Source organism: Strigops habroptila, chromosome 12 (genome assembly GCF_004027225.2).
Source record: "Strigops habroptila isolate Jane chromosome 12, bStrHab1.2.pri, whole genome shotgun sequence".
NCBI lineage: Eukaryota > Metazoa > Chordata > Aves > Psittaciformes > Psittacidae > Strigops > Strigops habroptila.
Genome location: NC_044288.2, coordinates 16,120,623 through 16,237,615, shown reverse-complemented (window position 1 = coordinate 16,237,615; position 116,993 = coordinate 16,120,623). Strand labels below are relative to the sequence as shown.

General features: G+C 54.5%; 10 protein-coding genes and 1 long non-coding RNA gene across 18 annotated transcripts in view; 5 read left to right on the top strand and 6 right to left on the bottom strand.

Moving 5' to 3' along the window:
* Positions 1 to 1,467: 1,467 nt before the first annotated feature.
* CLTB (clathrin light chain B) lies at positions 1,468 to 12,687 on the top strand. 2 transcript variants are annotated; one of them, XM_030503882.1, is made up of 6 exons: positions 1,468 to 6,598; positions 8,116 to 8,162; positions 9,276 to 9,393; positions 9,674 to 9,785; positions 10,181 to 10,234; positions 10,723 to 12,687. In XM_030503882.1, the coding sequence occupies exons 1-6, from the start codon at positions 6,415 to 6,417 to the stop codon at positions 10,892 to 10,894; spliced, it is 687 nt and encodes a 228-aa protein (XP_030359742.1). In that variant the 5' UTR covers positions 1,468 to 6,414; the 3' UTR covers positions 10,895 to 12,687. The 2 variants fall into 2 exon arrangements, with proteins under 2 accessions (XP_030359742.1, XP_030359743.1); XM_030503883.1 differs by lacking the exon at positions 10,181 to 10,234.
* A 1,334-nt stretch (positions 12,688 to 14,021) lies between these two features.
* On the bottom strand, positions 14,022 to 14,703 carry HIGD2A (HIG1 hypoxia inducible domain family member 2A). Its single transcript, XM_030503878.1, has 2 exons — positions 14,529 to 14,703; positions 14,022 to 14,350 (listed from the first exon to the last, which is right to left on the bottom strand). The coding sequence occupies exons 1-2, from the start codon at positions 14,644 to 14,646 to the stop codon at positions 14,184 to 14,186; spliced, it is 285 nt and encodes a 94-aa protein (XP_030359738.1). The 5' UTR covers positions 14,647 to 14,703; the 3' UTR covers positions 14,022 to 14,183.
* A 98-nt stretch (positions 14,704 to 14,801) lies between these two features.
* On the top strand, positions 14,802 to 17,479 carry NOP16 (NOP16 nucleolar protein). Of its 2 annotated transcripts, none has more exons than XM_030503874.1 (5): positions 14,802 to 14,963; positions 15,136 to 15,248; positions 15,958 to 16,023; positions 16,694 to 16,800; positions 17,042 to 17,479. In XM_030503874.1, the coding sequence occupies exons 1-5, from the start codon at positions 14,857 to 14,859 to the stop codon at positions 17,183 to 17,185; spliced, it is 537 nt and encodes a 178-aa protein (XP_030359734.1). In that variant the 5' UTR covers positions 14,802 to 14,856; the 3' UTR covers positions 17,186 to 17,479. The 2 variants fall into 2 exon arrangements, with proteins under 2 accessions (XP_030359734.1, XP_030359733.1); XM_030503873.1 differs by having other exon boundaries at positions 15,136 to 15,250; positions 15,954 to 16,023.
* Positions 17,480 to 17,731: 252 nt separating this feature from the next.
* ARL10 (ADP ribosylation factor like GTPase 10) lies at positions 17,732 to 20,886 on the bottom strand. Its single transcript, XM_030503872.1, has 4 exons — positions 20,066 to 20,886; positions 19,325 to 19,487; positions 19,012 to 19,187; positions 17,732 to 18,592 (listed from the first exon to the last, which is right to left on the bottom strand). The coding sequence occupies exons 1-4, from the start codon at positions 20,240 to 20,242 to the stop codon at positions 18,365 to 18,367; spliced, it is 744 nt and encodes a 247-aa protein (XP_030359732.1). The 5' UTR covers positions 20,243 to 20,886; the 3' UTR covers positions 17,732 to 18,364.
* KIAA1191 (KIAA1191 ortholog) lies at positions 20,597 to 28,618 on the top strand. Of its 2 annotated transcripts, XM_030503869.1 has the most exons (7): positions 20,597 to 21,168; positions 21,250 to 21,440; positions 22,702 to 22,828; positions 24,368 to 24,492; positions 25,760 to 25,866; positions 26,176 to 26,312; positions 26,768 to 28,618. In XM_030503869.1, the coding sequence occupies exons 1-7, from the start codon at positions 21,141 to 21,143 to the stop codon at positions 26,974 to 26,976; spliced, it is 924 nt and encodes a 307-aa protein (XP_030359729.1). In that variant the 5' UTR covers positions 20,597 to 21,140; the 3' UTR covers positions 26,977 to 28,618. The 2 variants fall into 2 exon arrangements, with proteins under 2 accessions (XP_030359729.1, XP_030359730.1); XM_030503870.1 differs by lacking the exons at positions 20,597 to 21,168; positions 21,250 to 21,440 and adding an exon at positions 21,452 to 21,601 and having other exon boundaries at positions 26,768 to 28,611.
* Positions 28,619 to 29,164: 546 nt separating this feature from the next.
* Positions 29,165 to 35,287, bottom strand: SIMC1 (SUMO interacting motifs containing 1). 2 transcript variants are annotated; one of them, XM_030503867.1, is made up of 10 exons: positions 35,153 to 35,287; positions 33,905 to 34,648; positions 33,445 to 33,662; positions 32,819 to 32,888; positions 32,279 to 32,424; positions 31,660 to 31,839; positions 31,053 to 31,181; positions 29,986 to 30,142; positions 29,824 to 29,908; positions 29,165 to 29,619 (listed from the first exon to the last, which is right to left on the bottom strand). In XM_030503867.1, exons 1-10 carry the CDS (start codon positions 35,261 to 35,263, stop codon positions 29,399 to 29,401), a joined length of 2,061 nt encoding a protein of 686 aa, XP_030359727.1. In that variant the 5' UTR covers positions 35,264 to 35,287; the 3' UTR covers positions 29,165 to 29,398. The 2 variants fall into 2 exon arrangements, with proteins under 2 accessions (XP_030359727.1, XP_030359726.1); XM_030503866.1 differs by having other exon boundaries at positions 33,445 to 33,665; positions 35,153 to 35,280.
* THOC3 (THO complex 3) lies at positions 35,125 to 40,165 on the top strand. Its single transcript, XM_030503868.1, has 6 exons — positions 35,125 to 35,580; positions 36,034 to 36,190; positions 37,022 to 37,226; positions 37,549 to 37,710; positions 37,810 to 37,910; positions 38,227 to 40,165. Exons 1-6 carry the CDS (start codon positions 35,398 to 35,400, stop codon positions 38,388 to 38,390), a joined length of 972 nt encoding a protein of 323 aa, XP_030359728.1. The 5' UTR covers positions 35,125 to 35,397; the 3' UTR covers positions 38,391 to 40,165.
* CPLX2 (complexin 2) lies at positions 39,099 to 55,731 on the bottom strand. 3 transcript variants are annotated; one of them, XM_030503875.1, is made up of 5 exons: positions 55,584 to 55,731; positions 50,900 to 50,996; positions 42,391 to 42,498; positions 41,722 to 41,897; positions 39,099 to 41,588 (listed from the first exon to the last, which is right to left on the bottom strand). In XM_030503875.1, exons 3-5 carry the CDS (start codon positions 42,419 to 42,421, stop codon positions 41,391 to 41,393), a joined length of 405 nt encoding a protein of 134 aa, XP_030359735.1. In that variant the 5' UTR covers positions 42,422 to 42,498; positions 50,900 to 50,996; positions 55,584 to 55,731; the 3' UTR covers positions 39,099 to 41,390. The 3 variants fall into 3 exon arrangements, with proteins under 3 accessions (XP_030359735.1, XP_030359737.1, XP_030359736.1); XM_030503877.1 differs by lacking the exon at positions 50,900 to 50,996 and having other exon boundaries at positions 55,584 to 55,710; XM_030503876.1 differs by lacking the exons at positions 50,900 to 50,996; positions 55,584 to 55,731 and adding an exon at positions 44,482 to 44,534.
* A 9,485-nt stretch (positions 55,732 to 65,216) lies between these two features.
* On the top strand, positions 65,217 to 71,296 carry LOC115615566. Its single transcript, XR_003994091.1, has 3 exons — positions 65,217 to 65,285; positions 67,474 to 69,258; positions 70,702 to 71,296. It is a non-coding gene; the product is annotated as an uncharacterized LOC115615566 (long non-coding RNA).
* Positions 71,297 to 72,435: 1,139 nt separating this feature from the next.
* HRH2 (histamine receptor H2) lies at positions 72,436 to 85,684 on the bottom strand. Of its 2 annotated transcripts, none has more exons than XM_030503864.1 (4): positions 85,553 to 85,684; positions 78,612 to 80,141; positions 75,024 to 75,185; positions 72,436 to 73,189 (listed from the first exon to the last, which is right to left on the bottom strand). In XM_030503864.1, exons 2-3 carry the CDS (start codon positions 79,712 to 79,714, stop codon positions 75,167 to 75,169), a joined length of 1,122 nt encoding a protein of 373 aa, XP_030359724.1. In that variant the 5' UTR covers positions 79,715 to 80,141; positions 85,553 to 85,684; the 3' UTR covers positions 72,436 to 73,189; positions 75,024 to 75,166. The 2 variants fall into 2 exon arrangements, with proteins under 2 accessions (XP_030359724.1, XP_030359725.1); XM_030503865.1 differs by having other exon boundaries at positions 75,038 to 75,185.
* Positions 85,685 to 116,422: 30,738 nt separating this feature from the next.
* The window catches only part of LOC115615564 (pancreatic secretory trypsin inhibitor-like), a 4,855-nt gene continuing 4,284 nt past the window's right edge, over positions 116,423 to 116,993 (bottom strand). Inside the window, exon 4 of the mRNA XM_030503863.1 lies at positions 116,423 to 116,597. Within this exon, the coding sequence (XP_030359723.1) occupies positions 116,516 to 116,597 (82 nt within the window). The 3' untranslated portion in view covers positions 116,423 to 116,515. The remainder of the gene's footprint in view (positions 116,598 to 116,993) is intronic.

Here is a 116,993-nt window from a genome sequence, read left to right as displayed (position 1 = left end):
AAAGCAGTGAAGTCTTTTACAAGCATAAAACAGGGGGCTACAGAGCCTTATATGCAATTTGTCGATTGATTACAAGACGCCATACAAAACCAGATAGAAAATACGGAAGCTCAAGAAACTCTCTTATTAAAATTGGCCATTGAAAATGCTAATGAGGATTATAAACGACTGTTGAGAACATTGTGTAACCCCACTACTATTGACATGATAGACACTTAGAGTGGGAACTGTTGCTTACAATAATGAATCCTTTGTGGCTGCGATGGCGGCGTCTTTACAAACGAATAATCGCGCGTGTTTTTGGTGCGGCTCTTTAGGGCATTTCAAAAGGGTTTGCCCGAAAGGCCCAGAATTGAAACCACAGCAACCAGCTATATGCCCCCAATGCAGAAAAGGCAGGCACTTTGCTAACCAGTGCCGGTCTCAATTTGATATCAATGGTCAACCGCTATCGGGAAAGGGGAAAAGGAGCATGAGACAGGGGTGCGCCCAGACACAAAAACTCCCGACTCAACCACCCCAGAGCCAGCCATGCCCAGGGGCTTGGCCAGCCTCCGAGCGCAAACCCGCGAAAGTGCCGGAGTGGATGTTACCACAGCCACCGATATCACCATAAAAGACAATGCTGTCCGCAAAATTCCTCTCTCAATATATGGCCCTCTCGGAGAGGACTTAAGTGCCTTATTGTTAGGACGATTGAGTACTACGTCTCTAGGGCTTTTCATACTCCCAGGCGTAATCGATGCAGACTTCACAGGCCAAATACAAGCTATGGTCTGGACTCCGTCACCTCCTGTATATATACCAGCTGGCAGCCGAATTGCACAACTCATTCCTTTTAAAGGGACAGTGCTGAATGTAAGGCACTGGGGAAAACATGGTTTCGGATCTACCGGAATGCCACAAATATATTGGACACAACACATTCAACGTAACCGTCCCACATTAACTTGTTGCATGAAAAATGAGGGAGCGAAGCCACAACAGCTAATGCTCCAAGGAATGATAGACTCTGGTGCTGATATAACCATAATTTCTTCTAATCACTGGCCAAAAACTTGGCAGACCACTAGCGTGATTGTGGGTATTGCCAGCATTGGGGGAGTGTCATCTTCCAAGCGAAGTACTGCCATTATTCAAATCATAGGGCCGGAGGGATAGACAGCTAATATCCGCCCATTTGTAGTGGATGTACCACTTAATCTTTGGGGCGTGATGTACTTGGAGCTTGGGGGGTTACAATTTCCACAAATAAAAATGAGAAGCATTTTTAATTGGGGTCACTGTAAACCGGCGTACCATTTCGTTAACCTGGCTCACAGATGAGCCGGTATGGGTGGATCAGTGGCCCCTCCCTTTTGAGAAGGCCGAAGCTTTATGGCAACTGGTAGAAGCTCAGTTACAACAAGGACATATTGTTGCAAAGGCACTTTCAGAGGTTCGCAAACAACATCCTCACATTCTTTGTTATCATTATATGGATGATATTTTACTTGCAGGAAAATCACCCCAACTTTTACAATCAGCGGTAAAGGCAACAGTGAGTAGCCTGGCCACTTATGGCCTTCAAATAGCTCCAGAAAAAATTCAACAAAAAGCACCCTGGAAATATCTCGGGTGGAAAATTGCAGAACATACAATCGAACCTCAGAATGTGCAGTTGCAAATTGATGTTAAAACACTGAATGATGTACAAAAATTATTGGGACCCATTAACTGGGTATGCACAATACTTGGAATTGATAATGTGGTGTTGAAACCTTTATTTGACTTATTGAAAGGCGATTCAAATTTAAATTCACCTCGCTATCTGACAGAGGAGGCAAAGCACTCGTTGCAAAAGGTATCAATCTTATTACAAGAACGACAAGCATATCGAATTATAGAGGAAATACCTGTTAATTTGTTTGTGATCAATCAAGAGAAGCAACCAATGGGCCTGCTTGCTCAGTGGCTCACATCTCAGAACCCACACCCATTAATTATGATTGAATGGGTGTTTCTGCCTCATCAGTTCCAAAAAACTATAGTAACTCGGGTGGAAATGTGTTCTTTATTAATACGCAAAGGTCACGAATGTCTTTTAGAACTAACTGGAAAAGACCCACAAATTATTTATTTACCCTTGACACAAGATTATCTACACTGGTGTCTCGCGCAAAGCCCTTCACTACAGGTCGCTTTGGAAGGGTATACAGGACAACTCTCTGTCCACTTTCCTTCGCATAAGCTCTTTACTTTTTATTCTGAAATTTCTTTGATTTCTCGACCTCGACTTAGTGATGTACCGGTAACAGGAAAAACATTTTTTACGGACGGTTTGGGCCGAACTGGGAAAGCTGTTATAGTGTGGTATGCAAATAACCAATGGAATCATCAAATACATAAAACAGTCGGATCTCCAGAAATTGTGGAGTTATATGCTGTAATACAGGTTTTCCAACAATGGAGCGAACCTTTAAATTTAATTACAGATTCACAATATGTAGCCAATGTGGTCTCCCGCCTGGAGCGATTGTGGTTGAAAGAGATCCAAACTGAACCTCTTTTTGCATTATTTAAACAACTATGGTACTTGTTAAGACACCGAAAGACTCCCTATTACGTTTTACACGTTCAGAGTCATACCACCCTACCTGGTTTTATTACTGAAGGAAATGCCTGAGCGGACCAGCTTGCTGCGCCGGCATGGTCTGTTCCTATCCTGAATATTCTAGACCAGGCCCAGCTGTCTCATGCATTTTTTCATCAAGAAGCAAAGATGTTACACAAACAATTTCAATTGTCATGGTCAGATGCACGGAGTATATTACAAACGTGCCCTGATTGTCAGAATGTTACCCCAATACCATTACAGGAACAAATTCCAGAGATCTCCGAGCATTACAAATTTGGCAAACCGATGTGACTGATATTTCTGAATTTGGACAACAGAAATATGTGCATGTCTCCATTGATACTTTCTCCAATGCTATCTGGGCCACTGCAGAATCTGGGGAAAAAAGCTGAGACGTCATACGCCATTGGCGAGGAGCTTTCGCAGTGCTTGGAGTTCCACATCGCATTAAGACAGACAATGGCCTGGGATACATTAGTACGAAAATGCAGGCCTTCCTAGCATCATGGGGTGTTCAACATATTGCTGGTATACCCCATTCCCCACAAGGGCAAGCTATCGCTGAAAGGGCGCATCGTACCTTGAAGAGAGTGCTAGAAAAACAAAAAGGGGGAATGCTGGGTGAAACCCCACATACAGAAAGCCCTTTACCTTCTCAATCACTTAACTCTAGCTGAAGATAAAGTGGTGTCTGATGGGCATTCTAACCCAGTTATACTCAAACGTTTTTTATCCTTAACACCTTTACAAACCCTAAGTTCTAACCAGAATGCCCAAGTTTTGGTAAAATCTTTAGAAACTACGAAATGGGAAGGACCATTTGATCTGATAACATGGCTTGAGGGTATGCTTGTGTCTCTACAGGCCAAGGCCCACGTTGGATACCAGCACGATATATCCGACCTTATCTATGACCTAACGATACATGCATTGATGATTCGCAGGTGAATCGTGGAATGTAATTAAGATACAGAGGTCCCTCTTCGGGGAACCAGTCAGCGGTCTGCAGTCTCCTGCCGGACTATATCTCGACTTGACTGGTAATCCACTTGCATTGGACTGGGAACACGTTAAGGTTGAAGACGCACCTCTAGAAATGCAGACAGCAAGGACGATTCCTTGTATTACTTGTAATACAAGGAATCATACTGTATGGACTAAATGTGAATGTGTGGAATGCAGGCGGAAGTGGTTTTGTGATTCTCAGTTGAGAGGCATTGTGTAAGTGGTGCAGGAAAGATACGGTAACAACACACAGACCTCAAATTGTGGGGTTAGTGTGTGGAAAGACTCACCTAGTCCCGCACCTTTGGCAGGTTTGGAAAAGTGATTGGGAAAAGACAAAGTATAAGTGTGCACGAGGGTTTAAGTGGAAACTTGGAAAGGTAGTGGAAGGAGATGTTGATTACGAGACACAAATCTTCTGAAATTTGTTAAGGCATGATGAGTTTTGACAAGTGAGGCCTATTTTGTCTTGTCGTCTTTTTCACCCTTCTTACATTAAGTAGCTTGATTTGGGTCCCATCCCAGCCAAAAACAAATATATGGGTCACCTTGGCAAATTACACAGGATAAGATACACTATGTTTATCAATGTCGTCTCCATCCAATCCATTTACCACTTGCCCTGTGGGGCAGCCTGCCGATAATTGGCCTGTTCCTTCAGCCCAACAGGGAGTGCCACAAAAGAATGGAGTAGTAGACACTTGGGATGGGTGGACTCCATACCTGTCCCACGCTGAGTTGGAACCACAAGAAATAGACCTGCTAGACTCAGTAAAAATGGACTATTGTCTCTAACTACTCTGGAGGCAATAGCAGCAGAATTATACAATGGTTGAATGCTACTTTACCTATATTCCAGAATACCAGTGCCTGGTGTAACTATACATCCCATAATATATCACGATCCACTAATCAACCTTTATGGTTACCACCCGTTTTTTTCCTAATATGTGGTAACAGAGCATGGCCTGGCATTGCCTCCCACGCTCGCGGTGGACCATGTAGTATAGGCAGACTAACAATATTAACCCCAAATATCTCTATGATACTAAATTATACTGGATTTCACCATCTCCACAGGTTAAAGAGATCTGTTCATGCTTTTACTCCTAATTGTAAGGATACTGCTACATTGTGGAATCCAGGGAAAATTGTTGCAGCATCCTTTTTTACACCAGGAGTAGCTGCAGCACAAGCTCTCACAACTTTAACCAGATTAGGATGCTGGCTTGCCAAACAAACTAATGCTACGTCAATTGCTTTAAGTGGGCTTTTGTTACATGTTGATTCTATTAAACACGCTACTTTGCAAAATCGAGTGGCTATTGATTTTTTGTTGCTAGCACACGGACATGGCTGTCAAGACTTGGAAGGGGTGTGCTGCATGAACCTGTTGGACCATTCTCAGTCTATACATGCTAGCATCAGGACTCTAATGGAGCAAACAAAAAAATTGCAACAAGATGATGGTTTCTTTGGACTCGACAACCTCTTGAAAGGTTGGGGTATCACGGGATTGTTATTATCCTTAGTGAAAGGAGGCTTACTATTTTTCGTGATCATTATTTGTATCGTGTTAATAGTCCCGTGTCTCTTGACATGCCTACAGAACGTGATGCAAAAAATGCTCCATCAAGTCCTAATGGTAGTGACGTGTGGAGAAAGGACTTTACAACCACTCAGCCAATAAGGTTGTGAAGTAGGTATGTTTATTCAGCGCTGGGCGGCACGGAGGTCATCCCACCAAAGTCATGTCCCCCGGCAGCCGTTTGTCTTCTAAATATATAGCACTGCGGTTACATATTCATGAGATCGGCTCTACATACTCATAACCCATCCCTGCTTCGTGTGCTAATTAAAACTCCTCCCACCGCGCCTGCGCAGTGCTCCTGGTGCTGGCCGTAGGGGGCCGTGAGGATGAAGGCTAACGGCTCCTCTTCCTCACCGCAGGTAACCTTTTGGCGCAGGCTCAGTTGCTCCGTGGATCGTGGCCAAACCACAGAACTGTCTTCCGGCTGTTCTCTTGCGCGGGCTCAGTCTCTCCTCTGGATTGGACGATCCCATCCCAAAAGTCACAAATGTAACTAACTTTGCATAAGTGTTAAGTCCCGCGCTTTGTTAACCCTTAGGCTGCACTAACAATACGATTAAGGTATCTCATACTAATTACTAATGCGAATTAAGACTAATTACCCAGCCAGCAACAGTTTTTGGGGTTTTTTTTAAATCTTAGGATTCCCCTATCTCAGTAGATGTAACCTGACAGCGCGTGAACATGTACTTAAAGTATAAAAGCAGCTTTCTTAGAGTAATAAAGCTCTTCGGTTGAAAAGGCTACCGGAGTCCGTGCAGTCATTCTCCACAGCCGACCACCGCGGCGGTCCGCCAGCCCCCGCTGGGCCTGCCCGGGCACCTCCCGGGCCGCCGGTTCTAACGGCGGCGGCTCCACCCAAGATGGCGGCCGCCAGTCAAGATGGTGGTTGTGAGGGGCCGCCCGCTCCCGCCCCGCAGAGCTAGGGATGCGCGCCGGGGTGGGGACGGCGCCCCGGGATCGCGGTGCTGCGAGCGCGGGGAGAGTAGGCCGAGCCGCTCCGCCCGCCCATGCCCGCAGTGGGGCCGTCCCGGCTCCGGCCAGCGGCGGTGCAGAGGCCGGTTCCCCGGGAGGCGGGCCCGCCCCGCCATGATGTCACAGGGCCGGCCCGCCCGCCGCCGCAGTGACAGCTCCGCCCGGTGCCCGTCCGGCCCTGCCCAGCCGAGCCGCGCAGCCGGAGCGGGAGCGGGGCGGACCGGCCATGGCCGACGACTTCGGCTTCTTTTCTTCGTCTGAGGCGGCCGGCGCCGAGGAGGACCCGGCCGCCGCTTTTCTGGCCCAACAGGAGAGCGAGATCGCGGGCATCGAGAACGACGAGGGCTTCGGGCCGACCGACGGCGAGTCGGCCACCGCCCCGGCCGGGCAGGCGGCCCAGCCGGAACCGGGTGAGCGCCGCGGGGCAGGAGCCCGCCTGGCTGCGGGCATGGGGGGAGTAAAGGAGGGCTGTGGAAGGCGGGGGAATCCCTCTACCTGCCCCCCCATGGGAGCGGGGTTCCCCGCGGGATGCACAGCGTCCCTGGTGGGTGAATGGGTTCCCAGTGGCCAGGCCTGCATCCCAGCAAGGGCTGTCTGGGGCCTGTGCTTGATCTTGGGGTTCCCTCTCAAAATTGGGGATGTGGGGTGAGTCCTGAGCTGGGACTTGAAGGCTGTGGGGTGATTTCTCCCCCATATGCTGAGGCTGGGTTGCCTGTGTTAGATGGACCCCCATCTCTGTGTCTCAGTGGCCCCCGCTAGGGCAATGTGAGAGGCATCTAGGCGAAGCTGAAGAGCAATGACAGCCTTGGCACTGTCCCCACAGACAGGAGAGCCCTTTGGGGCACAGAATGGAAGGCATTTTCACTGGGAACATTGTGGTCCCAGGCCCTGCAGGTAGAGGTGCTAATCCTGATCTCTTGCCTCCGGTCTGCAGGGACACTGCTGCCACAGTACTCTGGCTCCTTCCCCTTACCAAGGCCCACAGGGCCTCCTTGTGCTGTGTTTCACCTCTCTGCAGGCAGGGCTGCGGGGGCAGAGCCGGGCCTGGAGAGCTGTTGACAGCCGCGGTGATAAATGCAGTCAGACAGGCTGGAGCTGGGTGTAGCCAGAGCTGCACCATGGGGGCGAACACTGTTGGGACGCTGCTTGTCTGAGCAGCGTGTGGCTGCCTGTGCCTGCTGGAAGAAGCTCTGGGGTCGTCACCAGGGAGAGCTCAGGGCCTGGAGCCTTCTTAAAGCCTCTTCTCACCAAGCAGTGAGACCCCTGCATGGCACTGGCCTTGTGACCCTGGTGTACAGCTGGCTCTCAGTGTTCTTTGGGGGCCTATGGGGATGTACCCCAGCTGTGGGTGTCAGAGGTGCCTCATTCCCAGCTCTAACCTTGCAGCTCATCCCAAGGGCATAACCCAAAGTGGGCTCTCAAGGGCCTCGGCATGCATACGTGCCCTCCTCTGCTGGGGGACCATGCTGCAGTGTCTCTGTGGGCTCTGTGCCTGGCAGGGCTGCCATCCCTTCACAGCCCTGCCCTGCTGGGCACTTGGCTGGCAGCTTCTGGAGCCATCCGTTGGCAGCCTCTGGCTGGCTGCTTGCAGCTTGGGGTTGGTGAGGTTGTCTTTCTACAGTCAAAGCACCTGCCTGTGTCCAGCCTTGTGCCTGGAACAGCTTCTCTAATCTTCAGATAAGATAAAACACCAGTGAAAACACTGTAAAGACATAAATATCCGGAGAGGCTTGTCTGGAAGATAGAGAGGTGCTTGCTGGCTGAATCCCACCAAGGACAGGAGACCATGGCACTGTTGTGGATGGGTGTGCTGGGCTGGGAATAGCACAGACAAGCTCCCAGGAACTGATTTGCTTCAGTTGGGTCACCTGGGATCACCTACAGCTGCCGTAGTTGTAATTGTCTTTCTCTCTTCCCTTTTCCCCAGCTGGTTTCCAGAATGGAGGAACCACTGTCAATGGAGATGTCTTCCAGGTGAGAGCTCAGCCTCTTGCCCAGTGGTGCTAAGGGGGATTGGGTGGGTATGGGGTGAACACTCTGCTGCTCTGCTCCCAGGTTTGATTGGAGTTTGCTATCCAGATGCAGAACCGCTCTGGAAAGGTCTGTGTCTCACAGGGGAGTCCTGGCTGCTCTGTTCTCACCCCTCTTTGAAGAGAAGTTAGGTCCCATCTGCCATGACCTGCCCCAAATCTGTTTGCAGATGGCCTGTGCCATTAAGGAGTGCCCCATCTCTCCAGCCTGGTAGCTCCTTGAGGCCACCGGGGCAGCCAGAAGCGTCTCTTGGAGAGGCCAGAGCCAGGCCAGGGCTGCCATGGGGCACTTGCTTTGTTCACTCAGCAGCATCTCCCATTAAACCCACCTGCCCCATGGCCAAGGATGCTTAGTGGGGGTCACCCACTGGGGTCTCAGCTCCCTGTGGCAGCTACAAGCCCAGCTCTGGAGGCTGCAGGAGAAGCTGTGCCAGCACCTGACAAGCCCTTCACCCCAGTCGGTGCCCAGCAGCTTGGCATGTGCATTGCCCGTGCCTAGATAAGGGGATGATAATCACATCAGACACGGGGCAGACTTAATTAGCTTGGGGATCTTGGATGAAAGCTGTAATCCCATAGCTGAGCTCGGTGTCAGGCAGGGAATCCCGGCCAGCACAAGGTGTTGGGAGAGGTGCTGAGCCAGCACGGTGCTGGGCCTGGTGGGAGCCGGGCTCAGAGGAGTGAGGAAGGCTCTTCCCTGCGGGATGGTGTCCAGGCTCTCCCTGTCTGCTGTGGCCATGCCTGTAACAATGCTCAGTCCTGGGGCTGCCTCAGCACAAGTCAGGGTCAGGGCAGCCTGGTGCTGGTAGGAGCCTGTCACAAGGCCGGTGGCTGCCCAGAGGATGCGAGGGGAGCAAGTCAGGGAGGGAAAGGCTGGGAAGTGTCTCTCTGTGACAGGGCCTGGGAGCAGGGACAACAGCTTGAGCGCCTCAGGGATGCTGTCCCAGATGTCCGAGGCGGTCGCTCTCCCCACCTCCTGTCTTGGCTTGTCTGAGCGCCCCTTTGAGGTGGCTGTGGAAAGAGCCAGTGCTGATGGTGGGGTGCTCGTGTCCTGCAGGAGTCCAACGGCCCCACCGATGCCTACGCAGCCATAGCCAAGGCTGACCGGCTGACCCAGGAGCCAGAGAGCATCCGCAAGTGGAGGGAGGAGCAGAAGAAGCGCCTGGAGGAGCTGGGTGAGGCCTGAGGCCATGTGTGGCCATGCTCAGGGCAGTTGGGGCCCGTGGCATCCCTCACCTGGAGGGGACCCAACTGCATCCCAGAGAGGTGTCTTGTGGCCCGCACTGTGTGGGTGCCCCTACCAGAGATGTGCTGCCCTTGGGGCAGTGATGCCTTTCAGACAGTAACAGCGGGGACTGGGGACGAGGCTGGGGAGCTGCAGCCTGCTGGGGGGCTGCCCAGCAGAGCCAGTGGGTGACAATCTGGCTGATGGGGTCTGTCTCACTCTGGCCTTAGATGCAGCATCGAAGGTGACTGAGCAGGAATGGCGTGAGAAGGCCAAGAAGGACCTGGAGGAGTGGAACCTGCGTCAGAATGAGCAGATGGAGAAGAACCGAGCAAACAACAGGTATGGTGGGCTCAGCATGGCCACGAGGGCTGCAGTGGGAGCTGCTGGGCAGCCATATCCAAGATGTCTGGGGGCCTCCTTCCCCACAGTGGAGCCAGCCCTGCAGGGATGGAGCTTTGCCAGGCAGGGGGCTGTGAGCGGCTCCGGTGGCTGTGCAGAGCTGCTCTGGCTGGGACCACGCTGGGATCTGGGTGCCTCCTGCCCCCCGGGTGGGCCTCACCCTGTGGCAGGTTTGGGGCAGTGTGTGTGCAGGTTGTCCTGGAGCTGTGTGAGCTGTGGTGAGCGGGTCACGCTCTGTGGGAGGACATTAACCCCCTGTGTGTTTCTCTCTCTCTAACCCTCTGCCTGCCTGTCTGCTCTGCGCTCTTTCTCTGTCTCTGCCTCGGGGGCTGTAGGATCGCTGACAAAGCCTTTTACCAGCAGCCGGACGCCGATGTGATCGGTTATGTGTATGTGCCTCTTACGGACCATATCCTGCCCCGCGGGGTCTGGGGGTCCTGGGGCTGCCCAGCCAAGGGAAGGGGGGATGCTGGGAGGTACTGGGCCATGGTGAGGTCCCAGAGGGAGGACAGCGCAGCTGAGTGACTCCATGTCTCCAAATGGTGGAGTCTTAGGAGGCAAGTGGAGCTGCTGGAAATGCCTCTGTGGGGGCTGTTGAAGAGGCAAAGCCTGGGGTCTTGTGCCTTTTGGGGGATGGCTCTGGGAGTGGAGAAGTCTTGGGAGCAGGCAGCCACTCCAGTGCCCCTGGATGAATGATGTCTTGGGTGAGTGCAGGCAACAGCAGCCTTGAGTATCATCTGTCTCTGGATCCCAGAGGATGCTGAGCTCATCAGCTGGAGCAAGGGGACAGGAAGCAGGGACATAAGGGGTTCCCAGGCAGAGGGGAGGGTCTCCTTTGAAAGGGTTCTGCCAGTAACAACCCTCCACGTCTCTGCAGGGCCTCGGAGGAAGCGTTCCTGAAGGAGTCCAAGGAGGAAACCCCTGGCTCCGAGTGGGAGAAGGTGGCCCAGCTCTGTGATTTCAATCCCAAGAGCAGCAAGCAGAGCAAGGATGTCTCGCGGATGCGCTCGGTGCTCATCTCCCTCAAACAGACACCCCTGTCCCGTTAGCTGCTGCCTTGCACAGCTGGAGCACAGCCGGGCAGGGCTGGGCTCACCGAGCCCAAAGAGGGGCCTCATCCTGCCTGCTCCCTGCTGTGCGCCTCTGCTGTGCTCGAGTCACTGGTTGTAACTCTCCCCATGGTTTTCCTTTGCTTAAAAGGTGCATCGGTCTCTTTTTACACCTATTTATTACACTGTGGCATTTCCCCGGGAAGCGACACTGGGTGGCAGAGCTGAGTTACAGCGGGGGAGCCCCCAGCCTGGGCTGAGCTTGTGCCCAGGGGCCCGGCTGAGTGAGAGGGGGAACACCCCCCCCGTGTTCCCCTCCTCACCCCTGCGCTGGGAATAAACCCACCTGCGGCTCTTCTGGAGCAGCTCCAGGCTCCTGGAGCAGCCCCATGTCCGACCCTGGCACCCAGGCAGTGATCCCAGGGGGACCCCGGGGTTGTCACCTCCCTTTCCCGGGGGGGTTAGAGCAGAGCTGGTGTGGGAGGCTGGAAGAACAGCCTTTACCCAGCTCTGCACTGCTGAGTCCTGCAGGAGCATGGCTGCAGCGCGATGCTGCTGGGCTGAGGGATGTGAGTGCAGGCAGCCAGGCTGGGCCGGGACTGCCCCTAGCCGAGCAGAATGCTCCCAGCCTGGCCGTGCATCCCAAAAAGCTGGTGGGGCTCCAAGCAGCGGTTGCAGTGTCTGTGTCCCATCCATCCTGTGGGGTTGCTGATGCCAGGCTGAGGTGATGCAGGGCACTGGGACAAGGCCAGTCCTCACAAGGGTGAGTGTGTGGAATGTTTTCTGTCCCTCCAGGAAAGCCACCAGCAGTTGGCAATGTGGGTGCCAGGCTTTGGGACCCTTGGCTCTGCTCCTTCCCCTGCTGCTAGGATGGGAACTGGAGGCTGTGTGGTTGTAGGGAAGGAAGTAGGAAGGTTGCGCCCCCACCTCCCTAACCCAGGGGCGCAGAGCAGGATTGGGCAGAGTTCTGGTGCTGGGGCTTGTACTGTCCCTGGAGAACAACCTGCACATCTGTCTGCAGCAGCCCTGTGGCTTCTCTTTGGCCCCTGCTGGATTTACACACCTCAGGCAGCGTGGGGAGATGCCTCAGTCCCACTCCCCATCCCACAAGATACACTTTCCAGCCCGAACACCCAGTTTCTCTCCTCTGCTTGGCAGGGCCAGCACCAGCCCCTCCAGCTTGGAGGCCCAGCTCTGGAAACCTGCAAAACTCCCGGCTAGCAGGAGAGGGACAGGCCTGTGGCGTGGAGCAGAGCCCACGAAACATTTGCTTGAGCATCACTGCAGAGCCCTGTCAGCCAAACAGCAAGTACACAAAGCTCTCCCACCCCGCAGCTATGCAGTCAGGAAGGTCACCTCTTCAGGGGTGACCAGGCACCCCTGGCTCAGGGCCACAGGCTCAGCAGGGAGCTGGGAAGGGGAATGGGTGTGTGGGGAGTCACTGTGTGCTGGGATTGTGCCCCTTGTCCATAGGGCTCATTGCTCCTACTCTGTCCCACTGCACTGCAGCACACAAAGGCAGCTCTGCTGGGGTGCAGGATGGACACTGGTGCAGGGGATCTCTGGGCTTGGCTGCCTGCCTCTGCCTCTCACTGCAGAGCAGCGGGAAGTGAAGCAGTGTCCCCCCCGCCCTGTGCTCTGTCCCACCAGCCCCCCTGGCAGCCGTGCCCCCATGTCAGGCAGGGCAGCCAGCTCCCGGGGAGCCGTGCCCACAGCTCTTCTCCACCCCCCTGGCTTTGGTATCTGTGACTGTTCAAATGACCTGTTACAATAAACCCACATCTCCAGTCCTACAGGGCACTGTGGTCTTTCTGCTTTAGCAACACGTGTATGCTTAGAACACACAGCCCCACAGAATCCTCCTATGGAAAAGACAGGGCAGGAGGAAAACCACATCCTACAGGAAGAAACAGGACTGGGGAGAAGGGCCAGATGCTTTGTGCTGGGCTGGGGCAGCAGCAGTGGCAGCCAACCCTGTCCAGGTTGCCAAGGGATTGTGCTCATGGATCTGCCCACCCGCTGCTTCCCACAGCCCTGCCCCAAGCTGGAAGTGCCGGTGAGCCAGCCAAAAGCAGCTTGTTCTTGGGAGAACATGCTGAGCAGGCAAAGCCCAGGGCTCCCTCGTGGGGCTCACCAGGTAATAGATCGCTCACTCAACCTCACACCTCAAAAGTCAGCTCTGGTGGGCAAGAGCCTTCCCTCTGTCCTTGCTTGTTTGTGGGCAGAAGCGGGTTCCCCCTCACCCAGAGGTGGGGTTCTCCTCCAGAGAAGCTCCTGAAGGCACAGTGGGCTCCACAAGGACAGGGAGGGCCGGGGCACAGGCACCAACACACAGACACCCAGTGCCTGGAAACACCCCAGGCAGCTCAATGTGAGGAGGCACTGCAGCACCTTAGTGGTGTCTGTGCCCCTTTCCCTGCTGCTACAGCCACACAGCAAACAGAGCCAACAGCTCCATGTCCTCCCAGCCCTGCGGCCCTGACACAGGAGAGCAAAGTCTTGTTGCTCACCAAACTCCCCGGTATGATCCAAATGACGTCTGTCACGATGCAGGGAGTGCGGCTCCCTGCAGGAACAGGGCTCCTGCTCAGCTGCCAGCTCCAGCTCATGGGAAGCACTGAGCTGTGCAGGAACCAACTCCCCAGCAAAAGCAACAGCAGGTCCCAGGGAATGCAGCAAGTTTTGGAAATGTGAGTTCCCAACTTGTTTTCATTGGGAGTTCCATCTCGTGTCCTGCTCCCTTTCCTTCCTACACTGTTTTCTAGCCTCCCAATGCTCTGCCACCCAGTATCAGTCAGAATCTTGCTGCAACTCACTTTATTACTTGCTGGTTGCAACCAAACACATTACATGTACTCCCCAGACAACTTACCTGCTGCTTATGAACTCTGTCCTGCAGGACCAGGCCATAATCAGAGCTGTTCCTTCCTACTGAGGCAGCTCATTTCTCAACTGCTGGTGCACGGCCTGAATAAAGCCACAATTCGACCCCCAGGACACAATTTTAACAGGCTGTGACAGCACCAAGCCGAGTTCTGACAGGGGTGGAGAGCCCCAGTAAGACACAGCCTCCAGTGCTGCAGCAGGATAAGCCCTCAGGGAATCAAAAAACGCCACGGCCCAAATGTCAGGTTATTCACAGAGCTGTATTAGCCGCTTTCCAGTGCTCGGGAACACAGAGCCTCTCCGGCGCCGGCTCCGCCGGGACACCACAACTGTCTCTCACAAACTCCATCCAGCTGGGCACGGGCTGGCGGGGGCTCACCCGCAGCTCCCCTCTCGCCTGACTTCACTTTCTGGACTTCATGGCTGTGGCTGCCATGCCCCCCAGCAGGGCCGCGAAGGTTAAGCCCTGCGCCAGGATACGCGCCCGCATCATCAGCTGCGACTTGCGGGTGTCGCCCCTCTTGAAGTTGATCAGCCCGTAGGTCAGGATGCCGACGGTGCAGAGGCAGCCTGCGGAGGGGAAGGATGGCGCGATGCTCGGCGGGCAGGGCAGGGCGCTCAGGAGCAGCTCCCGCCTCGCCCCGCACCTGAGCGCTGCCGGCTTGTGAGACACCCCCCAGTAGCCCCACCGCCAGCCGGCCCTTCCCTTCCCTCAGCCCCGCACCGCCACCCCCTGCCCTCCCCTCACCGAGGGGCACCAGGGGGTTCTCGCGGGTCTTGCGCAGGAACTTGTCGCCGAAGCCCTCCTCCCGGAACACCGGCAGCGCCATGGGCTGCAGCGGCGGCGGCGGCGGCTCGGCCGCCATGGCTGCGGCCGCAGGAAGGTGACCAGCCCGACCCTCCCCGGCCGCCGTAGCCAGGAAGCGGTAGCGAGCGAGCTCCCGCCGCGGGGCATGCTGGGGGTTGTAGTCCGTAAGCTGAGGCCCCAACAGGCGGCGCTGTAGGCGCGGGACTACACTTCCCGTGGTGCCCCGCGGCCGAGCCCGGCGCGGCGGTGGCAGCAGCGTGGAGCAGCCATGCCGAAGGCGAAGGGGAAGAGCCGGCGGCACAAGTACTCGTACAACCTGAACCGCAAGCGGCTGTACCGCAGCGCCCGCCGCCGCGCCGCCCCGCGCATCGCATGGTGAGCGCCGCGGCACGCACGGGGGGCGCGGGGCCGTGTGCGGGCTGTGGGCAGGCCGGGCGGGTGCGGGTAGCCTGGGGGGATCTGCTGCAGGTCTCGGTGGGTGCCTGCGGGAAGCCTGTGCGCGGGGAGCGCAGCGCAGCCTGTGATGCCGGTGCCTGTCCCCGCGCAGCTCGCACATCCGCCAAGCATGGGACCCCACCAAGTCGGTGGTGCAGAACCTGGCCGAGATGGGCCTGGCCGGAGATCCCAACAAGGCCGTCCCCATCTCCAAAAAGAAGTTGCGGGTGAGTGTGGCCGTGCCCCGCCGGGGAGGGGCGGGGGGGCTCGGCTGGGGTTGCTCCTTTGTCGGGGGTGGAAGGTGAGGCCTCCCCCAGGATACGCAGCCAGGGTGGGGAAGAGCAGCGTGGAGAGCAGGCTGCCCCCGGGCGCAGGTCAGGTGGCTCTGGGTCAGTCTCTGTAGGTGGATGGGTTTCTTATCCGTGGATACTGTTTTCTTGCCAAGATCCTGGCGCGGGAACAGGCTCCAGTGTCACAGAGAAATAACAGACTTAAGAATAAATAATGGACTGAAGTATAAATGTTGTCAGTCAATCTCCTGGGACTTGGCAGAGAGAGATGGGGCTGGGAACACAGCAGCCGAGTTGCTCCTGATAGCAAGGAAAGCCTCTTTGTATACAGCAGTGCCAGCCCAGCCTGCCTGCATCGGTGGGCAACGCTTCCAGGCAAAAGGCGGCCCCACAGAACATCACACTCATGAAAAATCAACAGGAGTGACCTTGTTTGCCACTTGTCTGTGTCCACACAGTGACAAGCTTGCCCTCGAGCTAGCTTAATGGTGCAAATAAAAGCTTTTCTTAAGCCAGATGAGATTTCTTTGTCCTTGCAGCCATTGTGTAAGCAGTTTGGAGTTTTGGGAGCAATGTACTGGGTCACAGCTCTCTCCCAAATGGGCTTTTCTTGAGTTGCTTTTTCTCTCATTTGACACAGGGGATGGAAACGGAAAGCAATGAACAAGACCAAGGACAGAAACTAGTGCGGAAGCCCTACGTGCTGAACGGTCAGTGCTGCTTCTGCCTGCCCCAGGGAGCACCTCACCTCCAGCCCTGGCGGGTTTCCTGCTGAGCCCTGAATGCAACCGCTGCTGTTGCCTTTGGGGTTCTCCCAAGGCCCCCTGGGTTATTTTATCTCTCATCTCTGTGCTGTGCCGTAAGGGGGTTACTTCTCATCCAGGCTTGTAGAGGAGCAACCCCCTGGCAGCAGTTGGCTGGAGATTCCCAGCCAGGCTGGAGCTGAGTGGGAGCCAGGACAGCAGCTCTGCCGTTCCCATGTGTCCTCTGGCTCAGGAATTTCTTTTTCTCTCCTGTGCTGCCTTTTTTGCAGTATTTCTACCTGCAGCCCCACGAGGGCTCTTGTCACTCTGAAATGTGCTGGTTTTTGACACCACGGTGACAAGAAACTGTGGCTGCAGTGCCCTGCATGTTTCAGTGGTGGACTGGGCAGCTCTGAACAGTGATGCTGTGCAGGATGCCTGCACACTATGCTGAGGGCTGTTTGTTTTCCTGCGTGCTGGTGCTGGGAAGGGTCTCTGTGTATATGGAGCAGCTGAGCTGTGCTGCAGGAGCCACCTCCTTTCTGCAGCAGGGCTCAATCTTGGGAAGAGGCTGGGGACCTCTGAGGTGTTGCTTGCTTCCCTCCCCTGCTTCATGGTGTCTCTGTTCTTTGCCTAGAGATGGAATATGAGGCCAGTCTGCCCGAGAAGAAGTCAAACACACTCTCACGAGACCTCATTGACTATGTGAAGTACATGATACAGAACCACGGGGAGAACTACAAGGTCAGTACTGGCTGTCCCAGAACGAGCAGCACCCAGAGCTTCTGCAGAATGGGAATCACTAATCCTCTCTGTCCTGGCTCCTGTTTGGCAGTGAAATGTGCTAAGGGAAACCTTGGGCAGATCCCTGTCTGAGTCAGGCAGTGATCACAGCCAGCCTGGGTGGGTCTTTGGAGCGTGGCTGGGCTGGTTTGGTGCTTGCTCCTGGGGACGTTCGTCTGATTTATGCTCTCCTTTGTCTCAGGAAATGGCTCGAGATGAGAAGAACTACTACCAGGATACTCCCAAGCAGATCAAGAGAAAGATCAACGTGTACAAGAATTTCTATCCCGAGGAGTACAAGGATTTTGTTGCATCACTCAAGCAGGAGAAGATGGAGGTGCAGTGACTGCCCTTTTCCCTCAGGTTTGCCTGCAAGTGCAGGCTTGACACGACCGTTTTCTGAGCTGAGCAGGGACTGACAGACAGGTGACAGCCACAGGCCCAGTGCCTACAAGCTGAGCTATGCAAAGCCTCTGGTGATGGAGGAAGGACCTTCATTAGACAGAGATAGTTATAACCAGGCGTGGAAGTTTCTTGGCTGCGGTTTATGGCATTGGGACTGAGTGTGCTGAGCCACTCCCTTTGCGTGGCAGCCAGCGCCCCTGTTGCCTTGTTAAAATAAATTACTTCTCCAAGGTGGTGTGAGTGTCTTATTCATGGGCTCTTGCTTGGCACAGTCCTGCTTTGAGAGCTCCCAGCGCCATGGTGGGACATGGGCATTGGGCACATGGCACCCTCTGCAGCAGCGGGTGCAGGCAGCACCAGAACTGCTGATTTCCCTGTAGGCAGCAGACGTTGAAGCAGAGTCATGTGCTGCTTCCTTCCCCTGTGAGTGACCTTCCTGCCTGCAGGCTGGGAGATCCCTTCCCTGCCAAGGAGCTGGAGGACAGTGCAGAGTGGTCAACCTCTTTTACTGACAAAAGGAAGAAGTGACAGTACAAAAGGTTTAACAGCAGAGACTGGCTGATGCATACTCCCTTTCCCCAATGTGCTCCCTAGCTTCCATGATCAGTTTTCCAGGACCCAGCACCCTATGGGCTGACCCAGCAGCCTCCTGCCTGCAGGCAGAGCTTCCTTCATCCCCTGTTACCTGGTGAGAGGGAGGGAGATCAGGCAGGGAGGCAAATGCCCGCTGGGCACAGCTCCTACCAAACAGCCCATCTTTGCCCCTGTTGAGGATGAAGGGGCAGTGCAGGGCTGCCCAATACCTGCCTTCATCTCTCCTCAACAGGGCTTTAAATACAGAGTTGGGGGAATCGAGAGCTGTGCTCAGCCGTGGCAAGGGACAGCCTGAGCTGGTTATTCCTGCTGGTGTGCACTGCACTGGCAGGGCTGTGCCAGCAGCAACTCCTCATGTTTTTCGGGAAGGAGAGCCCACCTCCTGGGATGACCCGTGGGTGAGAGGGCTCCCTCTCCAGCCCCATTCATTTAGTATCCCGCAGGGCTGCTGTGAAGGTGTGGGGCGCTGCCCGGTGCTGCATGTTCCTGCTCACCAGGAGCTTGTGCTTCCATCCTGAGGGAGATTTCATCCTTGAACCGGGGGGGGTTGGCTGCCCTCCTGCTGCGGCAGAGCGCTCAGGGGCTGGGAGAGCAGCGTCACCAGCAGGTTCTTCACGTGGAGGATGCTGTTGGCCGTGCTCAGGCTGTCCCAGGTCGCGCTGGTGGGCAGGAGGAAGAGCTCCCGCTGCTCGCTAAGTGTGTGCAGGCCCAGCTCCTCCCACAGCTCTGCCGTGCTCAGGGCATCGCTCTTGTCCTGCGAGGGTAAGAAGTGGCTGCTCAGGAGGGGAGCAGCGCCTGGAGCTGGCAGCAGCCTGGTCCTGGCAGGGATCGTGTGCGGGCAGGGCTGCCTCTTGCCTTGGAGTTGCTTTGGCACAAGCTAATAGGGAGCAGCACCAGGCATGGTGCTTGGTCAACTGCCTGGAAATGTATTTCCCCTCAGGGATTTGGCATGTGCTGCCTGGGTGTTCTCCTGAAACTCATTAGCCAGGCGCTGGCAACCGCAGCCGCGCCTCCCAATGAAAACTGGAGGAGCCTGGCCCGAGAAATCGGATTTTGCAAGAGTTGGTGGATTTGGGGTATCAGGATTTCCCCTCAGGGCCCTGGGGAGGGATTGTTTCACTGGAAACATGCCCAGAGGCATCTGTGGGGATAGACGGGCAGACGGACACCCACCTGCTTGTTGGCCAGCACCACCAGCGGCAGCTGGGGCTCCATGGGCAGCAGCGCGTGCAGCTCCTGGCGCGCCGTCCCCAGGCGTGACCTGTCCACCGAGTCTACCACGAACACCAGCACGTGGGCATGGCTCACGTAGTGGGGCCAGTACGCTCGCAGGTTCTGGCTGCCGCCCACTGCAGGAGATGGAGAAGATCAGGCACCAGCATGGGGATGAACCAGACCTCCCGTCATCGGGGTGCTCTGCACCCCCAGCCTGGTGCCGGCAGGCGGGGGGGATGCTCTGGGCCATGCAGGGCCATGCCAGCCTTACCCTCCAGCAGCTCCATCTCCAGCCCCTCAATAGAAAGCTGGGCACAGTTGAAGCCATGGGTGGGTGTGAACCGATTCCTGGCCGTCTGGTTGCAGATATAGTGCAGGACACTGCTCTTCCCTGCTCCGTCCAGACCCAGCACCAGCACTTGCCGCTGGTCCAGCTGTGGGGGTGTAGGAGGGTGTGTGGTGGGTGGGAGTGGGTCCCAGTACCCGCAGCCCCATGGTTATGGGGCTCGTTGAGGGACTAGCCCGGAGCAAGGGGTTCTGCCGGTCCCTTACCCTCCCCTCCATCCTGGTGGGCTCCACTGGCTGTTCAAGCTGGGGACCCCTCCCCTGGCAGGATGGGCTGCAGGAGTGTCCCCCAAGGGCTGTCATCATGTGGAATATCCTGGGGAATCCAGTCTGCCCTGCTCCAGGGGATCCCGGTGCAACATCCCAGGGGGATCCTACCCTGTGCCCCCTTTCCCAGCCCCGTGTGGATCCTGCTGGCGATCCAGAACCTTCCCCAGCCCAGGGAGCACAGGCGTGACCCCGACCCTGCCCTGTCCCCAGCTTCACGGTCCTGGGGGAGAAGTGAGGAACCAGGAGGGATCCCGGTGCCCTGCCCCATCGGGGAGATCCCGGTAAGGGGTTCCCAGTGTAGGAGATCCCGGTGTAGGGGATCCCCGGGAGATCCCGACCCTGAACCCTTTGCCCGCGATGGGCCGGGGGTCCCGGCGGGGGTCCGTCCCCCCCTTACCGGGTCCTCGGGGGGGGCTTGCTCCCACAGGTCCTGCTCCCACCATCTGTCCCAGTCGGTGCCGCTGTTGCTGTCGCAGAAGTAGATATTCCAGGCGATGTAGAGGAGGGAGCCGAGGGCGGCCACGGCGGCCCCCAGGGTCAGCGCCAGGGCCCGGAGGGCACCGGACAGAGTCATGCGGCACCGGCAGCGCGCGGTGTGACCCCCGCCAGATGTGCCTGCGGGCAGCGCGCCAGATGTGCTCGTCTCTGACGTCACTGCCGCGCTTAAAGGGGCCGCTCCGACCGCGGGGGAGGTGGGTGGATGGATGGAGGCAGGAAAGGAGGGAGGGAGAGAGAGAGGGAGAGAGAGAGAGAAGGGAGGGAGGGAGGGAGGGAGGGATGGATAGATGGATGGATGGATGGATGGATGGATGGATGGATGTGTGGTGGGGATGGAGGGAGGGATGTCAGGGAGAAAGGACAGTGGGCAGGGGGCGTGCGGGCCGCTGATGTGAGCCGCCCCCGGGCCCCGCACCCGCCCGGTGCCGTGCGCCCGCTGCCCACGGGACTCGCATGTCCTCAATCCACCCCGGTGGTGCAACGCAAACCCGCTCCGGGCCAGGTCCCGCGGCTGCTGGCCCTTCTCTGGAGCCGCCGTGCGCGGCTCCCGCTGCCCTCAGCCCGGCTGCCGGGGCCGGGGGGGCGCTGAGCACCCCGCCAGAGGGGCGAGCTGCTCCGCTGGGCAGAGCCGGAGCCTGGTCGGGCAGGGGCCGGGCAGGGGCCGGGCAGGGTCAGGCCATGCGGAATCCCCGGCCCCGCCCCTCAGCACGGCCCCGCCCCTCCACCTGCCACCGCCTCTCTCCTCCCGAACTACATCTCCCAGCGTGACCCGCGCTCACCCGCCGGATCTCGCGAGACCTGCGCGCCTATAAGGTGCCTCCCGCCGGGACTCTCCCTCCCCTCCGGTGCCGCTGCGGTGCCGGTGTGACACCGGTCTCGCACCGGTGCTTTCCCCGCCGGCCCCACCATGGCGCCGCCGGGCCCTGCGCCGCCACCCCCCACCGAGCCTCGCTAGCCTCAGCCGAGCCGCCCTCATGAGTACGCGGCAGCCGGACGCTCCCGGTAAGCCCCCCCCTCCTGCCCGCGCTCCCGCCGGCCCGGGTAGGCCGCGGCGGCGCTGAGCGCTGCCCGCTCTGTTCGCAGCGCTGGAGCAGGGCGGCGGCCCCCGCCCGGACAAGATGTCGCTGCCCATCGGCGTGCCGCGGCGGGCCTTCAGCTACGACGAGGGCCTGGAGGACACGGCGCCCATGACGCCGCCGCCCGCCGACCTGTGCGCCAGCGTCCTGTGGAAGCAGCCGGTCATCCCCGAGCGCAAGTACCAGGAGCTCTCGAAGGTACGGGACGGGCGGTTGCCGCGTTGGACCTGGCGGCTCTCCCGGTGCCGGCACACGGCGCCGCCCCGGGGGAGCTGCCCCCGCCCTCCGCAGCGGGGCCCCGGCGGCGCTGGGGACAAGAGCGCGGCTTTGCGGCCTGTCCCTGTTGTGGGAACGCTGCGGTGGGGGGGGGATGGGCGCGTTCGGGGAGACCCCTCACTGTGGGAGGTGTTCACGGGTTTAACGCTGTGAGCTGGAACCAGGGCAAAAGGGTAAGTTTGGGTTGCCTGTGAATTCTTTATGCTGAGCATGGTGAGGAGCTGGGACAGGTTGTCCACAGAAGTTGTGGAAGCCCCATCCTTGGAAGTGTTAAGTCAAGTGGGGCATTGCTCTAAGATGTCCTTGCCTGCAGTGGGGGCTAAACCAGGCAGTCTCTGAAGGTGCCTTCCAACCCAAACTGTTATATGGAGTGACTGTGGGGGTGCTTTGAGAGCAGGACCAGCTCTTTTAAATTTAGAGGTTGTTTTGTAAGTTTGAACTGGCACTAAATGTGGTCAAATGAAAGTAAATAACTTTATATCCCTTGAGCTTAACCTCTAATTTTCACCCCATTTGAAAAAAAATCTATTTCATGGAAGGAAACCTGAAGTTGTGGTTTGGCACAAAAAGTAAGCTGTCCAGTTAGGGAATGGTGACTCCTGTGGTAAGAGGAGGAATTCTGAGTTTCACAGGATTTCTTGTCTTCTAGCATTCATTGTCTGATCTTTGTTGCCAGTATTTTGTGATCGGTGGTAGAGCAATGACCACTAGACACCCTGAGCAGGGAACTGATACAAGGAATGAGGCGAAAGCAAGATCTAAACACCAGCCTCTAATCTGTGTGGCTGCTGTTCTGTAAATAGCTTGTTTCTGAGCTGCCTCTGGAAGGGTGCTCTTGCCCAATTGACCTTGAAGTCCAATTTGCAGTTATGAGAATGGAATTAGATGTGTTCTGGTTTCTTTCCTGTTGACCTTTTGTGCTTAGACTAACAAGTTGTTGGCTCTGAGCCCAGTATGTTTTCAAATACTGGATGCAAGTATTTGAAATTCCTAAGAATTATAAGGTTCAAGCGTTAAATGTTCCCTGGCTGTAGTGAGAGCAGTGTGTGGGTTTATTCCAAGGGATGAAGGCTGGCTGCTAGAGCTGCTTGGCCTCGTGTTTCATTTGAGTAGTTAGAAATGTGTCCTGGCAAGGTGCTGAGGTACTTTCTCATCTTAAACTGTACCCTGCTGCTTCTGACAGATCGAGGAGGGGGATGCTAACATGAATGTACCTGCCATAACTCCATCATCATCCACTGAAAGTGTGAACAAGGTACCTGTGGTGAAGGCCAAGGCCACTCACATCATCATGAACTCCCTCATTACAAGTAAGAACTCTCACCTCTAATGTGGTGGCTAATGGGGTGTGAGCACTTGAGTGTGCTCTGGCTTGGTAATGCCTCAAGGTAACTACCATTGTTCCTGGGCAGCTGGTGGGTTCAGACTGACTCTGTGCTTGAGCTGTAGGAGGGTTTTTGGAGGGTGCTTCTAGAAGGAACTAGGGAATAGGCCACACTTACTGCCTCTGTTTCCAGGTGGTGGAGGTGGGTGATAAGGGAGGAGTGCAGGGTATGCTATCTGCTGATAGGTCACTGCAGTCTGTGCCATCTTGTTGCTGAGCTGGCTGCTGCTACTTGCTGTTTGCTTATTAACTTGCTATTTTTGGATGACAGGTAGAGCTTTAAAATTAACCAAAGTGGTGTGGAATGCTGACATGCTGTGCTAATGAGGCACTTGCTGGCATTTCTGGTAGTTAATAGCAGCAGCTGCTGTCTTGCTTTAAAAAGCCCCCAAACTCATAAATAATGATGCTTTAAAATGAAATTGGGTCAGTTTGCAACAAGAGGAATTATTTAAGTGTTAATCTGTCACTAATGCCTCTTCTTCTAGCAGCTGGGATCTGAGCTTCATCTTTTCTTCCAAGCAATGCTTCCAAGGACTTCTAGGCTTTTCAGGCCAGCATTTGGAATAGCTGTACATCTGCACTTCTTTCAGTCTTGGCTCAGAAATAACCAGCACATCAGAAAATAACACCCAGGAATATAGACTTTCTCCTGGAAAGCAGCTTCTGTTCTTGTCTAATGCTAAAATGCTAATCTGGCTAAAACCGTAATGGCCTGAAAATGTTCTTGTGCAGTGAGAAGTCAGAAGCTCCAGCCTACGCCTTCCAGGTGTTAACTTCAATCACAAGTTGGAAATAAAGTCCTCTAGATTTCTCATACGTGCAGTGCTATCCCTGTAAATAACTTTAACATTAACATGGGAAGTGTCTCCTGTTTTAAAGGAGACACTGGGCTTCTCCAGTAATCTTCGTGCTTGAATTCCTTTTGACTTTTTTCTTAGTCGATATCACTGTATTAGATGCTGGCTCTGTGTTTGGCTAAAATAGCTTATTTTACCTAATCTAGAACCCCTGGGAGTCCTTCCCAGCTGTTCTGCAAGGCTGTGATTGTCAGTCAGCTGGTGTGGGCAGATTTTCAGAAGGCTTTTTTTTTTGTCCAAAAAACCCCCTTGAACCTAAAGGGCCACTTCAAATGACCAGTGTGTTGGGGTCTCCTAGATTTGGGAAGTTGTGATTAGGAGTGATGCAGCTTCTTGGGCAAGATGGATATAATTACAGGTGTTGCATCTGTAATGCATCTGGTAATCTGGGACAAATCACTGTTCATCTGACTTAGCCCTATGACTCAGGATAGTTTTCAAGTCAGAATCTCATGAGCTTCATCTTGCTGCCTCTATCAACTCATCACAATGTGTAGGTACAAATGATGAGAAAAGCCTTGCATTTGGTTGCTTAACTTGCCTTTGTTTGCTGGAACTGCTTGCTGTGGCATTTGTGTGTGAATATATGCTTTTGTCTGTTCCAGAGCAGACTCAGGAGAGCATCCAGCGCTTTGAGCAGCAGGCGGGGCTGAGGGATGCTGGCTACACCCCCCACAAAGGCCTCACTACCGAGGAGACCAAGTATCACCGAGTGGCTGAGGCAGTGCATGTAAGGCTTGTTTTGCATTGCCTTTTTCTTTGTGGGTTGTGTACTGCCTTAACATGTCTGGTGGTGGAACTGTTGGAGTATGTTGCTCTCCTTAAACTGCTTCCTCTGAAAGCTTTTAGCTGATTGTGTAGATAGGTTGCCCACTTATATCTTAGTTAGCATTAGCCTTTATAGCTTTGAAACAAACTTTTTTGAGATGGTCATATTCCACAGTCATGTCAGACTATCACAGGCATCTTTCAAGTGGGGACATCCCTACGCAGAATGCTTACACAGATCCCTACACAGAATCTAGTTTCTTGCTGTGCCTTTGGTGCCTGCAGTTGACTGTTGAACTGTTTGTCCCAAGAGAACTTGTAAACCCTGTGTTTGAGGTGGAAGTTAGCAAATGAAATGGTGCTTGCCTCTGACTTCAAATAAAGACAAAGGTCTTGAATGAACATGTTTCTGGTGAGCTCAGTTACTCACAGTAATCTTGCAGTTGGAGTTTAATAGTGAACTGTCCAAGTGTACTCCCACAAGGTCAAAGTTTCGGTAACAGTGTTGAAATGCATTAGTGTGGATAGGCACAGGAAACATCCTGGGAAGGTGCCTGTGTGGTTGGTGAACTATAACTGCCCTTCAAGTGACTTCTTCAAAGTTCAGTTTGTACCGTAGGACTTGTAATCACCTGGTTTGTGTACACCCAGTTTCTGTTTAGTTTAACTGCATTTGGAGAGCACAGTCAATTGCAGTGTTCTAGAGCAGTGTTTCCAGCCTGTTTATGGGGTTTACTTCTCAGGGTCTAGTGCTGCTACACCCTTCTACCTTCTGTACAAGGTCTGATCTCACCTTCATTAGAGATCTTGTGGGACTGACTTTGCTGTTCTGAAAAATCCAGGAGACAGATGATTGCTGTGGTATTTTGACTTGCTATCAGGGAGCTCTGCTACATCTGCAGCTTCCCTGTTAGTGTTGGTATTGAAGCAGTGCATTACTATTGTTGCCGCTGAATTGGAGTGAGCTGTAGGTGTTGTTTTACTTCTTCTAGCCTGGAGGATGTGTTTTGAGCATAGTGGACTTCCAAAATGCTTAGATCTTGTGGAAAGAGGCTCAAGTATTTTGCAAGTTTGCAAGTATTGTAATACTGGGTGTGGCTTTGGGTGAAGTGACAAATCCTTCATCACCTGTTATACAAACAACTGCTCAGTTTGACAATAAAATTGGCTGTTCCTGATGTGTTGTATTTAAGCACTGTTGCTTCTGCATTTCTCTTGCCTCTGAACAGAAGCTAAAAATGCAGAATGGAGAGATGACGAAAGATGACAAACAGACTTCTTCTGCTCAGTCCACTCCAAGCAGCACTCCCCACTCCTCTCCCAGGCATAAAACCAGGTACTCTCTTCCTGGCAGACCACTGCCTCCTTTGGTTTCCTGCAGGCTGCTGAGGTGGGAGCTGCTACAAATAACCTTCTTATCCAGTGAGGGACTGAGGGGTGAAATTCAGAGCCTGCTGTGGATTTGTGTTGAATAGATCTGAAAGCTTGCTGAACTTGCACATACATATCTTCATCCTGGGCTGATAACAAACCTATTAAGATTGTTTAAATTGCAACTGATAACTGCTTGTAAAGTTCCTGGCACAGTGGGGCCACTTGAAGTATTTATTCTTGTGTTTTATACACCTCAATGATTTTTCCCTAGGAGTTGGTTTAGTCAGGGATCCTCTACTTCTGTTACTGGTCCAGACTTTACCATGGAAACTGGTGGGGACAAATTGCCATCTGAAAGATGGAGCTTTTTTGGAGCCAAAACCATCCAGAAATCCACCAATGATCCAGGTATGTCCTCTAAATTCTCCTGTGCTGCAAGAGCTAGGGGAGAACTGTCACATAACAAACTTGCTGGCTGTTTCTGGAGCCTTATCCTGCTTGCCTTGTTACTTTCTAGGACCACTCTGTGAATGTGCTATTCATATCATTTTTGTGCTTAAATATAAGGCAGTTAAGTAAAACCTATACCAAGGATCTGAAAGCAGAAATAACTTGCACTGAGCTGCACTGGAAGGGCAGGGTGTGAATGTGGCAGCTTTTTACTCTGCTGTCTGGTGGAACCAGAACTGAAAGCGTCAGCCACTGTGGAATAAGCTTTAGATGACCTGAAGCTCCTGGGTCTTGCACAGGCTTTCTGCAGCATTGTTGAGCATCAGTGACACTGTTCACTCCTGGCAGCAGTGGAAAAAGGACTTGGCTGGTTTTCCTAGCTCTTATTTGCTGTGGTTTATTTTCTTTATCAGGAGGATTTACCATCCAATCCTATAAGGGTGCCCAGAAGCCATCCCCAATGGAGCTGATGCGTGCTCAGGCTACTAGGATGCCAGAGGACCCAGTCACCTTCAAGCCACCCAAAATGGACACTTCACTCACAGAAGGGAGGAAACAATCTCCACGGTCCCATAATCTCAAACCTCGGGATCTGAACGTGCTGGCTCCCACTGGATTCTAGGAAGAATGCTTCTGGTGTCTTTAGCATCCTACAGGGTGTCTTAGGCTCTGCTTCCCTGTCCCATTGTGCTGCAGTAAAATAGGAAAGTCTCCCTTCCAGCTCTTCATCTCAGAAAAGGGAACAGTTGTGAATGTCCTCCTAAAGCCAGTCTTGGAAAAACCCCTGCACTAGTACAAAACCAATTGTAAACCATCCTGTCTGCTGTGCTGCACCAGTTTGGTCTGCTAGGCTGCACTAGCTGTGCTTCCTGGTACACTGCATTAAACCTGGATTCCTGTGTTGTGGGACAGTGCTGCATGTGGCGTGCAAGCAGGCTGGCTTAGCTACGTGTAGTCTGGTTGTCTTGTCCTGCTCAGTGCTGAAGTACCCTCGGGAGGACTGTGGTTCTGTGTGGCATGTGCAGAACACCAGCAGAAAACAATGAAAACAATCAAAGACTAAAAACTGGACCATTAACTGCCAGAAGGAAGTTACTCTGAGAATGTGGAGGGTCAGTTTTAGATGTGGTGCTCCCTTTACTATCAAGTGTGACCTTACAGTTCAAGACCTCGTAATTCCTTGTCCTTGGATTTTATTTTTTTTAAGGAAAAGTGGAAGAGTGACCATTCTAAGATGCAATTACTAGAAAGACAGGGAATAGAATCTAGTGGGGCTTGGCAGTAACGAGGAAGAATTGCTTCTCTTCCAACTCTTCATGTTCTTCCAAAAAGGTGGAAATGATCAGAGCTGGTTTGGCTTGAACTGAGTAAATCTTCCTCTCTTTGTTCTGTGAAACACCACTGTCCTGCCCCCTCCTAAACAACAGACCTGCAGATGTTCTGGCAATCTGGCTGCTGCTTGATTTGTTTGCTGTGTTTTTTCCACCCCCCACCCCCCCCCCCCCCGGCATCTTATCTGAATCGTGTAGATTTGGGACACTTCTCAATTAGGTTTTTTGCTTCATCAGCATTAAATGCATTTTCCAGGGCTGGGGGAGCACTGAGGGCAGATCAAGGCTAAACATTCCTCCCTGCTGTGGTACAGCTGTATGTAGATTTTGTTCTAGTTAGCACCAGTTACTGGGAACAGCCAGTGCTTGCTTTCCTGAGAAGTGGAAGGAACTCCTGGCTACCGTCTAATCCCTTAAGCATTAGAGGTAGTGTTGGTCTAATCTTCACCTGTCCTGTGGCAAATGGGTCTCCTCTTGATCTCATGATTGTGTTGCAGAGCTGCCTCAGCCAGCAGCAGGCTTTCCATAGAGGTGAGGTGGCAGCAGCAGCCTTGCATCTGGTACTGGAAGATTCTCTGTTGCCAGGGCATCGTACAGAGGTTACTTAACAGCTGGCAACTGTTGAGCTCTGGGGGTTTCTTCCTCCTTAAACATGCTCCCTGGAGGGTGAGGCAGGGATGGCTCGCTTGGCTGCTGCCTGCTCTGAAGAAGCATGTTTTGTGGCTCTGGTTCCTCTCAAGCTTCAGCAGCACTACTGGTGATGTGTTGTGTTGAAAGTCTCCCACCCAGCCAGGCAGTTCTCACTGTCACCAGTCATTTGCACCTTGGCAATCAGTCTCATTTGACATTAATTTATTTGTTGTCTGTATTCATGTCTCTAATGTGTATGATTTTGTTACAATAAAATCCTTGTGAATGGAGGCCCAGCAGCTCTACCAGAGTACCACTCCCAAGCTCCATTGCCTCTGAATGCCTATAGAAGTGCCTAACTGCTCTCTGACTTCAGCTCTGATTTGAGTTGATGGCAATGGATTTGAATTCAATATTCATCTTCATAACATGCATGTTTGCCTGCACTGCAGACACTTTGGTGTTCTGGAAGAGTCCAAGTCTTTTTCAGTTGATGCTGCTATCCAGTCCTCCCTGCTGACATGCTGATCCCCTTGGGCAAAGTCGTGTAGATTGATTTGGAGCAGAAATGTTCCTCTCCTAATCCCTGGCCAGTGTGGCTTGGGGATCCCAGCACTGGGAATGCCCTCACTGGACTCCATGCTTGGTAATTTTTTAAATACTATTAACGTTTAATACTATTTAATACTATTAATAATATTTTCCTAAATATTGAATGGTATTTTGGCATTTTGCTTGCTGTGCAAACTATTGCCAAAGTTACACCTGCATTAGTCTAACGCTGTCCCAAAGTACAGCTGATGGAGCTCTGCACTTCCTTTGGGCAGGACTGGCACCAAGAGAAGAGTCTCAGCATGTACAAAAATAATTTATTTTTTAAAGTGTACAAAGTGCTTGGTAAAACTGCAGAATGAGGCAAATATGAAACTGAGACCATGTAAACCAGACACTCCCCCCCCAAGAAATGTATAACCAAACTCATGATGTACAACACTTGAGACTGCAGCAAGAGATGGGGTTTTGATGGGGTTTTATAGAGGAAACATGCAGTTCTTTGTGCCCCTGCTGCAGTGGATGTCTCCATCAGGTAGCGGTGACAATGAGGAATAACTCCCGAAGCATGCTCAGTTTCTCCATGATCTGCAGAGGAAAAGGCTCCCCCAGAACCTGCTGCATTCGGCTGATGAAGTCCTCTACCTTCAGATGGATGTCCAGGTGGCCAATGTCGTCGCTGTCCTGGAGCTTGGGCTTGGCTTTCTGAATGATCAAATCCATCCGGTCAGTGAGTGAGCTCCGCAAGTGCTCTGCAAGAAGAAATGCTGGTGGGCAGAGGTAACACAATGGGTTGCCTGACCCGTTTAGGGTCCTGGGGAATGGAAGCACATTATCTTTCTAAGACTCAGTAGCCATGAATTCAAGAGTGATGAAAAATGAGAAGGGTACTTTGGCTGTTCTAGTGCAGCCTCTTGATGAGATCATGTTTGTTAATGCCAAAACAGGCTGCTTACCCAGTATTACATTTTGGTAACTCAGCAGCAGCAAACTCAAGTACTCCAGCATCTCATCCCATTTTTGCCATGTTGCTGTTTCATCCTGTGACAGAGAAAGCATTTGGTTATTAGAAGAGGTTTTCTTAGGACAAAAGACAAAGTAGAGGTTGGACTAAATACCTGGTATTGCAGCAGCACAGAGGAGTGACTCAGGAAATAAAGGATCTTGGCCAGAGACAAAGGCAAGGTTGTAGGCACATCACAGCTATGCTGGAACAACAGCTCTAGCAGTTTACAGCGCAGGAGCTGGCTCCCCATGGTATTTAGGAAAGCTTCCCTGGAAGACAAAAGGGATTTACTTCAAGGGATAAGCCTGACCTGGACAACTGCTCCAGCATGGTGTCATGCTGGTGCTGATCCAGTGCAGATGTGGTGACTGCAGGGGCTGCCCAGCAGTGCAGTGGAAGGAAAACCACCAGATGTGACAGAGACCTTCATTATGCCTTATGTTTCTGTCCTTAGGTCTGACCTGTGGCCACTCAAAGTTGGTATGGTCTGTCAAGCAGCTTAGCTGCTTCACTTCACCCTGCCCAGCAGCCTGTGCAGCAGTTACCCATTCCTGCTGACTCGCAGGTAGCACAGCCAAGCAAGTGAGATGTGGCCAGCCACATCTAGGACATCTGACCTGGGTGGGATGATAGCGTGGTCAGTCAGTTTGGCTTGGTTAGACCTGTTGTGCACTGTGAGAGAGTTCTGCTTGCTGGGGGTTGCACACATGGGTTTGAAATGTCTGTGGGTCTCATGTCTACACAGAGCCTGTCAGGCCCTTGTGCTTTGGCTTCAGATACTGCATTTCTTAGAGAAGCAACCAAAAGGATGCCAAGGCAAAGCTGTAGGAACTCATATTTCTGATGAGTTACCCAGCTGCCCCTGGGAATCAGTGATGTGTTTGCCAGTACTTGGCTGTGCTGATGCAAAGTGCTGCTTTTCAGACCCTCTTTACAGTTTTAAGGTCCTGCAACTTTAACAAGTGAGAGAATCAGCTGTTCTCAGCAACACACCAGCGGGGTAGGTGTGTACAGCTGGTGGTGGTGTTTCTCCATGGGAGATACATGCTTTAGCTGGCTGGGTCATAAATGAGCCTGTCTTTCTATACCCTGTGGTACTTTATGCACCCAGACTTGGATGTAAATTAGGAATAAGCCTATTGTTCACACACGCAGGTGCTGCCTTGACCTTTGTCTCACCTTTGGCTCCTCAGGGGAATATTCAGTATAAATGGGAATATCACATCTGCGATCTTACAGGAGCTGCAGTTGGGAGATTTGTCGACTTCCACTGCGATGGACAACATCCGCTGGAGCAGGAGCATCACCCTGGGTTAGAGAAACAGTCAACACTAAGAGATGCCACCCCTTGGCTTGCAAAGTAAAACGGTGGGGATGGCACCTACTCAGCCTCATGCATTGCAGTGAGGGATGTAGGGGAACGAGCAGGCTAGATTTGATGTCTTGTGGTGGCTTTTGAATCCGATGCTCTTGGAATCGGAGCTAATCCCCAGATGGGCCCTTGGGAGGTCTCAGTGGCCGTACTTGAGTGTTGGAGGAGCAGCATGAGCTGTGGGCCAAGAGCTCCAGCCTTATGCTACATGCAAGAGGAGCATGCTTACTGAGCTGGTTACTGACCACAGGAAGAAGTCTGTGCTTGCCTAGTCTATGTCTACCCAAGGGAGAACCAGCAAAACTGGTCACAGGTACAGCCTGGCTTCCCTGGCCTGACAGGGAGAGACTCTGGCTTCTCCCTGGCTTGGGCCCCATGATAATGCCAGCAGGGAGTCAGGACTTTGGGGCTTACTTCTGGGTGAAGAAAGCTGGTGGAGCCACCTCTGTCTGGTCAGTGCTGGCCAGCCATGGTGCAGATGAGCTGTGTTCGGCCCTTGCTTCTGCTGAAGATGATGTAGTTTCTTGTGGCTGCTCCTGCGGCGGCGGCAAACTGACTCCTGTAACTGTTGCGACCAACCATTCAACCACCTCCCTGGAACAGAAACAGGAACTTTAGTGGGGATGGGCCCGGTTTTGTTGTGTTCTGACCTCTAGATCCACTTGGAGCTTGAGGAAAGACCCCAAGGATGAAGAATATGCTTGGACAGGTTAGGGAGTAGCTCTGTTGAGCAGTGGATTCATGCGCTTGTCAGTAGGACTGCCTCCATCTCAGTTCTGTCCTGAGCCATGTGAATCTGACCCCATTCCTGGGAAAAGCCTGCTAGATTGCAGCTGAAAATGCCTTGCAGCATCTCTGCTGGCTTGCTTTTATAAACCTGCTCCTGTTCTTTATGCTTGGGCCCTACACTTCCCTTTGTCTCCCTCTCCTGGAAGGTCTGAAAGTCTGCCCTGGAGTCTCGACAAGTTTTCCCTGCGCCCTGCCTCTCAGCATCTGGTTAGAGAACAGGGGAGGAGGAGGAGATGTCCCTTACTTGACGTTGTTGAAGCACATGTCACACGAAAGCACCTTCTTGGCAATTGACTTCTGCAGCAGGCGCAGCCTCAGGTTCTGCTGGAAGTCGTCCTCCAGGGTCTGCACCACGTACTGCAGGAAGAGCAGCTGGCCAGGGGGCTTCTCCTGAGGGCAGATGGAGACAGTGTGAGCCTGGTGGAGCTGCAGGGTGAGAAGCACCAGGGGATATGGCTGTTCTGGTAAGGGGCTGAAGTACATAAATGAGGAGTAGCTTCAGAAGGGGCTGTCTTCCTCAGGCAATGCCCTATGGGCCTTGCTGGGTCTGTTCTACAGTTGCACTAGGGCTGTGACCCAGAGGCTGTATCTGTTGCTGTGCAGCAGGTTAGGGAGCACTAAATGAGGTAAATGTGGGATACCCAAGTGGCAGTTGCTGTGCTCAGCAGCTGCAAAACCATTCTGGAGCAGAGCATGGCCATGTGAAGCCCTGGGGCAATACTTACCCTCAGGCACTGTATACTGGATGATCCCTGCTCAATGTGACACATGTGGTGCCAAGTACCTTGTCCTCCATGATGCATTTCAGCAGCGTCCAGTCCCATCCCACTGTGGTGGCGTTGGCTGGATGGAGCCTGCAAGGACAGCACTGTCCATGTGAGCTGAACTGCCCAACCTCCTGCCAGGAGGCCCAGCAGCCCCTGGCCCTTCCCAGCCCTGCTTCCTCAGGGGCCTACCCTGCTTCCTCCTCTCCAGCTTCACCCTCTCCTTTCCTCCTCCCCTGACCACATTCATTTTCTGGAAGCACATGACTGGGGCTGTACTCTATGGGGAGTCCCAGGACTCCTGGCCCTGTGGCTTCACAAAACATTGTGCTTCTCTGGGATCCCTGAGTGCAGTGGAGGGAACTGCTCCACCCAGGGCCCCTGCTGCAGTCCAGGTTAGGTGTTTCTGCCACGTCACAGCAGTGAAGAGTGAGATCTGCACTTCAGGAACAAGGCAAACACACTCCTCTGTCCTCTGGTGTCACAGGCTGTCTGTGACCCACCTTTCAGACAGCTTGGGATGTGCCTGTGCTTGTAACAGGAGGATCATCCTGGGTTATAGGGAAATCATTCCCTGTTCTGTGGGAGAGGACCACAGAGAATAACCTAGCCAGCCCCAGGGCACCATGGCAAAGGGAACACGTACATTTGGATCTTCATCAGCAGCATGTAGGTGTCCTTCAGGATCTCTCCTCTGTGGGGGTTCAACAGGATCTGTCTGATCAAGTAGGAGATGATTTCTTTTGGGGGACAGTGCTGGTAGGAGACGAACTCGTTCAGGAAATGCAAGGTGGCCTCCACGAAGTTCTCCTCCATGGTGTTGTGCACCATGCTCAGCTTCCCGCTGGGCATGAGCTCAGGTTTCTGCTGTGTACAAGGCAAGGCAATGGGTGAAAGCCAGCTCCCCTTGACACAGGGGAACCCAGCTGTGACCTGGGGACCACTGTGAAGGGAACTGCAACAACCAGAGATCCCAGGTGCCTGGCAAGGCTTCCCCCAAAAGGAGAAGCAGAGCAGGGGCTGCCCCTGCTCCATCCTCTATCACCAGGGCTGCTCTGTGCAGGCTCCAACTGGGCTGGGTAGCGGCTACGCTGAACCTCATTTACCTGCTGTGTTTCCCTTTCGGGTGTTACGCCTTGGAGGAAGAGGTGCTGGACTCCACTCCTCCTGAAATAATGCAGTTTGTTCAGCCAGGTCTTGCTTTCAGCCTTGGTCCTGGCTAGAGTCACTTGTGGGATTGCTTTGTGTGGCAGTAAGTCATTTGCTTCCAGCAAAGGCCCTTGGGCCTTCCCTGGGGTTGTGGGGAGGGCTGGGACAGGGCTCAGCCTCGGGGGGAGTTCCCTTTGCTGGCAGATATGGGGAGTCTCTTCCTCTGGGCCACTGGCTCTCCAGCTACTGCTGCTGTCCAGGCTGGAGGGGGACAGGGACAGCAGGTCTGAGTCCAGCTGCATGCTGGCCAGGGAGCCCAAGTCACTGTTAAAAGTGGTAGTGCTGCAGTTCTGCTCCGGGCTGCTGGAGGAGCTGTGGCAGCTGGAGGTGGGAGAGAAGCAGCTACAGTTCTTTGTGCTTTCCGCTCTGTCCACGGTGGTAGTGGGCTCCATAGGAGTGCTGTGACAGGGCGCTGCAGGACTCGGCCCTGCCCTTGCCTCCGTTTCTTGCTTCAGGGTGGAGTAGATCCAGGGGTAGAACACGTGCACCGCTGGGGAAGCAGGTGCCTGCCTGGGGTCCTGGTCAGCCTGGCCGGTGCTGTGGGGAGGGCTGCAAGTGTCCTCTGTCAGGTCAATGAAGGTGAGGCTCCTCCATGGCGCCGGGTCTGTGCTTATATCCTCGCAGGTCAGATCGATGATCTCCTGTGGGGGTAGAGGAGACAGCATGGTCAGCGTGCCTTGGTCCTCCCCTGCGAGGGAGCAGTGTCACCCCAGCCCGAGGGGGAAATGGGGCACGCTGGCAGCAGCCTGGGCGGATAAACCGGAGACAAACACTCCACTGCCTGGCTGAGGGGACGGGACAGTGTGTGTGGCAGCAACCCTCCCTGGGGCGCAGCTGAAGGGACCAAGGCTGGGGCCCGGGGTCCTCCTGGGGGGACGTGGCCAAGAGGGCTGGGACCTTGCGGGGACATACTTGGGGACCAGGGCTGGGCTGGGCCGGCGGGGGGCGGCCGAGGGGACCGATCCCTCCTTGGGGGGTTGGGGGTGCCAGGGGGATGCGGCGGGAGCGTCCTGTGAGGGCCGGGGCTGAGGGGCCGGGGCTGCGGCCCGCGGGGCTTCGTGCCCCCGCGCGGCTCCCGTACCCGGCCGGCGCCTCCGGCCGCGGCGGAAGTGCCGCCATGTTTATGAGGGCAGCCGCGGACTCACCGCGGGGGCCGGCAGCGCGGGGCGCGGCGGGCGGCGGGCGCGGCGCCGGGGCGGCGGCGAGCGGCTGCCCTCCGAGTCCTGGTCGCTTATGAGGACGACGCTGTCGGCCATCTTCGCGGCGGGCGGCGGCTCGGCCCCCCACGGGGCCGCAGCGGCGGCGGCAGCGCTCGGGCCGCGGGCCGGCGGAAGCTGCGTCAGTGGCGGCGGCCGCGGGGCGGGGCGGCGGCGGCGGCCCCGGTGGCGCCATGGCGCTGTCGCCCTACGTACAGGCCATGCAGGAGCTGTTCCGCGCCAACACGCGGAGCCGCGAGTTCCCGGCGCACGGCGCCAAGGTGCACTCGGTGGCCTGGAGCTGCTGCGGCCGCCGCCTCGCCTCCGGCTCCTTCGACAAGACCGCCAGCGTCTTCCTGCTCGAGAAGGACCGGCTGGTGAGCTCCGGGGCACCGGGGGCACCTGGAGCAGACACTCGGACCGGTACCGGGGCACCCCGGGAGCCGTTGGGCTGGGACTGGTACTGGGACGTTCGGGCCGTTACCCGGGACCCCTCCCGCCCGGGCCCGGGCGCTGGGGCAGGTGTCTCCCCTTCGGCGTGGTGGGTGGGCGCCGGTGGTCGGCGCCAGGCCTGGAAGCGGGTGCTCGGGTCTGTACCGACGCAGGGGGAGCGTCGCCAAGGACGCCGCAGGCTGGTGCCAGGGCTGGAGTTGGTGCTGGGCTCGGGAGGGCTGCTCCATCCCGGCCGGCCGTGGGTGCAGAGCGTGACCGGCACGGTGGTGGGGCTCTGGGCTGGGCTTCCGCCCCATCCGGTAACAGGGTGCAGCATTCAGCGATAGGAGAGGGGCAGAGCCAGGCTCATCCTGTCAATGGCTGTCCCCTCCCTCCAGGTGAAGGAGAACAACTACCGGGGCCATGGGGACAGTGTGGACCAGCTTTGCTGGCACCCCAGCAACCCTGACCTCTTTGTCACAGCATCCGGGGACAAAACCATCCGCATCTGGGACGTCCGCACCACCAAGTGCATCGCCACTGTCAATACCAAAGGTGAGGCGCTGCCTTCCCAGGAGGACCTCAGCTGTGGGGGACCCGTCGGCAGTGGCGCAGTGCTTTGGACCCTTCTTGTGGGTGTTGGTGGTCAGGGTGTCGTTGCTGAGTGCTGTTGTCTCTGTGTTGCACTCATCTGGAAGTGAACGGGAGGGCTGATGTACTCTGGTGTCAGGACTGGAGAAACGGCTGAATGACAGTGCTGGCTGTTAAAATGTCCTGTGTACTTCTTGTCTCTGGAGTCTGTGGGCTGCCAGGCTGGAGACTGGGGAAAGGCACATTTGCAGAGAGCTGTGGTGGAAGTAAAGTTTTTGTGGATTCAAAAAACCCAAGTTATTTGAATTCATGTGGTGGTTAACCCAGATACCATCTCTCTGCCTTTGGAAAGCTCCAGTTTTGAGTTGTTGGGGCTGGAAATGGCATTGTAAGATGGCGTAACTGCAACTGGCCTTGTTCTTACCCTTGTTCATAGGTATTCATTGTTGGTTTATGCTTTTTTCTGGATCTCAAAGATCACTGGGTTCAGAGGATCTTTGAGTTGACTTTGTTTGGAGGTTGCTGTGGTCCCACCTTGGCTGAAATGGGAAGGGCAGCGATGTGGTCATGTCAGCTTGAAGCTGCAGTCCTGTTAAGTTTGGTTTTCGATAACTGTTTGCTGGACAGCTGCTGTGTGGAGCCTGTGTGTTACACTGCAGGTCTGGCAGTCCTTTCCAGTTGGGAGTGGTTTGGAGTTAGTGGAGCAGATTGTGGCCTTGGATTAGGAATAAAAACTGCGTGGCTTGTGGGAATTGTTGGGTGGCAGCTGCACCTGCTGCCTTTCTGTCCCTGCAGGGGAGAACATCAACATCTGCTGGAGCCCTGATGGACAGACCATTGCCGTAGGGAACAAGGATGACGTGGTCACCTTCATTGATGCCAAGACACATCGCTCCAAAGCTGAGGAACAGTTCAAGTTTGAGGTGAATGAGATTTCCTGGAACAACGATAACAACATGTTCTTCCTCACTAACGGGAACGGTTGCATCAACATTCTCAGGTAGGTGCCGTGGGTAGCTGGCCTGGCTGTGGCAGATACCAGTCTGCAAGCCCCTTTGCTGCTTTTGGGGAACCTGAGTCCCACACTCCAGTGATTCCCAGCCCTCTGGGGTGGGAATGAACTTGCCTGGAGCTGAGGTTGCTCCTGGGCTGGGCTCCCTGAGAGTAACCCTGGTGCTTTGCCTCATTCACTTGGCACTCAAGGTTTCCAAGAGCATGGCCCTGCGCTGGTGGTTTGTGCACAGTCCCCGTGTGCCTCGTGCCTGCCCTGCTTGTATTCGAGCCCTGCACTCCCCTCACTGCTTCCTGCCCTCTCTCCACAGTTATCCAGAGCTGAAACCCATTCAGTCCATCAACGCCCATCCTTCAAATTGCATCTGCATCAAGTTTGATCCCATGGGGAAGTACTTCGCCACGGGCAGCGCTGATGCGTTGGTCAGCCTCTGGGATGTGGATGAACTGGTGTGTGTGAGGTGCTTCTCACGGTAGGTAGTGCTGTCCCAGAGCTGTTTGCCTCCCCTCCCTGGTGCCTGTGCAGGAGGTGATGCCACAGGCTCACTGTCTGCTTCGCTCCGTGGCTGCAGGCTTGACTGGCCCGTGCGGACGCTCAGCTTTAGCCACGATGGGAAGATGCTGGCATCGGCATCAGAAGATCACTTCATTGACATTGCAGAGGTGGAGACAGGTAACGGTTTCCTTTTGGGGAACAGCAAGGAGGGAGAAGTGCTGGTGGAGCTGGAAGGGCACTGAGAGAATCCGTCTGAGAGCGTTGCTGTGCAGAGCAGAGCGCCATGAGGGGGAGCCTCTGCCTCGTTAGTCGGTGGCAGACATGAGTGTCATGTCTCTGCCTTGTCACCAGGTGATTAAAAGGCGCTGAAGCAGCGTTCGTTCCTCTGCCCTGCGCGGCAGAGAAGCCGCGGGTGCCTGGCTCTGGTGTGTGTGCTGCGGGGCAGCGCAGGGCTGGAGGCTCTCCAGGCTGACATGGCCCTTTTTCCATGCAGGAGAGAAGCTCTGGGAGGTGCAGTGCGAGTCCCCCACCTTCACAGTGGCCTGGCACCCGAAGAGGCCGCTGCTGGCCTTCGCCTGTGATGACAAAGATGGCAAATACGACAGCAGCAGGGAGGCAGGAACTGTCAAGCTCTTCGGGCTCCCCAATGACTCCTAAGGAATCTGCACCGGGGGAGGCAGCGCTCACCTGCTCTGGGGATGGGAGGGTGCTTAGTTAGTGTAGGTCAGGGTAAGGAAATGACTCCCCTCCTTGCCTGCTTGGCAGTGCTGCGACCTCCGGCTCAGCTCAGCACATTCTGCTCTCGGGAGCATTGGTGAAAAAGCAGCTCGTGTGCTGGGGAGGTTGGGGGGTGCTGGCAGGGCCCCCCATGCCCTCCGAGGGCTGCTGCCTACTCTCTGGGGCACGGGGGGCTTGGTTCAAAGGCAGGTGGCCAAAGAAAGTGTGTCACTGAAGGTGACTGCTGAGGAGCCTCCCATGAGAGGAGCTCCGCATGGGCCAGGCTCCCCAGCACTGCTCAGCTACGTGTTGTCCCCTTGTCCCCAAGGGCTGGGTGGCAAGGGCAAGCACAGCCTGCCCCTCCCAGATGTCCCGTGTTGCTTCCCTGCACTGGGGCAGCACGGGGAGGGTGGGGGGATGTGAACTGGGGGATGTTTCCCCATCTGGGGCTTTTTCTTTTGTTTATTTTGTGGGGTTTTTTTAATGTATGTGGTGGTTTTTTCTAATTTTGATAAATCCTCTTCCATAACGAAGGCGCCTGTGGCTGCTCTGGGGGCAGAAGCGGGTGCTGAGCTGCTCTCCTTTCCCCTTCCTCCTTCTCCTTGGCCATGGCAGGGCGCCCCGAGGGGTCTGTGTGGAGGGTCTGTCCCCTTCGTCCCTGTCCCCTCTCGCTGTCTCCCGTCCTGCGCTGTCATCCCACCAGAGGGCGCTGCGCCCCCGCGCTGGGGACAAGTGGCACCAGCGACACTGACGGGATGGGGACAGCCACAGGGACCTGTCCAGTCCCGTATCCCTGCTCCCATCTGGCAGCACGGATGGAGCAGGAGTGGCCCCAGCAGAAGGCGCTGCCTGTCCCGTGCCACGGCCACCAGCTGTGGGCAGAGCCCTTCCCTGCACCCCTGCCAGGGGGGACAAGTAGCGTGTCCCCTGCCCCTGCTCCCCAGGGAGAGCTGGGGGGCTTTTCCTCCCCCTGTGGTGGCACTGTGGTCCCAGGGCAGGCAGTCACCGCAGAGGAGTGGGTGCAGCCTGCCTGCGATGGAGACCTTGCCTGCAAGATCTCTATCATTTCCTACTCTCATATTTTTTTCTGACAGAAGCTTTTCCAGGTGACTACTCTGGTGATGCCGCCTGCGTAACAGCTGAGCTCTTTGCTGCTAAATGATGGCAAATCAGTCAAAGCTGAGGCTGGCTCCGGGTGGAGGCTTCCCAGCACTGCCAAGGGTCCTAGGGGGGCACAGTGTGCCCCATCGCCCAGGGCCTGCCTGTAGTCTCGTGCCCTGCTCTTGTGGGGGCAGAAGGCTGTGACCCACCAAAACCAGCCCATGTACCCAGGGATATGCCCAGTCATTCTGTGAGGGGAGTCCCAGAATCAGGGGGAAGGGGCAGAAGCCCCTTGCCATGTCTGTGGGGCAGTGGCCCACCAGCACCCATCCCTTTTGCCTTGTCCCCAACCCTGGAGAGGTACCTGCAAGGTGGATGGGGTGTGTGGAGGCAGCTGCAGTGCACAGGGCTGTGGGAGCTGCGGGAGGCCTCTCCCTTCATCTATGGCCTTGCTGGGGCCCTGTGGCCTCCCCTAGCGTGATGAGCTGCCAGGTCTCAGCCCAGAGGGGGCTGAAGGGGCGAGGGAGCTGCCGCAGGACCCCAGGGGAGCAGGGACTGAGAAGAAGCCAGAGCAATGTACAAATCCTTTTATTATATTATTTTGTCAAAGACTAGTTCGAGCAGGATGGTCACAGCATGTCTGTGGGGCCCCGAGCTGCCCGCCGCCTCCCGAGGAGGGCCCTGGTGAGCAACGGGGGGCTGTGGCGAAGGAAGCATGGGGAGAGCGGAGCACGGTGCGGCAAGGGCTGGGCTGGGCTGAGGGTGTTCCCCCACATCCCCCTATTGGGGTGCAAGCAGCGGATCCTGGGACATACCCAGGATGCTTGCCCAGGGATCCCTTCCCAGGCCCGGGGGACCCGTGTGTCCAGCGTTGGGTGGGGGGCAGCCGGGCTTTCATGGTCCAGCAGCCCTCGGCCCCGCGCTGGCTTTACTGCAGGGGACAGAGCGGGGGCCCCCGGCAGCGCAGTGTGGGGCTCTCGGCTCAGCGCTGCGGGTGGCCCCGGGACAGCAGGGACTTGGGGGGTGGGAGCGTGAGCAGCAAACACGAGGACGCATGGAGCGACGGGGCGCACCCTGGCACAGAGACACCAACGCGAGAACAGGGGCCAGCGGGGACGAGACACGGACGAGCGAGCGGTGGGGACAGCAGGGACAGGGCTGGGGGGGACGAGGCAGGGGGGGTCCCTGCCCCACACGTGCCTTTGTACACGGTTGGCGGAGCGTGGTGCCCGCTCCTCCCGGTGCTGAAGTATTGCAGTCTAACTGATATGGCTTTAACTATGGGGCCAGAGATGCGGGGAGGGGTGGGGGGGTCCCCTCCAACCCCCCGATGCTGGGACACACCGGGCAGCCCCAGGGGACCCCCGTGCCTGGGGACCAGGGATGGGGGGAGCTGCGGGCAGGGCGCCTGGCTTTGTGCTTTGGGCATGGCCCAAGGCGGGATGGGGCAGGGGGATGGCAGTGCTGGGGACAAGGGCAGGCGAGCAGAGGCCTGCCAGGGTCCCCTGGAAGGGCAGGAAGGGCAGGGCTGGGGGCATGGGGAGCTACCCCGGGGAAGCCAGTAGGGCCTGGGGTGCCCCCAGCCTGCCACGAGGTTACATCAGTGCATTTGGTCCCGGTTCACCTTGTCCGGCCAGGGCCGATCCCCTTTGGCATGGTGGGGTGGGGCCCTGCCTGGACGGGACGGGGCGGGTGTTTGGTCTGGTCCAGGGGAAAGGGCAGGAGGGGACGGGGAGGGGGTGCGGGACCCCCCCCCCCGGGGTCAAGGGAACTGATGGAGGAGTGGGAGGGGATCGTGCGCCTGTGCCCCAGCACCCCATGGCAGGGTTGGCGGTGCTGTTACTTCTTGAACATATCCTGCAGCGGGCCAGGCAGGTACTTGAGGACGGTGTCCAGGATGCTCTCCTCCTCCTCCTCCTCCTCGTCCCCGCAGCCCGCCGGGATCGCCTTCTTGGGGCGCGTCAGGCTGCCCTCGCACGGCTGCTCCAGCGCAGCTTTCTCCTCCGCCTCCTTCTCCTCCTTCTTCTTCAGCCCATACTGTGAGGACATAGCAGCTCAGCAGGGCAGGCAGCGGGTGCTGCCCACACTCTGCCCTGTGCCCGTCACCACCGCCTCAGGCTGCCCTCCCCAGCGCCATCCCGGGGTGGGTGCAGGGGACGTGTGTGCTCACCTTGTCGCGGATCTGCTGCCGGACTTTCTCCCGCTCGGCTTCCATGCGGGCGTGCTTGGCTTTCCGCTCCTCCTCCTGCTGGCGCAGGGCCTCCTGCCTCTCCTCCTCCTTCTTCTGCGCATCGGGGTCCTTCTCCTCCTCACCCCCCAGCATCTTCCCCATATCCTTGGTGGCCCCTGCACAGCACAAGACCATCGGCTGGTCCCCAAGGGCGCTGCAGCCCGCTGCTGGCTGCAGAAGCCCCTGTATAGGCAGGGAGGACATGGAGCCCCCTGTGTCAAGGACGACCCGGGACGTCTCCAGGGCCACCCGCTCTGGAGCCAGCTGCAGACAGGCTCTGGAGGCTGTGGGGATGGGGACTGCCATGGGCTGCCTGTGCTGTCCTAGTTTGGCGTCAGCTGGGGGAGACGCCAGCAGCTCCTTTGGAGCTGGCACCCAGGGGACCCGCCAGGGAATCCCACTTAGCGGCAGGAGAGCAGGGATTTCCCACCCTGGTACTGCCGGTGCTGGGAACAGGAGTCCTGAGGGTTCTACCAGCAGCTCCTCACTGCTGGTGGGTCTCCCCATGGCTCTGTCACCGCACTGTGTCCTTCCCACCGTGCTCCCTGGGGTGCTGAGCCAGCATAGCTCCCAGAGGGGTGACCCTGAGAGGGGATGGCAGCCACTCACCGCCCAACGCTTGCTTCATGACAAAGTCCATGGTGCCGGTGTGTGTGTGCGGCTAGGCCAGTGCCCAGCGCTCATCCACTGACGTCCGGGCTTGCCGACCTGGGCCACCTGCATGGGCAGAGAGGGACATGGTTGGGGATGCTGTGCCCAGGGTCCCCCCTGCCCAGGCATGATGTACCCTCTGTGTCTCCAGCCCCAGGGTGGGCAGATCTGCCTCCTGGCTGTTCCTGCACCCCTCAGCCCCCTCCCTGCATCCCCACTAGCTTTGAGGACCGGTGGAGGGACTTTCCACCTCAGCACTGCCCTTGGTGGGGCAACAGGAGCCCTGGGGTGCTGCTGGGGGCTTGAGGGATGGGGATCCACCACCCACTGCAAGCCCCAGCTTTGGTGTATGGGGTGTCAGACCCTGCCTGGGGCTGCCAGTGCAGCACAGCGGGACACGGGGTGCTGCATGTGAGCGCGTGTGTCTATCACAACGCATGTGCTCTGCAGAGGGATGGGGAAGAGGCTGTTGGCAGGTTGTGAGGGTGTTTGGGGGCTGTAGGGGTTGCAGGCAGCAGCCTGTGACTGTGTGTGTGATCCCTGCGGGTGCTGGGGATGGGTGACGATGCGCAGGGCACTGTGTGTGCAGGATGGAGCTTTTGCGTGCTCTTGGTTAAGAGGTGTGTTTGCAGGCTGTGTTTGCACGGGGGGTGTGCACACGTGTGTGTATATGTGTAAGTTTGGGGGGCTGCAATCTGCGTGTGCCCACATGGTGTGCGGGCTGGCAGTCTGTTTGCAAGCTCTGAGCGTGTGCACCCATGAGTTTCGGGGTTAGTGAGCTCTGCGGATGTGCATGCGAGGGCTCGCACGGGTGAGCGTGAGCACACGGGTTGCAGGCTGCGCTCTGTGTGTGTGTTTGTGCTGCCTGCGTGTGTTTGCACACTGCGTGGGGGGGTTGCGGGCTGTGTTAGCGTGTGTGTGTGGGGCTGCGTGTGCCAGGCCGTGGGTTTGCAGGCTGTACGGGGGGGTGCACACCAATTTGCAGACTGTGTGTACGTGTGGGGGTGTTGCAGGCTGTTTGCATGCTCTGTGTGCGTGTGCGTGTAGGGGGCTGCGGGCGGCGGCAGGGGGTGTTAGGAGGGTATGTGCCTGTGTCCCCCGCATGCCCTTTGTGTTTGGGGGGGCTGCAGGGCTGTGCTTGCAGTCTGGGGGTGCAGTTTGCAGAGTGTGTGTGTGTGTGTGTGCGTGCACGTCCCAGTGGGTGCCGCAGCCTTGCAGGTCCCCCCAGCCCCAGGACCCCGCGGTGGGCTGGAGGGGCTCCACAAACCGGGAACCAGGGAAGTTTGTTGTTCCCAGCCCCGGGGCACCCCGCGGCACCGGGGAGTGGGGGCTCCTCCGGGCAGTACCCTGCTGAGCCCCGGGACCGCAGAGGGGGCTCGGGGGACACTGGGGCCGCGGAAACACTGTGGGGCGCCGGGACACCGGGGGCTGCAGGGAAGGTGCAGGGGACACCCAGGGGCCGTTGGGACACTGGGAGCACCGCAACATCGGGGCTGCCTGGGGGGGCACAGTGACACCGGGGTATGGTGGGGGACACCGGGGGGTGCAGGGACACGGGCAACGCGGGGGTCACAAAGCAGAAGCGGGGGACACCGGCAAGCGCCGGGACACCGGGGCCGCACGGGCTGCAGCGACGCAGGGAACACGGGGGGGCGCGAGGAGGGCGGGGGGACAGCGGAGACACGGGACGTAGGGGACACCCGGCATGCGGGGGACACCGGCACCGCAAGGGTTGCGGAACCCGGGGGTACACCGCGAGGGGGGAGCGGAAGCACACAGAGGACGCGGGAGGGACCCTGAGCGGGGGACACGCACCGGGGGCGCAGGGGACACCGGGGACGCGGGGGGGGCGGAAGCCGAGGAGCGAGGGGGGGGGTCGCGCAGGGGACGCGGTGCCGGGGAGACCCACCGCTTTACCCACCCCCACCCGCCCCTTGGATGCGGCGCGGGGCCCCGCCCGCCGCCCGGGGCCGCCCGGTGCCGCCCGGTGCCGCCCGGTGCCGCAGCGGCGGCGCTGTCCCTTCAGCACCGGCGCGGCGCGGCACTCACCGGCTCCGCCGCCGCTCTCCGCTGCCGCCGCTCCGCCCTCCCGGTCCCGCCCCGCCCCGCCGCGGCCCGGCCCCCACCCGCCCCCGGCGGCACGCGTGGGCCCGCCCGGGGCGACACCCCCCGCCACCGCGCAACCCGGCCCCGCGCGGGAGGGGGTGCGGGACCCCCCCCCCCGGTAAACGTCGCACGACCCCCGGGGAACCGTCCCGGTGATCCCCGCACCGCTCCCCGAGATGCGAACGGGTCCCCCCCTCCCCGCGCTCCCGCAGCGGAGGGATGGGGGGAGCGCGTCCTGCGCGGGGCTAATGATTCACCTCCGCGGCAATTAATGGGAGAAACGAGGCATTAATCCATTCATCAGCCGGAGCCACCGGGGAGCTGCCTCCTCCCCCCTCCCTCCAGTCCCGCACCCTCTGCTCCCTCACCCGGCACCTCGTCCCACTCCGCAGCAGTGCAGGGCGCCTGCGGGAGTTTAAAGTCCCTGATAAACGATCTCATCCCCACCAACAGCCACTGCACAGAGGCCCCAGCTTTGGATTTTTGGTGCTGCCCACCCCCGGAGTGTCCCACGCCGGGTGAGGGGTGCTCAGGGAGGGGATGCTATTGGAGCGCACAGTGGCGTCGAGGCTATGATGCCCACAGAGCTCAGGACCCCCTGCAGCAGGGGGGTTCCCTGGCAGGAAATGGGGGGCATCACCCTGCCCGGGCCCCCTGTGCCTGCCCAAAGGGAGAGGGGCTCTTTCAGCCCCTCCCCGCCTTTGGGACAGGGCTCTCCTGGGCCTCCCACTCTCGTCACAGTGCATGGAGACACCCCAGGGACAGGCGTGTGCCCTGCCACCAGCCCTGCCACCATGCACAGGGGCAGCCGGCGCCTCCTAATTAATCCAGCCCTAGGTTATTAGAAACGAGACGAGCCTTTTGCAAATCAGATTAGTGGTGCTCAGAGCCAGGCTTTGGGGATTGCTGGTGTTTGATGGTGAGGCTCTGGAGGAGCAGCCCTGTGGGGAATCATGCGGCTACAGCCCAGGGGAGTGCTGGAGAGGGTCTGGGTGCAGGGTCATTTCAGGGACCCTCCACCTCTGTGTGTGGGAGCCTGCAGGGGCTGGGACAGGCTGCAGATGCCCCCCAAAACCCGATGGTGCTGCTGCAGGGAGGATAGGGCTGACGCAGGATGTGGGGCAGCGGTGGGCAGCCATCCTGCTGCTGGGGAAGACGGGGGCAAAATCAGCATCCAAGAGCCAGCCCAACACCTCCACAGGGACACGACACCGACTATGTACATGCGCTGACAGCTCCAGCCCTGACGGCTGTCCACTGCTGTGGACAGGTCTCAGCACGGGGACAACACATCGAGGACATGGCCCTCTTCTTCACCACTCCCAAAAACACCTCCTGGCACACTCCGTCTCCACCAGCCCTGTGCCTTCAGCCTCTTTCTTTCCTTCCCTCCATTGACCAACAGCTCCTTTCTCCACCTCCACAGAATAAAAGCCTCGTGCCCTCGCGCTTGGCATGAGGGCAGTGAGGGGGGACGGGCATGTGGGTGGCAAGACAGGCCTTGTCAGTCCGTCTGTCCGTCCGTCCTGCGGCAGCCCTGCTCCGGGCGCTGACGTCAGCGCTCCCGGCAGCCGGGCGGTGGGCGGGCGGCACCGCTCCTATTGTATTAAAAATAATACAGCGGAGCACAAATTCATTACAGATAAGTGTGACAGCCAGGAGGAATTAACGAGTCCGTCTCTCAGCGCCTGACAAACGCCTCCTTTTGTGCCTGGGATGGGTCCTTGAGTCTTTCAATCTTGGAGATGCCTCGGCTCATTAAGCATATCCTCCCCCAGTAGCTCCCAGCGTCCCCGCGGACTGCTCCCAGTATGAGCTGTGGCCAAGCAGGGCCACCGCTTATGCCGGTGGTCGGTGCTGAGCTGGGCTTGCCCTCCATGGGACTTGGTGGCCTTGGTGCTGTCCCCAAGCGTGGGACCCCAGCTAGGGTGCAAGGTGAGTGAAGCAGCCCCATCCCTGCTGCTGTGGGAAGCACGAAGCTCACGTGAGCTGTGGCCAAACTGCCCTGGTGCCGGCACACAATTGCAGCCGACAGGCTGGCGGGTGCCCAAGTCTGCCCTGCTTGGCTGGGATCCCATGGGAAGGGCAGCCAAGGGCTCATCACCAGCCCTGGGCACCGCTTCCATCCTCCTGCCCTGCAACCCCTGCAGACACCCCTGCTCCCGGGATGGGCCATGGGGACCCCTGCAGCCCCAGAGCTGAGCTGGCTCTGGCTGGTGTTTGGAGGATGCTCCCAGTGGTGGGAGATTGCTTGTGCCCAGTGTGGGCGCTCCTTGGGCACAGTTGATCCCTGCCATCGTCCTGGGCTGTGTCACCTGCAGGGTGGCTGCCTGGAGAGGCAGGAAGGGACGGGACAGGAGGGATGGGGGGCAGCCATGGCCAGATGGAGGAGGAAGCTCTCAGTGCTGCCAAGTCGCGGGGGCAGCACGGCAGGGACAGAGCCACCGTGGGTGCATGGCCCCAGCAGCACCTTGCTTTGCTCCCCACCAGTTCCTGGTGAGAGGACACAGAGCTGGCTGCCAGATCAGCCATACTATCCACCACCTGCCTGCCCCAGGCATCACCCCCAGGCCCTGCAGCCACATGGGGACCCTGCAAGGTCACAGTCTCTGCGGGTCCTCGCAAAGCTCCAGGGCAGAGGGAAGCGGGTCCCCGAATACCTGCACCCATCCCTGCGGCACTGCCAGCCCAGCCTGCTGCCACCCATTAGCACAGGGCAGTTATTTCAGTTATCCACCCCCCCCCCCATAATCTCTGCAGAAAATAATTATTGGTCCTTCTCATTGCACCGAGGGATTAAAAGTGGTTAACTCCATTTCCAAAGGCTTTATTATGTTGGTTTTCCCTCCACTGCTGCACAAGGCGATTTCCACAGTGCCACTTAGGCAGCTTTTATCAGGTTGTCTTCTGGAGGTAATTGGGTTTTTCAGGAGCCTGTTTAAAATTCGTAACCCAGCCTCTTAAACAAAACAAAAACAGCAGCGGGAGGAAGGGGAAGAGGCAGCACAGAACATGCAGCAGCTGCACTTCTGAAGAGCAGCCCTGGCCCCTTGGGGCTGGCAATCGGTGGGGACATAGATGAGGGGAGGCACCACCGTGCTACAGCATCAGTCTGGAGCCGGACCCTCCAGTGCAGCGGCTGAGCACAGGCTGCAGAGACAGCACTCTGTCCCTCCTGCCGGTGACACCACCAAAGCGAGGGGGACCTGGGGTCACTCTGTTTTGCCATGGTCAGGGCGAGCATAACATGCTCAGACCTGCCTATGTCCAGCCCCTGGGGTGCTGGGGCCACTGCTCTGCCCTGCAGCAAGTCACAGCCCCCCCATCACATGTGGGTGCCCCACAGCACCCGTTTCTCCGGTATCCCCCCATGCCAGGCATGGGCGTGAACGCAGGTCTCATTGTGGGGTTGGCACAGGAGTGTGCCATGGGCCCGGAGGCTGGCGGGCAGGGAGGTGGCTGGTGCCATGGCTTGACCCCGGCTCTGCTGCAATGCTCTGCCCACTGTGGGAGCAGCACTGCGGCACGGGACCCTGAGCTCAGCAGAGAACGATGGAGAAAATGGGCCAAATCCACCTCTGGAGCCACCCTCACAGGGTAACTTCTGCTGGCCACATGCCCTGAGGGTCTCCCTGGCTCTGGGCTTTGCCGTCTGGATGAAGGCTGATGCTGTGGCTTTTTGTGCTCTTCTGCATCGCTATTATGGATCCACCTACATTAATACCACAGCCCCACCACCACCACTATTGCAGACCCATCGGCATCGCTACCATAGACCTGTCAGCCTGCTCCTGCCTGTGGGGATCCTCCAGCCCAGCTCTGTGCCGTGGGGTGCAGTGTGGGCCGGGCAGTGGGTGTTAGGGAGCTGCTGCAGCAGATGGTTGGTGGGGCTGGATCACGGCACCGTGCACAGTGAGGGATGTGTTTGTCCCTCTGAGGGGCCATTTGCAGGAGCTGGTTGTGAACTGGTGCCTGCAGGGCCCAGCACGCTCGTCCTGGGCACTGCAGCCAGCATGGGAGCTGCAGTGGTTGTGGCTGAGGAGGGATGGGGAGAGGAGGACACTGAGCCCATGGCTTCCAGCTGTTCCCAGCATGGTGTCCCAGGAGGATGCCAGAGAGGAAGGGATGCTCTCAGAGCTCCCCAGAAAGACCATCTACACCTACATTTGTGCAAGAGAGTGACAGAGGGGCTGAATCTCTCAGCGAGAGCACCCAAGGGGACAGCGACCCAGCTCCAGGCTCCTTCTAAGAAGCATCCAGTCTGATGGGATATCAGCCACTGCGCAACCGAGCGCCTTGGCTTTGCTGCCGCTGCTCTGTGCCCTCTGATGGGGAGCTCTGCTCCCTCAGCCCCAGTCTCAGGGCCACCCAAAGCCCCAAGGTGTCCACATCCAGGAGACACTGGGATGGACCCCACCATTTGAGTGCTGCAGTGGTGACTCCTTGTCCCCGCAGCTCCCAACTCCCGGCGAGCGTCCGGTGCCTCTGTGCCATGCATTATTAAACAGAGGCACTGCAGCCCCTCGCTGTTTATCCTAGCGTGGCTGTGCGGGGAGCAGGCTGTGGGAGCCATGGTGGCTCGCTGCAGTCTTAGATGGAAGATTTAGGCTTGCTGCGGGTCTGGCTGACTTCCCAAACAGGTTTATGACCCTGGGGGTTACTCACCCGTGCTCTTCCCACCTCCCCAACCTATACAGGGTGGATCCCACCTCCCTGTAAAAAAGCCACTGTGCATTCAGCCTCAGTGCTATTACCTACACTGCTTTCTCCTGCCCACACAGCAGGTACTTCCAGCATTTACATCCCAATCGCTGTATATAAACGCACCCTTGCGCTGAGTCCACCCCATCAATATTTATGGCAGGCATGCACACCCGTACAGCTCTGCAGGGGCCGGTGCGGACCTGGGCACAGAACACCAGGCACTGCTTGGGGAGCACACAGAAGCCCCCCCAACCCCTCCGCTGCCTCCTTGTCCCTCCCCGTTGCCCCAGCCATCGCCTGTGGGGAAGGAGCCAGCCTATGCACATACTGGTTTCCATCCCTGCTGCCCTGGCAGGGACATGCAGGGCCTGTGCAGGTGATGATGATGGAGGTGGTTGGGACTGTGCAGGGAGCAGATGCCCAAGGGATGGGATCTGGGCACCCGCTCCCTGCAGAAAGCCTTGGAAGGGTTATACCCACCCTCATTTCACCAGCAGGGTAAAGGCATGAACAACAAGGGATGATTAGTTCAAGACTGGGCAACCAGATCACAGCAGGGCAGCAGCAGCCCCTGCCTGTCCCACCTCCAGCCAAAGCACCCTCAAAAATGAGCCCCTGGGTGCTGCTCCCTGTTGTGTTGATAGAAGAGTTGGTTTTGCAAAGATCCTGCAAGCTCTTTGGGGCTCTGGAGATGAGGGCAGAGAGCCTGAGGTGCTTTAACACCTCCCTGCACTGCTGAGGCTGGGCAGTGGGAGGAAGAGAGGAGCAGGGACACTGTGATGGGTGGTCCTGCTCCATCCAAACTCCCAGCCCAGCTCTGGGAGAGCATCTGCCTTCCCGGGTAAGAAGGACCCATTGCATGCCATGAGAGGGGAGCTCTGGGAGCCGAGATGCCCCATGCCATGGGCAACAGAGCCGTCCGAAGGCCACAGCTCCGGGACAGGGACAGGGGACAGGGGACAGGACAGGGGACACCCTGCCCTTCAATGGCAGCAGATGGCTGCATGGTGGGGTGCTCCGTGGCAGCGTGGGGGGGACATCTGGGTGTCTGGGCTCCATCCAAGCTGCAGCTTGGTGGGAGCAGGATGAGCCTGTGCTGCCCTAACTCAGGGCACTGTGGGAGTGAGACCCCCGCAGTGGGGGGCAGCGGGGATGGGTGGGGGTCTCAGTGCCCACCCCAGTTGAGACCTGCCCCAGCCTGCCTGTGCTTGGGGGTTCCGCTGCAGTGTGACGCCGGACGGGCCCGGCGCCGCTCCAAGAGCTGCTGGGGCTCTGGCCAGGAAATTCATTCTTGGCTGCTTGCAGTGAGGTTTGGCTCGTACCTTTCCCATCTGGGGGCTTTCAAAAGCAAAGAAAGGAGAAAGAAAAAAACCCTGGCCCTGTGTCAGCCCCACAGTCACCATCACCTGCCACAGCCCCCATGCGCCCAGCATCCGCCCCAGAGCCCGGGCTGTTCCACACTCCCATGGGCTCAGCCTATGGCCCAGATGCCTCTTGCCCTGCACTGGGGTCTTGCCAGGATGCCCATGATTGACCTCTCCTGTCCTTGGGGGGCCCAAATGGCTCCACCGACGTGGCACCCCCCCATCCATCCCTTGGCTGCACTACACCATACAGAGCGGGATGGCCTCTCAGGAGCCGGGGCAGCGCTGCCTACCTTGGTGTGTGCAGAGCCAGACGTCTGCAGGCTCCGCACCTAACGCAGGGGGACAAGGACCTCGCAGGGGCGGCTGAGCATCGCAGGGAAACAGGGCCTGCAAAGACACCAACAGCGACAGGATCAGCTCCATGGTGGGGCCAAGGACCGGATGAGGTGGACAAAGCAGAATCACTTGATGGTGATGGATGCAGCCACTGCCTGCTGCTCTCACCCTCCCACGGTGTGTCTGTGCACTCCCCTCATCCCACCTCCAAGGATGGGAGCAACCTGCTGCCAAAAGCCACTGTCACCCAAGTGGGAGCCCAGTGGGGCAGGCTGCAGGAGGTGGCAGCCCGTCAGGGTCTTTGGTCCTCTCCTGGATCAGGGACACCACCTCCGCTGCAGGCAGAGGGCTCCTGGCCATCTCTGCAGGCACCCGGGAATTTGGATGCCTTCATTAAATATTGAGAGGGCTCTCAACTATTCGAGGGTTTTAAAATTTCACATTAACTCTGCCTTCCTCAGCCTGCAGATGATGAATTTCTTCTTCGGAGAACATAATGGCAAGTTAAAACAAGCCGCCAAACAAAAGCCTTTGCTCAGACTTTGCAGTATGAGAAAGCCTGGGCCTGCTCTGGGCTCCCCACTGCTGCTGGACCTCAGGAAGCTTCTGACCTGGGATCTTGTCCCTTCCTGGAATCCCCCTGTGATGCTTAGGGCAATGCAGGGATGCTCCTGGGGGATACTGGCCTGGGCAGAGGCTGTGCAGAGGCCCAGGTACCAGGGTGCTGGGTGCCACACTGGAGTTTTTGGGGAGATTTATCCCCGCAGTGCTGCTGGTGCCACTGCGACGGGTGATGCCACGAGTGTGATTTGTGTTGTGCAACTCGAGGAGCGGGTTCCTGGGGAAGTTACAAATTCATCCTGACTTCGAGCAAAGCCTTTTCCTCCACCCTAGGGAAGGAGGGAGGCTTTGGCAAATTGGAGATAAATAGATGACCCAGGAGAGCTGGGGGAAACACAGGCAAACAGCGACACTGGAGGAGCCGGGACTGGGATGGATGGATGCATGGATGGATGGATGGATGGATGGATGGATGGATGGATGGATGGATAGATGGATGGATGGATGGATAGATGGATGGAGCCTGCATTTTAAAGGCATTACAGAGCAGGATGCCTCGTCCCAGCCCTGGGGGTAGGAGGCACTGGACAGCGCTGGGTTTGGGAGGGTGAAGGCTTACCCCAGAGACCCCGAGCTCTGGGGGCTGTGGGGAAGGGGCAGAGGGACCCCCGAAGAGACCCCAAAACAGCGACCGTTTGCCTGGGAAATGCAGCTACCAGCTCAGCCTGGGAAGGGCTCAGCAGCAGCGTGAAGGTGACCTTTCCTGGGGACAACCGCTGCCTCCTTCAGTCTGTGGGAAGGCTCCCAAGCGGGGTAAGACAGTCTGCGGAGTGCTGCAGGGATGTGTGCCGGGGGGTGGCTGCTTTCCAGACAGCTCTGTGCCAAGCAGACAGCTGGGCTGGGACAGGACCAGTCCCCCGCTTTGTCAGCCACGGCCTAGGGTGCAAATCAGCCATTCTTTGCTCTTCCCACCCTTTGCAGAGGGTGGGAAGAACAGGGACCCCCTACACAGGGACCCAAGAGGATGCAGAGGGTCCGGGGGGTCCTGCTCTGATCCCTGCAGGGTATTTTTCATCTGGGCAGGACCAAAGTGTTTTTTTTTCTTGCCTTTGCAATGTGCAGAGCCTGCCAGTACCATCAACGCGCATCTCACCTGGACAGCTCAGTCTGTCTGTCTGTCCAGGCAACCAAACAACTGCAGCCAAAAGCAGAGGATAGGGAAGAGCAGAGCAGGGTGACAGTGCCAGGACACCCCCAGCTTCAGGGACTGTGGTGTCCCCAGGTGCTGGCAGGGATGCTTTTATCCCACTGAGGTCTGGACAAAAGAGACAGCATTCAGGGAAAACTTGATGTTCGAGATGAGAGCATTAACAAGTCCACAGCTCTGCTTTGGCACCTCCAGCTCTTGGCACCCTGCTTTTATAGCTGAGCTGGTGCAAATGTCTGGAGGAGGGCGGGCTGGGGAAGGGGAGCAGCGGGGTGCATGGGCTGGGAAACTCTGGGCCATGTCTCAAAGCACTTCTGCACAAGGGAGATGCTCTCCCTTAGATGTCTTGGGGCTGCCATCACCTCTGTGTCTGGACACTGGGGTGAGAAGGAAGGCTCAGAGCCATGATGCTTGGGGAAGGTATCTGCAAACTGGATGCAGTGCTGGCAGTGCCCTGTCCTGGCTTTCAAGCAGGGATGCAAAGGGGTCAAGGGTACCACGCTGCACTGGGCAGCCCCCAGAGGCATTTCCCGGTTGTGGTCCTGTACCTGGGCTAAACTGCCTTGCCTTCAAAAAGCAGACCCTCAGCCTCAAAAATCTTAATGCAGAATTCAACTTGCTAGGGACCGGGGCAGGTCTGGGTCATACCATCACGGGGCTCTGGGATTTGGCAGAGATGTGCAATGCTGCTGAACCTCTGGTGAGTGATACAGCAGGAGCTGGTGGCACCAGCTAGAGAGGGGTGGACCTGCTGCCTGGCTGCTTGCAGGAGGAGCAGGTACCTGTGGCACAGAACAGCACAGAAAAGGTGACATGTATGTATAACTGTTAAGGTATATATCTTCGTATTGCAGTGGCTCCTGGCAAGGCACTGGGTGACCTTGTGAGACATTGGAGCCTGGAGGCACAGCCCAGAGAGCCCCTGGCTGGATGGGGCAGATGGTCCAGGTTTCCATGGCCAGGAAGGCTGCGTGGAGCCAGGAGAGGCAGAAGGGAAAGCTCCTGGGACGAGCGAGCAGAGAGTGCTCACGCGAGAGCAGCCCGCAGGAGCGCAGCTTGTTTACCCTGGCTGAGCAGGCCTGATTGCTCTCTATAAATACACCCAGCGAGTAAACACCAGGGAGGGAGAAGGATCATTTAAACTCGAGGATGATGCTGGCATAAGAACAAATGGGGAGGTCTGGCCAGGAACACACAGCGGCTGCAGGCGAGAGCAGGGATCCTCTGGCCGCTGGGAAGGTCCTGCTCTAGGCAGCAAGGTCCGGCCCTGGGTGTTTGGGCAGCACGTCATGCCCGAGGGTTTGGGCTCGGTGCTGGTGGGAAAGGCGGCAGCCTGGAATGCAGTGACCACGACCACTGCCAGACCACACTTCTCAAGCTCTGGGCCACGGGGGCATGTTGGTGCCCAGTGGTGGGATCGAAGCTGTGCTACCCAGCCAGCAGTCACCATCTCTTCCTCACAGGGTTTCTCTGCAGTACCTGACCTCCACTGCGACCTCTCAGCTCCAGAGCTTAAACCGTGCTGGGCAACCCAACAGGGGTCCCCTCAGCTCCCAACAAGCAGCACCAGGCCTGGTGGGCTGTGGGGAAGAGCCAAGGTGCAAACTGCAGTCACCCTCCAGTGCTGCGGGTGCTCATATCTCTGTCTGGTGGGGTGATTTCAATACTGATGTTACCACATGAGGACACCAAAGAAACAAACACTCAACCCACGGCCGAGAGATACTTTAGACATTTTTCTGTGCTGGTTTGTGTCAGCTGAGCTGTCTCCAGTTTCCCCAGGGTTGGACACCCAGAGTGGTGCTGCCAGCCAGGGGCTGAGTTCCCAGTTTTCCCCGGCCATGCTGGAGCTTGTCCTGACAACCTGCAGGGTCCTATGGCCTTGGCGGGGGGGATGACGGCAGGTTTGGCAGGGAGGACACCTCTCTGCACCCTGAGCCTGGCCCATCCTTCCTCATCCTCTATTTGCCAAACCCACCACCTCGGCTTGTCTCGAATCACTCCAGCTCCTTCACCAACCTCATCCAGCAGCTGCCACGCGTGCAGAGCCCGGCTGGTTGCACGGAGAAGCCCTGAGCCATCAGCCCTGTCCTGAGCAAAGGTACCAGCTCTGCTTCACTGCTCTGACTCACCGCTCTGCCTGCCCCGGGCAGCGGCTGCCCGGTCATGCTCGTGCCATGTGGGTGGCAGTGCCACTGCGTGCTGCCAGGCCTGGGTCATGGCAGCCACCTGCCCCGTGTGCTGCAGCCACGGTGCTGGGGACACGGCAGGGAGAAGGGCTGGGCAGTGGGGCACGGGAGGGACCTCGCAGGGACTGTGCAGCAGGGAGAGGGGTTGGAGCCCCGGGGACCGGGGACTGTGCAGCTGGAAGGCTCCACGAGTGGCTGGACTTAGCCGTGGGGAGCAGGATGGAGGAGGAAGCCGGTAATGGGGAGGCGTGGGAAGAGCCCCGCGGGTACCAGGAGCTCCCCACAGCAGAAGGTTGCATGGAGCCTCCCCGGGTTCAGGCAGGGGGCTTGGGGGGAGCAGGTCCCCTCCTCTCCCTGCTCTGCAGGGGATGGCCAGGCACGGAGGGGCTGGAGTAGGCAAAGCATAGTCCGGGGATGACAGCCCTTCTCCTGCCATCTCCTCCACATCGGCGTCCCCCCTTTCCCGATCCCTGCGGAGGGGCAGTCCGGGGCGCGCCGCTCAGACCCGCATCCCGCACCTGCATCCTTCCCCGCATCCCGCTCCGCATGCCGCATCCCGCATCCCCGCGGCCGCCGCCCCGTTACATAAGCCGGCGGCCCCGGGAGGCTCGTCGGGGCCGATCCCGGTGCCCGGCCCCCCCTCCCGGCTCTGCGGCACCGCGGGCCCGGCCCCGCACCCACCTGGCTGCGCTCGGCGCGGCTCCGGTGCGCCCCGTCCGCCCCCGGCGCAGGGAAGGAGCCGCCGCCGGAAGGGAGGCGGGAGCCGTAGCGGTACGGGGGGGGGCCCCGGTGCTGGCTCCCCCTCCGCCGCACGGCCTCCCGGGCGGGGCCGGCTCCGTGCCCGCCTCCGGCCCGCCCCGCCGGCAGCCCCCGGCCCCGCAGCCGGCAATTCCCCTCCGGTACCCGGCGATTGCCCCCGCTGCCCGGCAGGTCCCCTCGGTTCCCCGTAATCGCTCCCCCGGTACCTCGCTGCCCCGCTCGGTACCTCGCTTTTGTCACCCTGCTATCCGGCTGTCCCCCCCCCCCCCGCTACCTGGCTCTGCCCCCAGCACCCAGCAATTGCCCCCCAGTACACAGGCATCCTCCTGGTACCTGGCTATGCCCCTGGGCCCCAGCAGTTGCACTTCCAGTGCCTGTAGCAGCCACCCTGCAGTACCGGCCCATCTGGCCACTGCCATCCAGCAGTGCCCTCCCATACTCATCCTCCCCACTGGGAGCCAGCACTTCTCTCCCCCAGAATCAGTGATTCCCATGGCACTGCCAGCCCCCCAGAGAAGTCTTTAGACAGGGCAGCTCTGTGGGTCTTGGTGTGCCAGTGGTGCTCCCCAAATCAGAGACTCCCATTGCACCCAAAGAACCCCTTGCCCAGGCTCTGTTGTAGGGCATCCTGAGGATGGAAGCGATAATGAGCTGGGAGCCTGCTAAGGTCTACGGGGTTCACAGACAGGCCAAAACTCTGGTTCAGGGCCTGGTCCTTGATGCAGAGCATGGCCAAGAGGGCTCCTAACACCCCTGCTGGGGCTCACTCTCCCCTTGCCCAGCTCCTCTCCACAAGCTGCTGCCCTCCCTTCCCTGGCAGGCAGGCAAGGTGCTCCTTTCTCGGGGTTTCCGTTGGTTTTGTGGATGCGCAGAACAGCTCCTGCCAAGCCCTGGGGTTGCTCTGGAGTTGGTGTTTTCTGCGGTTGGCTCCTCACTTTGCAACTTGTCTTTGCAATTGGTTTGGCCACTGGGATCTCAATTGTCCTCTGAAAAATGGGGTCCTGCTTCTCTGCGCTGATAAGGGGGTGCAGGATGGCTGTGCCTTAGCGCCCGAGGAGGGCTCAGCAGTGTGGCCCCAGGGGAGTTCGCTGCTGTCATTTTCCACCCTAGGGAAAATTTCCCTCGTCCTCCAAGCATCATGGCAGGTGGGATGTGGGTCAGCAGGGAGCCACCTCTGGGGTCAGCCCTCCCCGCTCCCTGCCGTGCCACTCGTCACATCGCACAGCAGCTCACTGCACCACTCCTTCTTGCAGGGCTGCTGCGGGATGGAGAGGCTGATGAATAAATCAATCCCCCTCAGTGCTGAGGCAGCAAAACTTGGATGTGAGCAGAGGAGCAGCGCCGGGGCTGGCGGCCTGACGGCCGGGGTGGCACCGCTTGTGAATTCCCCCCATGCAGCCACCGCAGACAGAGCTGCCTGCAGCCAAGTGGGCAGCTCCGATTGCCTTCTCGCCATGTTTTATTTATCAAAGCGCTCAATATGCAGGCTCCCTCCTGCTGTCCCACATTCTTCCTGGATTCTCCTGCCTGGAAATAGGAGCAGCGGTTTGGAGAGGGGCTGTGTGGTGCTGCTGGCTTGGGGGGCACCATCTCCTTTGCCTCCCCGTGGTGGGCTTCCATAAGCCATTGGCATCACCCTGCCATGTGGCTGTCACTCAGCCACCACTGAGCTGAGGAGACGAGGCCCCTCGCTGCGAGCAGGAGAGTGCTGTGCGAATGACCTTTCCTGAGCTCAGGGAGCACTTTTAAGGAGCAGCCAGGCTCTTGCTGCTTCTTCCATGCTTTGCCAAGAGCAGTGGTGCCCCGGGCTGCTGCCAGGCGCTGGAGGAGGCTGCTGTGATGCCTCCATGCCTGGCAGAGGCTGGTTTTGACATGGCCCGGGCCAAACTGTGCTCGTGCCCACTGTCACTGGCTATGTCCTGGCCCCTGCTCGCTTTCCTCCATCGCCTCCAGCTGCCTGCGCGGGAGGAGAGGGAGCTGCAGGGTGTGTTTCTTCTGCCTCGCTGCTAATAAATAAGCCCCAGTAATGAGTTGGGCTCTGGCGGTCGGGCAGGTAGTGGCAATAATCCCCCAATTAAGTGGACGAGGCAGACAGTTAAGTGCAGAAAAACCACAAATAAATAATAAGGAGAATAATTTAGGAGCAGGGAGGAGCTGGTGGCTGGGTCCCTCAGCCTTCCCCCCGGCGGCAGGCAGGGCACTCTGGGAAGTGTAGTTCTGCGTGCCCTGCTGACATCCTCCTCTGAAGGGACGGAAATCTTGGATTTTCACCCCATTCCTCCCCCTGCGCCAACGCTGGGTGTCCCATGAGGTTCCAGAGCAGGCGGCTCTGGGCATGGGGAGCGGACCAGGAGTGTGGCTCTGATGGAAGCCTGTATGCAAGGTGTATCCCTGGCTGAGAAGGGAGCCCAAAGGGCTCTGACACCAAGGAAGTCCTGCCTGTCACCCTGTCCTTTGGCAGAGGGTCCCTGGGGCTGTTTCCATGCCACCAGCATGGGAGCCAAGGGTATGGAGAGACTCCAGCCATGGGATGGCTCTTTTGTCTGCTCACCCTGCCATGCATGAGGGAGGCTCTCCTGCCTCCTGTGGGTGGAAATACGGGCTTGGAGAGCCCAGCGAAAGATGGACCACAGAGGAGCACGCAGAAGCTGTGTTGGATAGTGGCATGGCACAGGCTTCCTTCAGAGCCCTGAATGGACACACAAACCACAGTGAGAGCAAGAGCAAATGCCTCCCTGGCACTATCGATTGCAGCCGTGGGCTGTGTGTGCCTTGCTGCTGAACTCAGAGGGACGATCAATAGTTGTATTTCTCCCCAGCCTTCGCCAGGCTGATGGGAGCCACCGGCCTTGTAATTTTCCTGGTGTGGCCAGGAGGAGCTGGCCACGGGCAGGTTGGAACAGGACCCATTTCTCCGTTGCATCTGGAGCCTGGAGCTTTTCATATATAAGCCTGGAGCTTTTCAACCAGGCACCCAGGAGCCAGCAGCTCCGCTGAGGCTGCAGGGGCAGCCGACACCAGTCCCTGGCTGGGGATGCTGGTGCTGGGGTAGCTGTCATTAGATGTAAGCAGATACTTTGGAGCTAAGGTCCCCAGGCTTGCGGTGTGCAGGAACTTGTCCCTGTGGTGGCACGTTTCATCCTTCATGGCAGTCAGCAGTGGCTGTGTTGGTGTGTGCAATGCAGGAGGAGATGCTCAACTCCACATCTCTACCTGTGCCACCACAGGTGACTGGAAGGACATACCCACTGCGCACGGGTAGGAGAGGGAAGCCTGTGGTGCCAGGGGACATGGTCCCATCCTGCCTGGTGGCGGTACTGCAGATGGTGCCACTGCGGGGATTTTTCCCATGCTGGCAGCAGAGAGGGGGCTCTAGGCAGGCATAATAATCCCCACACGAAGTATAAGAAAAGGAGCTATTTAAGTATTACCTCCTCCGCATGGTGAGCCTGCAGCCAGGCCCTTATCAGGAGAGGGAAGGCAGATAATCAGGCATTCCTGTTAGGCAGATAAGATTATAACCCTCACACGGCACCAGACCTTGTGGGAAAAGGTGCTGTTTGCTGGTGAGAAGGTGATGGAAGGGATGCTGGGGGTAGCCAGGATGGAGCCTGTCTGGTCCTGCCAGCCACCAAACCTGGGGCAGTGAGTGAACCAGCATCAGCTCAGCAGCTGGGACCCCAGGAATTTCCAAGGGACAGCAGGAATTCCTGCGTATTTTCATTTCTGCTCCTGGGCATGTAGTACCTGGGAGTAAAACCCTACAGGGGAGGAGCAGGGGGAAAAAAGGAGCAAAGGGAAATCAAAGACGTCAGGGCTTTGATGCCTTTCCCTTTGAACCCAGGGACTGGCAGAGCTGGGCGGTGATGCGTGAGGGACTCTGGTGTGATGGTGGGATGCTGCTGCAGGATGGAGCATGGACCGGCATCCCTTCATCCCATTTGTGTTTGAGAAAGCCAAGCCAGGCCCCCATATGTCCTCTGTCCTGTTTTGGAGGGCAGATGATGCCCTTCATGGCAGACTGCAGAAGATCAATGTGTTTTTGAAGGCAAGTGAGAGTTTTTTGCCCTGACACGGCGTGGGCACCTGCTCCGAATGCTAAGCAGCTCCTTGGAAGGCAGTCTGAAAGCACAAAGGGCAGCGGGACGCGGGAGCAGAGCGCTCAGTCCCCTCCTATGGCCCCCCAGGACCGCACCATCCCTTCCCGAAAGTCACAATAGAGAATTAAACATGCAGGATGAATACCCTCAAGGAGTCCATCCCGTGGTCCTGGGGGTCTGAGCAGTGGCATCTCCTCTCAGGAGGTCATTGCCTGTTCCATGGTGGCCATGGTGGGGGGCAGCACTGCCAGACCTGCTCCTGGAGGATCATTCTGTGGGTGTTTCAGCATAGCTTTATTTTGCGGGCAGTTGCTGGCAGTGGGACGTGCTGTGGCTGGTGGGACAGCAAAGCAGAGAAGCGCAGGGGACCCATCCCAGTGGTGTCACCAGCTGTAGCCCCACCGACTTTTTTGTGGCTGAGCCTGCATACAGCAGAGCACCTTTGGGACCGATGCTGTGGGAGTTTGGGGGTGGCTGGTACAGAGCCATAGAGCAGCTTTATGGCTCTGCACCAACCACCCCCAAACTCCCACAGCATCAGCCCTGGCTGAGTGCCCCCATGGGGATGGCACAGCAACATCTCGCATGTCCCCAAACTTCCACCCTTTGCCCAAGGGATCTTGCAGGGCAGAGGGTTGGGACCTGCTTGGAGCCAGCCCCGAAAGTGCTCTCTCCTTAGACTCTCCCACCTTTGCCAGCTAATGGAGGTGATTTTCACCTCCTTTCATCTGGAAAACCACTGACAAAAATCATATCACAACTTCCCTGGCAGCAGGAGAGGTGAAGAGATGTGCTTGCCTTTCATATCAGGTGATTCTCTGTGCTGCCTGTCAGAGGGTGATCACTCTGGCTTGGGATACAGAGCAGTGCTCAGGCACCCCTGTCCCACACTCAGCTGGGCACAGTGATGTGCAGTGAGGGCGGAGGTTACTCACCCTCGACCGCTGCTTCTCTTCCCTCCTCTTGTCCCTGCCCTGTGAGAGGTGATGGGCAATGCAAAAGTAGCCCAGCCTCATTCTTGAACAGCAAATATCCCAGTTGAGGGGAAAGAGGTCAGAGTGATGCATCCACAGGGAAAGCTCCTAATCCATGCCCAAACATAGCCTCTCCCAGCAGCGGAGATGCCTGGGAGCATCCAGCAATGGAAGTGCCTCTGGCCAGCAATGGGAGCATCATCATGGTGAGGCAGCTGCTGATATGGGCTCCTTAGGAGCCACTGTAATCTCATTCCAGGAGCAAATCACATTCCCAGCAGCCAAGGACATGTTAGGTCTTAATAAAAATGGTAATTCCCAGCAGATTGAGTTGGGAACAGGGAAACTGGTTGTTGCTTCCCCTTGCAAGGCCTTGCCGGTGCCCGCGGGGAGCGTGGTGGTGATGGAGGAGGCAGAGGGCTGTGCGGAAGGATGAGGCTCCAGCTGGAAAGGGGGAGCATAGGGAGCTTCTGCAAAACCCCAGCTCCTCACATCCTGCAGGATCTGGCTTTGGGTCCTTGCCTGCCTGCTCCCTGCCCTGCCGCTCACCCCAGCTGCCCAGCCCTGAAAGCCGGAACTGTTTGCTTGCAGTTTCCTAGGAGAGAAATCACGTTAAAAAAATTAATTACACACCTGAAAACAAAATCTGGCTGCTCAAGTGCACATCAGGGATAAATGGTGTGCTCCAAATTAGACAATTTGCAGCTTGGGTAAGTAATGAAGGAACCCAGCCGGGCGTGAAAGCGGAGGCAGAGAATGACTTTGGGGGGGTGCAAGGCTTTCCACCCCCAGCCCCTCCATCCCTCTGACCCTCTCTTCATTGTTGCTTGCTGAGAAACCTCAATCTGCTCAGCACAGCTGGCTCCTTGCAGCCCCAGCCTGGGGAGGGATCAAGCAGGGATTTTGGGTGAGTTTGAGCCCTTTTAGAGCTCGGAGATGGGAATTGCCCTGGAGAATGGGGTGGATGGGATAGGTAATGGAGCAGATGGGGTAGGTAATGGAGCAGAGGGATGTGCTGTGCACCCCAGGGTGATAGGGGCCCCATGGGCCCTACTACCCCCATGGTATCCCGGTGAGCAGGGGTGTCCAGCATGGGGGGCCCCCGCTGCGCCCCGGCCCCCCTGTCATCCCCCATCCCACGCTGGCCTCTGCAGTCCTGTGCCACGCGGTGTGTGGGAGTGCTGGCAGCGCGCTGCCGGGAACGGGCAGCAATCCAGGCTTGCCGGGGAGAAGAAAATCATTTTTCCCTTATTTTTCCCTTTACGGTGTCCTTCCTGGTCTGCAAGTGCAGGGATTTAAAGCGGCTGTGTTCTGGTGTCATCACCCCAGGTTAGTAGGGATGGTTGATGTGGATGGATCCCTGCGGTGGAGCTGAGCCCTCCTGTGTGTGCGGGTTGGTGGCTGTAGGTGCTACCTGGCTTGCTTTTGGATAGGGACCAGCTATGGGGACTGTGGCTGCCCTGGACACCCCTCTGGGCAAAACTAGAGTGTGGGCAGCACCCACAAGAGGTGAGAGATGCTTTGTCCCCTTCACACTGCCCACAGGGGAGCTCAGAGCACAACAGCACCTCACAAGTCACAGGAATCGACCCCCCTCCACTTACACCCCTCTTTGCCCCCCGTGTGCTGCCCACCAGCTTCAGCAAGGGGCGGGTTCCCCCCAGGCTCCCCAGCCTGCCAACATGTGATGGAGCGTGGGGCTGGGACCAGCCTCCCTTCTCCCCTCTCTGCTCAACTCCCACCTCTGCTCAGAGCCGCCTCGGAAACCAGCCAGCTAATGATGCGAGCTGCGGAGCAGATGGGGGACCTGACGCTATACTCCCCAGCAGAGGATTAAGCATGCAAATAGATGTATAGCGACGCAGTGCCTCTTGGCCTGTATCCTTTCCACCCCCACCACACGTATGGCATTTCAATTCACAGCATCCCCCGGCCTGGCCTGGAGCCACATGTTGAGGGCAAGGACGGACAGATGGACACAGGGCTGGGGATGGTCCGTGCAGCCCTGCCTGCATGTGGGATGGCCTCTGGTTTGCAAAAGCTCCTCGAATTCTAGCCCCTCTCAATGTGTCCCTGCAAGATAGCAGTGGTTGCATGGATGAGCTGCATTTGTTGCATCGTCTTCTCTGCCCCTCTTCTTGTGCTCCTTTCGCAGCATTAGTGGGTGCTGCCATCCCGTGCCCTGTTTCTAAGGGAGATGCTGTGCAGAGAGGTGAGAGAAGGGCTGGGGCAGGGACCCAGGTGCTGCAGTGGGGATGCTCTGGGCTGCTGGTAGAGCTACTCGTGCTCTGGCGAACACCAAGAGGAACGGTGTAGCTCCTGAGGCACCCATGACCACTTCTCGGTCTCAGAAAGTCTGCAGAATGTGAGCTGGCAGAGGCAGGACAGTCTGCCTGAGTCCTACCCCACCTCCAAAACCTGAGGAGAGCTGGAAGGTGCAATGAGCGTTGGGGCTTCGTGTTGTCTGGCTCCACCATGTGCTCAGGGAGGACTGGGGCAGCTGCAGGGGGGACCAGTTCAGCCAGGAGTAGGAGCAGAAAGGATGCCCTGCTTCAGCCCAGTCCCACAGTCACCCCTAAAAAGAGGCAAAATCTCCCCTTCCCGATATGGGAATGAAACTGCCTGCACCTGCAGCACCACTCCTTCAGACCATCTCTGCCACAGCAGCACAGCATGGTGCAACGCCGTTATCTCTAATGCCTGGGAGCGGGAACAGATTAAAAAATATTCATCACAAGGGACCGGAGCATATGGAATATGAATAATGCTAATTGTGTCTGTATAGATTTAGCGTAAGAAGCTTCCGTGCATTAAGGAGGGAGGGAATTAGTCCTTCTCTGAACCGTTTCAGGCTCATTTGCAGTGAAGGACCGCTTGTCTGCCTGCCTGTGGGTTTTGAGACAGGGGTGAGAATAAAACTTGCGTCCCGTGCCTGAGTGCAGGAGAAGCTCAGGGATGTGGGGTGCCTGCACAGGTGGGTGCACGCACCTCCTGGCTCTCAGAAAATTGAATGATGGTGCAAACTCGGTCACTGCAGATGCCGAGGAGAAAAAGGGGTTGCCTGCAGACACGTGAGCTCTGCTGCTGTGGACTGCCGTGGCCAGAGACCTCCCAAGCTTCTGGTCCCTGGGGTGAAGATGCAGTAGTGCAGGGCTGGCTGATACATCATGCTCGCACCCTGGGTGAATTTACCTGTCCCAAGGTGCAGGCAGCTGCTGCTCATGGCAGGGAGCTGGCAGGAGGCAGTGCCCTGTGTGCAGGGTGCTGGAATGGCTAATGAGGCACTGGGGACAAGAAAACTTCATGATTGAACATTCATCCCATTTGCCTTCTGGGGATGAGGGTTGGTGCCCTGTTTTAATTGGATCAGCTCACGGCTTTAATAAGAAGAGAAGGCTCATTTACTTGACTGGGCAGTGGAGGCAGGTGGGAGAGCTGGCTGGACACTGCAGGTCCGGGGCTTTGGCAGACCCCCCCACATCCAGGCAAGCATGTCCCCTCCTTGTGTGTCATGGGGGCCATGAGGAACCTGGTAGGTGGCCCCCTCCCTGCAAGGCATGGCGCTGAGCTTCCCCCCTGTGCCCCAGCGCTGCAGTGGTGGGTCCAGGCTGAACACCCCTGTTCTGCTGTGCTGAGATGGCCTCATGGCAGTGGGAACCTTGGGAAGGGCTGGGGTCAGACCTCTCCTGGGGGCTAGAGCTGGCCGGGGAGGTTTTGCAGCCCCAAGGAGAGGATGGAAAACACCAGGGCTCCGGCTGCTCCCTGAGGCGCCTCCTGGAATCCCTGTAGCTGCAGGGTGAGGAATGCTCCATGCCTTTCCCCAGGCTCCCTGGGGCCAGCTTCACAATTGTCTCAGGCTTGACCACTGGCCTCTTTCTCTCCTCCCATCTACCAAGAATGTGGGATTCCTCTTTCTGCACTTTGATCTCTCCAATTTTTAGCTCATTCTGGCTGCCTTATAGGCACTAATCCCTCTGCAGGCATCAGGGAGAATCCACCTACACTCCATGCAGTCTAAAGTCTTATTGTGTAAACAAAATCTCAAACGCAAAATCCCTAATCCTCAATGGTTGAAACCTCCAATACCTGTTCCCCTGTGTCCTGCCCAACAGGGGCTAGAAGAGAGAGGGAAGGTCACTGCTATGTTTGCTCCCATCCTCAGCCTCAGCCCAAATTAAACATCCATGCATGCTTTTAACCTTGGGCTTTTCCTTTCTTCCCAGCAGCCCATGGCAGCGAGCTGCCTCCGGCCCGCTCCCTGCTCCATTGCATTTGTTCAGCTTAGGGGATCAAACTGGGTGACATTTGGAGTTGGGATATTTAAAATGCAAATCTCCCCTCGATAGATAAGTGGAATTTACTCCCTCTTATGAAGGGAACCTCTGGGGAGAGCCGAGCGCCGCGGCCGGCCCGCTCTGCATGCAAAATCCAGCCGGACGGGGGAAATCACTGCCTCCCCCCCCAGCCCAGCACTTCCGGGCAAACACTCCTGCGACAACCATCCTCATCACCATGAAGGCTTCCGAATTGCCCGCAAGCACAGCGTGGAGGTAAGAGCTGGGGGGCCGGCAGGGAAACCTGCAGCATTTCTGCCAGGGAGGGAGAGATCTCAGCGGCTGCTGGTGTAATCCCAGAATTGTTGTTTCCTTCCTCTGCTGCTGCTGGATCATTGTCTCTCCCTCCCAGCTCGGAAATTAGAGCTTTCACCACTTTTCTCACTGCAGAGGAACAAATGGGTGTCTGAGAGACAGAGATTTACACTTTACTTTCCCTTTTGGAAATGGAGCGTGATTTTCCAGCCACCGTGGGTGCTGGGCCTGTCCTGATGCACTGAGATGGGCTCTTAGAGCAGGGAAGAAGGAGCCCCCCATCTTCCTCCCTCCTGACCTGCCTGCAGCAAACGGGGTGGGTGGACACCCCAAAGGGTTTGGCTGAGTGAAGGCTCTGGTTCTGCCTTGGCCCCTCTCCACTCCTGTAAGTGCTCACCCTTGTGCCCCCCTCTTGCCCATCCTAGGGTTGCAGGCTCCAGCCTGGGCTGATTCACCTCCTGGCGTGGCTGCGCTTGAAACCTGCTAAACCTCCCCAAAGGGAGGAGAACCAGACCATCTTTAGGGAAAAACACTGGATTTGCTGCCAACCCCATCCAGGATGCGACTGCAGACACCAAGCTGCAGCTGACTTAGCGGGTGGGGGTGTGTAAAGTGCAGCAGTGTGGGGACGGAGAGGAGCAGCTCCAGGTGGGAAAGCCCTGGGAGGGCTGTTGGGGGGGTTCACCAGCCCAGGAGCCATGCAAAGGCAGCAGCTTCTTCCCTGTCTGCCCTTGGCCCCCAGCAACTCACCCAGCAACAATTAAAGCAAAAACGGGAAAATCGTAAAGCAAAAAAAGTTGAGCAGCTCTCTGAGCTGGTTCCGGGCTCTGCAGCGGCTGGGGGCTTCCCGCGAACCACAATGCACCAAGGAGTATCTGGAGCCTCATAAATATACTCTGGGAATGGAGGAAAAGGGATTTGAATTTCAACTTTGATGCATAATGTGCTTTCTGTGAAAAAAAAAACCACACCAAACAGCCTTCTTGGCAGGGACCAGACAACTTCCCACTAGATCTCCTGGAGGAGCGTGTTGCCAGTTGCAGAGATAAAACCTCAATGAAACACAATTAGCTTCTACTTGGATTAAGCCAAACTTGCTTCTCTCCATCCACCCAGTCACCCTGGCCCAGCAGCGGGAGGGGGACAGCTTGGTGCCAACCTCCTGCATCCTCAACCCCGCTGGGATGGATGGGACAGCGGTTCTATCCCAGCAGGAGGATCACCCTCTCTTCATGGTTAAGGGGAAATGTGATGAACACGCAGAAGCTGGAGTGTTGCAGGGCAGCCCCTGGCATCTCACTAAGGACAGGGGCTCATCACCGCTGGTTTGCTGCAGTTCTCTGTGCTGTGGAGGCTGGTGGGCAGCCTGGGGCAGGGTCCCTGTGTTGTCCCCTATGGTTCAGCCAGCTTGGGGTTGGGGCACAGCAGTGCTGCCTCCCTTCCCTGCTCAGTCCCAAAGCGGGGAGAATAAGGCTGAGGGGACCTGCTGGCAGCAAAGGTTGCTGAGAGATTTTTTCGTTTAGGCAGAAATATCTTGAATATTGATTTTTAAAAATCTTTATAAGCTGGGATGTTTTCTAGTCTTGGAGTTTTCGGGCTTAAGCATCACTCATGGTGGGAGTCATAGAATGATTAAGGTTGGAAAGGTTCATAATGTCTCACCCGTTTGCCCCTGTCTTCCAGGGTATCACAGTGAGCCCAGACATGTGTCAGCCACGCTTGTGCCCCGGGTGCCTTTTGGAGCAGGCTCCTGTCTCCAGGCTGGGACATGGTGCCCTGCGACCAGGCTGCCAGGGAGAGAGTGCAGAGGAGGTGGGAAAAACACCTCAGAGCCATCCTGGAGAGCATCCCCAGCCCCACTGCATCTGCCCTGTTGGGGACCGACTGCCAGAGGGACCAAGGGATGCTGGCAGGGCTCTGAGGGGAAACCGGCCTGTTAATTAAGAGCTTAATTACCCAGTAAAGAATGGTGGACTTAGCTCAGCCTTGAAGCAGGCCAAGCAAGTGAAGCGTGCTCGGGGAGGGACTGGGGAGGTGAGCTGAGGGCACGCTTTGCTTTTTGTGGTGTATGCAAATATCTGCAAGATCTATACATGGAGAGAACAAAACCCTGCAGTCCCCTTGGTACCTCTCTCCTGTTGTCTCCAAGGTGTCCCCCTGCACCCTCACTGGACGTCAGCCCTACCATCCTGCTCATGGGTCCTGCCTGGGGAAAAGAGCTGTGGCCCCGCTGCCGTGCTTGGGGGGTTCTGGATGTCTGGCTCTCCTGCAGAACAGGATGGATGCACATCTCAGCCTGGGGAACAAGGATGAATGGCTCAAATGCAGCCTGGAGATGTGGTGCCAGCAGAAGGACACAGGATGGGGAGTATTTGTCCCTCTGGCAATGTGACATACACCAAGGAGGGGGTGGCCTGTGGGCTGGGCATTTCTGCTGGTGGAGGAGGGAGGGAGGAGAGTTTCTGAGCTGGAAAGAGAGAAGGATTTCTTTGCCTTGGCGCATTTTGCTGCAGAAAGGCTGTTTCAGCTCCGAGGGTAAGGGAAATGAAACAGAAAAATACCTCCCATTAAGCAAAAGGGATGGAGAGCTCTGCGTAATAGTGCTGTCTGCAGGGGTTTCTTGCTCCGAATTTGCATCCAGCACGGCCTTGTGCCAGCGCCTGGAGGAGGCGTGTGGCTGCAGGAGATGGGGCTGGAGGGGACAAGCTGCTGGCCTCATAGCTCTGGGGTGGGGACAGCTGCAACCCTCACCCACCCCATGGATGATGGGCGGTGCCTGGGGAGAGGGCGGGCGGGCAGATCCCTGTGATCCCATGGGCGCGTCCCACAGGGAGACTGGGATCCCCATGATGTGGGCTGAGTGAGGGACATAAGGAGCTGCTGGAGGGGGTTTGGTCAATGCCCATAGCTAGTGCTGAGAATCTCCTGACCACTTGGACACGGGCAATGCCAGTGCATCCTCTTGCCCTGCCTGCATCTGCATGGCCCCGGGGAACAGGCCCAGCAGAGATCCTGGCCCCGGCAGACACCCTGAGCCCAGGCAGGGCGTTCATCAAGGAATGCTCTTTCCTCCCCCTTTGCTGCTAGTTTTCTTAAAGCCCAAGTAGACGTGATGACTGTGTGGTAGGAAGAACAACATTTGCTCTGGAGCTTTCCTGAGCAATTCATCCTCCGAGAAATTAATTATCAGCGCCAGCATTGCATATAATCAGCATCAATCCCTGCGTGCCAGGGGTCGGAGGCCATCGCTGCCTCTGCCTCCAGCAGCTCTGGGTTCCTGAAGGCAGGGAGATCTGTTGCTATTGTTGGAATAGGAGCTGGAAGCATGGAGAGCAGATCAGGCTGGGAGCCAAGCTGTGCAAACACCTCTGGGGCGGCAGCACCTTGCTAGCACTGCCCGGGGAGGGTGCCTGGGATGTGACAGGGCAGCCCTGGTTTTGAGAGCAGCTCAGACACCCACAAGGGAGTCCCAGGGTGCCCATTTGGCTGGGAGCAGGGTTATATCCTGCGAGATGGTGGCCTGCAACCCGGTGCCCCATCCTGCACTGGGGACAGCAAACCCACACGGGCAGCATGCACGTGGGCACATGTGTGTGTGCGGCACACCAGGAAGGTGGATGTTGTAGTGTTTGTTTGATGTGGGACACACAGGGGCATCTGTTCCAGCAGAGCTGGCTCTGGCACGTGTCTGACAAATGTTGTTTGGTTTGGTGGTGGAGCATTAATGTAAGTGGTGCCGGCTGCGGGCACAGGGAGAGGAGCGCCTGTCTGAAGGACTCTCTGGGGGAGAAAGAAGGAGGACAAAAGGGTGTTGACATGGCTCTTGATGGTGGCCAGATGGCTTCTTGCAGGACCTTCATCTCACTGCCTGACCGGGGACACCTGGATCTCTGCAGCCATCCCTGTGAGATGGGTCTTGGGCCACTGGGAGAAGGTGAGTTGCTGGTGGGGGAGAGGGTCTGGGTGTCCCCTTCAGCCTGTTTTCTGGGTGTGAGAAGGCTCTGGCTGGTGTGCAGGGTCAGGATGGTGCTGAGTGGGTGTCCCACGCTGGAGGCACTGCCTGCAAGCAGCATGGGCTGCCACCACCCAGGGCTGCGGGGCTTGGGCTGTCTGGGATGATGCTCTCCGGACATGTCTCTGTGTCTAGGTGCATCCCCAGTTGGGACACTGGGGGACACTGAACCCTGAGGCCAGCAGGACCTCAGCTAAATGTGGGCTTTTTGGAGATGGGGGGGTGATGGGGGATTTTGGGGATCTCTGGGTCCTGGGGGAGCTGGAGGTCCCTTGATGTGGGGACATGTTTCTGTCATGCTTGTGCCCTCTAGTGGCTTTGTCCCCTCTCCCGTCCCATGGCCGCCATCCCAGCGCCATGACCGTGCTCCTGGTCCCATGGCCACCATCACGCAGTGGCCGGGGTCAGCCTTGGCATTCATGGGTGGTGGAGAAATGAGGGGCAAGAAGGACTTGGATCAGGCCAGGAGGGCACCTTGGCACCATGTGATGCTGTCTCCATGGTCATCTCCTTCAGGCTGGGAGTGCTTCTCCTTGGGTTCAAGGTGGTTTGACATGGAAAAATGAAATATATATAATGATATATAAAATATAAAATATATAAAATATAAAATGATATATAAAATATATCTGGGGGGAGGCAATGATCCCAAAACCTTTTCCAGAGGCTTCAATCCTCTGCCAAAACTGCTGGGTGAGTGGCCCCAAAATTAATTTTATCCCAGAAAATGAAATCTTGAGTTTTCTAACACAAAGTTCCTCATTTTTGACTGCTCAGGGCTGTCCGCTGCCTTCCTGTCTCTTCCGTGTTTAAACACTTGACAGCCTGAAAAAACCCAACACACTTTTTTCTCATTCTCCTGATGTTTCTCTTTTATCTAAAAGAAATAAAACACTCCTTTGCCTCCGGCCCACAGCAGCCACCGCTCCTCAGCTGCGCTCCTCTGGGAAGGGATGCCTGGATGCCCTGAGGCTGCTCCTGTCTCCCGTGTGCCTCTCTCTTTCCTTGTGTTTCCTCTCTGCATGTTTTTCGACCCTACCCAGAGCTGCGGCAAGGACAGGAGAGGTGGTTTGGTGGAAGAAGCCCGGCCAGGCACTGCGGGTCCCTGGGGTGGCTGGTGGAGCAGGGCGAGGATGGGATCCTGTATATCAGGGCAGTGTGAGCTCCTGTGTGCCCCACAGGGACAGAGGGACGGGATGTTCCCGTGCTCTTGGCAGCTGTCCCTGTATGCGCTCCCACAGCTAGCAGGGGATGTTTCCTATCTGAGAAAGCAGATGTTGGTTAGGAGCTTCCTAAGCAGTTTCGCTTCCCTCCCAGAACTGCTGTTTGGAGAGAAAAATAAATTCTCTTTTGTTGTTGGTTTAGGGGAGAGCAAAACCAAATGTCACCTGGAGAAGTTCCTGCTGCTGCACTCCCAGGGGCTGGAACTGCTGCCCCAGGATGGGGATTAGCACATCACTGAGAAAGCCACCATGGTTGATGGTCCCCAGGGGGATCAGATAGATGATCAATGCTGGGATTAGCCTATATGGTGGCTGCAGTGACAGCAGTGACCTGGAGGAGCAGCTTCACCCTGCCTGTGCTTGCACTGAGCCAACACATCCCCATGGCCTCCAGACTGGTCCATGCACTGAGCGGTGTCAGGCCTCTGCCAGCCCCATGAGAGGCTCGGGGGCACTGACAGCAGACAGCAACTGCCACAGATGTTCTGCATTTTGGATTTCTTCCCCTTCCAACCTCATTAGTATTGAAATTAAAAGCAAGTGTTTGTGAATTGGTAGCTGTTCTCCAAGACCCTAATTAGCAAATCTCTTCATCCCCCAGGGCTGCAATCTAATAATCAAAAAAACCCCAACACCCAAACAAGCCCCAAACCTTGTTTGATGGATCGGGAGTGCTACTGGAACAGTCAGAAGCGGCTCTTCCTGCTTAGTATGGTAATTAAACACTTCAGTTGCAATTATTTTTGCAATTAGATAAGTCTCTAATTGTTATCATAGGTGGCAGGGGTTTGGGCGTGTGTTTGCCAGTTCTTCCTCCCTGAGCTGGAGCGAGGTGTGGATGCTACAGGCGATGCAAGGCCTGCTCCGTCTGGTTGGGTTGGAGAAGAGGAGTCCCCTGCATGTTCTCCTGCAGCGACTTGTTTCCTGCCTCTTTGCAAAGGAAAAGTGCTGATGAGGTGATTTATCTTTCTGCTGTGGGGTGCTCTACCCAGGGGTCTCGTAGCTCTCTGTCCCGAGGTCATATGAAGGGTACTGGGGAGGGGATGTGTCCTGCCACGGCATCCCCTTGCTGCAGGGCATCGCTGCTCGGCGCTAAAATCAAACGCTGCGGCTGCTGCGGGGGCTCGGGGAGCGCAGCGGCTCCGCGGTGCCGGGTCGGGAGCAACCCTGCCCCAGCCGGGGGTGCTTCGGCGCTCCGCTCCGCCGTGTCCGGGCCGGGCGGGCAGGCTTGTCCCCGGCAGCAAGCAGGGGGAGCTCCGAGCCTGCGCTGCTGCCGCGCCGGGCCCCGCTCCTCGGGGGTTGCGGCGGGGCCCGGGCAGCGCCGCTCCGGGCTGTGCGGGGGTCGCCGGGTCCGGACGCTCACGGAGCGGGGACCCGGCCTGGCGCAGCGCCTTCCCGCACCCCCCCCGGTTCAGCATCCTCCCTTCCCGGGGGCATCCTGCAAACAGGGGTCTGCCTGTCCCCCGCTGTGCCCTGGCGATGCCGTGCGGTGCAGAACGAGCACGCTGTGCCCGGGGGTGATGTGGGTCAGGCTTATTCCAGGAGGAAAGCTCTTACAGCACAGCAATGTGTCGTTGTTCGGTCTTGTCCTACCCAAACCTTGCTGCCTGCTGCCTCCTTCTTCCTACAAGCTCAGGGACTGGGGGTGGGGTGTGTGTGTGTGGGGGGGGTGTTCTCGCTGGTCCCACAGGGTAAGACGCTGTGTGTGTGGGTGCCAGCCCTTCCCGGGGCAGCTGCAGCCTGTGTCCTGGAAGTTTGTGCTGTGTGTGTCCAGGCTCTGTCTCAGCAGAGGGATGGGGGTGGCACAGCGGGGTACAGGTGGACAAGATCTTCCCAGGACAAAACATGCCCAAAGAAATCAATTATCTCATTTTCCCTCAGTTAAATAGATTTTTATACCATTGCTAACTTCTGCACAGGTTTGATGCAGAAACATCCTGGTTTGGATGCTGGTGGGGAGGCTAGAGCCCAGGGACAAACCCTGGCTGCTTAATGTCTCCCAGCAGGCTCCATGACCACTCTTCTTCTTGCAGTGGGGCTGGGACAGGTGGTGTAAAGCAGTCACAGAGAGCAGGGATAGCACCAATCATGTCAAAACCTCCCCAGCATGGGAGGCAGTCTTGCCCCAGCACGGATGCTGCAGGACATCCAGCACTCATGGCTGCTGACATCCACCATGCCTAGCCCTCCTGGCACATCACTCCCACCTCTGCCAGGACCCCTGCCCCTCCAAGGGATGGGTATGTCCCTTGGACAAGGTACCAGGGAGGGTAGTGCCTGTGCTTCTTTTCTCCATCCTAGGTTGGTGCCTGTGGCACCAAGACCTTGGCCACAGACCACAGCCCCTTTGCTCCTCCTGTGCTCTCTCAGTGTGAACCACTGCCCTGGGGGTCTGGGGAGGGCATCCCCAGCCCAGCCCTGCTGAGGGTATGTGTTGGCTCCTGACTCAGCTCCTTGGGCATCACCACCTGCTGGTGTGGGGCTTGACACTGGAGGTGTCACAGCCCCAATGGGGCAGGAGAGAGGCTCTTCTGCAGCTCCTCTTCAAACACACCCCCTTCCTTGGGCAGGTGAAGGCTCTTCAGCAGTGTTTGTGGATGGGGCAAACGTTGTTTGTCAGACCAGGGATCCTGCAAGGGAACAGAGAAGGCGGGTCAATAGCTTTGCAGGGTGCAGGTGGGTCCTTCCTCCTGGTCCCCTCCTTCCTCCTCCTCACCATAAGGGATGCTGCATTAAGAACCCTCTGTGCCTGGGAGGGACTATAGTGCGATGCTGTGAGGATGCTCTCAGCAAAGCACAGCTATATGCCTAGTGCTGGCATTTGGGCAGGGCTCAGCAGGCTCATGTCACTCTGGGACCCCTTGTCTGACATCGCTCTGAGTAACATCACTTTGCTTTGTGGCTTTCTTTATCACCTGCACGGGCCACCCAGCAGTAGTGGGGGTTTCACCTCTTCAAATAGCTTGGTAAAAGTATGTGTCCTGGGGTTGGAAGGGTGCTCCTTCTCCTATGGCCCCTCTCCTGCCCCTGCAGGTGGGTTGGGGACTTTTTCAGGCTGGTGCCCTGTGCAAGGTGACTTTTCCTGTCCCCATCCCCATGGTGCAGAGAGGAAATCTGTGGTCACACAGGGACCTCAGATCTCCTGCAAACCTCTCCCCCAGACTGCCTTTGCGTTGTTCTGCTGATTAGATTAGCAGCCTCTCAGGGGATGGCTGGTATTTTGCCTTTGCCTCACGGAAACTAAATGTGTTTCGGAACATATGTGCGGCACAGAGAGGGAAAGCATGAAGCAGAAGAGTTGGAATTGGCATCCCCTCCGCCCCTGCTGTTGGGAAATGACAGCAAATAGAGATGACTCTGCTTTGTGTCTACGCTGCTGGGGGGGTGAGCACCGTGTCTGCCACTGGGCAGGTTCTCTATGAGTTGTGCCCTCCAGGCTCATGGTTTCATCACTGCTCCTTCCTGATGCCACCCTGGGGAGCAGCCAGTGCACTGCTGGGTGATGCCTGTGCCTTGGTATGTGGCACTGTGAGACTTGTAGCCCAGCAGGGCCTAATGGGGCCATGGGGACCTTGCTGCCCTGCTCCTTGCTCTCCAAGCCTCTGGTTCTCCTGCTGATGGGCAATGGCATCTCCAAGGTGTTTCATGGGGAGACCCTCTGTGAGGTGCAGGCTGATGCTCTGCCCCAGGGCAGGAGACCCCGCGCTCTCCTGCTGCAGCCCCATCTGCACATGCGGACAGGCAGCACCAGCTCTCACCATCACCATGACCTTGGCTAAGGTCAGAAGTTCTCAGTGTGCGGCAGGAACAAATGTATTGAGCTTCCAGCACGTGAGTGACTATTTTCCCCCTCCAAGGCACAGTCAATACAGGAGAGCCCAGGTTATCAGCATGCAGCACTGGAAGGAGAGGATGTGGAGGTCAGGGTGACCTTGCCTGGCTCTTCCTGAGAAGGGCTGCACAAAGTGGCTCTCTGGAGCTGAGAGGCATCTCCATGCATAACAGCCATGTCCTCCAGCCCAGCACCGCTGGGAGAGAGCAGCAGCATCAGCCCCTCACCACGGGAGCCCTGCCAGCATTCCTATGAAAGCTGCTGCAATTTATGTGGAGCTGATGTAGGCTTGCATGAAAATGAAGTGTGCTGGAAATCAATGGTCTGAACACAGCTGCCTCTGCAGTGTGTGGAGGGACAGGCAGGATGCAGGAATCTACCGGGGCATTGCAGGGTGGCTGTGTAAGCCCACACCTCCACAGCCTTGTGCACCTACCCTGAGCTTGCAGCTGGGTTTGGAAAGCAAATGGTGCTGGAATGAGGAGTGAGGATGCACCTCCGATGGTATCACCCTCTGCATCAAGTACCATTGCAGTGGGATGGCTGGACCAGGAAAAATGCAGTGGGTGCTACAGCAGGGAGGCCTGCCCCGTCTCCTTGTTTGCATGCAGTGACCCTGGTCCCATACTCACCCTGCAGCCCTCACCTCTGCTGTCGAGCTTCTCCCTGAGGAAAACTGAGTGCTGTCCTTTCAACCTCATGGGATTTTGGAAGAGGGCAGCCAGGAGTTGAAGGCTGGGAGATGGGGGTCCCAGGGCAGGGGGTTAGCTGATGCTCACGGGAAAGCTCTGGCACTGGAGAGGGTTAAATTGCACGTGGAGACAGAAAGAAAAGAGAGAAAAAGAAGAGATCAGTTGGTCAGTGCCAGCCTGGTTCAACCTGGCTTTGCACAGTGGTGCTCTGTGGTACTGCCTGCCTGGTGTCTGTCCCCCCTGAGGCCAGCAGGCAGGCTGGGGCAGGCATGCTGTAACTGGGACACTGATCCTTCCCTCTGGAAACTGGCATGTCTCTGCCCACACACTGTGGGCACAGTCCTGCCCCTGAGAACAGCTGATGTGTGCAAGAGGGTGATCCAGAGCCACTTGCTCAGCTCTGGTGTTTTCTGCCTGATACCTCCCCATTTGTGCTTCATGCTCCTTCCTTCAGGCTTTTAATCTCTCTGGACCTCAGGGACTGGTCTCACAACCTACAATCCTGCCCGGTGCTCAGCACCCTCCTCAGAGTCCGGTCCCATTGCAGTGAAGCAGGCTCCTGAGGTCCATCAGGTGTTGTGCATACAAGTAGTGCTTTCCTTTACCAGTTTTGTGTAAAGTGAATTGCCTTGCTTTTTTGGTGCCTGGTGGGGAGAGAAAAGCAGCTGTCTTCTCTTGGTTCTTGGTTCTGACCCATGGAAATGCCTCCAGCCCTTTAATGGCTGTGGTGCTCCTGTGGCCTTTTGATTTCCAAAGCAGTGATGACTCTCGCTGTCTGTCCCTGCTCCTGATGCCCCTGAGACTGACTGCAGTTCTCCAGTATTCCCACTCCTGATGTCTGGTCTTTTCGTTATGCCTCATAACAGGAAAGAACATTGTTATTATAGGCAATGGTTCAAGTACCGCTGGTTGTGCTTTCCCGTGAATGACCCTGTGGAGCTGCTCTGAGCAGAGCTGCTCTTAGCTCTGGTCCTTCTTATTTGGGGGGTTATGACTTTGTGGAGTGATTCATTTTCATCCTTTTCTGTTAACATGACTAGAGCAGATGACTGGGAAGACTGCTCAAAGGGGAAGCAAGGAGGGGAACCAGCTTGTTTCGTGCTTGGGATGAAATTGGCTGCCAGGCTTTTGGTGTACAGGTAAATCCTGTGCCCACCCGTCTTGTGTGATATTAGCTGATCCAGATCATCTGCTGGCCGGTTTGTATATATGACTGTGGAAAAGAGGGTTGGAAGGGGCCCCATGTGATCCTTGGTACATCATTTCTGCACAAGTGAGCAGATCAAGAAGAGAAGTAGAGAAATTAAAAGCAATAACTGATCATTCAGTGCTCGAGCAACTCTTATCTGACTGCAAGCAGAAACCACAGCAGTGGTGCTGTGTGGGACAGGAAGGAGATATCTGGATTTAGAACAGCCAAAAAACATCCCCGTGCTTGAGTCTTCCTCTCTCGCTTCCCTGTGGTTCCAGTCTCTCATGTATCTGCGCTGTTGTGGTACTGGCTGCTGCTCACCATCTTCCCTCCAGCCTCCTCCACGCCTGGGAGCAAATCCAGCTGGGAGACTCACTGGGGCTGATTTGAGCAGTGGGGGAGCTTCACCCCGCAGGGGTGAGGACACGCTGGAGCCACACACTGGGTCCCTGCCCTGGAGGTTTTGCCTTGCTGGCAGCAGGCACCTGCATGCTCAGAGCTTGGGGATGGAGGTCCCCTGGCTGCTGCTGACCTCAGCATGGGCTTTGGATACAACTCTTGTAGCAGGATCAGGCCCTGTGGGGAACCAGGGACCTTGCCTAACTGGGAAAGCCTGGAGGAAGTGACCCTGACCTCTGCCTGGGGAACAGAAACCCATTTTCCTTCCCCTTTTCTTTCTCTCTGTCTCATATTCTCCCTTTGAGATAAGGCAGCACTTTGAGAAGTCACTGATGTTTCTCTTCTTTTGTCCCCCTCAGCTGTACAGGGAAGTCCCACTGGCCCATTCCCTCTCCCTGGCCAGCTGCGGAGCCGCAGTGTGTGAGCTCCTGGTTTGCCCAGGAGCTGCACTTCCGTGTGAGTAAACAGCACAGCTCCTTCTTTGTCTCTGTATGTTTGCAGAAGTTTCTCTACCATGCCAGGCACATGCTCTCCATGTGTTTTGTATACAACCTGCAACCATGTTTACCAAATGCTAAACCTTTGTACTCTTTATTAGTTTCTCAGAAACTGAAGAGGCAGCTGCAGGAGCTGTGTTATTGTATTCGTTCACAATCATGCGTCCCTCTGTGCCTCCTGGGGCAGACTCCCCTGTTGCAAGCTGCCTGTCTGCCTTGGGTAAAGTCACATCTGAGCCCCAGGGGAGGCATGATGCTGGCTGAGCCTTTTGGATGGCTCTGCCCTTTGGTTCACCTCCCTACATTCTCCTTTCAGGGGTTTGAGACTGTGTTTCTGGGACAGGATCAAGGGCACGTGCTGCAGGAGAGCACAAGCGCGGCTCCTTTGCTGGCATATGGGGAACAGGGAGTCAAAGGGCTCCTTATCTATGGATGGAAAGTTTCAGGGCTGCTTATCAGGCACTGCCTCAGACTTCGATTAAAGTCTCGGGAGTAGTAGTTTGCACTGCGGCAGATGACAGGTTCCTCCGTGCTCCTTATGCTCAGGTGGGTGAATGCCCCTGAGCAAGGTGGTGTGCAGGTGGCCCAGCCCCATGGGGACATGGGTACCCATGGAGGGGACTGGTGTCACAGCCTGGCACAGAGCCTGCCCGCCTTGTGGGTCCTGACCCCAGTGACATGCTTGGGATGATGCTGAGGGAATTTTTGGCTCTAACTTTACATGGGTATTGGTATTTCTTAGATCATTTGCCAACCTAATTTTGGCTATTCCTGCCCCTTTCCAGAGATGGGAATGGAACTTGCTGTTGGCTGAATTTGCTGCTGATGCAAACTGACAGCCGAAATGCTAAGAGTGTGTGGCTCGGCAGTGAAGGGAAACTGCTAAGCTGCTCAGCAGGGAGCTGGAGACCCAGATCTTGGCTCCTGCAGGGACTTGCAGCCTGACTGTGCCCCATGGCTAACCCTGTTGGCCCCCGTGTGACAGACAGTCACCTTTCCCAAGCTCTGCTGTGTGCCCAGGCTTTGCTGGCTGTCCACCAGTAGAGAGTGGGACACGTCCAGTTTTTGTGAGCAGATGCAGCTAATGGCTGTAATCCATTCTGTACAGCTAATTCTGATGGCAAAACTGTCCCCATTACCCAACAAAGCCAGGGATGTTTTGTGTTCCTTGTGAATGGGTGATGCTTGCAGGAGTAGCCAGCCACATGTGAAGCTGGAGTAGCTGGAGCTGTGCTGCCAGCATGGAGGGATGTGCAGAATGATGATGCTTAGATGAATTTCTGAGTGGCTGCAAAGAGCAAGAGTTGCCTGGGCAAAGATTTCTTGCTGGGGCATCATCTTGTTGCTTAAAAGTTCATGGACAATGTGGGGTCCCCACCTCTGCCTTCCTCTCTGGGGATGGACCTACCATCAAAGTCTCACATGTGACAAGGCTCTTACCTCTTGCGGGCTCCATCAGTCAGCAAGATCCCCTTCCCATTCCTCATCTCCAGTTTCAGAGGTTTACCCTCCTGCCTGCCCTGGCTCTGCCTGCAGTTCCTGCCCCTGGAATGGGCCTTCTGGGGGGGAGGCAGGCTGAAGCTCCTGGGGCCCCCAGTCCTCCAGCAGCGCAGCAAGTGCTGGTATGCCACCCGGAAATCCCTGTTGAGTGTCCCATAGAGGATGGGGTTCAGGGCTGAGTTGGCGTAGCCCAGCCAGAGGACAATGGACATGGGTGTTCCTTTCACCCTGCTGTCCCCCCACATCCCCCGGTACGTGAACACTGTGAAATAGGGGAACCAACACACGATGAATGCTCCCAACACCACTGCCAGCGTCACGGTGGCTTTGTGCTCCTTCACCATGGGTGGCATGTGGGTGTTGCTGCTGCAGCACCACGTGTGGTTTATCCTCTTGGCTTGCTCCCTTGCTATCTTGAATATCTGGTAGTAGGTGATGCACATAATGACCAGAGGGATGTAGAAGGTGAGCAAGGCATCCACTAGCCCATACACAGGGTTCACCTCCAGTGTGCACTCCTTGTTGCAGTTGGGGACTGTGTTTTGGACTGCTGTCCCATTGGTGTTCCAGCCCAGGTGGATGGGTAGGAAGGAAACCATGAGCGAAACGGTCCAAATAACAACCAAACCCACAGCCACCCGGGAGGGAGTGACCAGCTGGCTGTAGCGGAGTGGGGTGGTGACAGCAAAGTAGCGGTCCAGGCTGATCATAAAGAGGTTGAGGATGGAAGCTGTGCACAGCATCACATCCAGGCTCATGTAGATGTTGCACAAAGTGCTGCCGAAGGGCCACTCTTTGGTGAGTTCGTAGAAGGCAGAGAATGGCAGCACCAGGAGGCCCAGCAGCAGGTCGGTGATGGCCAAGGAGACAATGATGCAGTTCGTCAAGCTGCGGAGCCGGCGGTCCAAGGTGACGGCCAGGCAGACGATGATGTTACCGCAGAGAGTGATCATGATGAGGATGGTGAGGCAAGACCCGACCAGCAGCTGCAGGGGGAAGTCCATCCTTTTTTGAGAGCTTGTATGGTTGTGGCACGGATCCATAGTGCAGTTGCATGGATGGAGCAGTCCTGCTCTCACTGGCTGCAAAGCTTCTCGGCGTGAGCCTCTACCAGGCAGCTCTAGAGCCCTTTCCAAAGTGACCTTGGGCCTGCAGTGACATTGGGGAACATTGCAGAGTCACTTCGCACATGTAGTGTCACTCCTTGTATGCTAGGAGTGACATGATCTAGGGAAAGATGTGGCCCTGTGACTTGCTTGTGCTTGTTCGCCCCATCTGGAAGGTCAGTGCTGGAGCCAGTCCCCCATGGCAGCTGCTGGTGGGTCTCAACTGCTCCCTTTTCCTCTCCTGCCTTCTTTCCTCTGAGCAACCATGGGCTTGTGGGGTCTCATGTGCTCTGTATGTATGGTTGGTGGCAGCAGTCTGCAGTGCTCCAGCAGGGACAGAGATTTGCCACCTCCCAAGGACAACCTGCAAAGAAAGCACCAACTCAGAGCTGCAGCGGGTGAAGGTTCTTTGAGCTGTCTCTCAAACCCCTTTAGAAATGGGATATCTGCACCTCCCCTGGATGCTTCAGCTTACTTAAACCTGAATTACAAAGTCCTTTGGCAGCCAGGCACTCCTGTCCCTGCAGCTGCATCCCTCCAGCCCCAGGAGTGCCCACATGAAGTAGGGATGTTGAAGGAAGGGCAGGGATTCTAGAGGCATCAAGTTTCTACAAGCTTACAATAGAAATGAGGACTGGGAGGATGAGGAAAGAGGTTTTCCTGAGAAAGCAGTTGTGCTTTTGTTATGCAATCTAGCAAAATTAGTCACAACTATGTAATTTCTGAAGTGTGGCTGTAAGTCTCACTAAACTTTGCCTTTGTATCTTCACTTCACTGCATCCCATGCCTTGCGCTGGTCCCTACCATCAGCAGCTGTGCCAGCTCCTACAGCCCGGAGAGGAAATCCTTGCTCTGCTCAGGACCCTGAGAGGAAAAAAGGTACCCATTTGTCAGTGGTGCAATGTCCTGGGAAGGAGGTGGCTGGAAAGGGCTCTGACAGCTTCATAGGTCCTGTTCCCTGCAGCTGAGGGGACAAGAAGGATAAGGGGCTGGGAGCAGGCTGAAGAGTCCAACTACTTGTGCTGGGACCCCCATGGAGCTGCCTGTGCTGCAGCTGTGGACTCCCCCATGCTCTTCCTAGTCAAGGTGATGGGTGTCCTCCATCCTCCCTGCTGTGCTGGTGGAGGAGAGACGCGCTGGTCCTCATGGGTGGTGCAGGACTCAGCTCCCCAGGCTCCCGCAGCCCATGGAGCAGTGTTGAAGCCCTCCCTGGTGGTGCACAGGCTTGTGCAGGAAGGTGGAACTCATTTCCAACAGGGTGCAACAGGCTACAGTGGTGGAACAAACACAAGAAGGAATAGGTCCAGTCTTGGCAGAGGGCAGGGTGAGATTTTAAAGTTAAACTCACCCTGCAAGAACAAGATAAGGATGTCGAACGGGCTGAAATACTCTTCAGGTGATTTATGTCTTTGATTCAAGGTTATACGCATGGGAGCCAAGGGAGGGAGTATACCAGGGAGACTGCATGAGTAAATAGCCACCAACTGCCAGGAGCCATGTGGCGGAGAGATGGGGACTGGACCGGTGAGATTAAAGATGATACCTGCAGCCCTGCTGTTTCGAAAGGAACTGAAAGTGAATGACAAGTGATGAATTGGCTCATGGGAAGCCTTCTGCTGAGCACAGCAAATTCATTGCCAGATGGAGGGTCCTCTGAATTTGGGTGCTGGGATAAAGGCTGTTGGGAGAGGGCCGTGATGCTTTCAGCTGCGATGGCAGCACGCGGAGTGGTTCCTCACCTCCTGCTGCAGCACAGGCTCTTGCCATGGAAAGCTCTTTGTTCGTTGCACAAAAGGAGTGCGGAACAAGCTGAGTGCTGCCTGCCCACTGACAGCAACGCTGAGAACAGGTTGTTCTCAGAGAAGGGTATTTCCAAGTGAAAAGGATGTTTTTTCATTGCTTCCAACATGTGGAAATGGCAGGATAAATTATAGGGGGAGTAGCACACTTGGAAAATGCTGTGGGTGGATCACAGCCTCCTACATGGCTGCTTCACCACACATCAACAACCTGCTTCTGCCACCAGCTCTCGCAGCTCACGTGGGCTCTGCCAGGGCTCAGCTTGGGCTCTGCTGGTGGGTCCCAGCTCTGGATGCATCAGCGCACTCGGCACTCCATGGAGCAGGCAGTGCCATGGTGCAGCCCTGTGCCACAGACCTGGCCAGAAGTAGCTTTGTTTCTTATTGCTTTTTCTAATTAGCTCAGGTCAAGAAATGGGCACTTCTTCCCCTGTTCGAGGCAGGGAGTAGAAAGCATTTCCAAGTGAGATATGGAGCCACTGGGCTGAGCTGTGGAAGGAAGGAGCAAGGATTCCCAAATGAAGGGGACAGAGGTGTCCCCATCCCCACAGAGGAGTGGCTCTCAAGGTACAGGCACCCTTCCTGCACACATGGGCTGCAGGGCTTGGCTGCCTGCAAACCCTTGGGACTTTGGTCCTCCATGGGACAGGGCAGGACCTGCCAGCTCGGATGCAGGATATTGCAACCCGAACTGTGGCAGGGGTGTGAGAGACTTTCCTATATGCCTCGGACAAATTATCTCATGAAAACATTCCCCTGAGTAATCACAGCCTCTGGACATGGCTTTGCAGGGGAAGCAGGCTGCAGGGCTGGTGTAGACAGAGGCTGTGTGGTCAGCCTGCTGCCATCAGAGCACAGTCCCCACAGCAATGCACTTAGCTTGGGGGTCTCTCCTGGAGCATCAGCCCTTTGGGACTCCACATCTGCCCTTGGTTTTCTGCTCGGGTCACCACCTTTAATACCAGATCCTGTGTCCTCTGCTCCTGTTGTGTTTTGGCAGAGCAAGTTTATTTCCTCCTTGATGTATGAGCAGAGCAGCTGTTTCCCGTGGCAGCCTTTCTAGCAATAGCCTGAATAAAGGATATCCTTCCAGCACTGTCTCACCAGGCAGCCTTTACATTTACCTGATTATCCTCATTATCACAGCCTGGACCTGTTCCTGGTTCAAAATCACCCTCCTGACAGTGGGGGACCAGAGGAGGGCATCGCCTTTGGGTTATCTTCTAGTGCCTTTTCCAGCGGTGCTGGTGCTCTGATGGATGCTATCTCTGCTGTGAAGACTTGTCAGGTTGCATTTGTTTTGTTGCAGTCATCCTGGGGTTCCCTAAAAGCCAGATATTTTTTCCTATGGTGTTTTTAGCTGCTTAGAGTAGCAATTTTTGCTGTTAGTCCCTAAGCATGTGAACTTGTGCCAGTCTGTTGTGTTTCTGTCTATCTTTGGATCCTCTGGTGGTTCTTCTGTAGTACTTAGTCCGTCATCCAGTTCAAAACTTCTCCCAAATTTCTCACCAGTACATTTTCTTAGAGAAACTCACATTTTCTGAGCCAAGATCACTAATGAAAACCATTAAATAAAATTTATCTCTAGGCTGATTTTTAAAGAACTCTGTTAATAGCCTTCTTCGGAGCATTAACGATCTTTCCATTTTAACGTACTATTGTCTCCCCATTAGCCTCCTTATAACTCTCCTAGTAATTCCTGCCTTCTCCTGCCTGAATAGATATTTTCTGCTCTGTTGCAGCCCATGTTACATTTGATCCACTGCGTTCCCTTCTAAAATGGCAATTATCTCCTCTGGGGAGGGGGCTGTGATTTATCCACGAGATGTTTCTGTTGCATTTTAGCCTTTTATTCCTCTTCTCAATCCTTCAGCATTGCTAATTTCAGCCCGTTGTGCACTTTTGCAGCCAGACTACCTCCAGCAGTGCAGGTAATATATGTGCTGCTCTCCATTCATGTGCTTCTAGTTCTGGCATAATAAACAGGTTTGTTTAAAATCTGTTAAACGCCTAGGTACATCAGCATGGTACATAGGCAGAAAGGAGCACTCAGCGAGTGCCTGAACGTGGCAGCCTGTCTTTGGGAAGCATTTCTGGAGTGATAGCTGTGGGTTCAGGAGAGGCTCCACATGAAGCAGTTTAGCTCTGTCCTGGGGATGGGATGGTTCTGGGCAGACCTGAAATGTTTCTCTGCCTCCTGCTTTAGCTTCTTTCTGAGCAAAGCACATTCCCTGGCCCTGCAGAGCTCACAGCAGAGCATCACGGATCTTTCTAAAACTATATCCAAGTGCTTCCTGAGATTAAACATCTGGGCACGCCGTGGATGTACTTCAGCCAAGGCTGTGATGGGCAGGAGGGTGGGGATTTCTCCTGGTCTGAAAAAGGCTGTTTGGGTTTCGATGGTGGGGAGCGGGCAGGGCTGGGAGCTGCAGGGACCCTGGCAAAGGGCAGTTTTGATTCTCTGAAAGAGCTATGAGCCTGCCTCGTAACAGTACAAGACTGAATTTGCCAGAGTCGGGGCTTTAAGGCAATGTGAGAGGGGACAAACGTGAGAGGGGTGCAGTAGCTAGCGTGCCCTGCTGTCCGTGGAGGGCTTTGGTGAGGTTGTGGGGTTGTTTCTACTTTATGAGCAGCCTTTCTGGAGGGGCTGTGCCCCTCTCCACACCACCCATGCAGTGCTGCACCCCATAGCATCCCTCAGCACACCTCTGTCCCTGCGCTTGCTGAGGTTCTTGCTCCCCTTGTTCCATATCTTCCTTGCAATCACTTGTCTCCCCTCCGCTCCTGGGGGCAGGGCTGTTGGGTGTCCTGCTCCTGGGTGCTCACACATCCAATGTGCCCTGTGCCCTCATTCATGTCGGTAGACAGAGTTTACCCTGTGATCTTACAGGTACACACAGACAGTTGCAGTCTCATTTTTGCAGAGCCCCTTTGCAACCTTTCTGTGCCTCGGGCCTATGGGGGGACAGTGAGGTCTTGCCTGGCTGTGTCCACAAACACTTTTCTCCCTGTTCTTTGGTCTCCTCTGGAACCTAGTGCTCTCTCTGCACCATCCCAGCCTGAACCCTGACTGATACACAGCAGCAATTACTGCCTCTGGCATGAGCAGAGAGGCTGGGGAAGGCAGGACACAATTCCCAACAATTCCCTCTGATGTGCTCCCCAGGAGGAAAAAGGCTCTGTGGATAAGAGGCAGTTCGGGGCCCCTGGAAGCAGAAAACCTGAAGAGGTATGTGGAAACCAGCAGAGCAGTCAGCATTTTGAAAGTTCGATCTGCAGAGAGCACTTTATCTTTTCCAGAGGGTGCCTGGAAGAGATAAAAACTGAAAACAGAGGTGCTGGGCTCATGGGTGTACTTGGAGCTGCATGAGTTCACAGCAGAAGTCCCAAGGTACAGCCTTTGCTGAAGCCTACTCTGGCCAGGGGACAGCGGGCACTGCACACCCCTGGGGACTATCCACCCGTGTGTGCCACTGCTACAGCCCAGCTTCGGGGCAACCCCTGCTCCAGGAAATGCCCACCAAGCTCTGCAACCAGGGTGCAGAGGGCTGGATGGAGGGGCTCGGGTGCCCAGAGAAAGGGCTCAGGCAACTTGGTGCAAGAAGTTGTCTCAGCAGTAAACCTCGTGGGGAGGCTGCTTGGGCAGAGATGCTGCACACTGGCAGATGCTTAGGCATGGCAGGGCCTGGGCATGCTCCACCCATGTCCTCCCTCTGACCCTGATGTTCTTTGCTACAGAGGTCCCATCAGCAGCAGGCAGCAAAAGTCCCCAAACTGGCCTCTGTTCCAGGCACAGCAGGATGACGATAGCTCAAAGGTCCGATGAGCAACACCCTTGTGCTCTGACCCGGGTGGCCGTTGCAGGGCGTTTAGCATACCCCAACCTTAGCGAGGACCCACCAACCCCTCTGAGATCTCACCTAGAAAGTGATTTACCAGAGTAACAACCAAGCGAAAAGTAAGGCAAAAGCTTTACCTGGGAGAGATGCTGTTTTCCCAATGCCCTGAGCTGGTGGGAGCCCTCGGTGGCTGCGCTGCCTCCAACTTTCCCCTGGTGTGTGCGGCTCAGTTTGTGAAGGCAGAAGCGTGTGCTGCAGGCGCCTGCCTCCTTCCCTCTCCTCTCCTCCCTCCTTCCCTCCCTCCCTCCCTCCCTCCCTCCTCGTACCAATATCCAGGCAGCATGGTGACTGCAACATGAGTCAGACCACAAGTGGGTGGGATCAGAGCTGTGAACTCAAGACACTGAGATTATCATCCGGCAAATTTGAAATGCTGGAAGTGAGCCGTGCTCAGGACACGAGGCATGTTGGGCTCCACTGCACCATGCCAGGCACACAGAATGGTGTGGGATGCCTGCTGCCTCCCGCTGCTGCTTCCCTGCATGCTGCCTGTCACCTTCCTTGTTAACGTTAAGGTTTCAGGGCCCTTGCAGCTTGCTTGCCATATGCAAAACCTCCCTCCCGAGTGGCTCTCTGCTGCTTGGAGGCCTGATGCCACCACTTGCTCCTAGTGCAAACCTGGTTTTGCACTTGGTGTGAGCACCCTGAGGGCAAGAAAGCCAAGCCTAGAGCTGGGCCTTTGGAGACGACTGAGAGGCCACAGGGAGGATTGAGGCTCTTGGGTTGCACTGGGAAGAGATAAAGAAAAAGGGGGTGTAACTGGAGGAGGAGGAAACTAGAGTCCAGTCAATGTTGGGGTGTGAATTTTCTCCTTGAGCAACTCAAGGTGGCAGGAGGACCTCATGCCAGCATGCTGGGGGTTCTGTGCCAAGGCGGGGAGAAGCTCGTTGTGGGTCAGTGCAGGGATGCTCCGGGCTGGGCATCTTTCCCACAAGGCTGCACTTGCCTTTGCTGAAAACTGTCCCCTGAACATGTGTGATGGCAGGGAGGAAAGACACCAAATGACAAACAGGCAGTGACAGCCTTTCATGTCTCTCAAATCTTTCATCTGTAGGTTTCAAAGCACTGTGCAAATATCAGCTGCTGGGCCAGCTGCGTGAGGACCTGCTTTCCCTTTTAGCTCTCTGCCTCGAGCTGAGCAGGTCCCAGGCTGCCAGCAGAACTCCAGAGAAGCCTGGCCACCCCTCTGGCTCTGCATGGCCTGGGGAGAACAGCACTGGCAGTGATGCACAATGAGAGGTGCTTCAGTCCCCACCAGCCACTTCTGAGTTCTCCGAGAAAATAGCCAGGGACTGAATTATTACAGCCTGGATGTGGCCCTGGGCTCCCCAAGCTGGAAGGGGGCAAATCCTGCTGCTCTCCTCGCTGGGCTGAGCTCCCCCAGTGCTCTATGCTGGGAATGAAGAGCACGTCCCAGCCTCCATCTCTGCCAAACAGGGATACTGGTGGCACTGGCACACAGACCAAAATGCCTTTGATGTGTTTATCTCTGCAGACCAAAGCACAGATCTATCTTTAATAAGCTTATGATATGCTGGAGCTGGAGAGTTTTCCCATTGATCAGCAGCCTGTAATGTGTGTGGGTACCAGAGCTGGGGACTGGCTGCGGGGAGCTTCTCAAGTGGCTGGTGTGTGCAGTGTGTGGCCTCAGAGGGATCCATTCTCCAAAACAAGACTCAAATCTGCTCAGGAATGTCTGCGTCAGCTCAAGTCACTGGGGTGCTGATTTATTCCAGAGCCCTTCGCTTGGCTCTGCTCTATGAGCAATCTTATGTCTGGAAGTGTCAGGAAAGAAAGTGCCATGTAGCGATAAAGGTCTCTGGTTATCGCGGCAGGATCCTCTCTCCAGCCCCCTTGCCCTAATCCCTCCCACTGAAAGGTCCTTGCTTCCTTCCCCAGCTGCTGGTGGCTGGAGCTGGGGCCAGGCTGCCATTGCTTGTCCCCAGGCTGGATCCTTCAGTCCCAGCTCTGCAGAAGGATGCTGCATGCAGGGTGCTGGGGATGTGGTGGCAGAGTGGCCTCAGGCTTGCAGAGGTGCCTGGGTCATGAGGAACCCAACACTTCTGGAAACCCCTGAGCACAGGAGGTCCTCGGGCTCCGACCTTGAGCAATGGCTGGGTGGCTATGGAGCTTCCAAGGGGCTGTGTGGCCTGGTATGCTAGATCTGAGTTAACTGGAGAACGCAGCACTAGAGGCGTGAGAAGTACAGCCTGAATGGATCATGCAGTGACGTGCAGGGAAGCAGCTGGACCTAGAGCCAAAAGGAGCTGTGCAAGGGCATTCCTGCTGACACATACAGCTCTGCTCTGCACATCTGCAGAAGCAACCTGGGAACTGGCAGATGCAATGCCTGTGTATGCTGTGGCTGGAAAATGTGAGTGGTGGCAAGTTCCAAAAAGGAAGGAGGCGCTTCAGACTTGATGGCCAAAGCACAGTGTGTGCCCTGGCAGCGTGGCCACCTTGGCCAGGCTCGCTGGGCTGCATGGGGCGGGCAGCAACCAGAGACACTCATAACTGGGAAATTCCTCAGGTGGACTCTGCTGAGCCATGGAGCGAGTAATGAGTCAGGAAATGGCAAGGAGAGGTCTTCTGATGTCCTCTGTGTGGGTAAAGCAGCAGTAATTGAAGGCTTCAGCAACACTGGAAGGTGGGGAAGTACAAGAGAAGCCAGGGAAAGTCTGGGACTCTTAGAACAGGGATGCAAGATTTGGCAATCATGGGAGCTCCTGAAAAGCTTCAGGTGGTGAAGTTATGTGTGGAAGGTGGAAGCCAACCTGGGAGATCATATATGGCAGCTGAGCTCTGAGCAGGGATCAGAAGTGCAGCTCTGCACTGCTCTCTTCAGCCTGGGCTGGGTTTGGAAAAGCCAAAAGAGGAGGGAGAAGAGGAGTAGAAAATACCTAGAACACAAAGCCTCTGGGTGCGGAGCTGCTCCTCGGGCAGTGCAGGCTGAGCGGAGCTGGTGGGGTGTCCCATTGGGCTTCCAAGACATTTATGTGAACTCTGGCAGAAGACCCAGGGTTAGGGAATGGGACTTGTGCTGAGTTGTTTCCTCTGCAAAAATCAAACCTAAAAAGGCATGGAAAGACTGGTGCTCTTCCTGGCTAAATGAGGAGGCCAATGAGTATCTCACTCAAATCACCTGAACACTTTGATTTCCTGTGGATTATATACATGGCAAAAATACAAGACAGGGACCTTCCCAATGTCTTAATATGCTGCTTCTTTTTGAAACAAATACTTTCCAGTGAAATCTTGTCCTGGACAAAATGGTAAATTATGATAGAAATCTCTGATATTCCCTCTCAGGGGCTGTGTAAGACAGAGCATACTTGTGGGAAATAAATATTACAAGGGAAGGACATGTAAAACATCTCCAGCAAGTCCAGCATGGGAGCCTGGCACTGTGCAAGGAACCATTGTTGCCTGCACACCAGGCAGCTCCCCATAGGAATGGGAGACCCTTGCTGTGCTGTGGCTGAGGTCCAGAGCAACATCCTGCTTGTGTATGTATTTTTGGCATGCCATAAACCCTGGCTATTCCAGGAATATTTCTGCCCAAAGGCATGTAGTGTACACATGTACTGGAGAAGGAAAGGAGGCTTGGGCCTTTCCCACCCCTTTGGTTGTGCAGTGCTGATCCCAAGGAGGCTTAGCAGGACCCCATCTGCTTTGATATAGCGTCAAACTACAGACACAGTCTGTCATATATTTCTTAAGCTTCTCCTAGTGCAGAGGGGGGATGTTAGAGGTTTATTTCCAGGTTGTCAGTCTATCTGTGTTATACGAAGATCTCCAAGCTCTAACGAGGACTGGAGGGTGCTGGCTGGCTTCACACTAGTGTTGGAGCTCCTTTAGGCAGTTGAGGGCTCGCATGTTTTCCAGCATGCCCAAGGGCCAAGGAGGGTCCTCAATTCACTGGGACTCCTAGAATAGGGAGAGAGCAGTTTGTAGACACCGGTTCAGGGGTTTTTGTCCCTCTGACGCACTGTAAAGAGAAGAAGGAAAGGCTGAGGTCTCTGGGAGGAGGTGACAATCATTTCCCCCAGGCCATAAGGCTGGGAGGGCAGTGGGAGCCTTGGCATAGCACGTACCCACCAGTGTGCACGAGGCATCCCCAGGAAGGGAGCAACCGGTTATGGCTCTGATGAGTGGGTCTTTTATGGGCTTTAGCACTAATCCTGCCAAATGCAATTGTACATGTCCTTGTTTTCCAGATAAATATTTAATCCTCTTCCAAACGCTGCTGAGATCGTGGCCTGGGTGATATCTTGTGGCAGCAGGTTAATCTGGGGCTGTGCAAAGCTGATGCCCCCTCTGGGTGTGAAGGAGGCTGAGCCATGGGTTGCTCTTGGTCCAGGAGAAGAGTGGGAGGATGGGATGCTTCGGGATACAGCCCTGGTCAGACCCCTCCCGGCATTTTTGGGCCCTGTGTCAGGAAGGTCTGCCAGTTCCTGCAGGAATGAGCTGTCTGGTTTTAGCTTGGAGCCAGTGGAGTCCGGTCTGCTCCTGCTCTGATGCTGTTTGAGCGATTTAGGACTTCTCAGGGCTGGAAGCCAACTCCTACCCTCTCGCTTCACAGGGAAGGTTTGCCTGCTTGAGACTCAGGTGCTTCTGAAGCATTTCCCTGCAGAGCTGGCAGGAGGCTGTGCTGCTGGGCACGGGGCAGGAATGAAAGGATTAGCAAAATGTTCCCCTGCAGCGGGACCGCCATGGGGCTGGCAAGGAGCATGGAGCTCGGAGCATGGACCGGACGCGGGCATTGCCCAGGTAGGCTGCTGGCTGCTGCTGCCAGCTCACACCCTTCCTGGGCCCTGCGCTGGGACCTGTGAGTGCAGGCAGAAGGGGCAAGGAGAGGCCCTGCAAGGACCGAGGGTTGCAGAGGGACCATGAAGTAGTTGCCCCATCCCTGGCAGTGTTCAAGGCCAGGTTGGATGGCGCTTGGAGCAACCTGGTCTAGTGGAAGGTGTCCCTGCCAATGGCAGAGGCTTGGGACTGGATGAGCTTTAAGGTCCCTTCCAACCCAAACTGTTCTATGATTCTATGAAGCCAGTGTGGTGCTGAGCTGCTTCTAGCATCAGATGAGGAGCTGGGCATTGGTATGGATGCATGTCACCAGCAGGTCCCTGCACACAGACCCTGACAGCAAGGGCACCCGGGGAGGGAGCAGCATCGCTTCGCTGGTAGCTCCTTGCAGTGGTGTGGGCAAGCTCCCAGGCCAGGCCAGAGGCTGTGACACCCTGCCTGCAACCTGCCTTGCCTCTGTGCCAAACTGCTGCAATCTCCATCTCATGTCCCACTGCAGGTAACTGTGAAAATGGGGGCTGTGGCTGTGGGATGCTGCTCCCTGGCAGCTGCAGCTGCACATGGAATGGGGTAAAGAAGTAGAGGATCTTTCTGCCCTGACCCTTAATGTGAATGTCCTCTGCTGCAGGTGGGACATCTGACAGTCCTGGGCTTGATCCCAGCTGACAGCAGCCTTCCCCTTGTCTCAAGTGTGAAGAATTTACCAAGGTGAGCAAAGCTACCTATGACCATCCTCTTCACGGAGGCTTTTCTGGCTGAAAAGCTTCAAGGGTGAGGAGCACACAAGATTGGTGCCTGGAGGACATGTCCTGTGGGAAAAGACTGAAAAGATTTTGAAGGAGAGATGTCATAACCTGCAGTTTTGCCACAGGGAAGGAGAGTAGGAGCTCCCTACCCTATGTTAGGGGAAATAGAAACTAAGGGCTTAGACTGCAGAAACTAAGATTAATTTAGACTTACTCATCATAAGGATATTTATGCACTGAAAGGAATTTCTTAAGGAAGTTTAGGTTGGACAAAGTCCCAAAGTCCTGGAGCACCTGACAGGAGGCATAGCTAGCAGCAGCTGCCCCAGAACCCATGCATTGCTTTCACATTTTCCATATATACAACCCCTACATACCATCAGCTTCTGGGAACCATCAATTTGGGAACAACAGTAGTAGCTCACAGCAAAAGACCTGCTGTCTTAATAATAATCACCTATGGAAAAAAATCAAAGCAGGCGGTGAAATGAGCCTGAAACCTCCCCCCTGCAAACCACAAGCTGATGCTTGCGACAGGCACTTGGTGACAGCCGTGCTGATGGAGGAGAGCAGACACTGCTGTGCCTGGGATGGGCTCACCCCATGTGGACTGGTCAGACCCATCCTGTGTTGCATGGGAAGCGCAGGAACCGACGTGGTGAGGAAACAAACTCCCAAATACACATTTTTTTTCTCTTTCCCCTTACACAGCCTGGAATGAGGCCAAAAACGTAGGGCTGGAATCTCTCTCCATACAATTAATTATTGCAGAGATACAATTTGTTAAGCAAGAGAGGCTTTTAATTTGTAAGAGCTCATCTATTCTTATTGTATCTTTTAAACTGAAGGAAGTGGAGTTGATCAAAATAGACTTGAAATAGAAGATTTTAATTTAGAGGCTATGTTCAATGTGCTGACAAAAATAGGAAACATCTCAGAAGAGCACGTCCCCCCCCAAACCCGTCTGGAGTCTGCAGGGAGTGCTCCTGAACAGCTCAAATCATTACAAAAACACTCATAAATCTTTTAGTTTGATTTGACTGGACTTGCTTAGGAAAGGCAGAACTGTCCCCACTGCTGATTGCTGCCCAGACACTGATTCCCTGCCTGCAGGGCCCTCACGTGTGCAGTGTAGGATGTCCAAAGGGAGGCAGGGGATGGGGTTTCAGGAGCATAAAGTAACCTTTGCAGCCTTCCAGGAGGTGATGGGATCAGAGCTGTGATCTGTCACCCTTTGGGAAAACCCATCGAGTTTAGGTTATACAAGAGATGGAACAAGGGATCAGGCAATTGCAAGAGGTCCTGGCCAGGCAGCCAAGCCAAGTCCTCCAACCCAATGAAGCATCAGCGCTCCCATTGTTCTAACCTATATGTACCCCACAGCAGGACCCCAAAGTGTGAGTCAGGTAGTGAAAAAAGTGGAAGAGAACCACGATGGGCCTGGGAAAGGCTGTCAGGCTGTCATCACTGCTTGGTGCAGGGACAGAACTAGCACTAGCACTAGTTTGACCCTGTGCTGGGTCAAACAGCCTTAGTGGGTGAATCGGGGCTGTGGCAGCAGAGGTACCTGCCCAGGGAACATTTGCAGTTTAGTACCTTTTCATCAGAAAACACGAGTTCTTCAAAGCTGCCAGTTTGCACAGAAAAGGATACGTTTTGACCAGTCTTCTTATTGCACTTATTCTTTTGAAGCATCTATATTTAGAAATCTTTGTGAAGTCTCACATTGACACTTCTCAAAGGAGAATAGTTTGGTTTTTGCTTTGAAACAACTTATTTAGAAATTTGTGCTCATCTGCAGCATAACAATTATGCTGGGCTGTAGAAAAGGCTGGAAACAGAAATGAAACGACCCCCCTTGCTTGCAAAGTATGTTGAGATCCCAACTTTTCATCCCAGTTCAAGCTGGGAATTACTCTCTTTTAAGCCTGTGCATGGATGCCATTTCTTATCTAGTTGAAAAGCTGCATGAAACAGCCAGTAACTGGAAATTAAATGCTGCTTTCTGTAAAAGACGTGAGATTGTCCCCAACTAAGGCATTGCTCCCTGAAGACTGCAGGTCCACTGAGAAGAAGCTTGCTGTAAAGATTCTATCAGCTGGCTGGAGGAGAGGAGCCAGCCCGTGGGCAATTCAGTTGGAAGCAGAATCGACTCTGTTTGCTTCAGTTTAAAAAATAATAATCTATAATGAAGTGAAGGCAAAAGGGAAAATGGGTAGAAATTGAATTAGAGCTATGGTTGTTCCAGTACTCCCCTGCGGCCCTCTGCAAGCTGAGTCCCCCCGTACCCAGCCTGATTACCAGCCCTCTCCAAAGCCTGGAGAGGCACCGGTAGGTGCAGTGGGGCAATTAGTGTTTGGGGATGCCACTTTCTTGGAAGGAGGCAGAGAAATTCAAGGGTAAATCACTCCAAATAAACAAACCGATGCTGCTGCTGGGCTGTGCAGCAAGAGCTTGCTAGCAATGGGAACTGCATGCGCTGGCTCTGCGTGGCAGCATCAGATTAGCATTTCTGATTAGGCACGTTGCAGTCGCGACTTTCTGCTTAGCAGAGCTGGGGATTTTCCTAGAAATGTCTAGAAATCAGGTGGCAAGTCAAGTGCTTCAGTTATGGGAAGGAGAATTAGCACTCACGTGTATGCTACAGGCAGGCAGGAGTCGAAGGGAATGAGATGTTCCTCGAAGTATTTTTGGCTGGGACCAAAACTGGTCCCAAGTCCTGAAGCTGGGGTACTCTCACACTGATGCTTGAAGATTCTTGCTTCTGATTCTCCAATCAACTGGGACATTTTAGGCCTGTGAACACTGTGAGCCCAGTTGATTTTGGGCTGAGATCATCCATAAACCTGCTCCAAGCCTGGCCCAGAATCCAGGCGCTGGCACTGGTACCTTGCAGCCCATGGCCTAGTTCCAGTCCCCCCAGGCTCTCGGGGACTTAGTGGTGTGGTGCTCCAGCAAACACTTTGCTGCTGTTGAGGTAGATTAGATCTCCATTTCTCTCATTTACATAGGCAACTTTTTATCTGTGAGCGTTATCAGGCTATCTGGCTATCTGGGGGAGTGGAAAACGGTGATATGCTCTGAGCTCCAGTTCCCCCTTTCCTTGGACTTTGCTCTATGCCTGCCATGTGACATGGGACACCTGAATGGTCTGTAGCTGGTGGAGTGGCATTTTTCTCTCTTTTAAGTCATTTTCTGTTCTCCTTTCCCTATGCTTGGTGGATGTTTTGATGGGGAGGTTTCAGTGTCAGGTGTTCAGTACTATGGGATAGGAACCAGCCGTGCCCGTGACATGAGCTTGCTGTCCTCTGATTCTTTATCTGGAGGGATGTGACATTTCCACATCCATTTCCTTGTTCCTGTCATCCTTGTGCCCTCTGCACAGTGACAGGACATTAGAAGGATGAATTAGTTTTGGATCATGCTCGGACTGACTTTGATCTATACCCTATCCTCTGTACAGCAGCTCCATTTCTCCTTCCCTTTTCCTCTGATGTAGACGGCTAAAACTTCCCTTGTTATTGCCATCCTCTGCAAGAACCAATTCAGCCTGACCCTTGCCAGTTCTTGCTTTATGTCTTGGGCGTTTCAAGGCATGTGGGTAGGCTGCCTTTTTCCTTTGCAGCACAATCTTTTTACCCCATTCCTTATCAGCTCTCTGTGTCCTTTTATGTAGTGATTTCCTTGGCCAGCACAAAAGCCCTTTCTGGGCTTGAAATACATGTTCCAGAGATCAAAGGTGCAAAACCACTAAAAGAGACTCCAAGCCATCTCTGTGTACAAGTCTCCAGACTTGCCACCCAGTTGGTTTTATACTTAGGAACGCAGAGACCATCAGGAATGCAGCCAGCAGCATGGTGCTGGGCTGGAGCTGGGGCTGGGGACCCCAGCAGCAGCACAGGGGTGGAAGAAGGACCACAGGGAAGGAAATTCCTCACTCCCAAGGATCAAGATGAGAAATAATCCTAGTGGTTTATTTTTGTCCAGCGGTCTTCTGTTTCTGGGGCACCACCATGTACTGAGCGATGTTCACAGCCTCAGTGTGGCGGCTGTTCCACTCTGGCCCCTCGGCAAGATCTGCCCTGCTTTTGCATTGAAGGTGGAAACGAAAAGAAACGTCAGCTGCCCTTCCTCATGCTGCTGTGTTTCCAAGCTGGGAAATTTAACATGAAAATTGGCTGTGGCTGTCTTGCAGGGCAGAAAGGGAGCATGAGAGTTGTGCAGGATTTGGGGTTTTTGTGTCCCAGAAGATTCATCAGGGAAGGAATGGTAATGCAAGGCTGAAGGCAGCTGGACAGGAATGTTTAGTTGGCCACGTGACAAAAAAAAAAAGAAAAAAAGGAAGAAAAAAAGAAAGGCCAACGCTTTTGTCCCAAACACCACCACAGTTTTGGGAAGGCCAATCCTGGGATTTGGAGCTGTGTCCTACCCAGATCGTTGGTGTCTCTGCTTTGGGAAGGACCAGGGCTGCAGAGCTCTTCCAGCTGCACTGTCCTCCCTCCCTACATCCAAAGCCATCCCACTGGCTGTGCCTGTGCTGGCTCCTCTTTGGCTGCCATGGAAGCTGTTACAGGGCAGCTGCTTGTGCCCTGCTGTGCAATACTCAGCTCAGCTACTTGCTAGGTCCTGGCTGGCTGCTCATGGCTGGTGAGACACTTATTCCTGTACTGGAGGCTAAACACATCCTTACTGGTGGGTGGAGTCTAAACCAGATCCCAGCCAGGAGCCTTTGAAAGAAAAGCAAAGAGATGCTCCTTCCCTCCCACATCCTGTAGCTCATCTACAGCTTTGGGCATGGCCAGGGACAATTTCATTTTAGCCTATGCTACCTGGAGCAAACTTCTAGTTCTGGTCTTTCTGCCTTGTGTTTCTACATTGTTTCTCACCTCACCAGGCACCCCTTGTCCTTCAAGGCACTTCTTAAAAAGCACTGCTTAAAAATACCCCCATGCTGTTGCATGAGACCACCACCTTCAGGCTGCATCCTTAGAAACCCGATGGTTGTGCTGCCACTCTGATATGATGGAGCAGTGGGTCCTCATCATCACATCCTGTCCCTCCTGTTCCTCCACCTCTGCAAAGACAAGTGACATCCCTCAGCATCTTTGGCTCTGCTGCCTGCACATAAACTCCTGCTCCCAGCCCTGCTCGTGGGAACTGGTGGCTTTGACTCTCGCCCCATTGCCGAGACCGATGTGACTTGGCAGAGGGATCCAGGAACAGAAATTGATGGAGTGGTGCAGAGTAGAAGACGTGCTCCATCTGCCTGGGATCAGGAGAAACATCCACAGAGGCCAAAGGCTGCTGCAGCAGACAGGAGTCTCACTTTTCTGCCAACACAACTGTTTTTCCAAGGCATAACTGTTGCCAGAAATCTATAGAGTCAAGACCTGCTATTTCTTCACTTCTAAACAAAACGAACCCTAGTTTGCTTTCTGCCAGGGAGAAAAGCTCTTGTCGCAGAGAATAAAATCAGACAGAAAGACAGTGGGCTCTTGTTTCCCTTCTTATTCAGTAATGATAAATTTGGGGAGAGGGGAATTACTTGCAGGAGTTGAGAGATGGGTGCATGGTCTGAGAGTGCTCTAGTCTGCACAGGGAAGCCTCATCCATACTTGCAAGATGTTTTAAGCATCTTTCCAACCTGCTCATCCTTTGGAAGCAGTTGGGCTCATTCTCCCTGGTGGCATAGGCACTGTGAGCATGATGAGCTAGCTGCCATACTGCCTTTGCAGCTCAGCAGAACCATCATGCATAAAATCCCCAGGTAATTTACCCTGAGTGGGATCTTGTGATTTGCTAACATTCCTCATAAACTGAAACGAACATAAAAGAAATGAACGTGGAGTTGCTAATTTGGAAATTCATTTTGAGTAAATCCTCACTGATGTGGTAACGGTTAGCGGGGAGCCCTGGTGATAAATAATAGTTGCTTAAATCCTGAATTGGCTATAAATTGTCATGAAGGAGCAGAATCCCCTGCGTGAGGCTCAGCTCAGTGAATTACTCTATGCTATACTCAGCAGCAGCCACAGGTGAAGACAGAGATAGTTTTAGCTGTATGAGGTCGTCGTAGCAGATGTCCTGGCACACGTAAACTAGAAGATCATGTGCATCCTCAAATGTCAGCTCTGCTTTACATTGCTTACTGCTTCAGGGAGCTGCAGGGCTTTACACTAGCAGATTATCCACCTCCCTTCTCTGCTGAGCACTCCTCCTTTTTAGCTGCTTGCTATAATTGCATATAAACTGGGAAGATCCCGAAGGGATCATTACTTTTCTGCATAAACTGCTTTCCTTATTCACATTTCACATAATCACCTGCAGGCATCCTTGATACCAAGCAGTGTTTCCTTGCAGGGCAGGGTGGTTTGCACAGGGCTGGAGTGGTAACAGGCAGAGAGCTGCTATGCCCAGGGTTGGATGAGATGATGTGGTCTGAGACCTCTGCAATGGTACCCACGGTGGTGGTGATGGCAAGATTTCCTCATAGACAACTCGCTTTCCTTCCTGGTGGCTCACCCTCCCCAGCATCTCTGTGATGTTTGGTCCTGGAGAGGTTAATATGGCATCTCCCGTCCAAGATGTTTAGGACAGATCAGCAGAAAGGCCATGGTCAGGAGCGTTGTAGCAGCTTCTCCCTCCTACCAGCTTGAGGCTGACTTGGCTGGGCTGCTTGATGAGCATAAGCCACCAGGCTGGATCTGCCTTCCAGCACCGTGTCCTGATGTATAACAGCACCTAGAGGCTGAAGGATGTGCAAGGAAATGTTAATGGTGAGAGCAAAGCTTGGACACAGACTTTCTCTGCTGAACATGACTGTTTTTTGGAAGCCATGAGTCTGAGCTGTGAGGAAGATGAAATTAAAGTTTGTTTTCACCACATTCTGTCTTCCAAAAGAGCTGCTGCTGTTTGTAGGTTGCTGTGATTGCAGCAACACCTTCATGGTGCACAGCGTTTGCTTGTCAAGAGGGGAAATTGTGCTGCTAACACTGCAAGTTTTGATGATTTGGGTGGCTAAAGCATGAGTCAGCCAACAGCCTGCAGTAGGTGGTCACATCAGCCAGGTCCCAGAGGTAGCTTCCACCAACGCCATCCTGCACAGCAATTGCAGAAGCAAACTGCAATTCTTTGTAACTACAAACTTTGAAGGATACATCTTTGTCATTCAAAACCTTGTGACCAGAGCAGTTGTTTGTTACACACACTGGGAATGAGTCAGAGCTCAGCTTTTCAAGTACGGATCTGGCAGTCAGCCCTAAAAGTTAAGGCTTTATATTGGGTGAGTTAAGACCTTCTGTTAGGTTTCCTCCACCACAAAAGCAAGGCAGCTTGTCCAGCACAGAGATATGGAAGATCTTACCTGACTATATGCACTTGAGAAAGATAGATAGTAGTTCAGTTGTTTCCTCTGGCTAAGGATGTTCTAAATTCACCAAGTGATTTCATTTATTGTGGCATCCTGATTGTGTGGGTTTTGGCCCCACTCTTTCTAACCATTACTAGCTGTGGCAAACCCACAGCTAAGATCCCTACACATAAATTTGCTCCACACTGAGTTATTTCGAAGGTTTTCTTAAGTCCCACAGGCTTCTTCCTCCTGCTCCTTCCCAGCAGAAGCTGATTTACAACATACATTCATGTATTTTTAAATGTCCCTTCTATATGATAAACTTCCTTGAAATATGTTATTATAAGAGATACCAGGGAGATAAGCCCTGCTTGAGGCACACAGCTTTTGACTGTATGTCCTTTGAAAGGCATGACATGTTTAAGAAACACCTCATGTTAGACAAACTGTTCGCAGGCTGAAGACATCCAACAGCAGCCAGTGATGAATGTTTTGTGCATCAGAAGATGTAAATCTTATTTTAATCCTGCTTGACTCATGGCCAGCTTGCCATGAGCCAGGCTTATGTGCTACCTTGTCTTCTGAGTGCATCCCACCCCAGTCACTGGGGCAGGCAGTTGGCAATCCCCGGCTCTCAGAAGAACAAAGGCAACATGATGCCATCAACTCAAAATGACTCAATAGCCGTAAGTCAGAGCAGGAGGCCTCTATCTCAGCAAGTGCCATGGTGGACTTCTGACTGGAAGATCTTATTCCTCCTCCACGCAGGGTGGTTCCCCTTATCTGGGACATTGGTTTCTACGAGCTCAAAACAAGCTCAGAGCTGGCTAGAAGAGCTACGGCTGTGATTATAACCAGTTTGACCTTTCTGAACACTTCTTTTCCTCGAGCTCAGGTTGGAACACAGCTTTCCAAGCCAGAAGGCTGATGTCAGAATTGCTTAATTCAGCAACGTTGGGTAAAGGCTAATAAACACCACTAAGAGCTTGCTAATAGCTCCAATTAGACTGCAGCTGATGCTTCATAAGTGGTTCTCTTTCCTCCTCCGCCCCTTTCCTTGCAACTGTTTCCTGGTGGAGTTTACGAAGGTAAGGTGGATTAACGCTACTCTGGGAGACAGTCAAGAGTGTCAGCTGCAAAATTGTGTTTTCCTCTTGGCTTTTTTTCTAGCAGGTCTGGCAGGGATTTCTCGGTGCAGCATCTGCTTCTGCTTGGACCGGGTCTAGGTGTGTTGCTGAGAATAAGCCTAATCTGGAAGCTTGATAGATGGGAACTAGTATAGAAAAATGCAGCTTTGAAGAGCTACTTACCCGTGCTGTTGGGACCTTTCCTGGTTGTGAGAGAATCAACAAGATTTTTCCTCAAAATATGTGGGCAAAAGAAACTGTAATAAAAGTTTGAAGGAGCTCATGTGAAAAAAAAAAAAAAGCAAGCTTTGCTGTGGTTTGCTTTGTTGTTTGGTTTTGTTCTTTTTCCTTTTTTTTTAACCTTGAGTACTTCTTGCAGAAGAGGCTTGCGCATCTGGACTTTCGCTGTCTTGTGGCACGTGCGGTTTTTAAGTGGATTTTTAACCTTTTATTGACCAAGGATCCCAACCATGAAGGCACAAGCGGTGCCTGGTGCTGTGCAGAGCAAGTGCTCAGGGGCTCATCACTGTTCAACATCTATTTCTCGGCCATCTGCCACTGCAAATCCTGGGTTCCCCTGGTCCAGGTCCAGAGGTCATGTCGCCAGAAATACACCATGATGCTTCAGCCCTTGTGTTGGAGCATCATGTGCTGTATTTCTCATGCTGATCCTCTGTTTACAGATGCTGGGTTTCCTGTGTGTGAGCTGGCGTGAGCTGCAGCATTACACGGGCTGCTACAGCAGCATGATGGAGAACACCATTCACTTCATTGTAGAGCGAGGTGGGTTGTAAAGCCTTTGCAGAGACTGAGGCAGCAGTGCCGTGGGCCTCTGCTATTTCTTGGCTTGAGGATCCTAATTTTGGCTCTTTTCTTCCACACCTTTGATTACAGTTTCTATAATGTGTCTGAACAACCTGCTCTGCAACCTTCTCCACAGGGATTCATGGGCATATTTTGAAAGCATCTTTACTCTAATTCCTCTCAAAAAAAAAAAAAATCAAACCAAACATACTTTGGAATATGCACCCGAGCAGATGACTTGGAAATGGCTCTTGCATAGTGCTGGAGTTTTGTGCAAGCATATGTCCCCTGATTCTGTGGATGTAAAAGCAAGTAAGCACAGTGATTGTGTTAGCAGGTCTTGTTTCTTCCTTAACAGAGATAAAAGCAAGGAGCAGGTGGGATTCTTGTGGGGGAGAGAGCTTTGAGAGATGCCCTCATTGAAACATCTTATGGAAATAAAGCAAACATCTACAGCTGGGAAAAGTAATAAAAACTGTCCCTCCCACAGCCCTGGACAGACACTGAAAAGCGGGGTTTTGTTCTGTGCGAGTCTTGAGTTGAGGAGTGCAGTATCCCTATACATAAAAAAGAAAGAGCTCTTGAGCACGGGCCGCAGTGTTTGCCGCAGTGTTTTTGTGGCTTTGGATATGTGCTAAGAGTGGGCTGGGCTTAAACCACGACAGGGAAGTAGAGGAGGGTAAGATGAACACCAGGGGCCTCAGTGGTAATAAGCTGCAGCAAGGTGTAGGTGTGAGGCTGGTGAGCTGCTCTTTGCTGATTGAGCTGCAGTTGTGACATTGATGGATATTACAAGTGAGGAAGGTGGGCTGGGGAACCTGTTCTTGCTCTCTTGACCTAAGTCATGCTACTGGTCTGTGCTGGAGGCTGAATGGCCCTTAGGCTGAGCTAGCCCAGCTATTCGTGTGTATAGCAGGGTGGGTGGCAGGCAGCGATGGTTTGGGACAGGACTGGTGCTCTGGATCCTGTGAGCTGGCTCTGAGATCACAGTGTTATTTCAGTTGCAGCATCTCCCTGGGGTGTGAGTGGTTTCAAATGGTGGGTGTGTTTCTCAAGGTCTAAGGGAGGTTTGCAAAGAGAAGGACTGTGCTTTTGGGCAGGGATTTAGTCACATCTTGGACTAACATAGCATAAACTTTTTTTCTGCAACAGCAGGGTTAGGAGCATTGGGGTTACTTCACTTTCTAGAGAAGAGCTGAATTCTTCTTTTGGGGGTTCAAGGGGAAACATTCCTTGAGGTATGATCATACTCCTGGCACATAGTGTGCTGCTGACGGCACAGCACTGCTGAATGTGATGGAGATGACTGCTCGTTATTCCCAATATCCCTTCCCAACTGCTCTTGGACAGCAGAGGTTTTTGGCTGTGCCAAAGTCACGTAGAGTTCATCAAACACTGTGCATCAGTGCCTGGAAGAGATGAGCTTTACTTGGAAATTCGGAGAGGGCTTCTGTGCTTCCTGGAAGCCGTGTTGCCCCCGTCCTGTGCTGACAGGCTGCAGTTCCCAGCTGATTGAGGTGGTGCAGAGCTTATTGCTAACCCTCTACATCCCAAACCCTGCTTGTGCTGGGGAAATGAGTGTGCAGGTTCTGACAGCCTCTACCTGGATTTGGCAGGCAGAGGGACTTTGTGACATTTGGTCCTTGTCCCCGGGAGCGTGGAGGGGTCTAAAACACCCTGACCTCATGCTGTAAAACTGAGAAGATGTTTTGTGCTGTACTTGTATGGAAAAATAAATGCTTCCTTCTGTATTTTGTACCAAACAAACTGCTGGGAGATTGATAGAATTGCTTGACTGACTTTAGGTGGGAAAAAAAACCCCAACCCACCACAAAGCAAAACAAGCAAGTTGAGACACAAAAAGACGGAGCTTTTTAAAAGGAAAAAAGAGCCCTGGGTGTGCTGTAAGCCACGTGCTGGCTCCCGAGGTCTGGGCTTGTGCTGTTGGTAAAGGCAAAGCTAACAAGACCTTATTTGGTTGTTTTAGGGGTTTTTGAGTCAGGTTCACATGTTCCTGGGAAAACTGTGTTGTATGCTGTAGGCCAGATGCTGGTGGCACAAGCTGGGAGGTGAATATTTGGCAGCTGCTGTGTATGCTCTAGGGGAAGCCCTGGGTGCATCTGCTTCCCCAGGCCCTTCTTCAGTGGTCCCCTGGGTTCCTTCATGTAGGAGGACGTCAGCCTGGAGGCAGGGGCATTTATGTGATGGCTGCTGGCAAACTTGTGCAGGGCATCCCTGTGCATTCACACATGTGCAGAGCAAATGCTTTGAGTGTCCTGAAATAGTTTGAAACAGAGCAATTGTGAGGACTGTATTGTGGCAGAACAGTGGAGGAACTGGAGCACTTTCTGGTAGGAAATCTGGGAGGTCAAAGTGTGCCTGACATGAAATGGCAGGAAATGTCCCATTTTAGAAATTCCTAGGGATTCCTTCAAAAGGAAATCCTGGATGCTGATTGAAAGGAGCTACTTCCTTTAATGAAATCTGGGAAGTTTTTTGTGGGTTTTTTGGGGGGTTTTTTTTGTTTTTGTTTGTTTTGTTTTGTGGTTGTTTTGGTTTATTATTTTTTTTTTTAGTTTTAAATCTTTTAATCTAAATCTTTTCATTTATAAGGTTGGCAAAATATATGGCAGAATAATTTTGAAATGGAAAACTGATGGGGGAAAATTCATTTTTACAAACAAACTTCTGAAGAAGAAAACTGGAGATTTCATCAAAATCAAAGCATTTCTGTACAAAAACCCTGTTTTGCAGAACAGCCTTTCCTGTGAAAAGCTGTGCAGCTGGGGAGTTGCTGGGAAGGGCTGTATGAGGCAGGCAGAGGAATGCTTGGAAGGAGATGATTTCATTGACATGTGTCAACTGAGCTGATGTAGCTCACGGCCCTAAATTTTGCATCACAAAAACACTCCCTGACCTTTTTGGAGGTTTGGAGTAGCTTTGTTCATGCATCCAGGAGACTGGAAACAGCCAAAGATCGGCAGCAACCAGGCAATGTGGGTTGGATGGATTTTCAACCTTTGTTTAAATGTCACTTTGTCAAAATCCTTTTGGACACTTTGCTTCGTAGCTCAGATCCTGTTCTTGTATAGGAAGGCCAGACACCTCTGGAGCTGCTCTCAGCAGGGTCTGATGTGAGAGGCGATGTCTGTTTTGCCTGGCACCAGCCAAGCCTGTCTGATTATTCAGAGGGGAATTGGATGGCAGTGCTGAGCGATAGATATTAAACTGGGTACCTGTGGATCCTGCTCAGTATGCCTGTGTGCTACAAGCCTGCACAGGCTTCCACAGTGTCTGGTACCAGCAGGCGATGTTGGTGTCATACCGTGGATTCTGCCATCAAAATTATCATCACACCCCACCTTCCTACCTTGGTGTGATTTGCTGCCAGTGTTGTACTAGCAAAAGTGGAGGGAAAGAAAAGCACCATGTTTCCAGTGTACAGATAGTAACAGAGATGTTTGTATGGAAGTTGTGACTGCTGTAATCTTGGTTGTTAGACAGCTTTAAGTAGGATTTAAAACAGTCAAAGATGCCAAAACAAATAGCAGTGAGATAGATGGTCTATTAGGCACAGCTTGTTTAAACCACTCAGTGCAGGAAGATGTTTACCTGGTTTGTGATGCACTGGCAGCGTTAAATGAGAGGAAAAAGGGGTATGGCCCTGGTGGGACACACCACCAAGGAATGAGTGAGCACCAGATTTCAAGTATAGCGTTGGGTAAAGCTTTTAAAGCAGCTGTATCTGCTCAGTTCTTCTTTGGTTGTTGGGCTTGGGCTTGGTCTTCACCCTGTTCAGTGTCCCACGTGGAGGAAAGATTTGGCACTGTGTTCTGAACCTGAAGTCCAGCCAGGTTGTCACCCGGCTTCCGTGAACTAGAGAACCATGATCCCAAAGACTGGTCCTTATGCTTTTATCTTTGACTGCTTGGTTGATTTTGACGTTTTTTCAGAGCAGGACCTTTGCTCTGATTTTTCAGTCATTTTAATCCTGAGCTGGTGTAAGTATCAATAAGGAGCTGGGGAGGTACATTCACCCTTTGGTCCCAGCATAGGCCACCAAGACCCCTAAGCTTCCAGGAGACCTGCTCATTTCCAGTTACTACTACTTAACGCTTGGGCCACTGGAGATGAGATCCATTCACACCTTCCAGGCATGTGGATAAGTCGTGCAAGCAGCTTTTATCAACAGCATCACGTTTCTCACTTGGAGTCCCAATGTGAACCCCAGTGGGAGGACATATGGCTGTTGGGAGAGGGGCCACAGCAAAGCAGACAGTCAAAGGCAGGTGATGTGTGGGAGAACACGTGTTCTGCCAGCCAAAGGACAAGCATATCTCCTATTCCGGCCAAATGTGGAATTTGGCATATTCTGGGAACAGAAACCCCTTTCCTATCTCCAGCAATGACCTTTGCACATGTGACATTCAACAGAGAAAAACATAATTGCATAAACTAATGATTTGCAGAGCATGAGCTTTCCCAAGGCTATGTAAAAATGGCTGGTGTTTGTCAGTGGCGGGTAGATGTGGAACACAGACATTTCAGGGCCAGCTGGTTTATGTATTTTTAAGTCAGTCTGCTGCGGTAAAGCTCTAATTGACCAAGCTGTGCCCTGGGAGTGCTGGCTGTGCCAGGCGGCCACCTCCTTATAGCAGTCGCTTGCTCAACTTCCAGCAGTCGGTTGCAGGCGTTTTCTCTCATACTCTTTTACTGGTTTTATTTCTGCCCATGTAATTACTTATTCACTTATTTCCTAAAAAGGAAAGAAGCAAAACAAAACAACTTTGATGGAAAAAGAGATGAAGAGCTGCTTCAGTACTGGAGGTCATCGGGAATTAATTTCTGACATCTTTGCCTTGGTGCAGTCCAGGCTTCATTAAAGCATTTGCAAAACTCCTCCTGGCAGTCAAGCATGCAGTGGAATAATTTGCATCTCCCTATAGATTGAACCAGTATCTGCCTCTGGGTTTGGCTGGTCTCATTTAGAAATGTTTGTGTTGCTGCTGCATGGGAGGGACTCTTTGTACAATCTTTTGCATAGCAAAAGAGGGTAGACTTTCAGCAGGGCAAACAGCAACAAACCCGCTGACAAGGTGGTGAATCCCTGCCACAGCTGGTTGAATACATGGAGAAGCAGAGTGGGAAGATGATGGGACCCATGGCCATGAAAATAGGATCTGACCTTGGTCCTTATGTCTCCATCATAAAGAGAAAAATCTTGGTCACACAGGTAAATGGATGGAGCTGGGCATGCAATCACCCTTATCCTTAAGTAAGCTGTGCACCCCCCTCTGAAAAACCATATCTGCCCTGAGTGTGTGGTGTCGTGCTGTGATTACTGAAGGACACCCAGAGCCTTATGTAGTGTTTTCAGATCTTGATCAGCCAAATAAGCTGAAGTTACAGCGAGCTAGCTGTGACAGCCTGACCTAGGGAAAACGTGTCTCTGCAAATGCCTGGTGCTGCCAGCCACGTGGGCTCCCCTGGGAGGCAGCGGATGGGCGCTACACCAACATACAACTTAAATTTCTTTTCATTAGAAAAGGTGGGAGCCTGTTAGGCTATGGTGAGATCGACAAGATGAGCCAATTGAAAGAAACACTTCCAGGAATACATCTCTTCACCATCTCTTAAATGGATAACATGCACAGTGCAAGTCTGCTGGAGATCGGCCTGCAGTGGCTCCGGTGGGGTGAGTGATTACGTGCTACCATTGCCTGCAGGGACATTTAGTTTAGTTTTGTTGAATAGAGCAAATAGTACCCAGGGCATGGCACACGTATAGTGGGGTGGAGATGATGGACAACTGATCTAGTATGCTGCTGGAAACTTCCATTTTGGCCTGGGTGCAAGCTGTGGTGTTAAGGCTTTCAGATATCTGCTGGGAGAGCATGGACTGCTTCCTCCAGTGTACATGGAGTCCCGCAGTATTAGACATGGCATTATTCTCACATGCACTTAATTATATGTAGCAACTTCTTTTAAATAGTTTGAGGCAATGTAATGACTGTAATTAGGCTGCCACATACAACGTAAAAAGAAAAAAAAAACAAACCCAAAACACAGAATGCATTGAGCCAGGACCTTATTAGTAAGAGAGGAAAGTTTAAACAACGTGAACATTTATTATGTGCTTTATGAAAACTAATGGCCTAGTGCTGGCTGTCCCCATGTTTTGACACCTCCAGGTATGACTCGTGGTGCATAGGTGCTGGGGCTGCAGCAGTCCCCTCCTGCTTGTCCTATCTCACTCCAGAATGATGCTGCAGTAACGCAGGTCCCTGGCCCTGACAGGCATCTCTAAACCCCAGACATCTCTTCTTGAGCTTTTACGCAGAGCAGGCCCACTCCTTAGGCCCAAAAGAAGCAGTAAACAGCCTGTCCAGTGATGTAGGAACTCACAAGAGTGAAGAAAGCCACAGGCTCTTGCACCAGCAAAGCCCAGCTTGTCACTTTTGCCTCCCATGGAGCACCACGCTAGCACTAATCCACATGTGGCAGCCAGCCAAGGCTTTAGCAAGCCATGATTGCTGTGCTGGGTTTATTAGCAGGTTCCCATAGCACTGCCCTCCCTGGGCATCCTCTCCTCCTTGTACTTGCTGCCATCTGACCTTCCTGAGTGACTTGACTGGGAGAGGCTGCTGGGTATTTACGAGGAGCTTTGCTCCTGTTTAGGCCCCCATGCCCACAATGGAAACACCAGCACGAGTGAATCTTTAAACAGCCAGGCACTGGAGGGAGGGGAAGGAAAAAAACTCTGAATAATGACTGAAATGTCAGACATTTATTATTAAGTTGGTCCTGATGTTGGCAGCTGAGCCCATTAAAAGCTGCCTTGATCAAAAAAAGCCAAAGGCGGATCTGATTCTTAAATATCCCAGTTGTTCTTTTTGGCCTAGTTTTTGAAGTCTTAAGAAGAAAACAGAATTTAAGGAAATATTTAAAGGCATGAGAAATGCAGGATTTAGTCTTGGCTGGTGGCTTCAGGGACCTGCAGGGGGCAAGGACAGCAATTAAAGAACAGGAGGGCAAACAAATTCTCACCTCTCCTTTGCAGCGATGTTGTTTGTTAGTCTTAAAAGTTGAAATGTGCGTAGTTAGGGCTGGAGGAGCAAGAAGTCACTGTGTCTCAGCATAAGGCTTTAAGGAGCTCTGGATGCTTTCAGGATGTTAAAGTAGTAGTTGTGAGCAAGGCTGAGGTTTAACAGACTTTGCTGGGAGCTATAAAGGTGAAATGATCAGTGCTGTGTTGTGTGTGCCAGTGAAGCAGAAATGCCAAAGAACTGCCCTGAATAATGCATGGCCTTTGCAGGTCAAAGCCTCCTGTGAGAAGTCTGGTGGAGAGGGCTTGATAGCGCTTACCCTGAGCATCGGCCATAGATTTCAGGTTTGGATTAGGGTAAGAATAGAGGACAGCAGTAGGAACAGGGAGAAGGAGAGAAAATCTGACCTAGAGAGAGATGGAAAGAAAATTGTTTACTGAATATTGAGGCAAAATAATAAGTGAGAAGCTCTTCGAAGGCGTAAAAGCTACAGAAAAGAGAAAGAAAAGGCTTTTTTCTCTGTCATGGCTAGGAGAAGATGTCATGAGCGTAAGTCAAATCAGAAAGATGCAGATCTGGGAAATGGTTTCTTGAGGAAGTTGTAGAAAGCCATTATTGAAAGCCTTCAAAAAGAAATTGGAAAAGCATGTGATAAAGCTGGTTATGCTTTGAGCTCCTTAGGCTTCTTCAAGCTTTATTTTTCATGAGTGCATCAATCTGTGGTTATTACCATGAATTTAGGGAGATGGCACAGCTGTTGATGGCATTTTGGAAGGATTCAACTCCAGAGCTGCAGAGTTGGACACTGCCAGAACCAGCTCCGAGGGCAAAGTTTTGAGCTGAGACCACAGACCTTGGTGGCTGAATGCTGAGTAGAAAATGGAAGCTGTGAACAGAGAAAAGCATCTCTTGGTGTTTAATTAGGTTCCTTGTAAATGAGTGGGAGCATGCCAGATACTGCACTGGTTTCACCATGTCTGGGCACAGCTAGTTTTTCTGACTCCTGGGTTCAGGAGAGGTGTCAGAGTGTGGCCAAGGCCTCCAGCCCAGCTTACGTGATCCAGATGGGTCTCTGGGGACAGTTAAGCTCCTTTGTATCCAGCTATGCAGATGGGGATGGGACCCCCTCCTCCAGGAAGCAGCTCCTTGCCAAGATAACTCCTGCCTGGCTCTGCTGATGGGAATGTGGTCCCTCTGAGTCCTTGGCCAGGGACCAAGCTTGGCAGGGACCAAGACTGCACAGTGGACTGCCAGGCCCTCAGATCTGCCAGAAAAACTACCCAAACAGCCCAATTTTGAGGTCAGATGGGGGGTGTGTGTGTGTGTGTGTAGAAGGGGGACTGGGAATTTATGAGTAGATGGCAGTCCCTTGTGTGGCAGTTCACATATCTACACGTCTCTCATGTTCATGGTGCCCCTGGGAACTGCACAAGTATGTTCTTGTGATGAAAGACATACTGTGCTGGAAGTACAGTGCTTGGCTAGATGGACCTTGGGGGCTAGAACAGCCATTCCTATGTACTCATTTAAATTTCATTGATTTTTCTAAAGAATTATTTCTCCCTTGGTGGTCTAGAAATAAAACCTCTTGCCCTGACTGGCGCAACAACCTCATGATTTCTATCTATTGACAAGAAGGTTTTCACACTCTGTCTTAGCATGGGCAAGCTATTCTTCAACATGCTCGATCCGAGAAAGAGAAAATTACATTTATACACCTCCTGCCGCTTCCTGTTATATTTCCCCTCCTGGCTTTCCAGAGGCAGGTGTTAGAGCAAGATCCCATCTACAGGCTGACCAGTGAGTTTTCCAGCATCAGGTTTTCACAGGAATATCTCCTCATGATACAGGCAATGCCCAATTAGACATATTGCCAGGCTACAAGTTTGCAGCGATATTTTTAGTTTTCCTCTGAGGTTCATTTTTGTCTCTAGCCTTATCTTGGCTGAAACAAATCAGCCTGTGTGCTACTCTTTGTGCTCTTGTCTTATTTCTGGCTCATTTCTCATGGTGCAGCCAAATGTGTGCAGAGCAAGCAAGAACATGCAGTTGTGTTGACCCTTTTGCACAGAGCATGTGTGCCAGGCTCGTGACCTGGAGCCAAGGCTTACTTGAAAGATTCCTCAAGCTCAATATTTTGAATAGCAGCAGCAGAGAGGGAGTGTGGAAGCTGATATGATAGCCCTGCAGGTGTATGGCAGCAGGTTTGCTGGGCTACCTGAGGATAATGCAACAAAAGTGCTATTTTCTGTCTTCCACTTTAATTAGGACCTTTCTGGCCATTACATATATATTAGAAGCCATTATATATATGGGTCATGGTTTTGGATGAGGAAGCCTTCATAGGTTTCAGAATTGCAACCACCCTGTCTCCAGCACGTAGTCTCCAGCTGCAATCTTCGAAGACCCAGCTCTGGAGCTCGTTTTTTATTTCAGTGGGCCATCCCAGCACTGTTTTCCAGGAGCAAGTAAGAATTATGGACTTAGATTAGCTGCAAGATCCTGAAAAGTGATCTTGCATCACTTGTGGAGGCTGTACATACCATCTACTGCCCCCATTAACAGGAACTTGTTTGCATGGGAAAGTGCTTCTGCTTGCAGAGCTGGTTACTGGCGGTGACTTTGCTCTCATGAGCCTTATTTCCAAGAGTGGCAGTTCAAGTATGCAACTCTAAATATATGTTTCCTTGTCCAGATATCCTATTTAGGCCAAAGCCTGCGCTTTGCCTGGAAAAGCACGGACATGCCTTTGCAGTCAATTAGCTGCCTCCAAGGCAGGAATTATTTCTAAAAGAAGTTGGATTGGGATAGGAAACATGTCAGAGCTGGAACCAGAAGATGCTTGTCTGCCCTGATGTCTATAGAGGTGATTTGAATTTTTCTTAATGGCTTTTTGGGAAGCTAATTGTAACCAGACAGCTGCTTTCCTTTGCCAAGAACTTGGGGAACTTTGTGGCTCTGGAGGAAGAAGGAACAGCAGAAACAATGGAGCACTCCTAGTGACTGTATCAGTTTATGCTTAATCTTTCAAACAATTTTTCCAGAACACCTTGACCTTGAACTTGTAGTTTATTCTCTATATTCATCTCTCTCGCACCGTCAGGCAGACTGGAAAGCTCAGGCATGTTAGTGATTGTTTCTAGGCACCAAAATTAGAAGCTCTTGTTGAATTTGGTGGCTGAGCTCACAGCACTGGCTCAGCCAGGGGAGGATTAGAGGGCAGAAATGCAGGGGCTCTGTCCCAGCCTGTTTTCACTTGGTTTTCTTTAAGACACTATAGTCCAGTCTGCAAGTTCCCTGGAGCCTTTCAGACAAGGTGAATGTGTGTGCTATTCCCTAAAACATCCTGTCCACAGCAGCAGGGCAAGACCTATGCTCCCTTCCTGCCCTGCCCTGCATCCTCTTGGATTCTGCTGGCAGTTGGAGGAGAGGACCTGAGCCCTAGTGCAGATGTTTTGCTGCATTGCTGCTGGCTGGCAGTGATGCAGGTGCAGCGTCCTGAACCAGCCGGGAAGGCCAGCGGAGGCTGGGAGAGTCACATCTGGTCATCCCCTTGCTCTTGACAATGTGCACTGAACAATCCCTTTGGTTAACAAATTGCTGTGTGATTGTGACCAGGAGTGGGGGGCGGAAAGAGGAGAAACTCCTGCCTAAGTGCCAGGGCATGAAATGCATTCAGCCTGATAGCAACTGCAGTGATGCTAATGCTGACCTTTAGTGTCTTGCGGCGGCCGGATCTAAAGCCCTGTTATACCCGCTGGTTTTGGCACACATTGAATCAGGTGTTTTTGCCATCTCACTGCCATGTACATTAATGCATTCCCTGCTGTCGAACTAGCATACGGCCATCGGTGCAAGGCCTGTGGGATGTCCTTCTCTGCCTCAGCCATGCCTTGTCTACTGCTCAGTCTCCACTGTATTTCAGCCCCTAATGCGCCCAACTGGTGGTGTCCTGGCTTTTGCTTTCAGGACTTGGCATCCTACCACTGGAGTTAAACACAATCTGCACCCATGAGGACATTAGTGGGGGACCCTGTGCCCCAGAGTGTGAGATAGGGTGCATAGGGAAGGCTGCTGTTTCCCTTCCCCTGTATGCACACTGACTTCAGAAAAGAGGGCTGTCTCTGATTAATGCATCACTTCTTGTGTCCCTGAAAGTGATGCCACCCACAAGCTGGACACTTGCATTGGCCTAATGTCTTTGTGGCTTCAAGCCACATTAGCACCATCTGCCAGGAAAGGAGAGCTTCCCAGCACCCTGCGGAGTAGGAGTGGGGGTGGATCTTTACATGCTCTGTGCCAAGATGGGACGGGAAGGACCTGACCTTCTCCCTGGGGCCAGCAACCCCTATGGGAGGTTTAAGCTGCACACATGATTTTCTATTTGTTGCATCCTTTTGCGGGTAGAAAAGTGCTTAAGTTTTTGGAAAGAGCCTGCCATCTGCCCCCACTGAGCCATGCTACAACAGGTTGTTGTTCTGGCATAGGTGGAGGACAGGACCTCTGCCTGGAAGCTTTCCAGGAGTTGTGCTTAGCTGGAAGGAAGCAGAACTTCTCAGTATTGAATGTACCCGCAGTGCTAATGCCAACTGCAGCTCTGGGAGGTCTCCGACAGTGTGCAGAGTGTGAGGAATCCAGCTTCATGTTCCAACACCCTGCGGAGCTGGCACTTCCAGCCCCTCTGTCCCTTGGTGTAAGTGGAGTGTGCCTGATGCAGGATGAAGGCCAAAAAACTAGTGTAGAAACATTAGCAGGGCTGCCTTGATGTCTGCACTGGCTGCAGTGCACTTTAGATGCTCATGATTCCTGGAAGCTTACTGTCTTTTGATAGAAATACAAACTATGACTATAATTTGATTTGTCTGTAACAGCTCAGAGACATTAGAAAGCAAAAGCTGAGATCTTGCTTCAAACTTGCAGCTCTAGCTGTGGCTATTTGCTCTATGTCTGTGGTTATCATGGTGCTTTCAGCCCAGCAGTGAGAAGTGTCCACTTTCTTCTTTAGTGATGATCCTTGCTACAGCCACACTAAGCCCTATGGGCAGTCTGTGTTGGTACAGAGCCACTTCCAGCTCATTCCCACATATTTGCCAAGGACAGCTTTCCGCCTAGGTAGCCAAAGCTGTGGTTTAGATGAAAGGAAATTTGCAGTTTAAAAGCATCCTTCCTTTTCAGTGAGACTGTTGCTTTGCAGAGAGTTAATACCATCATTTCCTACTCAGGTGGGACCAGTTGGTGTTTCTTTCTCTGGTCTCCAGCTCAGCAGCATAACCCTCTAACGTAGCAGTGCTGCTGCACTGTGGCAGGCAACCATCTCTCCATGATGATAAAACTGTGTTTGCTGGCATTCCTAACACCTTTAGTTGAGGCTGTGGCAACAGCAGCAGATGAAGTGATTATGTAGGTCTGGCGTGCAGACCTGACACATAAAGGAGAGCAGAACCTCTGCTCTGGGCACAAGGACACTGCTGTCTTGTACCCTTTGCAAAAGCCAGACCCAGGAAGTGGTACGTGGCAGCACACACAGAGCCTTTCACTGGCAGGTTCCCATGGGGTGGCTGCAAAGCAAAGCTCTCTTTGCCAACCGGCCAAACGGGGCTTAATGCAACTCCCTCCCATAAAAGCCTCCTGGAACTGGACATAGCCCATGGAAAGTGCCCTCTGGCAGCTGCAGCACATCCGAGGAAGCCTCTGCTTATTGCCAGACTAGAAAAACAAATCTCATGTTGAAAATGTGGCTAAAATAGAAGCTTTCTCAGTGGAGAAAGCCCAGGGAAGGCTGCAGTAGGTGAAGGCAGTGCCAATGCTGCCTCAGGACCGAAAATGGGAGCATTTTAAAAGCAACAGAAATCCGGAGCTGCTTCTCAACTGTGGCCTTGCATGTCATTAAAGTCCCTTGGTCCAGTCGTAATCCTGACTTCAGTTTGCTATCACAACGTTACCAAGTCAAAAGGCACTGCAATGGACGTAGATGTTCCCTCCCAGACGGGAACTTCAGCTGAGTGTTCCAGGAGGTGGAGGGAGAAGAACTTCCCTGGCTGAATTTCACAACAATTTTTACTAGCAGAAAAGTCTCAATTTTAAAGAAACATGGTTTTGTGATCAGGAAATGCTCCCCTGGGCCATCTGTCCTTGCTGTCTGGTTTTCATCACTCTTGTGACATTCCTGAGGCTTGGCAGAATCCAGGGCTGCTTTGGAGGCATTGAGCAGGATATGACCCTGCTTTGAAAAGCTTCCACCTGAACAGCAAATCCTGGCAAAGGAGTGCCAGAGCGGTGCTCCCTGGGTGACAGGAGGAGGGAGAGGAGGGGATGCATTTCTTCTGCAAACCACCTGCTCCTTCTGTATGTAGATGTGCTACTGCTCCCCAGGGCAGGCAGGCGGGGAGCTGGCATGGGGCTGGGTCATACAGAGAGCAAGATGGGCCATCTTGCTCTCTGTGAAGTCCCGGTTGCTGCAACCAGCATGGTTATTTTTGGCGTTTCCCACTTTGCCATTCAAACAGTTGTTATTCTGAGCAGTGTGGTGGTGGGGCTGACGTTGTGTTGCTCCATGCCTGCGCTTTCCCAGGCAGTAAATGCTGACCCTCCCTGTTAGTACCATCCTTTGGCGTCCTCCTCACCCACTATGTGCCTGTGAACTCCTTGGCCTTTCCCACTGCCCTGGCTGAGCCCTCTGGCAGCAGCCAGAAGGGAAGGAGGATGGAGGCGGATGGCTGAGCCATTCCTGTGTTTTGGCGAGTCCTGTTTTTCCCCAGTTGCATCATTTGAAATGTGTTCATGGCTCTCCCAAACACTCACTACCAGAAGCGCTGCCCTTGGAAGGTGGCCTGAAAGGCTGCAGCTATTTAGACAGACGAAGAAAAGAATTGAAGCCATTACCTTTCCTCCCGTCACTCTCCCTTTTGCTCTATCCCTGTCAACTCACCAGCACTGGGAACAGCGTCACAGAGACACAGGGAAGCAAGCTGGTGTCTCAGAAAAGTCATGCTGGCTGCCAGCAGGATGGCTCCAGGCTCTGCTGGTGATCAGATGGTGGAGGAGCAGCTGAGACGAAGTGCTTCTCTCCTCAGCTTCAGGGAAGAATCTTTATGGGGGCAGAAGACTGGCTTTTGAGGATGAGTCTCCTATAAATAAAACTGAATCTGGTCTAGGGGTCAGTAAAATGTCTTTGCCCCTGTTAAAGTTTCCTCAGATTTGCACTTGATCAAAACCAAACTGGAATACAGACAGGAACCATTCCCTCCTGGAAACCTGCTGCTGCTTCTGCCTGACGTGTCCTAGCTGTGCGGTACCTGCAGGGTGGCCCTTGACCTGGTGCGTCCCATAATCTCAAGCCCAATGTGGACCTTGCTGCTGAATAGATGTGGCTGACATTTAGCAGGAATGCTAGTTCTGTCAGAGCAGTGCCCAGGGAGATGCAGCCTGCGCTCAACCATCCAACTATTGCGACCGACCTGCTGCTTTGCAAGCTCGGTCAGCAGCTTGCTTCATCAAAAAAATGCTCTTGGCTAATACGGGGTGATGTTTTCCAGAAATGGCATGGACAGGAAAGATGTTTTGCTTGGCATAAGCTGGCCTCGGTGCATTCTCTCCAGAGTTTTGAGTGGAAGAAGCCAACTTGGATGACTTTGCAGCTAAGCTGGGTTTAGCCACGCCACAAAGTCCAAAAGCAGTGAGCAAACAGTGTGAGGATGCTCAGCCTCCCCTCCTGCCAGCCGCACTTGCAGACACCTCTCCAGGTAAAAGCTATGCTCCATTTCTCATGATGCAGCAGAACTAGAAATATCCCAGCTGTGGAAGGCATACTTCCAGGATCCCCTTTATGCAAAGACGTTAAGGCAATTTGCAGTCTCAAGCCTATTTGGGGCTACCACCTTCAGTGCATTAATTTTACATACAGGCAAAGTGAGTCGTTTTTCCTCTCTCCCTCAACCACAGCCAGACTTGTTGGCAGATCTGGGATGTGGAGCCCGTGTTGCCTTCCCTCCCCACTGCAGCTGGTTGCATCTGAAATTTCAAGTGGGCGCTAGAGCTTTCTCTCAGCCTGATCGTGCAGGTTTGTGTGTTTCAGGCCCTTCTTCAAAGAACATAAAGAGAACTCAAACACACCTTTCTAACCACAGCGAAGTTCAGGATTTACTAAGGACAAAGCATTTGGTTTGCTCAAAAATACGAATAGCCATTTACTTGAGGGCTGTAATTCATGGGGAACCCCATCGACCCCCAGCCCCAATCGCTCTGTCCCGGGCTGGTTTGGGTTGAACACCTCCGCTAGCACACCGCAGCGGCTCCCTGATCACTGCAGGGCTGGAAGGGGCAGCACCGGCATCTCGCTGCGCCGCTCCCCGCCTGCCCCGGCCGTGCCTCCCTCCAGCTGCGGGCTCCAGCTGCGGGATCGGCTCCGGCACCGGCTCCGGCACCGGCTCCGGCGGAGCAACAGCGGCCTCCAGTGCCGAAACATCCCTTTCACCATCCCTCACCCCGCGTCCCGCTGCCCCGGGCGCCGCATCGCCCCTCCCGCCAGCCCGCAGCCCCAGGGGTGCCAGCAGCAAAGATCACCGGGGCCACTAGAGATAAAAACTGTTTTTTGCCTGGAAAAATGGAGCCTTTTTGGTTTTCCGAGGCACCGGGTAGCTGTGACCTGCAGCATGAGTCTGAGGCTGATGGTTCCCTGGCGTACAGGGACCATGTGATGCGCTGGTGTATGGACAAGACTGGAGACAGGTAGGCATGGAGCTGACTTGTTGGGCTCTTCCTCCTGGCAAAAGTTGTGGAGTAAGGGATTTGATGCCCTATATTTAACAAATGGAATTGCAAGTCATGAGAATGCTAAAATCTCTTATTGCTTGGATGCTGGAAAGGAAATCAAAATTCTTGATGCAAAAGAGAGCCTCTTTGTTATGCTGGAGCCCGGCCCTCTCCTAGGGCATGTCTTAGCCTTGTCTCTGGGGCTCCAACAGTAATTTTCTCTCAGCTCCTATGGACATTACCAAAATAAACTCTATTTATTAGGAAGGTATTTTAAATGTCAGGGAAAAGGGGACTGCTGTGTGTGTAAGAAATCCCAGTGCAAGACATGGCAATGCTCCCATTTTATTAGGAGGTTGTAGAGGTGAGGGATAGCTTTGTGCTATCTTCTCTGGAACAGTTGTACCTTTTAGTTTTGAGTGGAGTCGGAGCGTGGAGAGGCCTTCTGGCACATTCCCCTGTTCTTTATGCGCACATTAGCGTTTCTTTGCCTGAAAAAGACATAAAAACATGCTAGAGGATGACTTCAGGTCCCTGATACACAGAAGACCCCGGCTTGGAGGACAAGGAAAGAAAGAGAGTAAGGAAGGAAGGAAGGAAGAAAGAAAGGAAGGAAAATAACTAAGGCCACATAGTCTTGACAGGGAGCCCAGGGTTACTACAGACATGTGTTAATTGGTTCAAATAAGCTCAAGAGCTGGTGATTTCTGACACCTCCTGGCAGAATAATTCACCTCTGTGCTGTAGGACAGCACTAAGACACCTGTAATCCCTGTCTGGATGCAGATGATAAACGTTATGGCTTTGTTTTGTAGGTTTTTACAGGCAAATGCCTGCCATTGTGTCTTGCTTGGACTTGGGCCTCTCCCAGCCTCCCCTCCCAATTG

Excerpts from the sequence above, each read along its gene's own strand:
- CLTB (XM_030503882.1), top strand. The coding sequence starts at position 6,415 with ATGGCCGACGACTTCGGCTTCTTTTCTTCGTCTGAGGCGGCCGGCGCC. Across the intron at positions 9,786-10,180 it reads AAGAACCGAGCAAACAACAG|GATCGCTGACAAAGCCTTTT; the intron begins GTATGGTGGGCT and ends CGGGGGCTGTAG. Across the intron at positions 10,235-10,722 it reads GCCGATGTGATCGGTTATGT|GGCCTCGGAGGAAGCGTTCC; the intron begins GTATGTGCCTCT and ends ACGTCTCTGCAG.
- HIGD2A (XM_030503878.1), bottom strand. The coding sequence starts at position 14,646 with ATGGCGGCCGAGCCGCCGCCGCCGCCGCTGCAGCCCATGGCGCTGCCG. Across the intron at positions 14,351-14,528 it reads GAACCCCCTGGTGCCCCTCG|GCTGCCTCTGCACCGTCGGC; the intron begins GTGAGGGGAGGG and ends TCCCCTCCGCAG.
- NOP16 (XM_030503873.1), top strand. The coding sequence starts at position 14,857 with ATGCCGAAGGCGAAGGGGAAGAGCCGGCGGCACAAGTACTCGTACAAC. Across the intron at positions 14,964-15,135 it reads GCCGCCCCGCGCATCGCATG|CTCGCACATCCGCCAAGCAT; the intron begins GTGAGCGCCGCG and ends GTCCCCGCGCAG. Across the intron at positions 15,251-15,953 it reads TCTCCAAAAAGAAGTTGCGG|GGGATGGAAACGGAAAGCAA; the intron begins GTGAGTGTGGCC and ends CATTTGACACAG.
- ARL10 (XM_030503872.1), bottom strand. The coding sequence starts at position 20,242 with ATGACTCTGTCCGGTGCCCTCCGGGCCCTGGCGCTGACCCTGGGGGCC. Across the intron at positions 19,488-20,065 it reads AAGCCCCCCCCGAGGACCCG|CTGGACCAGCGGCAAGTGCT; the intron begins GTAAGGGGGGGA and ends ACACCCCCACAG. Across the intron at positions 18,593-19,011 it reads TGGTGCTGGCCAACAAGCAG|GACAAGAGCGATGCCCTGAG; the intron begins GTGGGTGTCCGT and ends TTACCCTCGCAG.
- KIAA1191 (XM_030503869.1), top strand. The coding sequence starts at position 21,141 with ATGAGTACGCGGCAGCCGGACGCTCCCG. Across the intron at positions 21,169-21,249 it reads GCGGCAGCCGGACGCTCCCG|CGCTGGAGCAGGGCGGCGGC; the intron begins GTAAGCCCCCCC and ends CTCTGTTCGCAG. Across the intron at positions 26,313-26,767 it reads GAAATCCACCAATGATCCAG|GAGGATTTACCATCCAATCC; the intron begins GTATGTCCTCTA and ends TTTCTTTATCAG.
- SIMC1 (XM_030503866.1), bottom strand. The coding sequence starts at position 35,263 with ATGGCCGACAGCGTCGTCCTCATAAGCGACCAGGACTCGGAGGGCAGC. Across the intron at positions 32,425-32,818 it reads AATGCATCATGGAGGACAAG|GAGAAGCCCCCTGGCCAGCT; the intron begins GTACTTGGCACC and ends ATCTGCCCTCAG. Across the intron at positions 31,182-31,659 it reads CCAGCTTTCTTCACCCAGAA|GGTGATGCTCCTGCTCCAGC; the intron begins GTAAGCCCCAAA and ends TCTCTAACCCAG.
- THOC3 (XM_030503868.1), top strand. The coding sequence starts at position 35,398 with ATGGCGCTGTCGCCCTACGTACAGGCCATGCAGGAGCTGTTCCGCGCC. Across the intron at positions 37,711-37,809 it reads TGTGTGAGGTGCTTCTCACG|GCTTGACTGGCCCGTGCGGA; the intron begins GTAGGTAGTGCT and ends CCGTGGCTGCAG. Across the intron at positions 37,911-38,226 it reads CATTGCAGAGGTGGAGACAG|GAGAGAAGCTCTGGGAGGTG; the intron begins GTAACGGTTTCC and ends TTTTCCATGCAG.
- CPLX2 (XM_030503875.1), bottom strand. The coding sequence starts at position 42,421 with ATGGACTTTGTCATGAAGCAAGCGTTGGGCG. Across the intron at positions 41,898-42,390 it reads CATGAAGCAAGCGTTGGGCG|GGGCCACCAAGGATATGGGG; the intron begins GTGAGTGGCTGC and ends TGTGCTGTGCAG. Across the intron at positions 41,589-41,721 it reads GGCAGCAGATCCGCGACAAG|TATGGGCTGAAGAAGAAGGA; the intron begins GTGAGCACACAC and ends ATGTCCTCACAG.
- HRH2 (XM_030503864.1), bottom strand. The coding sequence starts at position 79,714 with ATGGATCCGTGCCACAACCATACAAGCTCTCAAAAAAGGATGGACTTC.